Source organism: Trachemys scripta, chromosome 17 (assembly GCF_013100865.1).
Source record: "Trachemys scripta elegans isolate TJP31775 chromosome 17, CAS_Tse_1.0, whole genome shotgun sequence".
In the NCBI taxonomy this organism is placed as follows: domain Eukaryota; kingdom Metazoa; phylum Chordata; order Testudines; family Emydidae; genus Trachemys; species Trachemys scripta.
This window is the reverse complement of record NC_048314.1, coordinates 22,425,085-22,567,472: the sequence shown is the minus strand read 5'-3', so window position 1 is coordinate 22,567,472 and position 142,388 is coordinate 22,425,085. Positions and strand designations below refer to the sequence as shown.

General features: G+C 43.0%; 7 protein-coding genes and 1 non-coding gene across 17 annotated transcripts in view; 6 read left to right on the top strand and 2 right to left on the bottom strand.

Moving 5' to 3' along the window:
* The window catches only part of RABGAP1 (RAB GTPase activating protein 1), a 113,260-nt gene extending 76,570 nt beyond the window's left edge, over positions 1 to 36,690 (bottom strand). The window contains exons 1-9 of the mRNA XM_034793917.1: positions 36,554 to 36,690; positions 26,661 to 26,857; positions 19,576 to 19,810; positions 17,038 to 17,242; positions 15,517 to 15,691; positions 11,435 to 11,592; positions 7,963 to 8,073; positions 5,322 to 5,388; positions 939 to 1,041 (exon numbers count right to left, since the gene is read on the bottom strand). Of these exons, the coding sequence (XP_034649808.1) occupies positions 939 to 1,041; positions 5,322 to 5,388; positions 7,963 to 8,073; positions 11,435 to 11,592; positions 15,517 to 15,691; positions 17,038 to 17,242; positions 19,576 to 19,810; positions 26,661 to 26,810 (1,204 nt within the window). The 5' untranslated portion in view covers positions 26,811 to 26,857; positions 36,554 to 36,690. The remainder of the gene's footprint in view (positions 1 to 938; positions 1,042 to 5,321; positions 5,389 to 7,962; positions 8,074 to 11,434; positions 11,593 to 15,516; positions 15,692 to 17,037; positions 17,243 to 19,575; positions 19,811 to 26,660; positions 26,858 to 36,553) is intronic.
* A 1-nt stretch (position 36,691) lies between these two features.
* ZBTB26 (zinc finger and BTB domain containing 26) lies at positions 36,692 to 42,540 on the top strand. 2 transcript variants are annotated; one of them, XM_034793918.1, is made up of 3 exons: positions 36,692 to 36,937; positions 37,630 to 37,715; positions 39,161 to 42,540. In XM_034793918.1, exon 3 carries the CDS (start codon positions 39,171 to 39,173, stop codon positions 40,488 to 40,490), a length of 1,320 nt encoding a protein of 439 aa, XP_034649809.1. In that variant the 5' UTR covers positions 36,692 to 36,937; positions 37,630 to 37,715; positions 39,161 to 39,170; the 3' UTR covers positions 40,491 to 42,540. The 2 variants fall into 2 exon arrangements, with proteins under 2 accessions (XP_034649809.1, XP_034649810.1); XM_034793919.1 differs by lacking the exon at positions 36,692 to 36,937 and adding an exon at positions 36,973 to 37,376.
* A 4,411-nt stretch (positions 42,541 to 46,951) lies between these two features.
* Positions 46,952 to 49,113, top strand: ZBTB6 (zinc finger and BTB domain containing 6). Of its 4 annotated transcripts, none has more exons than XM_034793944.1 (2): positions 46,952 to 46,987; positions 47,595 to 49,113. In XM_034793944.1, the coding sequence occupies exon 2, from the start codon at positions 47,604 to 47,606 to the stop codon at positions 48,885 to 48,887; it is 1,284 nt and encodes a 427-aa protein (XP_034649835.1). In that variant the 5' UTR covers positions 46,952 to 46,987; positions 47,595 to 47,603; the 3' UTR covers positions 48,888 to 49,113. The 4 variants fall into 4 exon arrangements, with proteins under 4 accessions (XP_034649835.1, XP_034649833.1, XP_034649836.1 ...); XM_034793942.1 differs by having other exon boundaries at positions 46,975 to 47,052; XM_034793945.1 differs by lacking the exon at positions 46,952 to 46,987 and adding an exon at positions 47,097 to 47,179.
* Positions 49,114 to 52,922: 3,809 nt separating this feature from the next.
* RC3H2 (ring finger and CCCH-type domains 2) lies at positions 52,923 to 98,344 on the top strand. 4 transcript variants are annotated; one of them, XM_034793547.1, is made up of 22 exons: positions 52,923 to 53,087; positions 59,726 to 59,750; positions 60,734 to 61,030; positions 62,747 to 62,864; positions 64,005 to 64,238; positions 65,217 to 65,392; positions 68,131 to 68,331; positions 68,773 to 68,905; positions 69,162 to 69,280; positions 76,573 to 76,685; positions 77,292 to 77,600; positions 78,752 to 78,966; positions 80,677 to 81,104; positions 82,396 to 82,566; positions 83,440 to 83,595; positions 85,140 to 85,353; positions 85,491 to 85,575; positions 89,632 to 89,713; positions 90,329 to 90,463; positions 91,115 to 91,222; positions 92,224 to 92,372; positions 92,992 to 98,344. In XM_034793547.1, the coding sequence occupies exons 3-22, from the start codon at positions 60,800 to 60,802 to the stop codon at positions 93,188 to 93,190; spliced, it is 3,576 nt and encodes a 1,191-aa protein (XP_034649438.1). In that variant the 5' UTR covers positions 52,923 to 53,087; positions 59,726 to 59,750; positions 60,734 to 60,799; the 3' UTR covers positions 93,191 to 98,344. The 4 variants fall into 4 exon arrangements, with proteins under 4 accessions (XP_034649438.1, XP_034649436.1, XP_034649440.1 ...); XM_034793545.1 differs by lacking the exon at positions 59,726 to 59,750; XM_034793549.1 differs by lacking the exon at positions 59,726 to 59,750 and having other exon boundaries at positions 92,224 to 92,353; positions 92,992 to 93,155.
* On the top strand, positions 68,557 to 68,672 carry LOC117867287. Its single transcript, XR_004643353.1, has one exon. It is a non-coding gene; the product is annotated as a small nucleolar RNA SNORD90 (small nucleolar RNA).
* Positions 98,345 to 98,587: 243 nt separating the features above from the next.
* PDCL (phosducin like) lies at positions 98,588 to 110,009 on the top strand. 3 transcript variants are annotated; one of them, XM_034793930.1, is made up of 5 exons: positions 98,588 to 98,658; positions 99,249 to 99,312; positions 106,747 to 106,918; positions 107,599 to 107,780; positions 109,262 to 110,009. In XM_034793930.1, the coding sequence occupies exons 3-5, from the start codon at positions 106,753 to 106,755 to the stop codon at positions 109,811 to 109,813; spliced, it is 900 nt and encodes a 299-aa protein (XP_034649821.1). In that variant the 5' UTR covers positions 98,588 to 98,658; positions 99,249 to 99,312; positions 106,747 to 106,752; the 3' UTR covers positions 109,814 to 110,009. The 3 variants fall into 3 exon arrangements, with proteins under 3 accessions (XP_034649821.1, XP_034649819.1, XP_034649820.1); XM_034793928.1 differs by lacking the exon at positions 98,588 to 98,658 and adding an exon at positions 98,708 to 98,870; XM_034793929.1 differs by lacking the exon at positions 98,588 to 98,658 and adding an exon at positions 99,075 to 99,162.
* Positions 110,010 to 116,861: 6,852 nt separating this feature from the next.
* Positions 116,862 to 125,318, top strand: LOC117867202. The gene is made up of 7 exons (XM_034752029.1): positions 116,862 to 117,226; positions 121,150 to 121,276; positions 122,291 to 122,358; positions 122,902 to 123,031; positions 123,588 to 123,876; positions 124,022 to 124,179; positions 125,245 to 125,318. The coding sequence occupies exons 2-7, from the start codon at positions 121,192 to 121,194 to the stop codon at positions 125,316 to 125,318; spliced, it is 804 nt and encodes a 267-aa protein (XP_034607920.1). The 5' UTR covers positions 116,862 to 117,226; positions 121,150 to 121,191.
* A 3,761-nt stretch (positions 125,319 to 129,079) lies between these two features.
* Positions 129,080 to 142,388, bottom strand: part of PTGS1 (prostaglandin-endoperoxide synthase 1) — a 33,566-nt gene continuing 20,257 nt past the window's right edge. The window contains exons 3-11 of the mRNA XM_034793891.1: positions 140,960 to 141,076; positions 140,456 to 140,596; positions 138,105 to 138,248; positions 136,220 to 136,401; positions 135,568 to 135,651; positions 134,611 to 134,857; positions 133,291 to 133,577; positions 131,717 to 131,864; positions 129,080 to 131,317 (exon numbers count right to left, since the gene is read on the bottom strand). Of these exons, the coding sequence (XP_034649782.1) occupies positions 130,950 to 131,317; positions 131,717 to 131,864; positions 133,291 to 133,577; positions 134,611 to 134,857; positions 135,568 to 135,651; positions 136,220 to 136,401; positions 138,105 to 138,248; positions 140,456 to 140,596; positions 140,960 to 141,076 (1,718 nt within the window). The 3' untranslated portion in view covers positions 129,080 to 130,949. The remainder of the gene's footprint in view (positions 131,318 to 131,716; positions 131,865 to 133,290; positions 133,578 to 134,610; positions 134,858 to 135,567; positions 135,652 to 136,219; positions 136,402 to 138,104; positions 138,249 to 140,455; positions 140,597 to 140,959; positions 141,077 to 142,388) is intronic.

The window sequence follows — 142,388 nt, the reverse complement described above, 5'->3', positions numbered from 1 at the left end:
CAAATATTTAATCAAGGGTTTTATTTGCATGGTGACTTCTGCCTTGCAAGTATAGTCCCACCAGTTTTTTTTTTTAAATGAGTCATTTGGATGATGGATAAATCCCCCCACATTAAAGAGATTCTGAAACATGTTTTCAAGACCCCCAAGCTGTGAGAAATTCTCTCCTTGATAAGAGTAGAGCCACCGATAGCAGCAGGACTCTTCACAAAATGGGAAAGAGACTAGGCCAGACAATTTTAGGACCACTAACATTTCTGACCTTCAAGCAATTCACATTCAATTCCCCAATTTGCGCACACAACTATAATTGTGAAAATCACCTAAAATATTTGGAAATTTTATCCTTCAAGTTCCATTGTCAGGCTTAAGAATCAAGAGAGTCATCCCCCAAAACTGAAGTGGAGGCCCACAAATCTGCCAGTTTAGTGGATTTTTCTCTGCCACATGTAAAATTTTCTTATAGTGGTTTTCCCCCAATAATCTTTGTGCAACCCTTGTTGGATTTACAGTAGGAATTAAGCACATACAAAAGGGAAATCCTATAGTAAATGATCTGATGCAATTCATAATGAGAGTCTGCAGAAGTTAAAGGGGACCAGCTGGAATGAAGTACTAAACCTCCTCATCCTCTCCCACATCCCACATCCTGTACCGCTGTTCCTTTCCCTATTAGGATTCTTGATTACCCTTACGGTATGCTAATACTAGGGAATGGACTAGTCTTCTGTTCTATTTAGATTTACACATCCGATGTGAACCAAATTCAGAGACCACAACACTATTTTTACTACATTATGAAACTAAGAGAAAAAGAAAAGGATGCCACTCTGCTCTATCTCAGCAAGAGCCCTTTTAAATTAATAAAAAGAAATCCGCCGGTGAAGTCAGTCACACATTCCTGCTGATAATAAAGTTAAGTTTGGTAAAGTTGGTACCTTTAGGAGTTTCTTCATTTACAATCTGGAAATGTGGAGATTTTGGATTCCAACTCCCAGTGATGACATACGATTTCCCATCAGAGCTTTTGCCCATGGACTCCTAGAAACAAATGGAAGACCAAACATATTACTATTAACATTAAAATAATAAAAAAATAAATAAATAAAGTGAACTGTGTGCTCATGAAAGGTGTTAAGAGTCCCAGCCCTAGAGAGACACCCGATGTTTGTCCACAAAACAACTACTGCATGGGCATCAGCAGTGCCAACTCCCCAAGTCCACGTTACTCAGCTCTAACCAGGAGAGACAGTCTCTGGGGATGAGAGGAGAGCTCAATTCCGATGGCCCATGAGACCTTTGACCTCCCAGCTGAGACTGCCACGAAGAAGCCAGTCACTACTAACTGCAATGATTTTTTATGACGTGAACACTGTCCAATAGGAACTGTGGAAAGAACAGTAGTTCATTTCAGAGAGGCCAAAGAGCCAACTGCACTCTGGTGACTTTCAGGCCACTACTAATCTGGGTCAGATTGAAACCCATTGTCTACAGTGGAAGGGCTCCATATTGCAAAAACATAGAAGCTCCCCTCAGATTTCTTCTTTAACACAGCCCTAGAAGATTCAAGACAATTCAGTTATTCTGGCCTCATTTCATACTATGCAGTCTCTAAATGACAGCTGCTTGAATGGTACGTTCACTCCATTGAAGTATGTGACTATATAAGCTCCTAAATTGTTTGCTTTAGGGATGCATTTCATTGTCTCTACTATATTGAAACAAATTAAATCAGAATACTGCCTTACAAACTGCTAATCCTAAAAAGCTTTCCAGCTGTTTTACATTAATGGATCTTGATACATTGCAGTGTCGTAATAAACAAAATCTGACATTGTGAGATTGTACTATCTTAAATGTCCTTAATATCTAAAAGACATTACAGTGCAGACTCTTTAATACTAGTCTTTTTCTAAAATATATACATAGTACTCATAAAACACAACATTAAAAGATAGGAAATGTCAGAAGTAAGGCTTCACAGGCAACCTTAATTAATCCCCCTTGTCTGTATGCTTGATAATACAATCTTTATGTACATGATCCCATACTATTCTTTCCACAGGACCCTTGCCCCATTCAGTGCACAGAAAGGACAGAACCCACGTAACAACCAGTTAATTCAATATTTTATTTTAACCTCATCGTTCAGCGCATGGCTTCTGCTCTGAAACCAAAGTTATTCATTTACTAATGGGATTTCCCTATGGTGCTTTCCACGACAGAATCTGGGTGCTTCACAAACATTAACAAATGTATTTTCAGAACACCTTTCCTGAAGTCAGGAGGTGGTGGTATCCCCATTTACAGATGGGGAACTAAGGCAGAGATGAAGGTCAGAAGTCTTCACTAATTTTGCATGTCCAATTTGAGGCACCTCAGTCCTGATTTTTCAGAGTGCATTTTATAGCCCTTTATATGTTCAAAGGACAGCTCCCTTTGACTTGTGTATGTCAGACCCCACGTCTCATATTAGGCATCCAGAAAATAAGAACACTACTACTGGCCAGCTATATGAAGCTAGCAAAAAGATTGGAAGCTGTACATTACAGATGATTGAGGAAGATACTACATATTTCATGGAAAGATAATATAAAAAATGTGAAGAGTAAGGGAGCTGACAGAGCAGGACATGTTTAAAACAAAAGGAAGAACTTCTTCAGACAACGCAGAGTCAACCTGTGGAACTCACTGCCAGAGAATGTAGTGAAGGCCAAAACTATAATTGATTTAAAAAAAATAATTAGGTAAGTTTATGGAGGAAAGGTCCATCAGCGGCTATTAGTAAGGCTGCGAGTCTGTCACAGAGATCACGGATTCTGTGATTTTATGGGACCTCCCTGACATCTGCAGTGGCAAGAGCGGCTGGCCTAGGGGTCGGCCAAGCAGCTTGGGTAGCCCCTGGGCCAGCCGCATCAGGTGTTGCTGGGGCAGTCTCAGGCTGTTGTGGTCCCTCCCCCCACCCCCCTGGCAACACAGGGGGTCCTGGGTCTGCCTCCAGTCGCTGCCCCCTGCCCAAGAAGCCCCTCCCCCCGGTCGCCGCCCCCTGACCCAGCGCCCCCGTGGGCCCCCCTCAGCCGCCACCCCTTGCCCCAGAGCCCCCGTGGCACCCTCCAGGCCACCCCCTGCCCCACATGATTTAGTCAGGGGTATATAGTACAAATCATGGACAGGTCACGGGCCATTAATTTTTGTTTACTGCCCTTGATCTATCCATGACTTTTACTAAAAATAACCGTGACTAAAACGTAGCCTTAGCTATTAGCCAAGATGGGCAGGGATGCAACCCCATGCTCTGGATATCCCTAAGCCTCTGACTGCCAGATGCTGGGAATGGAAAACAGAGGATGAATCACTTAATGACTGCCTTGTTCTGTTCATTCCCTGAAGCATCTGGCATTGGCCCCTGTCAGAAGATAGGGTACTGGGCTAGATGGACCATTGGTCTGACCCAATATGGCCGTTCTTATGTTCTTCCAGCTTCTACAACAAATGAGGCAAGGATCTGACAGAAAGCCTCCAGGTCTGGCTCTTGTCCCCTCTGTATTTGAGACAAGTTGTTCTTCCTTCCCCTTGCTTGGGTGCAGGCAGACAGAGCACTGAGTGTACACAAGAGAGTGTCTCCTCTCTCAGTTCCTGCACCCAGTACCAAGTAGCCCATAGCAGCTGGAAGCAACAACTGAAGGGAAAGTCCTGCTCAGCCCTGGACTGAAACCTGCCCAATACAGACAATCTTTGCTACAATTTGGCTGCTAAATCTCCAAATTTCTGCTGAGTATGTGCACACCGGGCTTTTTCAGAGGCCTATACCTTGGCCAAATTCAGAAACAGCAAAAGACAAATTGCTGACACAAAGGCAACCTTCCCACTCCACCCAATTCCAAGACCCTGCTCCAAATCTTGCACGTACTATAGCTGCTCAAGAAAACATTTGTACATTTTATTAATATGAACAGGAAATATTTTCCCCGCTCTATTTTTGGAAACAGCTGAACTATTTTTGTCAAAGCTTTCCAAAAAGCTTCAGATTTAGGAAGACACCAAACAGAAAATTTCAGCCTGAATGGATCAAGCTTGGCAAAGTTATAAGCAACTGAAATCAGGGTCTTATCATGGGAAATGTCAGCCAACTTTAACTCTTAAGTGGCACTACCAGCTCCATTATAATAAATAATTATATTTTCTTTAATATATCACTTTAAATAGATAAATGACTATAAATGAACATGCTATTTGTACAGTGCAATGCAATGAAACACAGTGGAACTTTCATTCTGCTTCCCTTTAAAAAGTTACCCTAAGTCCAAGTTCTCTCTGTGGTCTCTAATTGAGACGATCTCAGAGAGAATATTAACTACAATCCAAGGCATTTCAGATGCAGGCAAAATGTAATGATAGGCTTTAGCAGAGCACAGAGGAAGCAAAAAAATTCTCTGCTAAAAAGACACGAGCATATCTGCAAATGCATACACAGGAGATGGCTAATGAACGTATACTGACACTGTTCAAATTTGAGTAATAGCTGGTGTACTTTTAAGAGGGTGTATGACTGCATTCTGAAGCAATTCAGGAATTGATTTACAGGTGCATAAAGCACATTGGCAAGAGAGAGTTCTATAAATACTCTGTTCCAAATCCCTATTTTATTTTAAAATTTAATTTGTACTTTAGAGTCCAGTTACTTTATGCTACCCTTTCAATATGAATTAAAATAGAGAAGTTACTCTTATACAGATGTTCACAGAACACTAGTAAAACACTGTTCAGGTAAAAAAACAAAAAACAAAACAAAAAACCCCACAAACTAGGTCTGTGATACCTACCACCTTAGCAATTACTACATCATTACTTACCAGATAGCAGATCAAAAATGCAATAAGGCACCTGTGAAACACCCATATGCCAATTAATACTGAAACTTTGTCTTTGTGCTGAAATGATTATCCAGGTTCCCTATAAAACTTCTCACTATGTTCTGGCTGTAGAGGACAATGAAATATTTAAGGCAAATTGGGCTGCTCATCTGAAACACCAACATGGATTAACCTTTTAAAAATCTAAGTCATTAAACACTTTCCTTTTGTGGTAAAACTCCATCTTTCAGATTAATGCAACATTACACTCCATCTGAATCCATCTTAAAACCTGGTGCCAGACAGGTGAGAGGAGCTGTAGTCTATTCTGGTGTGCAGAGCACATGCTGAAGAACTGGATGTGGGTGACGACACAGCCAGACCTTTCCAACCTGTTCCCCGAGATCAGACACCAGTGCTGCTAAGAAATACTCTTGTTCTTTATTTGTTAATAAAAATCCATTTTACCAAATCTAAAAGGTGCATGTCACCGCTCCGAACATCCTTCCCAGGGCTCAGGAGGAGGCCAAAACATCTGCAAAAACACAAATATTTAATCCATAAAAAATTAGTATTACACTTCAGGCACAAGCTGCTAACACCTCCTGCAAAACACCTCATTTATGTACATCTCTGCCTGTGTATCACACTGGCACTACAAAAGAGCCTGATTGGATACCAACATAGAGCTTGTAGAGCACAGTTTTGTGAACTGGTTTAATTACATGGCTCTCTTGTATCTACAGTGGCCCAGGAAGTTATTTAAGAATCTTCCCTGAAGGAACAGCACAAACGTAGCTGAGACTAACAAGGTTAGCTGATTGACCAAGGCCTTGTTGAGTGGCTTCCTCTATCTCATTTTCTATTACTAGGGATATTTGCATAAGGAACTTTCTATATGCTTCAATGACAGACAACGACCACAGGGCCCCGGCCCTGCCCCCAGCCCCGCCCCTGCCCCAACTCCACCCCTTCCCCAAAGTCCCCACCCCAACTCCGCCCCCTCCCCTGCTTCCCGCGAACATTTGATTCACGGGAAGCCTGAAGTAGGCAGCAGGTAAGCTGGGGGGTGCGGGGAGGAGGTGCGGCACAGTCTGCCTCCCCCCCCCCCAACCGAGCGGCTCCCTCCGGCGGCCAGCCCCGGCCCCAGCCCGGCTCGGTCCCTGGGGTGCTGGCCCCGGGCCGGCCCCCGGCCCGGCCCCAGCCCAGCACCCCCGGCCCAGCACCCCCGGCCCCCCGGCCCAGCACCTCCCTATTTTCCCGGACATGTTCGGCTTTTTGGGATTTCCCTCCGGACGGGGATTTGAGGCCCAAAAAGCCGGACATGTCCGGGAAAATCCGGACGTATGGTAACCCTAAGTAACAATATTTAGGGCTGGAGTACCAGACTTGGCTTTATCTTCTTTCTGTTTGCATAACAAGCTCAATTTGTTGCATTTCATTTCAGACTGCAAATTCCACAGAGCAGAAACCCTGCCCTACTCTGTAGTATGAACAGTGCTGAGTAGACTGTCAGTGCTGAGATAAAGAATATATCTCCTTCTGGTCAATGGAAGGTGTAAGATTTCCTCCCCCTCTCCACTTTACATTCTAGACTGGGACGGGCAAACTTTTTGGCCTGAGGGCCACATCGAGTTTCTGAAATTGTATGGAGGGCCAGGCATACAGCCAGGCATGGCTCAGCCCCCGCCCCTTATCCGCGCCCCCCCCCCCACTTCTCACCCCAACCACCTCCCCTCCCCCGGGACTCCTGCCCCATCTAACCTGCCCTGTTCCCTGACAGCCCCATTGCCCCATCCACCCCTCCCTGTCCTGACTGCCCGCTGCCACCCCATCCAACCCCTCCTCTCATTCCTGACAGTCCCCCCCCGACCCCTGCCGCATCCAACCACCCCTTCTCCCTAACAGCCCCCAGAACCCCTTCCCCTGACTGCCCCCCACTGTCCCGTCCAACCCCCACTCTCCTTCCTGACTGGCCCCTGGGGACTCCTGCCCCCATTCAACCCCCCTGTTGCCTGCCTTCTGACCACCCCGACCCCTATCCACACCCCCGCCCCTGACCACCACCCCAAACTCCCCTGCCCTCTATCCAACCCCTCCTGCTCCCTGCCCCCTTACCGTGCTGCCTGGAGCACCGGTGGCTGGTGGCACTACAGGACAGGCAGCTGTGCTGCCCGGCTGGAGCCATCCCTGCCACCGCGCACCACAGAGCACTGGGTCAGGCCGGGCTCTGCAGCTGTGCTGCCTGGCAAGAGCTCACAGCTCCGCTGCCCAGCGCATTGCGCCGGCGGCACAGTGAGCTGAGGCTGCAGAGGAGGGGGAACAGTAGGGGAGGGGCTAGCCTCCTGGGCCAGGAGATCAGGGGCCGGGCAGGAGGGTCCTGCGGCCCGGATATGGCCCTCAGGCCGTAGTTTGCCCACCTCTGTTCTAGACCATGGCAGATTCAGAATATATGTAGTGCAGTATATAAGGTGCGCAGACACTACAGGGATGAGTAAATACCCAAGTTATGCAACCACTGATGTTAGTATAAACCCAGATTTACGTATTTTTAAACAACTCTAAAATGGACCACCATGCACTCTCCGAGTCCAGGATCTTTCCATCCATGACCTGAAGAGGCTGGTTATTTATGAAGAACGATAAGAGAGACTACAGAATGGTCTACATAACAGACAACAGGCTCCAAAATTCTGTTTTTTCAAAACAATTTTTTTTCTGGTTCCCTTGAAATTCAAGTAGCATTTAACATTCCCCACATGCAAAAAATAATATTTAAACACAGAATCAGGCAACATAAAATAGGAGAAATACTTTACATGCAAATTAAAAAAAAAAAAACTCATATGCAAAGGGTGTTCACCAGAGATGTGGGCCCCAGTCCTACAACTGGATTTGTGTGGGCGGATCACTGAGAATGTGTCCACCCACATAGATCCGATTGCAGGATGGGGACCTTGGTGAGATGCAGCCCAGAAGATGTTCGTATACTAAAATTACAAGCCCATAAAAACAGGTGTTGATAGAGAGATTACTGATCTGCTGCCTTGGAACTAGGAACAATGTAACTAAATAGGACATGGTTAAAGAATTCAAAACACAGGGTTACCTCTCAATGGCAAGTTCTTTATTAGTTGTCTGTTGGACGTAAATCACAATCTTCTTATCAATGCCTTGGCGGAGCTTAAAGCATTGTCTGTCCTTGTCTTTGGGAACTGCACTGTTATTTACAAGAAGGGGGGAAAACTCAGATCATTATTTATCTGTATTCCTCCTTTCAATAAATCAAAACAGCCTCAGACATTTGGTGAAGTCAGCTTTGTATACAAATGCACTCAGACCTTTCTTCCTTGCCCACTACAGTCAGTAACAGAACAGAGATGGCAATATAATCAGGAGAGGGTACTCCCTTGGGCTTTGAAATTAACTAACATAACCCTTTGTATAATGTAACTTGTTCTTGGATACTTTCAGCGGCACTTAGACAAGGGGTTTTAAAATACCGAGGTTTAAAGCAATTTCATTACATATTAGAAACTGTGAATCACCCCATGTGCACAATGTGGCAGTAGGGCCTTTGGAAGCATGTAATAAGCACCGAGCAAAGAAAAAGCCCTTAGCATTCTACCTTAGATTTGTATTTTTCTAGCCAGTTTTACTTCAGCTACATACTGAGAAGGGCTTCTTCCCCTAAATGCTTACCAGAGCACTGGGCAGCCTGCTGATGTGGGAGCAGGCAGCACTGTGCTAACTGGCCAACCTGGATATCGAAGTGATATAACTGGGGCTGCTTGGTGAACAGTTGTTGGAGGGAACTGATGAACCATTGGTTTCCACCATACACAAGTCCATGTTCCTCTGAGAGTAGCATTAATCTCTTGCCTCCTTTTATTTTATTTAAGTCTTTAGATTAAAGACCGAGAAGAGAGACAGGCTATGTAAACACAAAACAAGTACAGCTCAGCATTTATCTGAGTGGTCTTATAAGGAACAGCGTGGAGCGTCTAACACCAAGTGCTTAAAACTTAATGATTTGCACAGCCACGTGTGCATGCACATAACATACAAAGGAGTCAAATCGCCCTGTCCTTTGAAGCTTTCAGATCTTGCAACTAAATAAGGTTGAGGTTGCACAATGTCTGAGTGGGAGACCACCAAGAAATACCTATGAGGTGGCGATTAAACAACAGACACGACCCTCTGAGCCCAACTGCTCTGGCATGATAATTCTGGTGATGCTCTCTTTCACTGGAGATTTAAAACTGACATTCTAATCACATATGGTCATTACAGATCTCACTGACTCTTTTTAAGCAAAAGAATAGTAGTATTAATCCAAGTGCCCAGACTGGGCTAATTACATTCTGCTCCCTCCATACCACTCCCAAACAGCTGAGTTGGGTAAGATTTCCTCTTTCACTTCCTTTTCCTAAAGTAATGTTGCTAAGGTGTTAAAATAGCTGCTGTATTCCACCGCAGGGGAAGCTGCATTTCTGTAACTAAAAAAATCCTTGCATAGGGCCTGACCCTGAGAGGGGTTCAGGCCCTGAATTTGTACATCAGTTTGTTACATTTGAGCAGTGCTTTGGATGTTCTCAGATGGAAGATGCCGTAATAAAAAGGAAGAGGAAAGGGGATTTGTTTTTAAACACTTCCACTGGACATAAATCCAAGAAGAGAAACATCTCTATGCCTATGGCCAGCAGCCAAACTGCTCTACAACTCCAAGAGCATATGGCAGTCGTGCTACTCTGAGACCAAGGCAACTCAACAATTATAAAATACCATAAATGGTTACATAAAACATTTGACGGCACTGTGTGTGGACTAACCAGAAACTGAAAAAGACCTTTGAGGGATCAAGATTATCCAGTGTCATAAACAGTGGCAGTCTTTAGAACTGCTACGTTGTCTGTGGATATAGGAACACACACAAAATCCAGTAACACTTGGATTAGAAGACAGAACAAAATTAGCTGTCTTTGAGAACCAGAACACAGAGGACAAGCATTTAGAAATAGATACAAGCTCCATTTACAAGGTTATAATTAAATATTTGCAGCTGGTAGAGAAATTTAGCTGCATAAATCACAAGCAGAGATTTGAATTTCAATTAAATGGATCACATGACAGGGATGAGTTGTTAACATTTGAGCCCTTTGATAATGAATGTTAATTCAGCCTCCTTCCCTCCTGCTTCCCCATAAAAAATGCTGGGACCAATCCTGAGGAAGTCCCTGAAAAGCCAACAAGAGCATAGGAACTTTACCCCTCTCTTGTGTAGACTTTTGGGCTCAGGCTGGAGCCCAAGCTCTGAGACCATGCAAGCGGGGAGGGTCCCAGAGCCCGGGCTCCAGACCAGCATCTACACAGCAATGTTTAGTCTCGCTGCCCTAGCCCTATTGAATAACAATCTGTATAGAAATATATTCCCTGTTGGGTGGTTAATTTTTGATACCAGGTGGTGCTGCAGTGCTACCTCTTCAGAGATGAAGTAGTGAAAGAGGCATACGTTACCAGATGGAAATGGGGGCAAGGAACACATTTTTGTGCCATTTTGGTATAGTAATTTGGGCAGGGGTTTGTGGTCTTGGTCATCAGGCTAATGAAGCACTAACACCACCCTAACTATTCACCACATGGTACAGTATCTTTGTGACAAGAAACTTTGTCAGGATAATCTCAGCATCACATGGAGAGTAATTTCCATTTTTTTCAGTTCAGTTGCATGCTTTTGAAAATTCTGTTCTGTTTTCTGGGTTACTAGATAAATGTGTTAGTGCACTAATAAAAATACTGAAAACCTGCAACCAAACAGACGGGATATCTGAGTATCAGAGAATAAGCGTTCTAAATACTGCCATCCTCACCTCTGGTCTCTGATGAATTTTGAGCATGAAAGCCCTTGTTTGCCACAAGCCCTCTCTGATGTATCTTGCAAAGTTTTAAGTCCAGCTACTTTTCTGATTTACCCAGACCCAAGGTTTCATGTCAGGTGGCCAGAGTGGGTTTAAAAACTTTAGTAAAGTACACTGATGGCAGTTGATGTGTCATGTCCTTTCCATCTTTTTTGAGGGGAGCTTTATGCGAAGTGTATCGCCGGATTTTCAAAAGGTGTTTAATACCTGCTGCTCCCACTGACTCTAGCAGGATCTATGTTGCTTAGCACCTCTGAAAATCTGACCAGTAATATTTGATACTAGAATTTAAGTGTTATGTGTTTAGTCTCAGCCATGACACTGCTGAATGCAATTAGCTGCTTTGCACACAGCGTTTTAAAGACAAAAGAGATATATAAAAATACCGAAACCACCTGGCAGATGGCCTCAGACTCAATGCAACGAAAACTATAACAACAAAAAGAAGAGTCCAACAGGAGGGTCCTGAGCAAAGTAAGATAATCCAGAAATAAATCACTGCTTTATTTAGCAAAAATGCCTACACCCGGGACTGGTTTACTCTACAGTATGAACTCTTCAAAAGGAGAATTTAGGGGTAAGCCTTCACCACGTTTTTTCCCCTCCAACCACCCTCCAACACTAGACCCAGCTGATGGATAAGTAGAAATCAGGAAGCAATACCTGAAATAACCTTTCCCATCATCTTCCTTGATTTCCAGGGATACAGAGAATGTGAAAATATCGCTGTCTGGAGTCTGTGGGGCTTCAGTGGCTGAGAGTGGAGTCTGTTTGGCAGAACGGCGGAAGGCAGTGGCAAAACTGTACAGTATTCGACTCACCTGCAATCATACATAACAGAGAGATTAGAAAAGGTTCAAGTAGGATTGCTACCTGTGTTTTCATTAACCAGTGGGATGAAAAAATATTGTGCAAGAATATGCAGATAGTATCTTAAGTAGAACCAGAATATAAGATAAGATAGTAAATGTGCATGCTGTCACCTCATGGTTGCAATTTCTATGCATTTACCAACGCCTGAGTTATGAAGAAACCATTTCTTCATAACATTTCGCAATGCCTTGAGTGATTATTTCACAAGTTACGGAAATAATCATACTCTGATTCTCTAATGCATAAGTAGTAATTTATCTATTTAAAGGCTCTGAAAGGTTTCTAAAAATAGCATTGTGGGGCTAGCTAGATGTTTATCATCTCAATGATTCTGTATCAAATCTGCTCATTTTGTATGGCAAGATTATTTTTTCCTAAGGATCTGCCTACATACAGAAGTTGCACAGATTTAACTAAGGGTGTGCACTGATTTAGTCAAACTGGTGGTACTTTTTAAGCATAGACTCTTGCATCAGATTAACAAAAGGTGTGATATTACACTGTCTTAGTTATGCTGGTATAACACTGCATGCATACCTTCTTGCACCAGTTTAAATCTGGTTTACACCAATTTAGCCTGCTCCTGTTATGCAAACCGTTAGGGCAAGCTAACCTGATGTAAACCTGGTTCAAACTGATGCAAAAATACACACACAATGTAGCACCAGTTTAACTTTTGTGATATCACACCTTTAGTTAAACTGATGCAACTGGGTGTGTAAACAAGACCCAACTGCCTGCTCCACAAATTCTCTGTGTGTTCTTTCTGGCCTGCACTACAACAACAGAGATTCTGCAATTGAAATTTGATTAGTGTGTTTGCTACTGTTCAAGCCCAGAGTAGACTGTCTCATTCTCCCAGAGCTGTGTTGGCTCTGCAGGGTTAAAAGGAAAAGGCAGGTTTCAGAAGATCCTCCAGGAGCTCGACAAATCTGCAAGACCATATTTATGAGGTTCCTTTTTCAACTATAACCACAGTGCCCTGCACACTGCAGCAAGCGTCACCTAAAATCTACATCTCCCTGGTGGAAATTCTAGGGTAGCTTCAGATGCAGTATTAATTTTAATATTATTAAATTTTACTTTTAATGCAATGAAACCTATGCATTAGCCCTTGTTATACTTTTTTATATTAAATGGAGATTGTTTTGCATTATCTTCACATTTTCAGTTTTTTATATGGTGTAAATTTTTATAATGATAGTGAATATCTACAGCCTACAAGCTGCCAAGGGGCAGGTAAAGGTTAGCAGCTGGGAAGGTGAGACACACATGTGGGTTTGTGGAATATACACAAGATATTTCTGCTAAAATGATCAGCAGTGAAGCAGTTAATGCTGACATTGAAAACTATTCTCTTTTGCTTTCACCCTACTGGATAATTCACACTCTTCAGAGATATTGTTTCAGACTGTCTGCAAACTCAGGCAACTGTCACTGCCTCAGACTGCACTTAATTCAGATTGAGTTTTCTTTCTAATCATAAATGTTGAAAAACTTTAAATGAAAGTTTAGATTTTGGAGCACAATTATTCAGCCAGGGGTGAATTACACAGCTGTAGAATTATGGAAAACATGGACTCATAGAAACATAGGTCCTCGGAAGGGACCTTGAGAAGTCATCAAGTCCAGCCCTCTGCACTGAGGCAGGACCACGTAACCCTAGATGACCTCTGATGGGTGTTTGTCCAACCTGTTTTCAAAAAAAATGTCCAGTTACTGGGATTCCTCTTTTAGAAGCCTGTCCCAGAGCTTATCTACCCTTATTGTTAGAAAGCTTTCCTAATATCTAACCTAAATCTCCCTGTGACCCGAACAGCACACCAATGCCAGTTGGCATACATCTGTCACAATATTTACATAAAAGCTGGCATATAAATATATCATTGGAATACTAATAATTCACTGATCATTAATATTCTGATGTGATATATGTACAGTAAACCCACAAAGAACTTCATAGATGTGCTGGAAATATGTGACTAAAAAGCGTTCAAACCAAGCATATCGGGGGAAGGTGATAAACAAGTTTTCTCCGGACAAAGGAAAAAGGCTAATACCTCAAACCAGATGTGGCCAAATTCAATAGGCTATTCTTTTGTACAGGTATCTGAGGTTGCAGGAAGAGAACATTTGCATTGTAAAAAGCAGGGGAGGAACCAGCAGGGAGACAGAGTCTAGACCAGACAGCATGGCATCTATATCTTGCAGGGAAAAAACTAACTTTATCAGGGGATACTCTTCACTCAAAAGAATGTCTTTCAAAGATTTACTGGACCATAAAGAGCAGGGAGAGAATCCTTAAGTTATCCTTCATCTGAGAAAACAAATATACTCTGAGCTCTGTGAACGGTCCTGCCAGAGAGTCTGGTCAGCCGTGCTGGAAAAAAAACACTTGGTAAGAAAAACTTCTGCAAAAAGAGACTCGTTTGTTAAATCAGGTTTTAGTCTTAGGCTTGGTCTACACTACCCCCCTAATTCGAACTAAGGTACGCAACTTCAGCTACGTGAATAACGTAGCTGAAGTTCGAAGTACCTTAGTTCGAATTAGTTCGAACTTACCTTGGTCCACACGCGGCAGGCAGGCTCCCCCGTCGACTCCGCGGTACTCCTCTCGGCGAGCTGGAGTACCGCAGTCGACGGCGAGCACTTCCGGGTTCGACTTATCACGTCCAGACTAGACGCGATAAGTCGAACCCAGAAGTTCGATTTCCAGCCGTCGAACTACCGGGTAAGTGTAGCCAAGGCCTTAGAAGCATATTTTCACTTTTGTTTGCTCATAACCTTTTCTAGCTTTATTCCTTATACATGGTACCACTTAAACTTAAGTCTTTTTGTTTAATCAACTTGCTATACTTACTATAAACCAATTCAGTGCTTTGATTAAAATGATGTGTTTGTTAACCCCAGCTGAGGTAATAAGCTGCTGGGTATTGTCTCTTTAAGGGAGGCAAAAGCAAATTCTGAGCTTTCAGTGACAGGGCTGTGCATAGCAGATAGATTTGGGAGTTGAAGTTCACTGACTGTTACCTACTAGGCAAGATTTGGGCTGGCAGAGCCCTGAAGTTTGCTTATAAGGCGAACAAGCTGATGGGTCAGTGAGCTGTCTTACAGCTTAGCAGCAGCTGTCACTTGAGGCTGAGAGGGGTAACAGTGATTTACAGTTTTGGGAACCCCGCAGATTAAGGCACTCCCCCTTGCTGCATATTAAGCCCATTACTTCTTGTCCTACTTTCAATGGACATGGAGAACAAATGATCACCGGTCTTCTTCATATTTGAAGACTGTTATCAGATACCCCCTCAGTCTTCTTTTCTGAAGTCTAAATATGCCCAGTTTCCCCCCTCCCCCCTCACAGGTCAGGATTTCTAAACTTTCAATCACTTTTGTTGCTCTCCTCTGGACTCTCCAATTTATTCGCATATTTTCTGAAGTGTGGTGCCCAGAACTGCACTCTGTATTCCAGCTGAAGCCTCACTAGTGCTGGCTAGAGCAGGACAATTACCTCCTGTATCTTACATACAACACTTATGTTAACACACTCCATAATGACATTAACCTTTTTTGCAACTCCATCACACTGTTGACTCATTCAGTTTGTGATCCACTATAACTCCTATGTGATCCCTATAACATGAGGCCCTGAGTATGAGACATTTTAATAAGACTTAAAAGCAACATAAACAAATTTAAATTGAAGAATAAGTTTCATTTGTTGCTGTTAGGACCAAATTCTTAAATCAGATGTTCAATCTCACTGATGTTAACGAGAGTTATGAGTTCTGGGAGTGTAGTTGGTCCAAAAGAGATTTACGAAGTGTTGCTGGGATATGCTCTTAACACCAGTAAGGTCAAGAAAGAATTCAACTTACAGCTTCTTGAATTTCACATCGGAAGACATGAATCCTGAACAGTTCTGCATTGTAGTGGCTTTCAGTGAAAGCAAAGCAGTCACTCTCGGGAGTCCCATCATGCCCTCGCACACAGAAGAGAATTTTATAGATTGGATAATTTGCTATTTCTGTGTGTGTTTGAGGATCTAAGAGCCTGTTTAAAAAAAAAAAAAAAAAGTAAAGTAAAGTTTTGGGCTTTACAAGGATTACTTTGGCCAAGCATTTATTCATGAGATTGAAGGATTCCACTGATATTTAGAGAAAGCACGATACATAGACCCTATCCCCAATTGTCATTTATCTCAAGGTAGGCATTAATTATATGTGAAATACTGACCCATCTCCAACCCCTGTGTAAATGCCCCTCTCCCCCAACAGAATGCAGTCAGTCAGCATTAAAATGGAATCCTATTAAATGGGCCAGGTATTTCCATCTTGCCTGAATCACTTTACTCTGAGGTGATGGGACAGGGAAGAAAAGCAGTGCTGGATTTGAATGCAAGTTATTTGTCTGACCTTTTTTTTCCCCTTATGCCTAAGGGAAAAAGGGCAGGTACCTGAAGTGCAAGACTCTTATGTCTATAATTTCCCTACAAAAGCTCAGACCTTCCCATTCAGAAAGCTGACCTAACCTACAGCAGTTCACACACATATTTCAGGTCACACAATTCTCCCATTCTCACAATAGCCCTTGCCTGTCCTTCTGTGGCATTCTTTGGGGAGGACCACTACAGCCTGCTCCCCGCCTGAGACTTTGCACATGAACAGTTTTACAGTCCTGGCTCTGCCTCCCCTGGGATTAGAATTTAGGCCTCGGTTACACATGGGACTTCACAGCGCTGTCGCGGCAGAGCTGTGAAGCACGAGTGTAGTCGCGCCGCCAGCGCTGCAAGAGAGCTCTCGCAGCGCTGTATGTACTCCACCTCTCCGAGGGGAATAGCTTGCAGCGCTGTGAGCGAGCGTCCAGCGCTGCAGGCTCTGATTACACTGGCGCTTTACAGGGCTGTACTCGCTGCGCTCAGAGGGGTGTTTTTTCACACCCCTGAGCGCAGCAAGTTGCAGCGCTGTACACCTCCAGTGTAGCCAAGGCCTCAGACTATTTCCAAGGCACCAGTAAGTAACTGCCCCAGCTATGATTTCCAAGACAATTCAGATATTAAAGAAGATTCTGTGCTGCCCCTTGTACATGAGAAGTTCTTTACAAACTGATCTGTAAGGCCACTTGACCTTCTCTTCTTTAAAATCCCTCAAGACCCACTTCCGCCACATTTAAAAGAAATCCCAGGTTGCTCATATCTCCTCCTAATTGTGACTGGTCGCTCGCTCTCCTTTGACAGATGGAACTGATCAGACTGACTGCAACAGACTCCAGAGAGCCCCTGAATGAGCTTCATACCTCACGGTTCCTTCAGACACATTAGGCACTGACAGGGTCACATCTAAAGAACTGATCAGACTGACTGCAACAGACTCCAGAGAGCCCCTGAATGAGCTTCATACCTCACGGTTCCTTCAGACACATTAGGCACTGACAGGGTCACATCTAAAGAAATCTGGCACTGGCTTCGTAAGATAGACATCATTCTCAGGGCTTCCACTTCGCTCCTGGGGGCGTTCACTGAGGCGCAGCCCAAGTAGGTAAGCTTGCTGAACACCACACTGTCCTCATCTGCCACTGGTGTAAAAGGGCTCGACTCCTCACAATCTGCAACAAGGCACAAAGTGACAAATGAAGAGGCAAGCCAGCTGGTACATGTTAGTAAGCTTCAAGGCAGGCCTCCCAATAACCAGGGGTCTGGAACCATGCAATGACATTCATAGAATCATAGAAACATAGGGAAGGAAGGGACCTTGAGAAGTAATCAAGTGCAGACTCCTGCGCTGTGGCAGGGCCAAGTAAAACTAGACCATGTTGGACAAGTGTTTGTCCAGGCTGTTTTTAAAACTTCCAATGATGGGGATTCTACAACCTTCCTTGGAAGCCTATTCCAGAGCTTAACTACCCTAATAATTAGCAAGTTTTTCCTAATACCTAACCTAAAGCTCCCTTGGTTCAGATTAATTCCATTACTTCTTGTTTTACCTTCAGTAGTCATGGAGAACAATTGATCACCATCCTCTTTATAACAGCCCTTAACATATTTGACTATTGTTATCAGCCCTCCCCCACCCCCTTCTTTTTTAAAAACCTTTCCTCATAGGTCAGGCTGTCTAAACCTTTTATCATGTTTGTTGCTCTCCTCTGGACTCTCCCCAATTTGTCCACATCCTCCCTATAATGTGGTACCCAGAATCGGACACAGCCCTTCAGCTGAGGCCTCACCAGTGCTGAGTAGAGCGGGACAATTACCTCTCATGTCTGACATAGGACACTTTTGTTAATACACTCTAGAGTGATATTAGCCTTTTTGGCAGCTGCTTCACATTGCTGACTTGCATTCAATTTGAGATCCACTATAACCCCCCCCCCTCTTTTCAGCAGTACTACTGCCTAGCTATTATCCCTCATTTTGTAGTTGTGCATTTGATTTTTCCTTTCTATGTACTTTGCACTTCTCTTTATTGAATTTCATCTTGTTGAATTCAGACCCATTTTTTAATTTGTCATGGTCGTTTCAAATTCTAATCCTGTCCTCCGAAGTGCTTGCAACCCTTCCCAGGTTGGTGTCACTTGTAAATTTTATAAGCATAGTCTCCACTTCACTATCCAAGATATTAACGAAAATATTAATAGTACCAGACCCAGGACTGACACTTGTGGGACCCCACTAGATACACCCTCCCAGTCTGACAGTGAGCCATCAATAACTGTTTTTTTGAGCATGGTCTTTCAACCAGTTGTGCGCCGCCTTATAGTAATTTCATCTAGACATTACAAAAAGCCAGGACAGACTAAAATGGATATGGAAAACCCATGATTAGAAATGGAAAGAGAGCTATCCAAGTTCTTAAGATTGACTCTCTCCATGGGGGTACCCTCTAGCATCCTGTCCGAATGCATTCATTTTCACCAGGACAGTAAAAATCATAGGCATTCTAACTGGACCAATTTAACAGGCAGCACATGTTTAAAGCACTCACCATGGTCACACTGTGATCTAACCACTATTTTCCTTCAGGATAGGGGTTTCTAAACTTTATCCATAGTTTGAATAATATCTTAAATGATCTCATGGGCCACCTCCCCTCCCAGTGGGAGCCACATGACATCCCTCTGGCAACTACAACATTACTCAGACAGAAAAGTGATATCAGAAGTGTACTTTTAAATTCTTTTAATGCTATTTAGCAGCTAAAAATAAGAATGAGGAAGCTTGAGTTGGGAGAGGATTTTACTGGGGATCATTTAAAAGAGACAGAGAGAGAGCGCATGCTAGCACTTAGAACTATTTATTGAATTCACAAATTTTGTGCAAACACATTTTATAAGCCTAAACCTTATGAATGAATGCCCATGGGATGGAGCATCTTCACTCTTTATTCTCTGTAGACAAATAAGTTGAGCATCAGACACTTTTCAACATGCATGTGGGTTTTTCAGGTGAGACCGTAAAAATAAGATCCTGGCTAAAAAAATTTAAAAAGCACCCAAGTCACTTAAGGATTTTGAAAATTTCACCTCATCTGCTCTGCCATACCTTTTAAGACCCCATGCCAATTTTGTAAGAATAGGGGCTTTAATCCAGTATCTTTAGACAAAGTTCCCTTTCCTCTCACTGTGCCCCAACTGTCTCTTGCCCTCCACCCCAGAAGCAGCTGCATTTCAGTGGTAACATACATATGATGGTGAAGTACTTTGGGATCCCTCTGGGTGAAAGCAGCCAGAACAATGCAATACATTCACCCTGTTCATCTGCATTACAGCACATTGTTTTGAGTAGCTAACTTACTTTTGAAGTAGTAAGTTTGACTATACTATTGATACCATCCTACTAAATGAGCAGATGACATGACAAGTGCTTCATACATTGTGAATCATACGTAGAGAAACCCAGAACTTCTGATGGCCGCTAGTAGGTACTCCCCAGTTTTTCTAACCTCCCTGTGTCGGTTTCACTGGCAGGCTCATCTCAGGTTTCTGGAGTCCTGTCATCGACACCGGGTTAATGGTAGAGGATGCCGAAGCCTCAAGAAGGATGGGATCTTCCCCTTCTCTGTCAGTCCTGCTTTCTTCCCCATGTTCCCGGTCACTGGACAGGTCTTCCATGGGTGGATCCATCAGTATATCTTCAAGTTCTTTCTGCAGCTGCTGCTCACTCCCATTCCCTACAATCTAAGAGTCATAAACACAATCAGGAAGGAAAAAGGATTGTTCAGTTGAAGAAAGACTCACATATAAAGAATTAAAGAATAACTAGCAGAAATCCAGACTTGCCACCAGCTACAACTGCACAATCTAAACACACACAACTTAAATGAAAGCCAAACACACAGTAACGGATTTCCCTAGATTTAGTATATGAGTGCTCTTCTTCAGAAACAAAACTGGCCTTGTTTAATACTTCAATATATCTTACAAAGAGATCGGAGAGCAGGAATGACTTGGACATGGGAAAAGAGAGTGAGGTGAGTGCCCTCCAAAACTAGTCAGACAGCATATAAAGTATATGCAAATGAAAGTATTAACGGAAGTTAGTACTATTATGGCTTCTATGGAGGCCTTCAGTGGCAACAGCAAGTGCCTAATATTCGATAAATACACTATGCTGTTCATAAGGAGGCAAAGACCTCTGTCTACTGATAAAATAGTAGGTACTGAGATTACATAGGAAGAGGGCTCAGGAGAAGGGAGTCAGAAATAGATTTATACCCTCGGCATCAGAAACAGAAGCCATTTAGGCAAAGTATTAAATGTACATGGTTGTGCTGCTTGCTGACACTGCATCCACTGAGGCCAATGGCAAAGCTTCCATCAACTTAAATGGTGCAACGTCAGAGCCTTGGGTGTTAAGAGGATGGAGCCAGCATTTAGTACTCTGCAGTGGCTAAAGTAGACTGAAAAGCTAGCCAAGGAAGAGGAACACTGATGGCTCTGATGTCTATAGGGATACAGAGGAGCTCTATGGAATGAGGGAATAGAATAGAGGGGCATTATGAGGCACAAGGTGTAAGTGTTGGTGTCCTATACAGCTGTGCTTCCAAAGTGTCTAAAACTTCACACTTCAGGAACTCCTTACGTAATTTACCAATCAGTAGCTCTACCTGTCACAATGGTATTTAGATACAGAAGTGATAAGTGTATCACAAATACCATAGAACAGACAAAGGAGATGCAGAAAGCATCTTGAAAGCATTTTGCCAAGTGTCAGCCAATAAAATTTACTAATGTTCTATCACTTAATTTGTTGGTAGCCATCCTTATCCTGTTGGCATTGTACCCCATTTCCATATCAGAGCCATTTTTGTTAAGATATTGATGTAAGACACTGCACATAAGCTAGAGAGTGTCCTGGCTAGTTCAGTGATATCAGATCCCTAGCACCTTTTATTAGTCCTTTTTGTTATAATTTTTTTTTAAATCTTATCGAGAAAAAGGAATCTGGAATTAGTTCTTGTTCTCCTCCTCTCCTTTTTTGCTTGGAAACTAGACAGTAAAGCATGGAGAAAGACTCAATGCACACAGAACTCTGCCCAGAACACCACTTACATAAGGAAGTATATAATTCTATCTGTACCATAACCAATGTATCTTAGTGGAATATCAACTCATCTTGAAAGCTTTTGAAGCAATGGCCTAGGTCCTCAGATTCAAACAGTAACTAAGTCAGCCTACAGTCCAGGTAAGACTGTTAAAATAATACACTGAAGCAGATACCAGGAGAGCTTCACATATTACAATTAGAGCCTTGAAATTAAATCTACTATGAGAGTAAGAAAAAATATGAACCGACAATACCTTGTTACATGGATGTTCATATGAGTCTACATGGTACATGCCCTCTAAAGAAAATTACAGTAAAATTCCAAGCAGGAGATATTCACCTTGTTACTGGCTCTCTCATATCACTCAAAGTTATTCCCCGTTGAGCTGTAATTCTGACATACAGCCGCTGCCGGCTTTCAAGGATCAATCCCCATCCCCAACCCATCTCCAAATTTCAAACACTTAAATAAGGAAAAATGGAGAAATCTCAAACATGTCTAACACCTTCCTCAGACTTTCCACACCTTCACTCTATGATCCCCACAAAACACAGAAATAAATATTACATCTATGTCTGAAAACCTCAAATTGTATAGTAACTGGATGCTTAGGGTTTAAACAGTTTATTGATTTTAGCCATTTCTCACACGTATAAAACAAAAATGAAAATCAACTGCTCTTCCCCCTCTACATTTTGAATTTGGTTCTGATCAAAGGCATCACTTTGACAACTCTGTACTTAAGTTCTCGATCTACAGCGCAGGTGAAGCACGTGCAGGGTCAGGCTAAGCTTTCCACACACTGTGCCTTACGCCTGAACTGACTAGCCCTAACAGCTCATTCAATCCTTGACCTCAATGCTGAGCCTGCCAAAGGGGCCTAACTGGTGCCAACTGTGGTGGCGGTGGCCTCGTTCGTGACCTGACTACCTGTTCGCTAGTCACTGAGCCGAGACGTACACCGCATTTTACATACGCCACTGAATACCCTTCCAATGACAAATTTCAATTGTTAGTGACCTGGGCCGCAGCCAAACCAGTGACCTAAGAGGGGGAAAGCTCCAGCTTTCTATAGCACAGTGGTTTTCATCCTTTTCTCATTTGCAGACCCCTCACATTTTGAATGGAGTTGCAGACCCCTTTGGAAATTCAACCTGTGGTCTATGGACCCCTAACAGAATTCTTAGACTGAAAACTGAATAGAACTCAACTATACATGTTACACGAGCTCAGCATGGCATTTGACACAGCATGAGAAAGGGCACTAAACTGTGAGCTTCTATGGTAACGACAACACTTCCGGGTTTTGACCTGTAAGTGGGGATATTCACATACTTTTGATTGATCAGAAAAACAGAATGCCTTTTCTGGAATCTGAAACTTTATTTTCATAGTCACCTTTCACAGACCCCTTAGACCAGAGGTCAACTTATTTACCACTGTGTGCAGCTCTCTATGTATGGAGGTGGCCCACAACACAATATATATACTACTTGTATGGCCCAGAGAATATCACATGGGCCGAAGCTGTGTGCTGATTGGGCCGCAAGAGGCCTGCAGGCTGGAACCACTGCCTTAGACATAGTCTTTGGACCCAGAAGGGTACATGGACCACAGGCTGAAAACCACTGCCCCAGCAGATGGTACACAAGGAGTGAAACAAATCAGCAATAAAAGCAACATGGAGCACATGAAACTGAAAGCAGGAAGAATCTAATGAGTATTATTGTAGAGTCCAGGCCAGCACAAAAATCGCCTCGCACGCCCACAGGCTGCCGATGCTGTGGAATCACTCAGAGGAGATTTTCAGTACAGTTTCAAGGTTTCTTGCATTTTATCCTGCTCATTTGCCCGCAGCAAAGGAAAGAAACCATCTCACAGAGACGTGTGGCCTTAGAAATCTCAGTAACTTGTGGCTGGCTATGAACGGTCACAGAAGGTAAAGCAAACAAAAGCCAAGGAGATACCTGTGCTCCTCATTCTAAACCATGATTAAAAAAATGGAACAAGAAAAATCAATACACTTGAAACCTGGACACAGGTCGGGACTCTTACAGCTGCATTCAAAAGCCCCTATGTGGTAAATACAACAAACATGCTGTCCAGGGGCCAAGATAAAAAACAACAACACTGCCTTAGAGGCAAATTGGAGCCAAGGACAGGAAGATAGTCATTCAATTATGCTTCTAGTGAGCCATGTTCTAGGGATAGCGGGGGTCATTTAAGATGTAACAGTTCTGTAAGTTTGTTGGGAACACACAAATGATCAGTAAGAGGCAACCTCTGAACCCTGACAGAAGTGGGGGTGCAGAAGGGAAAGGCAAAGAGATTAATGATCTGGTAAATGTTTGTCTGTCTGTTCGGGACAGATGCTTTCTCTCATTTTAACAAAAACTGGAGCCCAGCATGATCCCAGAATCATTAACTATAAGATGTGGCAGCACCACAAAACCCATTTATGTGGGCTTACCATTACCTGTATCCAAAACAAACCAAGAGTAATTTTTATATTTTATCTACCCCCTGTTACCCACAGGTGTATGCACATGCACACACTCCACCAGCCTTCTCTGCTCTCTGGGAGCTAATGTACTGTGCTATTACAAGACACCCATTCTACAGAGTGCTCCAGGAATGGGATTTTTGTAAATTCAATTCATGCCAACTGCCAGCTCACACAAGCAACGTGACGGGGGGGAGGGGGAAGTGTTGACAGCAGAAACAGCTGTTGGGTGGCATTTTTGGCATACACTCAGCAAAAGCACCCCTTTAAATTGTGTGAATCATGTACGTCAGCACATATAAAAACCAAAAAAAAGTTAATAGTTATGAACAGCTACAGAAAGATACAGGCCATGACTACATTTTCAGGAGCAAATGTCTCTTACTGGATTTTATACAAATTTTTACAAAGAAACAAAAATGGCTCTTAGCTCAGACAGAAGTCTGTATCAAAGGAACACAAGATGAAGAGCGCCTCAGGCTCAGTATCTTATGCAGTTCACCGAACAGAGCGTGCAAACAAGCTTAAAAGTCAGCAGGATGCGTGGTGAGGAAGCAAGGGAAATAAGATCCACAAACTGCAGTTCTAGAATTACAGAGCTAGAAGAACAATCTCCAACTCAATGCCATTCAGATTATTTTTTTTGGATCAATACAAGTTTTTGCCTCCTTTGGTGGCAACATGATGGCAGCTGAACTTAGAGCAGATACAAACAAATGAGATTAGTCATACGTCCTGACACAGTTCTTTATCCCTGAGAAAAGTCTTCTCCCCATTTCTGCCTCTGACACATACAATCTGGGCAATCCCTACTTGGGATTTTTTTTTTTTTAAATAAAGTCAATTTCCATGTGCTGCTGCCATGCATCTAGATAAGATATAGATAAAGTGCCCGACACCGTGTTAACTGCCTCCTCCTGAACCTAGCTTTCACAAGTTCCACAGATAAACAGCCAACTAATACAGTGGAATTGGCTCCTGGAAAGCAAAGTCCATTTTATGGAGGCAGTGGACAGGACTGTTCCCCATCAAGACACTGGAATTATCCTTCTAATCTTCATTTGTCTTTAGTCCACTGACAGCAAGCAATTGATTTCCATTCATAAAGGCAGCTACAATACCCTCCATTTCCAGTGATAGTTTGTTGTCTTGTTATGCAGAAAGGAGGGGGTTAACTAAAGAAATTCCTGCAGGAATGACTTTGAACTGGGCACCTACTTGCATTAACTAAGGTATAATGTTTCCATTAATCATTCAGATTGCAGTTATAAAGAAACAGCATGCTCTCTCAAAAGACAGAATACAAAAGGAAAGGTTCAAGGTGATTCACTTTGTTCAACGACAGTACCCAGCCTTCACCTGGGAATTCATGCTGAAGTTTACTCATGAAACCCAACAAAACTACTGTAATGTTTAGTTCCAGATCAGGAAACAACATAATTCTTTTTGATAATACAAGCCCAAATGTTACTGCACTAAAGATACATGTGCGTCCTGAAAATCCAGAAGCATCGAACACCAATAGCTGGGTAATCATTACAACTGCATTAGGAATCCAAACATCTCAACCTTGAAGTGATACTTGCTTCAGAATGAGCCATTTCACATCTCCAAATGTTATTTGGCACTAACAGAGTGGAATGGATTCTCGTAGTCTTCTCTCTTCTGTAGACTCAGATAACCCTCAATAGTTTAAGAAACTGATCAGCTGCCTCTCACATTACTGTTCTTAAGACAAGGACATCTTCTGCGCAGTGTGCTGAAATTCTAAGACTCAGTAGTTACCCAGGCATGTATTCTAAAGCAGACAAGTGAGGCTACTATTCCTCTTTTGGAGTTAAATTTCTGGACAGAACCTTGTGGATCATTCAAGGAAGTCTCACTTGTTGATATAATTTTGCAAACTATTCCTTTGCAAGGGGAATTGTCGCTGAATTTTCTGCAGTTGCAATACAATTACATAAATCAATTTTTTCACCAGATGAAAAAGTTCTTAAGGAAAAAGAACTGTTCTTCCACTGAAGGCTGTCTGTTGTGTCATCTATAATAATGCATCCATTAAATGACTACTATAGAGATCAGAAGGAATTCAAGAAAGCCAAGTAGAGCAGCTGGAGATATAAGAAAGCTGTGGAAAGGCATCAGGAAATCTGCAGTGAAGTCTTTGTTCAGCCTCCCAGCTCCTAGCAGCAAAGAAGAAAACAGTCCCACAGAGGGAATACAAGATTTCTCTCCCAATTTGAAATTTGGATTGGACATTCTTTGTATGACAGATCTAACTGACCTGAGATCTCAAGGTCTCTTACATAGGCGAGCTAATTTTTCCTTCAACTTCCATACAGAACATTCTAACTTAGATCAGCCCTGGAAAAGATCCGCTTTAGATTATAATATATGAAAATACAGCTACAGGTGCAAGAGTTTAGAGTTCCCATCATATTTCTATCACCACATTTTAAGGCCATTTTAATGCCCACAGAGTTCACATAACTTGCTCCTGGGCCTGTGTTCTGAGGTCCACATTACATGTCCTGGGTGTTAGGTTTCAGGCTACTTCCAAATTTCTTAGAGAACCTTTCCCATTGAGAAACTTTAGTACGTAGTAGAACCAACAAGCAAACTGATGACATATGTGCATTAACAAGGGCTTTCTCCCCTGAAAGCTGCAGTGAAGTTGAAATTCTAACCATCTGAAAATCATAATGTATGATTGTTTCATCTCAAACACTGGGTGACAACTCCAGTGAAGGATTCAGCAAAATGAAAAACCAAGTTGTGATGGTGACAGCACTTATTCAAAACATAAATATCATCTACAATGACAGCAGAAGTAAGTCAAAAAATATCAGCAAAGGACATTGATTCTTGAATAAGTTCTCTCTTCTTTCAAGTTTTCAGCAATAGAAGTCCCTCTTTAAGCTCTTTTGTGGTTAATTTGGGTTAGAAGAAAGAATGAAGTCGGGTTATGGATTCTTACCTTCAGTCCTGTTTTTTCATCATCACTACCATTATTTGTAGATGGTGTTTCATCCCCTTGCCTGGAAACCAAGACAAAATCTTCACTGTTAAGAGTGGATACCGAGTCTGAAGAGACACTGATTTTTCCAACAGAGACCTTGTCATCCATGACTTAAAAAGGAAGTTCGACTCATGAATGAGATTTTTTATATACTCCTGAAAAACAAAAATCATAAAAATACTTTATAGAAGTTTGTGCTTGAAGCTCAAATGTTTCTTTTCAGAAACTCGATGACTATTAAAGATCAACACATCTGACTGCACAGCTAAGTAACAGTTCTCAGTACATCAATGTGCACTCATGGTCCTGGCTTTTCAATTTGCTGTGAAACTCTTTACTCTGAAAGTGCTGCACTGGTTTCTATAGATCACAAAACAAAGTTATATTTTGAAGTGTTTCATGATCACCTTTCCCAGTGAAGGCCCATCTACTTTACAAACAGATTCACATCTGAGGAACTGGTTATAACACTTTCATTGTGCAGTGTAGATGGGGCCTAAAATCATACTCCCAAGCAGTGCTTAAGTTCATCTTTTTAAGGAACATGGTTAAGATCTTGTCTACACTGCCAAATGAGAGTAGTAACTAAATCCCAGACACAATACTGTCTGTAGTGTAAAACAGGCTCATGGGTATGTGCTATGTCTGGTGATGAAAGACATTATTTTAGGGCCAGCATACTTCCAACTATAACCCTAGTCATACATAACCTGGCCTTCCCTTCACCTATGTTCATGTAAATGTCATGCGAGGGTTTTGTAAATATCAGGACAAGCCAATCATGAAATTCGACTCTCAAATAATCTCAACATTATATGATTTAACTCGATATGCTGTACTAGAGATACAATGGACCCCTGAGAGCTCAGCAATATTTTATGCATCTGCACTGACACTTTTGTATTATAAGAATCAGCTCTGGACACCCTACCAAGAAACAGGAAGAACAGCATAGGCTGGCTCAGTGCTGCAAGTCAGAGCCAACAGATAGGCTAAAAAAGTCACAAGGACTGGCACTGAGATACACTTTAGATAAAGGGAACACAAGGTGGAGTTCAACTACACACCTCTAACATCAAAGGTTCCTAGAACACCCGGCTAAAAATAGAAAGCCATGGAACAAAGGGCCAAATTCCTTAGTGAGTCCGTATTACATGCTCATCACAGGAGAACTGGTCTTTACTGACTCCAAAGGATGACCAAACCTGATTTTTTTTTCCATTTGAATTGGGCCCTTTGTCCTGTGGGGAACTGACCTCACTTGGCTGCCAAACTAGCAGCCAAACAATGAGACAGCTTGGCACAGATACATTTTTCAAAGTGCACACAGTGGGTACACAACCACCTGAGAGGATTGCTTTTTGACTTGGTGCCCTACAAAGTTCATAAGCCACGCACAGGAGGTACTCTGGAATTAATGTTGGATGGATTTTCAGCATCATTTTAGGCATGAATTTTTAACAGTGAGGATAATTAACCATTGGAACAATTTACCCAGGGTCATGGTGGATTCTCCATCAAAGGCAATTTTAAATCAAAATTGGATTTAAGAAGTGTGTTAGTTCAAAAGGAATTATTTTGGGCAAGTTCTATAGTCTGTCTTATACAGAAGGTTACACTAAATGATTAAAATGATCCCTTCTGGCCTTGGAATCTATGACTCATCCTGCCTGATGAATGGGAATTGTATTGCAGACAACAGTCCTAGCCCACTCCACCAATGGGCTGGCTGCACGCTAGGACTCAATACAGCCAGATGACTACTCCTTACTCTGAGACTGATTTTCTCCTCCAGTGCAAGGAGCATCTGAGATTAGAGTAACACAACTTCACCATAAACTTTTACTTCTCCAACTCGTGCAAATATATTGCCTTCTGTTTTTTCACAAATGGACTGTACACTTGCTCTTAACCTCTCATGAAACCTTCTCTCTGAGGTCCAAGTATTATTACAGCACATTTTCTTCCAAAGCATAGATGCAGACAGTTGTGAAAGTCACTGAAGGAAGGAGCATTGTGTGATTCTCCTTTGAGAAGCATGAAATTCGTAAAAAATGCAACATCCTACACTTGTCATATTCAGACAATTTCACACTTATGAATAAAAAGGCTGCAAATAGCAGCCTAGAAGACAGTTGCTGTTTTTTCAGTACATGGCAAAGGCCTTGCGTATTCCCACAAAGGCTTCTGGGTTTGATTTTTCTTAAACCAAGTTAGAATTTATTGAACTCTACCAAACCTACTGCTGCCATGGAATTAATAAAACTGCCACTCATGACTCTCTGCCCAGTCACTGAACTGAGGGAACAGTGTAAATTTAAGGAAGATTGTAACAGTAAGACATGAAAGATCAATTGGAATATCACATCCATCATCATGTCTAGGAAGGCTTGAGGATGTAGTATATCAGAGTGACCCTTGTTCTTAGAAGCCACACTTTACACAAAGTACACTGCTTCTAGACAAAAACATAAACGTTTATTCATGAACTTCCTCTCTTCTGATACACATTGGCCCTACTATCCCCCCTAATCTTATCTGCTCATGTGCAATGTTTTCCTGCTGCTCTATACAATAGGTTTGGAGAAAGTACTTGAAAATACTCTCAAGCCCAGATGATCTCCAAAATTTGCCCAACTAAGGGGCTCCACTGACCCCGTCAGAGGCCCAAGAAGTGCGCTTTATTTACATAACGCAGACAGCAGCCACCTGTCTTTAAGACGGGTTGTGGCCCACAGAGAGAACCAGTCCCAGTTTACAATCTTCCACCTTGATCTAAGCAGTCTCGCTCCAGACGGAGACTTGCAGACTTTGCGAACAGCATCTTAATAATGAAGCTGAGGGCGGTGCAGATGACCATGCTCTAACAGCAGTAGATATAGCAGGGAGAGCTGAGCAGCACAGAGATGCAGATCTGAGGAAAGAACTTTGAGTGACAAGCAAGAGAGAAGCAATGAAAGGAGTAAAAGTCTTATTTCTACTGTATTATCTAAGGATGCTTACTAGCAAATACCATAGGATTACTACCAAGGGCTTTCTGATAAACCATCTCAATACTATTTTCACCTATGCCCAGGAAGGAGGACATCAAATTTAGCATCACCTGATGAAAAGATTCCTTTATTACCTTTAAAGCCTTTTCACCTCTATCTGAGCAATACATTTTGCCTTATTTCTGAGTTTTCTCTGCTGTGTTTGTACCAGTGGACACAAGGTTAAAAAACCTGTCTTTGCTTTTTGTTTCTGACATCAAAATTCCAGGGTCAGCTTCAACCTGAGTCAATCAGTTTAAAAAGTTGAAAGTCCAACATTCTTTCATTTTATACCCAACAAGGAATATTGGATATGATAATTCATAAATGGTTACTAGTGATCATTTCTGAATTCCAAGTACAAATTTATTATGAGACTCATTTCTACACCACCTACAAAATTGGCAGCTCATCTGAAAATAACTACATTATTAACAAAATGCAAAATAAAAATAAGCCCCCAAAACCTTCTCTTAAAATATTTTTGCCAATACTTTGCAAATAGAGTGTGAACGAATTAAAATTTTATTAGAAAATGTTTAAAAATAGATGATACAGAGTGTTGAAACTTCAGTTATTAGTCATCTGGGGTAACATACAGAGTATAGAGGGATGTTAGTATTTTGACGTTGGATCTACACTCCTGAAAGACAATCGGAGTAGAAGAGCTGGCTTTGATCATTAGCAGCCATTAAAGTAAGGTAAGGAGCAGTTTAGCAATTTATTTTGGTATAGTGTGTCTAGTCTGAAGTGCTAAATTTAATCTATTTTCAAAGCCTGACAATCTGGTACCTTTCACGAGCACTAAATTCACTTTTAAAAAAAAAAAAAAGGTATGCTGTGCTTTCACATACTCTCTACTCTTCAAACAGGCATCACACACAATAATCAGGGAATATGTATGATTGGCTAAATTTATCCGCTACAAGAATGTATCAATACCACACTTACAGCGCAACAATAAGAAATCCAAATGAGCCTGATTTTCCCACCCATACACTGCATGATCCCTTGCTCTCCAAGCAGTCTCTCTGAAATCAATGGGACCAAGTATGAGAAAAGAACAGGAGTACTTGTGGCACCTTTTGCGGATACAGACTAACACGGCTGCTACTCTGAAACCTGTCAAGTATGAGAAAGTTACTACTCTGCACAAGAAAGGATAGCAGGATCTGGCCCAAAGCAAGACGCTTTAATGTGCAATATTAATGTAAATTATTGGCCTCTCACAAATAACTCGACAAGCAAAAATCTGTGTTCTGCATATAGAAAATATCAGATTTTCAATTCAAAGAAATTCCTTGAAGGAATTTTCTCGATTGTTAAAAAGCGTTAGAATTTTTATCTGACCACTGATGCTGAGAAAAGAAAGGAGCGCAGCTGCCATAATTGAACGAGAAAGAGCAATAATGAATTCCTTGGGGTTTTTTGTTGGAATATTGCCATGGTTTAATTCACCTGAATTTCCACATTCCCTTACTTTGCCTTGCATCTTTCAGCACCTTCTAGATCAAGAGTTACTTTAGATCAGAAGGCTCCCTGTAGAGCACCCACTGGGCACTTTACCTGAACCAGAGGACTTGGGATGGCTGTGGAATAGGAAGTCTATGAGCTCAATAAAATAGGTGTCAGTCTAAAAGAACTCACGTCAAAAATTTGAAATATAATTAGAGGTGACAGGCAGCACCATTAATCTCACAGAATCAGAGAGCAAGAAAACACAGCAGTAGGGACAACACTCTAGCTATGGTGCTTGCAGATTGTCTAAGAAACTCAGGACATGTATACCCTGCATCTGGGAGTGAGCCTCTCAAGCCCAGGTCCCCAGATTGGTGGTAGCAGAGCTCACACTAATGCTCTAAAAGAAGCTGTGCAGACATTGCTTTGATGTCATGGGTTGGGCTGGAGCTCAAGCTCTCAAACCCACATCACACACCTGGCTTCAGAGCCCAAGCCACAACACCTACATATCTATTTTTAGAGCACTAGCGTAAAACCTGCTAGCATGAGTCTGAAGACCCAGGCTGGACACTCACTCTCAGATGCAGTGTAGCCCTTATGGTTTCCAGTCTCACTGTTGAGAGGTTTAGGAGAGAAGGTCCCCACCAAGCACATATCTCAGATTATGTGCCACATCACAGCTCAGAGCCCTCCCAGTGACAACTCTAAACACTGACAGTGTCCCTAAGCTTGTTATTATGGGGTTAATTTCAACACAAATAAAAAGCAAATTTTCAAAAACAGAATGGGTAACTCCTAAGACACCAGAAACTGCCCCACAGAATCTGGATCTTCAGGTCACAGGTTCTCCAGTAAGGGAGGGAGAACATCTAAGAGAATCACATCCCACAAGGCTGCTTTATAACTGGTGGGTCCTTTTTTGTTTGCTTTTGATTTTTGCTTTTCATTCCGCTCTATTCTGCGCTGGTTAGGCCTCAGCTGGAATACTGTGTCCAATTCTGGGCACCACATTTCAGGAAAGATGTGAACAAATTGGAGAAAGCCCAGAGAAGAGCAACAGAAATGATTAAAGGTCTAGAAAACATGACCTATGAGGGAAGATTGAAAAAACTGGGTTTGTTTAGTCTGGAAAAGAGAAGACTGAGAGGTGACATGATAACCGTTTCCAAGTACATAAAAGGTCGTTACAAGGAAGAGGGAGAAGAATTGTTCTTCTTAACCTCTGAAGATAGGACAAGCAGCGATGGGATTAAATTGCAGCAAGGGAAGTTTAGGTCGGACATTAGGAAAACCTTCCTAACTGTCAAGGTGGTTAAGCACTGGAATAAATTGCCTAGGGAGGTTGTAGAATCTCCATCATTGGAGATTTTTAAGAGCGGGTTAGACAATCACCTGTCAAAAATGGTCTAGATAATACTTAGTCCTGTCATGAATGCAGGGGACTGGACTAGACAATCTCTCAAGGTCCCTTCCAGTCCTATGATTATATATGGAAATGAAGCATCTAAATTCCTCTTGCTTCAAGGGAACAAAGAATAATTGTACTCCTAATTTTTTAGCTCCTTGTAAAGGATTGTTCTCAAAGGAGTATCATGGCCATAAAATGGTGTAGTTTTCCCATTGGACCCCTCCTCTATGTCAATCTGACTTCAAGAGCCAAATGAAAACAGGAGATTCATTTTAAGATTAAACTTCCTCAAGTTCCCCTACCCCTGTGATTCTCATGAAAGAGAAAGCATGACAAGCAGAGATCTCAGGAAGGTGGTTGAATCACCCAAAGAGCCAGGTATCAGAAAAAACATAAAAGGGTTCAAGCTAACACAACCTTAAACCTGTTAAGGATTATCAATATAGCTGATTCCATAAGGATTTATTTTTAATCTAGAAAATGTGCTCGGGACAAAATGCTTATGTCAGGCTCCAGCACAAAGCAATTGTTCCACCCGCGGAGACAGACTGTAGGCCCAGGGAAACAGTGGTTTATAAAAGAAACGCTGACACTGCCCTATCCAGAGCAGCAAAAGAATGTCACTGAAATGAGTTCACTGCGAAGAGTCTATTCTCACAAACCCAAATGACATTCCAATAGCATTGTGCACATCTACAGGTATCCCTTTTCAGGCAGACATAGGACATAGATCCGTAAGTACAGAGAAGCAGTTAGCGTGGAAGATAAGGTTCTCCAGCCTGAGGTTAGAGTGACCCTTATAAGGGTGCAGTGTGTATTTATACAGCTTACATCATTCACTGGGGATTCAAACAGAAATGTATAGTTACATTTATTGGACTGGCATGGCTCTTTGAAAATATAATCTGAAACCTTCAAGCAGCAGCAATGACCTTAAGAGTCTCATATGATACATGGTACTAAAAACTGTCTGCAGCTGGACTTGGAAAGCAGAAGGAAATTCTCATGCCTAACTGTTAGCTAATCTGTTCACTGTGTATCTATAGCCAACTCTGGTCAGGGCCTTGACCTTCTAATGTTAAGCAGGGACATAAGGATCATTATGGAAGACATGATAACATCCACAAAATTTAAACAGTTCTGCAGAACTCCATGGAATGAGGCATTCTGCAACAGTGTAGCCCAGAAGTCTTACCGACTTCCTGAGTCCAAACAAGTGTATTATTTTGTCTATAAAATCCCAACAGATCAAACAAATTTGGGAATACAGACCAGCCTATGTATATTTGCAGCATGAGATACCTAGACAGAATCTCACCTCCAGCTTTGTATTTCTGCACCACGAGGCAAGGTCACTTGCTGGTTTACATTAGTGTTAATGGTGGATTCTCTGTAACTTGAAGTCTTTAAATATTTGAGGACTTCAGTTAACTCAGCCAGTGGCTACTGGCGTATTACAGGAATCAGTGGGTGAGGTTTGTGGCCTGCAATGTGCAGGAGGTCAGACTAGATGATCATGATGGTCCCTTCTGGCCTTAAAGTCTATGAGAAAGTCATAATTGTTGCCCCTCACACCACCTGCATTTTAATTTTTCACTTTTTTTATACTACTTTAATTTACAACATGCAAAAGTGCAAAGGTGAATACTGTAAAATCTATAGCTACCAAAGTCCAATTTCATTTGAAACTTTACCAGATTTTTCAAACATATAAAGGTAGTATAGTGCTTGTTTATTGCTACTTGTTTTCAATCTCTGAACTAGGATCATTAGTGCTTGGAATTTACCTATTCCAAACCATAAAAGTCTAAAACAGTATGCGCACTTACAAACAGGATAACAATGGGATAAAGAAAAGGGGAAGATTGAGACTGGAATGTAAATCAAATGAAGGGGAAGCAATAAAGTGCCAGATTCTAGCATCAATGTGATATCTGACCAGCAATGACCGGATATAGTCCCAGAACATGAAGATTTGAAAATGGAATTTGGTTATTTTGTTGACGTAACTCAGTACCCATAAAAAATAAGCTCGGCACTGTCTGGCAACACAGATTTAGAAATAATGGATTTATGATTAAGGGAACAATATCAATTTGAAATCTAGTCACTTTCAACTGAACTTCAATTGTATCTGAGTTTCCTGACAATTTTTGTAATTTTACAAATGCATTCACTTTAAAAATATATTTCCTTCCCTTATTGTTTGGGTGAGTCTATTACACAAGGGGATATTAACAAAAGTCCCTACAATATATAGCATGTGAGTAACTTTACACATGTGAGTAGTGCCACTGAACTCAATAGCATTATTCCTGTGCAGAAAGTTACATGCATACCTGTTTGGATGGTTGGAGCATAACCAACTAAATGGGAAAGAGTGAAAGACTATCACTTTGGTTTCTAAGCACCATTATCTTAGTAACTAGTTGAGCCTAGTTAGATACTATCAGAAACTTTTAAAATGCTGCCTGAAATATGCAGAGGAGGACAGAATACTATTATTAGAAACTACATTTTTTAGCAAGTGTCATCTTATGCCTCCAATCCCCACACCAGTTAACATGTGTGGGCAACAACTGTCCCATGCATACTGGATTCCTCGGCCTAGTGACAGTATCTATTCATATGCCCATGTCATCCATCACAATGTCCAGCACACAAGCCATGTGTGAAGCATCCCAGGTGCAGCCAACTCATATCTGAAGGGACAGGTGGGTCTCTACCCACTTCTAGTTCATATTGCCCCACTGCTGTTCTCCCACCTCTTTGCATGCACCACTGTCCCTATGCAGAACATGCAATAAGGTTATCATCAATAGCTCGAAAGCTAGTGACAGCTATAATGAACATTGCACATGTGTTTCTATTACAAACACCAACTTTCAGCCCTTCCAGATATTTTGCAGGCTGTATATCCACCCAAGAGTTTTTGTAAAGTTCAAGCAAAAGTAGTCCAGAGGCTTGAATGTGACAAACAGTGAGAAAAATACACTGTCCTATCAATCAAACCAATCCTGTGACTAAGAACAAAACAGATCCAGCACAAAAGCAGCCAAAGGGAGGATGGAAGGGGACATCTGGCCAGAAAATAGATGTGACTGAGAACTGTATGCACACACTCCCGTGAAAACCGTCTGGCATTTCGCCATGTGATTAGAGACTGATAACGCACTTTCTACACATGCAGTACACTCAGTATGATGGTAAGGCACTTTTACCAATATTGTGCACGTGCCTGTGGATGAGTTAGGGGTGCAGAGATCAAAACAGGGCCCCACAGAAATCTAGTCTCATGCACGACATGGAAAGGTGCTCAGAGATCTCAGGTGCTAAAAAACTTGGCAAGAGAGCAGCATAAGGTGGAACTCTGCAGAGAGAGAGACGGGGGAAAGCTGCAGAATGCACAGGGGACCTCATTAAGGGGCTTCATGGGACAGGCACCTTGCGCGGGATGGCATATGCCCGGGTGCCTAGCCCAATACTTCCCGGTTCTGGAGTTTCCTTCCTCCCTCCTTTTCGAAACTCCCAACAACAAAACCACCCCGCAGGCGCTGGTCGCACGTTCTGCGGATCCTGACCGCCTGAGGGCCCCGCGCCGCACACCGGGGGCGGGCACCGTGCAGGTGCGGGGAGCAGTGTACCGGGGCTACGCGGCCTGGCACCGCCGGGCTGCGTGAGGAGCGGCCTGGGCCCAGCCCCGGCAGAACCAGACCTGGGCAGCGGCTGCCCGCGAGGCGAGGCCCAGGGCCGGGGGGGGGGGGGGGGGAGGGGGCGGGCCGGGGGGGGGGGGGGGGCGGCGGGTGGGGCAGGGGGGGGGGGCCGGCGCGGCCGCCGGCTCTGGAGGACTCGGGGACCGGAGACCCCCCCCCAGATGCGGAAGAGACGCGCGGAGTCTGACCTGGCCCCTCCCGCCGCACAACCCCGGGGGCGGCACGAACCGGACCTACCCGAGCCACCGCCGCTGCCTCCTCCGGCCGGGCCTCGGCCGCCGCCGCCGCCCCCACCACGTGACCCAGGCCGGAGGGGAGGGGGACGGGACAGGGAGAGTCTTCCGGGTCAGAGGAAGATACACTTCCGGGGCCCCGGCGGCGGCTGCTCCGGCAGCGGCCGCGGCGGCTCCCGGTGGGTTCGTGAAGAAACCGGGCAGGGGCAGGAGCCCCGGAAGAAGATTTGTAGAGGGGTACTTCCGGTTCCGGTGTCCTCCGGCCAACGCCTCCGCCCGGGGCCGGATCCGGATCCGGAGAGTGGCCCCTTCCCAACCTTGCGGGGAGGGGACACAGTGGGGGCGGCTAGGGAGAGAAGGAGGCGGGGGGAGTGTGAGGAGTAAGGAGGTGAGTGGAGGGGGGAAGGGGGGGAGCCTGGGCGGTGTAGCACTCAGCCCCACTTGTTAAGGGTGGATTTTAGACCGTTTTTCCTCAGGGTCATGAACCAACCACTTAGCCAAGGGGGGCGAGGAAGTGACTTTCTGTGTAGGGCGAATAATCCCATAACTGTCCCCTATGGGGCTTTTCGCTTTCCCCTCTAGCAGCTGATAGTGTGAGTGTCAGACCCAGGACACTGGTCTAGATGGCCACTGGGCTGCTCAGGTTTCTTCCTTTTATATTGTGGAATTACATAAAGTAAAAACTAGGAAAGCTCTAATAGTTCATCAGCTGAAATTCCTTGTAAGAACAAGGTGCAGCCACCCAAGAGAGGATGAGAAGGGGAATAAAAGGATGTTACCCTTGTTATTGGTTGCAAAGCCACAAAGAAAGATGGAGCCAAATGCAGGTGGGCAGGTGCTTTTGGCCCTTTGCAGGCCTAGTATTTTATAAATTGGAGAGGAATTCTGACTAACCCCCAGTAGTCTTCCAATACTGTTCTTCCTCAGTATTGGAAAAATGTTTTTCAAAACACACGTATAGTAGTGTGGACATGTAAACAGTTAATTACTTTCAAATCATTCTTCTTTCTTTAAAGACATTTTAAAGTTGTAAGGCAAATAAGCCTTTGGCTAACCGTGGCTTTTCTTCTCTTTCCTTAGGTAATTCATCCAGAATCCTTTAAACTGGTAACACATTGAGCAATTTGCAGAAACCTTCTCTGTGATGCTTAAACAAGAAAACTAAGGTACCATATCTAGTTAATTTTGAAATGTCTCTATTGAACTAAACTGAAGAAGTATGATTCCTCTGTTAGACCTAACCTGTTTTGAATAGGAGTCACGTCTGCCTGTCAGCTGGAAGGATGATGGCTGTGACGTGTGATATTGAGTGGAAATAGCATGTAGAACTCAGAAAGATGCAGAGAGCTTTCTCCCTCCCTCCTCAGGCTAGCCAAGAATACAAAACTGGAGGATAGCCAGATCTGGAATTTGCATTTACAGTATGATCTACTTCTTGTGTAGGTCAAATTACTTGAGGGGTATGATGGAAATCTTCACGCACCTTTGTGGGGTATTGTTTCTGGAATATCATTTTTCTAACAATGAGTAATTTTCCATTCAAGCATTAATAGCCACCTAAAAGTAATTACAGTTTAGGAAGCAGTGTGTTTCCTGTGAGAAAGTGTTTTCTGGTGCAACTGCTTATTAGGTGGTGAATGTGAGAGAACAGTGCTATCTAGCAGTTTGACTTTATTTCTCACCCTTAAAAACTCTCAAAATAAAAATGCTTGCTTCAGTGCTCGATAATGGACATTGGACAAATGCATAAAGATGAATGAGATCCCAATCACTTCCATTGTGACTATATCTGGTCTAAAAAATTAAGTTCAGTACTAGAATTCTGCGCATTTTAGATGTGTAACAGGCTGTATTTTATTTAGAAATACCACCAGGCAAGCAGGAGGTGTTGAGGGTGGAAGAATTTTAACTATTTTTCTTAGTTTGATTCATAGACCATATTTCTCCTGTTTAGTACATGAATGTTAAAAAGCTTGGTTTAATATTACACTGTCCTCTCTGACAGGTGCTTAAGTGTAACATTGAGAGATCAATTGCCTACGGAAATTGTTCATGCTTTAAAGCAAAACTATTGATAAAAACCTAAAGGGACATTGAAGGCTCAAATTGAGCCAAAAACTTAGTTTTTGTTAATACGAAAGCAAGCTTTTACAGAAGTTTAAACCAGTAGAAATATTTATATGGTTTTATTTTAAATTCCAAAGAAATAGTGTATCTATATAACTATAATATTTTAAATAAATATTTAAATATTTATTTATTTATTTAAATAAATAAAATTTATTCTTCTGTAGTGTTGGGGACATTGCAACATTATACTACTGCATGTGGATTAGAATATGAAATAGTCTAGAAATTGATTAGGTTACTTTCACTGTCCAAGTTGTGTGAAATGTGGAAAAGTAAACATCATTAAGATATTCAAAGTAAACTTAACTTTTAAAATTATTTCATTTTTAATAGTCTTGGGTGTTTTTATTAATATAAGAGAACGTTTTGTAAAATATGTATGTTTAACCTGCACCATTGGCCCCTTTTTAATTTGCATGATTACATCCATTGGTTTCCTCAGATACTGTTTCTTTATTTTTGTTTTGCTTTTGTTCTTTAGATCTGCCAAAATGTCCGAAAGATCAGATATCCTTCACTTCAAGTTTGACAATTATGGAGATTCAATGTTACAAAAAATGAACAAACTGAGGGAAGAAAATAAGTTTTGTGATGTCGTAGTTCACATAGATAATGTTGAGGTTCATGGGCATAAAATTGTGTTTGCTGCAGGCTCCCCCTTTTTAAGAGATCAGTTTTTGTTGAATGACTCCAGAGAGCTTAAAATCTCCATTCTGCAGAGTTCAGAAGTGGGGAGGCAGTTGCTTTTGTCCTGCTACAGTGGTATTCTGGAGTTTCCTGAGATGGAGCTGGTAAATTACTTGACTGCTGCAAGCTTTCTTCAGATGAGCCACATTGTGGAACGATGTACACAGGCTCTCTGGAAGTTTATAAAACCTAAGAAGCCATTGGAGAGCAAGGAGGATTGTGAACAGCAAAGCGATTCTTCTGAGTTGAAAGAACACCAAGGAGATGAGGACTCTCTGCAACAGGATTCACTATGTATTCAAACCTCAGAAGACAGTATGGACATGGAAGATAGTGACATTCAGATTGTCAAGGTGGAGTCTATTGGGGAGGTGTCTGAGGTTAGAAATAAAAAAGATCAAACCCAGTTTATTTCTTCTGAACAAACTGCTTTACATTCATCAGAGCCTCAGCACTTTTTAATCAATTCCACTGTGGAAAACAGAACGAGTGAAATAGAACAAAATCATCTCCACAACTATGCCCTTTCTTATGCTGGCAGTGACAATTTCATCATGGCCTCTAAAGACATGTTTGGTCCTAACAACAGAGGTATAGACAAGGGTCTCCAATGGCACCACCAGTGTCCCAAGTGTACCAGAGTATTCCGGCACCTGGAAAACTATGCTAATCATTTAAAAATGCATAAACTGTTCATGTGTCTGCTGTGTGGTAAGACGTTCACTCAGAAAGGCAATCTCCACCGACACATGAGAGTGCATGCAGGGATCAAACCTTTTCAGTGTAAAATCTGTGGGAAAACCTTCTCTCAGAAATGTTCTTTACAGGACCATCTCAATCTGCACAGTGGAGACAAGCCTCATAAATGTAACTATTGTGACATGGTCTTTGCACATAAACCTGTTCTGAGGAAACACCTTAAACAGTTACATGGAAAAAATAGTTTTGACAATGCCAATGAAAGAAATGTTCAAGATATAACAGTGGACTTTGATTCTTTCAGCTGTAGCACTGCTACAGACAGTAAGGTCTGTCAACAAACTGATGCAAGCCAGATACTGGATGCAGGGAAATTGGCTCAGGCTGTGCTCAATTTAAGGAGTGATAGCACCTGTGTTAATTAAGCATTCCAAACAGCCCTTTGTAGGCATCATGAAGAAAGGAACAAAAGGTTGGATTTGGGCTTTCACCAAAGCAGATGGTATGCCCTGAAAGGTTGTGTACAGATTGAATTACAAAACCTAACAGGTTGTCAGCCTTCATTCTAGTCTTGTTATTTTCTGTGACTAGCAATCCTCATGCAGGGTTTCTGTCTGTGTTCCTACTGGTGAGCATGGGGTTAAGTTTTGGATTTGTTACATTTTGGATCATTTAATCTGATTTGGAGACATGGGACTGTCACCTTTTGAAGAACTCTTGCTGTAGGCAGTCATCAATTAAACTATGTGCTGTACAGTTAAGGGCCTGTGTATGTCTGGGCAGATAGAAGAAACAACAGAAAGGATGAGTCTATGAGATAAAACCTGACTTTTTCAAAAAGCACTGGATAACTGAGAGTTATGAAGTTCAACTGCTAATTTATCTGTTAAAACTTCAGTTATTTGCCTTCCAATCTTACCCAAATCCCTAAAGTTAAAATTAAATACTTTTTTCCACGTGTCACTTTTTTGTCCCTTTTAAACTATGTAATTGAATTTTCTCTGCTAATCAGCCCTACCCCAGCCGATAGCAACTTTCAGGATTATTAACATAGATGTATGTTTATAAAGAGCTAAAGCCCTGAATGATCTAGGTGGGTCAGGTAGATTACATGGTACTGTTTGTAAAGCAAATAAATTGCAGATTTTTAGAATATGAGTCTGATTGCCTAGGGTCAGGGTATGACTTCTTCCTTGATGTAGCGCTACTGAGGATGTGCTTTTACAGCATAATTAGCTCAGGTAATAATTGGAATGCTACCCCTACCTCAACTCCCATCCACACACGGAATTCTCTAGCTCAAGTTAAGTGGTGCTTTAAATTCTAGCTAGCTAGTTGGGAGGGCGGGCGTTTGAAACTTAAGTGATGTTGATGCTAAACCTAGTAACTCTCTGGGGATGCAACAACTTGAGTTACAACAAGCATGTAGAGGACAATAAGAGAATAAATAATACCCAATGTGGGCTTCTCAAAAATCATGCCAAACCAAACTAATTTCCTTCATTGACAGAGTTACTGTCCTAGTGGGTAGAGGGGAAGCACTAGATGTATGTTACCCTCCCTCCATCTTGATTTTCAGTAAGGCTTTTGACTTAGACTCACATGATTTTTTCATAATGAAACGTGGTCTAGGTGAAGTTACTATATGGTGGATGCATAACTGGTGGAAAGACTGTATTCAAAGAATAGTTATCAATAGTAGCTGTCCAATTGGAAGGCAGTATCTAGTGGGGTCCTGCAGGAGTCTGTCTTGCGTCCAGTACTTCTCAATATTTTCATTAATGACTTGGATAATATAGTGTAGAATGTGCTTTTTAAATGTGAGGATTACCACCAAACTGGCAGGGATTTGTAACACTTCGGAGGATCAGATCAGAATTCAAAATGATCTTGCCAAATTGGAGAATTGGTCTGAAATCAACAAGATGAAATCCAGTAAAGTCAAGTGTAAATTTAGGAATAAAAAATCAAAAGCACATATAAAACTGGGAATAACTGGCTGTGAGTTTATACTGTTGAAAATGATCCAGTAGTTGTAGTGGATCACAAATTTAATGAATCAACAATGTGATGGAGTTACCAAAAAGGTAAATATCATTCTGGGGCGTATTAACCGGAGTCCCATATGTAACACACAGGAGGTAATTGTCCCACTTTACTCAGCAGTGATGAGGCCTCTGTTGGAGTGCTATGTCCAGTTCTGAGCATCTCACTTTAGGAAAGATGAGGAGAACGGGAGAGCAACAAATTTAGAGAAGGTTTAGACAGGGTCGCCCAGAGGATTCCGGGGGCCTGGGGGCGGCAGGCTCCCGTTGCCGAAGACCCAGCACTTCGGCGGTGGGTCCCAGGGCGGAAGGACCTCCTGCCGCAGGTCTTCGGTGCACTTCGGCAGCAGGTCCCGGAGCAGAAGGACCCCCCGCCGCCGAATTACCGCCGAAGACCCGGAGCGGAAGAAGCTTTGGGGGCCCGGGCCCCGTGAGAGTTTTCCAGGGCCCCCAGAGCAAGTGAAGGACCCCGCTCCAGGGGCCCCGAAAAACTCTCGTGGGGGCCCCTGCGGGGCCCGGGGCAAATTGCCCCACTTGCCCCCCCCCCCCTCTGGGCAGCCCTGGGTTTAGAACACCTGACCTATGAGGAAAGGTTTAAAAAAAAAGGGGGGGGGGCATGTTTAGTCTTGAGAAAAGGAGACTGATGGGGAGGATGTGATCATAGTTTTTAAATGTGTTGAGAGATGTTATGGAGAACAATGTCCACTCGAAGGTAGCAGCAAGAGAGATCTAGATTAGATATTAGGGAAATTTTCTAAATATATGCTGTAATGAAACAGGCTTCCAAGGAAGGTTGTCGAATTCCCATCATTGGAAGTTTTAAGAACAGATTAGAGAAACAAATGTTCTAGGAGGTTTACTTGGTCCTGTCTCAGCACAGAGGGCTGGACTAAGTGATCTTTCGAGGTCCCTTTCTGCCCTACAGTTCTATTATTCTAACTCAACAGCAACTAATCAAATCAGGCTGTGAAACTCCCGTATTGCTTTGAAGTGTGGTTGCTCTCACTCAAGCTAGGCTAGCTTGAATGCAGTAACTAAAGCATGCTAACTTGTAGTGAAGACAAGCACTAAAGGACCACCTATCCCTGTATGTACTAAGACATGGTAAAGACTTCAAAATAAAATTATTGTTCTGTCTCCTATAAACATTGCTTCACATAAACCACAGCAATTGTGACTTTCATATTTGGTTTTAAAGCAAAGATGGAGTGGGGAATATTGCTTTATTTATGACGTGAAAAGAATCTCTTCAGCAGCTGAAATGTGTAATTCCATACTTTTTTTTTATTATTATTTTATTTTTATTTTAAACTCTTCCTAGAGCTCTACTAGGAGCTATGTATGTCAGTTAACTGGGGGGAAAATATAAAGTTAGATCATAGTCTCTGTTGAATCCTAAAAGTATGCACTTCATCTTGAAAAGTAGACTAGAATTTAGCTACCACCCTACATAGTTCATGAATCCTAGAGCTTTACAAGGTAAGAGTTTAGATAGAGTAAGATACAGGTGTCATTGGCTGTAGATTAATGCATCAGTTATTGACTATGATCAGCAATAGCTCTTTTACACATCTTTGAATCTCAGACCTAGAGGGAATGGAATGTTAACTGGGGGTTGAGATTATGCTGTACTTGTTTTGAAAAGTGTCATGGAAGTTTTAATCTAGATGGCTGCCATCGTAGTTGGAGTGAAAGGACCATACTTTAATATCTCATCTGAAGAATACCATTTACAGAAGAGCAGCACTCTTACTGAACTGAAATGCAGTGTGGTCTAATAATCTACTGCTTGACCCTTGGTAAAGAACTGCTTTTCACATTTGGATCAAGTATTACTTCTAATGCAGCTGTTTAAGTCTCGTAGTGTAACAATGCTAAACTAAAATACGACCAAAGCATTTTATTGCAGAAAATAATGTATATTTCATTATCAAAAGACAGCTTGGGTCTTGAGAAAAGGGGCATACAAAAGTCAGAAGTTCCCAAAACAAGCATTACAGTGAATGAAGTGCTAATGTTGCAAAATGTTATGAAAGGACACAATCACCTTTTCAGGTAAAAAGTTTTAAACGGCTATTGTTGCCTGTTGTGTGTACAGTTTTGGAATAAGTAATGGGCAATGGAGAGGGGGAAACAAATATCATAGCAGATTAATTTAGTTCTGAAATGTAACTATTTTAGGAAACTATTTCTTTCAGAATCTTGGTTCAGAGACAGCTTGCATGGAAAAATAAATTAAATTTTTTAAAGAAAAAAATAGAAAACCTGCGTACAAAATCAGCTTGAGCTGTTACCCCATGGTTATGATGTCTGAAATATTGCATGTGGATCTGATTTCAGGCAGAATCTTCCATATTGTTCAAACATTTTGATACTATAATATTCATTATATGGAAAATGGGTTATAGCTCTAATGTGGACTAGAGACAAAGAAAATCTTGTCAATGCTTTTTCCCCCGAATTAAGAATTAAAATGGAGCCTGGCACTATTGTTATAAAATCTATTTATACAGACTATCCAAAGGCAGCTTTGTTATAGAATAAAATGAACTTAATATGTAGCCAATCATGTATGTATAACTTTCTTCTAAATCACTTTTTATTGCAAAGTTCTAACTGGCCTAGATCCACTTGAAGTTGATAGTGCTGTTGTTTAGTCAGATAAATTCTCTGGCAATTGTCATAATCTGTATGTTAATGTGTCAAACACCATTTACTGATAAATGGCTAATCTCACAACTGAGTGTAATGTACAAGTTCCTGCCTATCCTAAAAATAATTAGGGGAAAAGTCTACCATTACTAAAATATTTGAAAGACACTTTGGCCACATTTGTAAGGATTATTTTTGCTTTTAGAACCTATTTACTTGATGAACATACGGGTAAGAGAACTACTGTAGGTTTGTCTTACCTTTGTATAGAAGAATTTTACAAGTTAGTGACTCTGACATACCTGAAGTATCAGGTTTTTTGTGGGGTTTTTCCCCCTTCTCCTCTGTGGCAAAACTTATAAACCTATACAATTTGTCACACCAGTAGTCTTATTTGACTTGAACATAGAGCACATTGAATGCAAAAGTACAGAACATGAGAGGACTGATGGTGAATACTGGAGTCATTTTGAGAAGGGATGGAGAGTAGGGAGAGAGAGTTTAATTAAAAATGTGATACAAAGCAAAACTCCATTAAAAATATTACTGGTATCCTGCAGTCCTGTGTTGTCTGTCTTTCTTTTTTTTAATTATAAAAACAATAATGGTGCAGATGAAATGAGCAAATGTATAGAACTGTAGTTAACTATATTGACCTGATATAGAGACAGTCAAATTCTCCACGGAGAAGGGATATACTGAACATCTATTTCCTTTATCCTAGTTTATGCTCCACAGAATAATTAAGTACCTCTTCAATGATTAGGAGGAAGTTGAATAAAAATGTTTATTACCAAAGCTGGTGCATCAATGGCTTTTTAAACTCTTTTTAGGCACCTTTCTGCCTACTCTTTCTTTGAGTACTGTTTTAAGGGATGAGCCAACTTTTGTATCACTACTCCTAGCTTTTTTTTATGGTATGTTCTGTACAGATCACAAGGATTTCTAATGCCTATTACTCACTGTGTGATCTAAAAGGAAAACCAAAGTAATCTAAAATATCCCATTTAGGGTGTAGGGTTCTGAATTTTTTGCCCCAAACAGCAATAATTCTGTGAGTGGTAGTAGGGGTGATGAGAAGTAACTATTTTTTCCCCTACAACTACTGAGCCTAATTCTGCCTTTTACTAAAATGCCTGAATTATGAGCAGACCCTTGTTTCTAAATCTGGAATTCCTTACTGATGGACAACCTTGGAAAATATCCCAGAGGGACTTAAATAAATGTCACTAAGAGTGTGCCATATCCATTATGAGTTACTCTTTATTACTACAACTGACTCCACTACTCTGTCCTAAATGACTCTAATGGCTAGTTTTGTGGTTAAAGGATAGAAGGCATTGACTTTCTTGAGCTTATCTTCTGGTTCTGGTATGCTCTGTGGCTTTGGCTAATTCATTGATCGTCTTTCTGCTTCATTTTCGTCTGTTGCTTTGCTTCCTGTAGCTAAATCTGTTGTTAGTACAACGCGGTGAGAGCCTTAGCTGGGAAGCACTGTAACAATGCCAATGCTTATTCTAAACTTCCCCCTAAGCCCCTTGCGTGTATGTGTTTTTCAGCCAAATGGCCCATTTCTACACAAATTTCATTTGAAGGGGCCTGAGGCTCGGCTGGCTGCAGGAATGTAGTATACCACCCTAGCCGGCAGGCCCACCGGGAGCGGGGCTGCCAGGCTGGAGAGGCAGCCGTCACCCTCAAGTTGTGGGTGCCCACCGATGATTTCATGACCAGCTGTGACGCTTGGCTCTTGCCTGGTGGAGCCACCGCACCTGAGTGGGCAAGTGAGGGGGCTGTGGTATGGGGGAGGATCCCTGCCGGGTTCGTAAACCCTCCAGCTACGGTAGTCCCTGGCAAGGGAGCGGGACTCACCCCCTCCCGCTACACACACGTCTCCCGCTGGGGGGGAGGGGGGTTCGTCCTCCGGTGTCCCCGTCCCCGTCGTGGGGGATGATGGGGCCCAATGACTCCGCCCGGAGGCTCGTGTTGCCCCATCAGTCGGTGCGTCCATGAGGGGGACAGGCACGGCGGAGTCCGAACGGAAACACATCCGCCTCCAGGCCCGAACCACTTCCGGGCTCCCGGAAGCCGCAGCCCTGCCGCTGCCTCGTCCTATTGGGCAGGGGAGGCCGGTAGCTGGGGTCAGGGGACTGATAGAGCGCTCCACAAAGATCTCTTCCGGGGGAGGGGGCGGGACTTGGGAATGTGCTTCCGGCTCATCGGTTGCGGTGGGTAGCGCTTGCTCTCAGGGCTGCCGCAGCCGGTTCGGGGCTGAGGAAGGTGGAAGGAGAAGGTGGTAATCCCGGAAGGGGGAGGTTCCGGTTCCGGTGTCTCCAGCCGCCTTCACTTGGGCCTAGAGCCGGAGCAGCTCGGGAGGGCGGGGGCTCCTGCGGGGTTGGGCAGAGAGGAAGCTCAGCAAGGTCTGGCGGCTGGGCTGGGCTGGGGGCGTCGTGCACTGCGATGGTGGCACTGCGACGTAGGGCTCGTAACCGTTTTAAATAGTTTTCAGACCCGGCTGTGGCTAAGCCTGGCTAATGCTGCTTGTGTCCACGGGCTCTTGTAGGCACCGTGCTGAGAGTAAGGGTTAGATATGAGTGTTTTGTGGGGGAGCCCTGTCTAGACTGGAATACAGAACCAGGCCAGTTGCAAGCCCCTAAGTCAGCTTTTGAGCCTTACTCTGCATAAACACTCTTCAGCACCGGTATATATGTAGTGGCTTTAAACTGCTGATGAAATTGTATTCAGTAAATATCAGATTGGAAGTCTGAGACAGCGAAAGCTGCATCCAGAATGATATACTTGAACTGTAATGTTTCTGTTGTGCGTTTTCCATAGGTTGTCAACATGGCTACGGACTCAGATGTGCTGCATTTCCAGTTTGAACAGCAAGGGGATGCTGTGTTGCAAAAGATGAACCTCTTGAGACAGCAGAATTTATTTTGTGATGTATCAATCTATATCAATGACACTGAGTTTCATGGACACAAAGTGATTTTTGCTGCCTGCTCCACATTTATGAGGGATCAGTTTTTGCTCAGTCAGTCGAAACAGATGCGAATCACCATATTGCAGAGTGCTGAGGTTGGCAGAAAGTTACTATTGTCTTGTTATACTGGTGCTCTCGAAGTTAAAAAGAAGGAGCTTTTGAAATATCTCATTGCTGCAAGTTACCTTCAGATGGTCCACATTGTAGAGAAATGTACCGAAGCATTGTCTAAATATCTGGAAATTGATGCTTCTATGGAGAACAGTAATCAGAACACAGAGAAATGTCATTCCTCAGACACTGAGCTGAGAAATAAAGATGACAATTTGGATAAAGACTGTGAAATAATTGAAATTTCTGAAGATAGCCCTGTTAATATAGAATATAATGTAAAACGGGAGCAAGGGGATGTCTTACAACCTGCAATGCAAAGTTTAATATCGGAAAGAAAGGACATGAAAACTCCAGAGATTTCCACAGTTGAAATAGGATATAAAGATGATGAAATTTGTATCTTCAGAATGGATTCCATGAGCACAGCCAATGTGGAAAATGATCATTTTCCACAGCCTTGCACTTCCTCTAAAACAAGTTTATATTTTCCAGAAACACAACATTCACTGATAAATTCTACTGTTGAGAGTAGAATTACAGAAGTGCCTGGGAATCATTTTCAGGGCTTTGTCAGTGACAATACAGAAGGAACCTCGACTGTAGTGAGTGGGTTTCAGAGTCTGGAGGATTCTGGTTATTCATGGCGGCACCAGTGTCCTAAATGTCCCCGAGGATTTGTCCACCTTGAAAACTATCTGAGACACCTAAAAATGCACAAACTTTTCTTATGCTTACAGTGTGGGAAAACATTTACACAAAAGAAGAATCTCAATAGGCATATCCGAGGGCACATGGGCATCCGCCCATTCCAATGCATGGTTTGTCTGAAGACGTTTACTGCTAAAAGCACGCTTCAGGACCACTTGAATATTCACAGTGGGGACAGACCTTACAAATGCCATTGTTGTGACATGGACTTTAAACACAAATCTGCCCTAAAAAAGCACTTGACTTCAGTTCACGGAAGGAATGGTGGTGACAAACCAAACCTTGACACAATTACACAAATCAAAATAGATTATGATTAGTGGATCTCTGGATAGATGTAAAGACGTGCTGTATTTAAAATCCTGTTGTGGTGAAATGCCAGGTGTTCACCAAATCTTTATGTAAGGGAGACAAGTGCAAATAAATATCTAATTTTGCTTACTGTATTGAAACCTAGTATTGGTGCAATTGTTTAGATAGTGTTTGCTAGTTGAAGGTAAATGGCAAAATATCGGAACAAAATTTGTGCTCCTTTACAGGTACGCATGGTACCTTTCTTTCCCAACTTTGAATAGAGTGGGGAAGGGGATGTCAATACCTATTCAGGGAGTCAATCATTCCCACTCAGTTGAGCGTTCTAAGACCGATAGTTCTTGTTTCAGTCTATGGTGAGGTCACTTTCCGCTTCACCAAATTGTTGGCTCTTCTAGTAGAAAGAAGTCAGGGCCTATTCTATTCTATATAGATTTTTCTACCACACTCATCGAATCTGATTCTCAAGTGTGTAGTTTAAAAAAATAAAAACAGGAAAACTCTCTAATGAAGCTTTAACATTCTTTATAAATAGAGGAGCAGTAAAAGGCACAAACAAACACACTATTCAGTTCACTTTTAACTTAATAGGGTCTAATTTCATTCATGTTCTAAAGTTTTCTAACAATCTGTTTGACTGCTTTGTTCTCACTGATACAAATTGTTTGGTTGTACACTTGTTTTAGTAATCAAACTCTAAATTAATTCTGTCTTCTCATTGTATTTTATGTTTGTCTTAGTTTTGTAAATCTCAGATGTGTACTGCTGCTGTGAAAATCTGAGCTACAAGCTGTCACATATTAGGAATCTATGTCTATTTGAAAGACGTTCTTTCTGGATAAGGAGCAGTTTGGACACTGAGGACTCTTCAGTCTCTAATTGTATGATATTGTAAAACACTATTGTATGTGCCTGGGTAGATGTGTTACACTTCATGGTTTTACCTGCAAGCATCAAACTGCCCTATAACTCAAACTCTTTCTCTTGTGCCTGTCCTTGAGTGGCATATACATTTCTTCCATTAATGTGCTATAAATAAAGACTATATATAGTTATTGGAGTGGAATAATGCCATTTATTCTAGATCCTCTTGAATTAGAAAAAACAGTGCTCTTTCTTGTGTATTTATACTGCATAAGGATATATTTCCACATTGATCTTATGTCAATTGCAAAGGGATATCTTTAGTTAACCTCCTGTATAGCTTATACTACAACAGCCACTCTTTTGGGTTTCACTCACCAGCCAATTAGGTGTTGTTTGTGTGCACAATATATACTGTGTAACTTACTATTATTCATCTATAATAGCAATGTTCAACTGTACTGATATGATGACTGCTCTCTACTGAAACCCCAGTTTTGGCAGGTTTAATACTTTAGTCATTTTACCTTTGTTTCAAGATGAATTTGTAATAGGTTCTTCACTTGATAGTTAGAATCATGCTTTGAATAACTGATTTACCAGTCACTTATTACAATGCCTAGAGGTCTCAGCTGAGTTCAGGATCCCATTATGCTAGGCACTGCACATGAACATCAGAGATAATTCCTACCTCAAAGGGTTTGCAATCTAAATAGATAAGCTAAAGGGTGATAGGAAGTACTGCTATCTCTATTTTACAGATTTTTACAGTACCCTCAGGGCTACTGAGGCACAGAGAGACTAACAAAGAACATGCTTCAGTTCATTTTACATAGTGGGAAGTAGTCCTATTGAAGTGAATTGGTGGACTAGTCAGTGTGTAAAGTTAAGCATGTATATAAGTCTCTATAGGAATGGGACCCAAATGATATGCCCAAGGAAGGCATAACTGGCCAGCTGAAACAATATTCTGAGTCCCAGTCTAGTGCTTTAAGCATAAGACATCTTTCATCTCTCTGCTCTTATCCAATATACATAATTTGGACAACATTGTTCTGGCATTCTTAACTATAACAGTTATATTTGCCGAACTAAGGGTTTGGGTTTTGTTTCCTTATTTGCTGGACACTGATGCTTAATGAATTTTGCAAGTTTTAAGTTTGAAACATGGCTGTTTTACAATTGTGATTAATTGCTTTTTATGGCATTTTGTTAGTTTTGGTTTGTATTCTTTGACTAATCTGTGTTTGCAGTCTTGTTGACCTTCCATTTAGTGGTGGGTGTGAGGGTCCCTCACATAGTAACAAATGCAAAGGATTCATTTTTGGTTTTGTAAATGTCTTATTTTGTTGATAACATTAACGGTTCACCTGACTTCCAAAAACATACTTACTCGGTATTCTTGGTTACTGTATTAACAAATATTAACGTGGGTGTATGTACTGGTTTATATCTAACTGTTCATTTGTGCCTGCAGATTTGCACACTTTTTTTAAAAATCAGTTCCTTACATGTTAGGAGATGTCAGAAAACATTGGAGAACTGTATTAAACTAAGAAATTAAGGAAAACTTGATGCTCCTTTTAAATTGGACCCTTTATAATATTGTAGTATAAAAGTTAAATGTATCGTGCTGTTGTGGGGCAGATAGAGCCTTGGTTCGGCTGTCTTTGGGTTTGTTCAACTAAAATGCCTTTCTGGCAAGTGCATGAGTCTCAGCAATATGAATTCAAACAATCATTGCCTGATCTAGGTGTGTGTTACTCATGTTGTTTCCCTAACTGATAAAGGGGAAATAGAGGTTATGATCTTGATATGCACCTTCTGTGTGAGGATTGGTAACTTTTGTTCAGCTGTTGTAGTGCATGTACATCTGAGAGGAAGCTGTGTGTACCTCTTCGGTGGCTAGAATTTCTTACTTGATGAATTTTGTTAAAGAGAATTGGACTCAGGCATATGTATGCATATAACTCCCCTTGTACCGTTTTTTTAAATGTAACCATTTGCTCTATTTATAACATAAATAAAATGGAATGGAAATAAGAGGCATTGTTTGTGTGTATATACACACACACACACACACACACACACACACACACACACCCACCACTGAGGAAAGTCAGTGAGAGTCTGAAACTGCCTTAAACTATTGAATATTATGTTAAGAAACTCTCCATTTATTTCAGAAATTATTTCTGACTCCATATTCTAACCACACTCTCAATTGCTAGTCATGTTGGGAACCACAGTCTTTGTTACATACATATATAATCACCTTTTGTGGCAGTCCATAAGATAAAATGATTTATCTGAGCAAAGGATGCAGAATTTATACTGCGTCAACCTTTATTATAGCTCTTTCTATTAAAGCTGGAAATGGCCTACTTAATTATCACGGGCCTCCAAAAGCATAGATGCAAGAATGTAGCAAAAAACTGAGGTTGTTGCAGACCTTTTCTGAGATGTTCCTGATTGAAGTTTCAACTTACAGAGTAACTGCCCTATAGAGCTCTTCATTGTTATACAGTGCAAAAGGCCTGCCTTCTCTTTCTGTGGGGGGAGAGAAAGCAGGCATGGCTTCTTTATTTCCAGTAACACCGCTTTTGCTTTTGGTTTCTGTACCAGGTTATTACTGAGGAGGAAAAGAAGGCCCTAGCCCAGTAAACAAACATGGCCAACTTGCAGCATCAGTACAAACAGTCTTCATGATTCCTCTAGCTGAAGCCTTCGGTTCTGCTCCTGAGCTGTATTAATACAAGGAAAAGCTTTAAGTAGATGCAGGGCTACAGCCTGCGGGATAAACTAGATTCTTGTTCCCTGCCAGTGGAGTCTAGGGCTATAAGTGCTAAGGGAGAGAACTCATCGCACTAGCCTGCTGCAGGAGTAGGCCTGCCTGCTCCATCAAGGCTGTGATGCTCTCCCAGGGGCGGGGGAAAGGCTACCTTTCCCCTTTAGCCTCTCCATGGTACTCCATGCCTCCATCCTGAAGGGGAGAGCTGGGGCTTGTCTGCTCCATCAGTCATGTCTATGGTTCCCCAGTCCCTCCCCTCCAGATCACCTCCCACGAGGCACTAGGGCTGCAGCTCACCCAACCGGCGTGGGACTCGCTGTCACGTGATGCGTGTGAGGGGGGCGGTGCCAGCCTGGGCTCCCCTCTCACGTGATCCTGGCAGCTCTCGCGATAGTAGCGGGGCGGAGGGGTTGGGCTCCCGTCTGTCACCGCGATGAGGAGGCGCCGCCGAGGCCCCCGCTGCTGCCACCGCCGGGCCGCTCCGGGCTGCCCGGCCCATGGAGTGTGAGAGGCCGGTGCCGCCTCCTGCTCCCGGCCCGGCCGCGCCTCGCAGGTAGGGCCGCTCGGCGGGCGGCGCCTGGCCGGGGAGAGCCGGGGGCCGGGCCTCGCTCGGAGGGAGGGGGCCCGGGGGAGTAGCTCCCTGGGGGGGGGAGAGCCAGGGCGCTCCTGCAGCAGCCCCCCCTCTCCCTTCCCCCGGGTGCCCTGCGGCAGCGCCGCGGAGGAGGGTCTCCTAGGCCGGGCCCCTCGCTCGGGGTGGGGCTGCCTGCTCGGAGGAGTGGGCCCGTCAGCTCCTTCCCCGCCCCCTCGCTGTCAGGGGCGCGCTCAGACCCCCCCCCCGCCCCGGGCCCAGCGGCGGGTGCGCTCGGCAGCCCCGTTGCCCGGTGGTGGTTGATCTCTGTGTGGTGCGGCTGGGGGCCGGGGGCTTTCACCTGCCTCGCTCTGGCTCCGGCTCCGGCTCCGCTCCTGGCCAGGCTGCTGGAGAATCCCAGCTGCCATTGGATGGCTCCTGTGCGGTGAGCTTGGGGACCGTTCCTGACTCCTGAGGGCCGGGTGTCTGCATTGCAAAGCCACCGCCACGACTGGGCTGCACGCAGAGGCCACGGATTCCGGGGGGGACATGGACGGGGCTACGCTCCCACCTGAGGCCGTGTCTCAACTAGCATTCTCGTCTGCTGTTGCACCTCCACCCGCGGGACCACTAACATATACAGACCCCTGGGATTTTTAGTCACCCCGCCAACTAACCCTGCTCTAGGAGGGCTAGACATCATGCCCTCTAGTGTGGAGGGGGAGTCGGTCTGATTGCATGAGTATTTCCACTCTTACTTCCTCTTGTGGAAGTGCACCTGTGGGGAAACTTGAAGAAAAATAGTAGTGTAGACAAGGCCCTGGAGGTGGTTCCATCTGGGTATGCTTGATGCAGGGTGCTTAGTAGGCATGCTCACCTTGCCTCTTCTCTTCCTGTCGAAATATTGAGGACTTTTAAGTACAAGAGTCCGGAGGAAGTTTAGAGAAGAACCGCAATATGACTGGTTGGTAGGAGTATTGATTTAGTAGGAAGGATTAAAGGAGTTAAAGGGGGAGACGCTTATGCCTAGAAATAAGCTAAAATTAAGACTAAGTCCACACAATATCAGGAAAGATTCTGATAGCAAGATCTAGATGTCATTTTTGAGCCATATGTGTTCTTTAGATGAAGAAGTTGGGTCTCACCATAATTTGGCTATTTTTGTAGCCCAATTTATCCTCTTCATATTGGTTAGAAAAATAAACCTACATTAGTGTAATTAATTATCATTAAGAGGAAAAACAGATGATATAGAATGTTAAATGAGAACATACTAGTGAAATTGTAAGTAACCATTTGACCCGGATAGATCTCTATTTGACCTTCAGTCTTTTTTTGTTTAAAAGACATCACTGGAAATTTTAGAGTTTAAAACATATACTGCTGGCATGCTGTATTGTTGCATTAAACATTACATTCTTATTCTTAGTAATTAACTATGCTTTCCCTAGATCTATATGCCTTTCTTATCTAATGTGAACAATATTCTTCAATATTAACAAGCTTTTTCCGCAAGTAGTAGTAGTAATTAGCATTTCCATCTTGTATGGAATAGTACAGCTCCATGCAAAAAATAAAATTCTGTCAACTTAATGGCAATACTAGAGATTGCTTAAAGTGTAATTCTGTTTGGTCTTGAGTATTGATCTTTTCTGACTTGGCTGACTTATGGCAGAGGATGTAAATATTTATATCTAACGTGCTTTCTGGAAAATCAACGTTTAGATATAAATAAAATGTAGCTCGCTGCATAAAATCTTATAATTATTAATGACCTGAACATGAATAGTACCTCTGTCTTTGCTTTTCTTATTGGATGGAGGATCCCACTGAACATAACTTGTCTCCTTGTACAAGTTTTACTATTCTAAAAGGTTTCTTCATGATACTCCTAGAAGCCCTCTGCTTTCATGAAAGTCAGTCTTTAGGGAATTACTAACTCTTGCTTGAAAAGTTATTTGTGAAATTTGTTAGTGTGTGTGGGCTGTTCACTTGTAAAAGTGGTGGTTTAAAAGGTGCAACTGGGGTGCATGGGAGAAGATTCAGGATAAACACAAAGAACTGCCCCACATGATCCTTGGTCCTCTGCTCAACCTTCTGTATAACAGAAAAATAGCACCCTTTAAGTGCAGATCTACTCTGAAAAGTAACTATAAAAATAGCACATTCTTAATCAACAAACATACTTTTTTGGTATTCAAAATAATCTTCACTGATTTTAGTGACAAATATTTTTGCCATTTTGACCTGTTAGTCCTGAAAACACAGCTATGGGAGATGGATTTTCATCAGGCTTGTGGGAAGGCCAAGTTCAGCTTTCAGTTACACCCCTGAAACCCTCCAGAAAACAGATGTATAACTCAGGGAACATCTTAACATGCAGAATCCTTATTACTAGTGGTGATGCTTGAACAGGAAATAGAGCATCTTGACTGACCTCCTCGGGTGACTAGAGCTCTGGCATTTGCCAAAAAAAACCTTGTATATGTAAACAGTAATGTTTATCTAGAAGTCAGAGTGTCATTTTTATATTATATTATACTAGTGCATTACATAGTATAGCCATGTTTCAACGAATAGTCTTAGAAAAAATGTGTTTTTTAAAGTCTTTTTTAGGTACTGGGAAAATAGTAACAGTGTTACAGTTTCCAAATCTTCCAATGGGTGCTTGGCAAAGGCTAAAGTCTAAGTAGACAATTTTATAAGAAGTTATGATAGTGATGATCACCGTAGAAACACGCATAAATAAATCTAGGAAAAGTGTTAGAGCAGAACAGAAGACTAAGCCAGGTTTTTAAAAATTATTAGCTCAAGTCCATAATATGAGGAGCCATGAAAAAACTAGCTTCTTGTTTTGCAGTAGGTTGATGTGATGTTTCTTAAATAAAACAAAGGTTTCTTCCTACAGTATGAATCTTCTGCTTTCCCCAGAGATAAATGCGGGTTTCCAATAAAAAGTCAGATCAGAACAGTATCTTGGAATATTGTCCTGTACTGGTCATTGAACCACTCCCTTTACATTTAGGCTGTTTCTCAGAAGATTTAAATGTGATGGACATTATGCGATATGCAGAAACAAACAAGTCTGTTCTATCTAAAGAGAATTTATTTTCACTTTGAGTCACTAGAGCTAAAAAATGCAAAGCTATTATTGGGACTGCCTACTTCCACTTCCTGGGTCTTTAATATGAACCCAGTTTCTTACATCTGCATGTGATGGTTGTTAGAGTAATAAATGGAAGCTAAAGTCCTGTTAGGAATTAATTTAATACTAATAATTTGATAACATGGATAATAAGTTACTGAGCTAGACAAGATGCTTTCAACTTTAAGTAACTTCAGAAGGAAGGCTTGACAAACCTACTCATTATAGTCCAAACAAGTGATTAATCTGCTTGCACAGATGGAAAATTGCAATGGATGCCTTGAAATTTGCCCATTTTAAAATCCTATGTTGTCTGCAATTAGCTACTATGTAAAGAACACCTCAGCCTCATAGCATAGTTAAAATCATAGTAAGATTGTTTAATATTAGAACTAAATCCATGTTGTTATTTTTAATGCCTAATGCACTCAATCCTTAATAGTTCAAAGTGCTTAATAGTTGGGCTGGATCGAAAATTCACTGAAGTTAATTGACTTCAGTGGGTTTTGAATCAAGCCCATAAGGAAGATTACAGGATCCAGTAAGCATACCAGAATTGGTTGAATATATGAGCCCCATATACCATATCATTCCATTGTGAATCCGCTTCACAAATTATAAAGTTTAAAAAAAACTAATGTTTGAAGGAAAGTCGAGTTTACTAATTGTGGCTGATAGGAAAATTTAAACATTCCCTTGCAGGGTTGTGAACTCAAACTCAACAGCATTTTGCTCCTGCAGCAGAAGCAGAAAGTGAAACTGGATTTATCTGAACTAGTCTGTCCTAAATGCAATAGTTACATAATAAATAGCAAACAGTATATTTAGACTTCTAAAATCTTCAGGTTTAGTAATCTAAGATGCTGCTCTTAATAAGATAACAGCTGAAAAATCACATTTTTTACCTACTATTGTTAACAATAAAAAAAGTACTCGTTTGTTTACTTTCTGTATTTGACAGCACTTTGTGCTTAGTCATTTTCTGTATCATGTTTGTGGGTTTTTCACACAGAAAGATCAGGACAACTCCAGGGTAATGAGCAACAAAGGGTCCTGTGGCACCTTTAAGACTAACAAAAGTATTGCAGCATAAGCTTTCGTGGGTGAATGCCCAATTCATCAGACGCAAGACCAGGGTAATGGAAGCATCTGAAAATACTTTCAGTTCGTCTCTTAAAAGAGACTAGATTTTTAAGTTGACAGTTCTTGTCGGAATGATTTTTGGTAGGGCACTTTTTTTTAAATTTTGTTCAATTTTTAGATTATTAGAGTAATTTGTTTTTCAACAGAACATCCCTAAATATGTTCCTTGTCAGAAAAAACGGGTCTGTACAACCATTTCTTTATATTTTTTTAAGAAACTGACTTGATAATTAGTAGACTTTAGTTAGAATCCTTTTTGAAGATACTGGAGAGCAAAAATATCAGAATAGTTGGCATGCGTGAAACGGTACTGAAGGCCTCCTCTGAATATGGCTGCTTGAAGTTTTAGGAGTTGCGAACTTTCCCCAGCTCTTGCTGATTTAATTAGATTCCTCCCTGACAAGAAATCTGAAGGTCAACACATGCTCAATAGGATCCTCATTTATGATGATTAAATATTCAAAATAAGGTCTTAAAAGCTGCTGGTATACTCTTTGAGGAATTAATGTTTTGTTTACATTATGTTCCAGCACAGATCAGGAAAATGACTCTTCCCTTGTACACACTATCACTTACTTCATATAACTTAAATCGCTCAGGAGTGTGGAAAAGCCACTTCCTGAGCAATGTAAGTTACGCCGACCTAAGCACCAATGTGCACAGCGCTATGTTGGCTGGAGAAACTCTCCTGCCAACATAGTGACCGCCGCTTGGGGAGGTAGAGTAATTATGCCGACAGGAAAGCGCTCTCCCATTGGTGTAGAGCGTCTGCAGTAGCAGCACTACAGCGGTGCAACTACATTGGGACAGCTGTGCCACTGTAGTGATTCTAGTGTGACTAGCCCTTATTTAAAAGCCTGGAAAATGAGTTGCTACTGTTACCTGCAAGCTTCTGAATTAAATGTGGAGCTAAGCATATATATGCTCTCTGAATAAAGATTACTGTCCTTTGAATCTGTTAATGAGGGATGTGGGAATGGAGACTCGTGTCATGCTAATACCTAGGTTGTATGTGTACTATACTTCTTAAAATTTCCCACTTGCTACTCCAATGGTGGAGATTTAGAATATGTTACCTGTGTTGTCTAACCTGACAGAGATGAAAATGCTATTGGTCACCAGCAACCAGTCTTCACTGGCATTAGCAGTAATATATCAGAACCTGTGGTAGCAAGGATGGGAAGTCTTAAGGAAAACATCTAGAGTAGATAGATCCTTTCTCTACAATTGCATTTTTCTTTTCCTACCATTGGATACTCAGGGGTTGAGGGGGACTAAATGGCATTATACATTTAAATTCATAGAGAAATCAGGATGCTTTTAGAATTTTGTCACTGTTGCTTATTGTACTTTTGAACATCCATGTCTGAAGATGCATGTAACAATAATAACCCTTACAGGTATGCAATGTTTTGCCTAAAAAAGTTGTCTGTGTCTCTCCCTAGTAAAGTGTGTGCTTTATAGTAGGGTTAAAACATACTTCACTGTGTGACTATGCTCACTTAGTATTGAAGAAATTGGATCCACATTTAGTGTCAGTGGGATGAGTTCAAAGTTTAATTTCTGCATTGTCTTATATGTTATACAAAAATTAGAAAAAAGTAATTCCCAAATGATGTTGAAAAACTCATTGAAATAAGAACATCTTGTACAAGTATCCTGTTGCTTAAAGAGCATTGGATGCTCAGTGCTAAATAGAATTTCTAAACAGATGGTCATAATTAAAATAAAATTTACTTTTCAAGTCTTATGCAGTGTTCTAATAAGTATTTTAGTGGTCCAACATATACTAACATCACTAACTGAACTGTAGAACAGCCAACAATTGATTCAAAATGAAAAGTTGTTGAATTCAGATGGGACGGGGGAACTGTTGGCTTCCTCAAAACAATAACATTACCTTATTTCCATTTTTGGAAAAGGAAATATAGTATTGAGCCTTTAACGCTTTATAAATATAGCAGTGTAGGGAGTAATGTGAGTTCATCTGTATTTTTAAAAGGAAAAGTGCTAATTGGACAGGTTAATTAATAGCACTTACGTAAACCATCTGGTTTCTAGGTTTTTGGTAACATCAAAGCCACCAGGTAAATTATTGCAGAATAGTTATGGGTGTGGCTGTTTAGCTTTAACCTTTACAAGCACCTACAAGTTTGATATTGTCAGCGTTGAAGGCTTGAATTTAAATAGTTTAGCTGAAGTTCTTATCTGGAGTAGTCTTTAAATATTTAGGCTTGTTTTCTTTTTATTAATTTTAGATTATCTCAGATGGGATGTGTCTTTCAGAATATATGAGTAAATTTTCCCTTTTCCCTTCAAACATATTTCTACATAGGATTTACATGGAACCTCTGCACAAAGTGAGATATTTCAAAGCTAAGACCTGCTTATAATAAACTGAAGTTGTTGCTTGTTGGATCTATATGGCGTTTTGGTGACATTTCCATATTGTAAATTGGTCTCTATATTTGTACCTTTCCTTGTTGTGGAACCAGCTACAGTGCTATGCTCTGCAAACAATTGTGTGAACAAAGTATCAACTATGTAATTGCCCCCAAATACCTGGATTTCCAGTACAGCAGAGATCTTTCTGCCACAGACTTACGTACGTGGAGTTTCACTGTTATGAATATGAGGTAGCGAATGTGTAAAATGCAAATAGAGAAATGTATGCCCCCGGAAGCAGTCCTCTAATGGGCTGTTATAAGGGAGGTGATGTGAGCACAGAATTACTCTCCCATTCCAGCAATAAATATTTTTTACTACTTTTAAAAAACAAAAAATTTAAGCATATAATGGATTGTATTTCTAAAAAGCGATGTTTATCCTGACACCTGTTTAAATTTGAACAAGATCAGTAGGATGAAACATCTGTGATCATGTTGCAGTCCACTTTATATGATAGTAAAACAAATATAATATTTCTTTGACTTCCCACCGCCCTTCCATTATTAGGGAGTGGTGTTAGCTTTTGAGAATTGTGAACTTGATTTGTATCTGAGGTTCTGCCTTTAACCTTTCATGTGTCAACCAATGTTTTTCCCTAAAGTGTTTGAATTCCATGAGTATACAGGAAACACTGATGACATTTACTGAAGATAGGCTCACAACCTGGATTAGTGTACACTAGCTAGCAGAATGTGATGGGATTATTGAACTGTTACTATAGATTGAGATAACGGGGGAGGGGGATGGATTCATTATATGGGGATTTCAACATAAGTTTTTTGGTTTTATTTCATAAAATGTTAAAATTTTGCTTTTTAAATTAAATACTAATTGTAAATGACTGCAAAATGTTGTGTAGAAACTACCATACATCCTCTGTTCATTCACTTTACAGCTGCCAAAATACGGGACAGTGAAATAATGGTCTTCTAGTCTGCTAAACAAGCGTCCAACTTCCACAATGCCTGTGCAGGCAGCTCAGTGGACGGAGTTTCTGTCCTGTCCAATCTGCTACAATGAGTTTGATGAGAATGTGCACAAGCCCATCAGCTTAGGTTGCTCACACACTGTCTGTAAGACCTGCCTGAACAAGCTTCATCGCAAAGCATGTCCTTTCGACCAGACTGCCATCAACACAGACATCGATGTGCTTCCAGTAAACTTTGCACTTCTCCAGTTAGTTGGAGCCCAGGTATGACTTAAGGAGCTATTTACTTTTTCCCAACATTACCATTTACATTTTACCCTTGCAGCGGGAATACATCCTCACTGTTCCAATCAAGGAAAAGAAAAGGTCTGATCTTTATAGCATCTGAAGGCCTGTGTACCCTACAAAGACAATCCCAACAAGGGACCAGGTTACCAGACAGCTGTCCCTTGTCACCACTAAAACAATATTTCGTCATCTTGTGTAGACAGGACTCTATTATAACAGTGATCCTGTAATGTGCCACAGTTCTGGACAGAATATGTCTGTAAAATGATTTTAAGAGCATCTTCCAATATGGTTGGGTGTACAGCTGTGTGAGCTTGTAGATAAATGCCTTCTGGACCTAGAGGACAATCAGAAGTGTCATTAGAAAAATTAATCTGCAGATTACACTCATTCATCCTTCGCATTGGGAACTAGTTGAGTCAAAACCTCATGTTACTTCTTACATTGAAAAGAATCTGACCTCTGAACCCAGGTTCAGACATCCATTCTTTTGAAGCACCCATGATGGCATTTAGGTTGCACTTGAGAGAGTGTCTCATCAACTAATTGAATTAGAAATTTTTCCCTCCAGTGCCTCATAGTGGTGGCACAGGAATGTTGATAAAGTCCGCATCACACTTGAAACTTGTAAGTAAATAATCTGTCTCTCTTGTGGCCTGTCACATGTTTTTTCAAATTGTTTTTTACCTTTTTCAAGTTAATAATTCTTCAAAAGAATTGGGGTGCTACCTGCAGAGGATGTATTTTATTGTGAGCTGCTTAGTGCGTTGCTTATTTTAATTTGTCATCCAGACAGATGTGACAACAATGTGTATATTAAAAAAATCATTGTGTATGTTATGGAACATAGTGTCATACACTAGTTTGTTTCCCTTCTCAACTCCATATATTTCTTTCATTCTCTATTGCTAATATAGTGTTTGTAATAGTCACCTTGTCTGCCTATTGCAATCTCACTTCCTCTGACTGCCCGACTTCTCACAGTACATCTTAGCTTGTTCAGTACATTGTAACTAAAATCCCCTTTGTTTTCTGCCACTCTGACCAGATCATGCCCACGGTGAGTCATGCACCAAGTTCAGACTCACCATTCTTCCCTTCAAGGACTGACTGCATGCTGTGCGTGGCTACGTTTCTATCTCTAATTTCTCCTTGCTCACCTTTTCGTGTTCTGCTCTTGGCCAGTTAATTGCATTTGGTCACTTCCTTGGTCTCCTACAAGCAACTCTGCACTTCTTCTCATGCTGCCTCTATGCATTGATCATCCTCCCAGGCCCTGTGTACCATGCACCTTACCTTTCAAATAACCTTTCAGAGGTTAGTTCTTTCAGCTGGTCTTCCATCACAGTCCTCCCCTCCTGCCCTGTTTTCCTCCTTAATCTCCACATTTTAATGTGTCAACCCAAAAACACCACAAGAAATGTGCTGTAACAATATCATAATATAATTTTTCATCACCATAACCATCATCCTCTATAATCCCTTGCTGTATTATGATTATTACATTCCAAACACCTTGGGGTTGAACCTGTCTTTCATTTCTTTGTGAAGAGCAGTGTTATCTATGAGAGATCTATGGTGTTATATAATTAGCAAAATGCTCATACTGTGTTAAGGTGAGTAAGGCGGGTCCTGTGAAAGATTATGTACACTGGCTACAACTCCCTTTTCTTTCCTTTGCAATTTTTGTAGGTACCAGATCATCAGACAGTAAAGTTAAGTAACCTAGGAGAGAACAAACATTATGAGGTAGCAAAGAAATGTGTTGAGGATTTGGCACTCTACTTAAAGCCACTAAGTGGAGGAAAGGGTAAGTTGTCTTAAAACTCTGCAATTCTTGGTATATCAGACAAGCTTACTCTTAACAGAAGTATGTTCTCAGTGCTAACTGGTTTCAGGCTGTGAAGTGATAGAACAACTATCTTTCTGGTAACTTTTCCTTTATATTTTTATTGGTTCATGCACATCTATGGTGCTTGGTAAATAACAGTCTAGTACAGGGATAGGCAACCTATGGCATGCGTGCTGAAGGCTGCACGCAAGCTGATTTTCAGTGGCACTCACACTGCCCGGGTCCTGGCCACCGGTCTGAGGGGCTCTGCATTTTAATTTAATTTTAAATGAAACTTCTTAAACATTTTAAAAACCTTGTTTACTTTATATACCACAATAGTTTAGATATATATTATAGACTTATAGAAAGAGCCCTTCTAAAAACGTTAAAATCTATTACTGGCAAATGAAACCTTAAATCAGAGTGAATAAATGAAGACTCGGCACACCACTTCTGAAAGGCTGCCGACCCCTGGTCTAGCAGCTATATTGTTTTTGCTTTTGAGGGTAACTAATATTGCTTTTCATTTAATAATGTTCCCACCTAAGCATAGGAAAGGAACACAAACTCTCTTTAAGCTAGACAGGGTGGTTTGGTTTGACATAATTAGATGTAAGATTTTAATTTAAATTCCTTTATTAGTCAGCTATCTATGTATGATTGTAGTGACAAGGGATGGACTGAAACAGAGAAGTGCCAGAAAGCCTTTATGGTGATCTGCAGGGAACTGAGGAATGTTCTGTAGTCCATGTTGAAAGCTGCCCGAAGGGTTATACGCTCCAAAAGTGAGGTGGGGATCCTAGATAAAACCTAAAAATGGCATGGTGGTATCAAACATGGCACAGAAAAGGGGCATAGAGTAAAAATAGACCAATTTAGTACAGATCTTGATAAGCAGTGGGGGGCTGAGTGGGAGATGCTTCAACAGCAAGGATCAGTACTGTTGGATCAATGTTGTGATGGTGAGTGGCCTCTTAGGCTAAAAGTGTTCATGATGGGATATGGCATTGTTCTGTGACTTAAGCCTATACTAGAAATAGTTGTTTGCCTTTCTCTTAGTTGATCAATCTGTCTTCTTATTAAGACTTAGTTGACCATTTACCTCTTTCTTTAAAGGAGTTGCTAGTTTGAATCAGAGTGCCCTGAGCCGTCCAATGCAAAGGAAACTGGTGACGCTGGTGAATTGTCAGCTGGTGGAGGAGGAGGGTCGTGTTAGAGCCCTGCGGGCAGCACGCTCACTTGGTGAAAGAACTGTAACAGAACTGATTTTACAGCACCAGAACCCTCAGCAACTGTCTGCCAATCTCTGGGCTGCTGTCAGGGCACGAGGATGCCAGTTTCTAGGGCCAGGTAGGACTCTTGCAGAATGGATCTGTCTGTTTCTTTTCTTACCAGGAAGAACATTTCTTGGGAGTCTTGTCATTGCAGTTTGGAGGTAGATGTGCTCTTGTTTTCCAGGTTTATGGGAAAGAGCTGAGGGGGCGGGAGAGAAGGTTGGTTATTCTAACCAGTATAACTCTTGGTTTTATTATGGTCTATCCCTAGATACTGCAGGGAAATGTTCCACAAATCTCAGCCTATTATAAATAGATGTATTTTCCTTATTGTCTGTAGCCCAGTACTGTTACGTAACATGCAGATAGTACTGAGCACTATGATTAGTGCATAGGCACAAGGTTTCTCATTCAGTTATGTTTGTGCCTATATCTTAAGTCATAGAGTCCAAAACCACCAGCCCAGGTTGCATGGTAATACTGTGCTACAAGCAGTTAAGTTATAATTTATGGCTTTGGACTCTTTGATATAAACCAGCTGTTACCAGTAAATTGATGCCAAATTGAGTGCAGGGTTCATCAGAAGATTCTGTTTAAGTTGGCAATGCCATGAACTTGTAATTCTGATGGGTAGTTCTAATATTCCTGTGCCATTCCTACCGCTAGATTTCATGCAGCTTCCTAGTATAAAATTGGCAAGCTATATGAAATGACAAAGGCTGAATGTTGAGACTGCAATGTAAAACCAAAAGTTAAAAAGCGCCAATATTATTGAAAACAGGGAGCCCTGAATCATTCTGTCTTCTTTTAACTGGAACCACTTACTGCATTTCAAGCATTTCTGCGTACTGCTTCGTATCTGGACTATCAGATTTCTTAAAATGGGGCAAGTTTTCACTGACTGTGTTTTGCTGTGGTTGTTTTGTTGGACTAAAAATAGTTAAGATATATTGTGGACAAGAACTCTCAAACCAAATGTTCCTGTGTACACTGTTAGTATGTGGTAGTCTTACTTTTCTTATGACTTTCTTTTTTTTTTTACATCTGTTTAAAGCTATGCAAGAAGAGGCTTTGAAACTTGTGTTACTGGCACTTGAAGATGGCTCTGCACTCTCAAGAAAAGTTTTGGTACTTTTTGTTGTGCAAAGACTAGAACCAAGATTTCCTCAGGCATCAAAAACAAGCATTGGTCATGTTGTGCAACTACTGTATCGAGCATCATGCTTTAAGGTAAAAGATTGGATAATTTAAAATGAAAACTTGCTTTTTATTTTTTGCAACTTAATACCAGTTTTATTTTTTAAAAACTTTTTGATACATTAGCAATGTTTAGCATATAGTTCTGAGGAACAATATGGCATGAATATATTTCACCTGCAACATGCTACTCAAATTCAGATTTTACCCAATCTAAAGATACAATGAAGCATCAAGAAGTGATCTAAAAGCAATTAATCATCTAATCCAGGGGTCGGCAACCTACGGCACGTGTGCCAAACACGGCACACAAGCCGATTTTTGAGTGGCACGCAGTTCCCTGACATAGTCCCGGCCCCCAGCCCCACTCAGCCTCCCCGCCCACCGCTATCCCCTGCGGGGGCAGGAGGCAGAAGCTAGGTTCTGCAGCAGCCAAGCTTCCCCTATCCCCCTCTTCTTCCCCCAGCGGTGCTTTCCTGCCCCTCCTCTCCATCCCTGCACCAATCAGCTGATGGCCCTAGCGAGCGGCAGCGTGCACATAGCTCCGTAGAGCAGGCAGAGAGAGGTAGGGATGGAGCCTGGGGGAAGGAGGTGGAACAGGGCATATCCCTTCCAGCCCCGTGCCTTGAGCTGCTCAGGGCTGGGAGCACTCCCATGAGCCAAGCACCCCAGCCCTCTGCCCTGCACCCCCCACACTCACAGCCCTCTGCCCTGCACCCCCACACACACCCAGCCTTCTGCCTTGCACCCCCCCAGCCCTCTGCCCTGAACCCCCACACCCCCAGCCTCCCACCCTGCCCTCTGCCCTGCACCCCCCAAGCCCTCTGCCCTGACCCTTGAACCCCCCACACACCCAGCCTTCTGTCCTGCACCCCCATACACCCCAGCCCTCTACCCTGACTCCTGAAACACCCTCTTCCTCCTCCCCCCCCAGGTTTGGGGTCCCGGCCATAGGCCCTGCTCAGCCCGCTGCTGGCCTAGGTGAACAGAACCCCAGGCTGGCAGCAAGCTGAGCAGGCTGGTGGCATAAGATCAGCATTTTAATTTAATTTTAAATGACGCTTCTTAAACATTTTGAAAACCTTGTTTACATACAATAATTTAGTTATATAATGTAGACTTATAGAAAGAGACCTTCTAAAAATGTTAAAATGTATTACTGGCATGCGAAACCTTAAATTAAAGTGAATAAATGAAGACTCGGCACACCACTTCTGAAAGGTTGCCGACCCCATCTAATCCCACTAACTATAGTCTCTGCATACACAGAGATGGTGGGATTGAAATATATGGAGAGTGAATCTTAATGCATTCAGTACTGATGCATCCATTATAAAATGGACATGAAATGTTTAAACCTCTCAATTATTATACCATGCCTCTTTTTCCACTGAATGCTCCCAACTCTTCGTCTCTGAAGAATAAGAGATCAGGAGTAGGAAGTGAACTCTGCCTTCCAGTATGGTAATATAGAGCACGATCATTAAGAAATTAATTGGCCCAGAAAGGCAATAAAATAATATCAGCTGACAAAGACAGTAGTTTGTTCTGGACATCTTTGATAGAATATCAATATTTGATACGAAAGCTCTTATGTTCGATGACATGGGAAGATGGTTACATTTTTATTTCAGCATATAGGCTAGGCCTTCTATCAGAAATCATACTTGATATACACATAATGTAAGCAGTAATTTGATTTGTGACCCATTAGCAATAACACCTTTTTCCCCAAAATAAGATTTGTTGGATGTTTTTCTGGATAATCATAATAAAATGTGTATCACATCTTTACTTTACTTTTCTTTTTATAAAGATGCAGGGTTGCACATGAGTTAAAGGACTAGGAGCCAGAACTTGTGGGTTCTATTCTTGCCTGTGTCACTGATGCAATTAGTGACCTTGAACCAAGATATTTTGCTTTACTGTGTCTCAGTTTATCGATCAATAAAATGGGATAATATTGACTATGCCAATATTTGTGAGGTTTAATATGTATATAAAGTGAAGTGTGATCCTCAGATGAAAGGTGTATGTAAGAGCCAGGTATTTTTAATACTGTACTGATACTAATTGTCTTTCTGTAAGGTATACTCTAAATTATAGAGTGCACTGCAACTTTTTGATCATCTTTCATCCTCCCCTCCCCCTCCCCCCCATATTTACCAATTAAATTCTGAATTTTGCCTGTCTCTCTTTGAATTGTCTTTTAACATTGGATATATCGAAATGATAGTGGAACTGAAGGTCTAATCCTATAGCTGTATATCCTGCAAACCACATCGTATCTTCAAAGACTTAAGCAAATCCAATTTCTGCCTTAGTTGAAGTGATTGGACTCGATGTCATGTCCTCATAATGACTGACTATACAACACTGGATTATCTGGCTAGCCCGCAGTAATGCTAGTACCCTGCAGGGGGATGAATAGTTGAAAGAACTAAATGTTGATTCTCTATACAAAGGGTTCTCAACCTTTTTCTCTCTGAGGCCCCCCCAACATGCTATAAAATCTCCATGGCCCACCTGTGCCACAATAACTGTGGTGGGGCTTCGGATTTCTGCCCTGGGCCACAGTGAGTCTAATACTGACCGTGCTTGGAGGACCTCCTGAAACTGCTCGCGGCCCCCTAGGGGGCCCTGGACCCCTGGTTGAGACCCAGTGCTATAAACCACAGCACACTTGTTTATACATCAGCTGGACTCTGATCGACTCTGCTGTAATTAAAGAAATATGAAGTTTCTAAGCATTGTTGAATTCTTGTTTTTAGGTCACCAAAAGGGATGAAGATTCTTCTCTGATGCAGCTTAAAGAGGAATTTCGGAGTTATGAGGCTTTGCGGAGGGAACATGATGCCCAAATTGTCCACATTGCCATGGAAGCAGGACTTCGAATATCACCAGAACAATGGTCTTCCCTCCTTTATGGTGACCTGGCACATAAGTCACACATGCAATCCATTATTGACAAGGTTCGTCAATGGGATAGATTTAGTGTCCTTTTCTTGTTAGATTTAACAGTTAAAGGGTATAATGCTGAAGCAGTTTTTAAACTATAACCTCTAATTTTAACTAAGTTTTAACATGACTAGAAACTAGGATAGCTGTTTTTTCATACGTAATCTTTATGTACAAAGCCCTTTTCAGAATGTTTAGTGTTTACAAAAGTCACAGAGAAGCAGTGCAAAAAAAAAATCACTTATTCTAGTTTTGTGTCTTATGATGAAGCTTCATAGGGCAGATTCTGAGCTGAGAATTGTAATCTCTCACCACTGATAATTACTATATGCAAGCTGAAGACACTATCTATATCATTTTGGAGCCCATCTCTCTTGAAAGAAAATGAGAATACTTTTTCTGTTAAAATGTCCAGTTTATAGAATGAAGAGCATTAATGTCACTTTTATTTTCAGCTCCAGTCTCCAGAATCATTTGCAAAAAGTGTACAGGAGTTGACAATTGTCTTGCAACGTACAGGTGATCCAGCAAACTTAAACAGACTTAGGCCTCATTTAGAGCTTCTGGCAAACATAGATCCTAATCCAGGTATGTGAATGGTGCTAATAAATGTAAAAAAAACCTTTTTTCCATTTTCTTTTTATGAAAAATATAACTATACTGGCAATAAATTCTGTTTCTGCTCTAAACCGTTCCCATCAATTGATGTTTTTAAGCTGCTGTTCAAGATTGTTTCCTCTTAATCCTTGTATTGGGTGTTTCTGGTGTAATATAAAAGTTGTCTCATTTAAGACGATGATATTGGAATTATTGTTAAAACGTGCTTTAAATTTATCAATTGTAGATGCAACTTCTCCAACATGGGAGCAGCTGGAAAATGCAATGGTGGCGGTGAAGACTGTGGTACATGGGCTAGTGGACTTTATTCAGAACTATAGTAGAAAAGGTCATGAAACACCACAGGTGACTATATTTAATTACCACCTGTATTTCTGAGTGTTCTGTGATGCTTTAACAAAAGGTCTTAACTTATTTTGCAAAATTAATGTTGATTTAAAACATTTGTAGCCTAGTCAGGCTTTCCATTGCCATGAAATAAAGTAGGATTAATATCCCAGGCCCATGTTCCCTGAGCAGGGAGCATCTAATGCCATTCACCAAGATCCCTTCTAGCCAATTAAAAATAGACATTGGATTGGATTCTGTATGGTATTAATCAATCTTCCTTTTGTAGGAAAAATGGTATCTATTTATTAATACACTACTTTAAGGATAGACTTGGGTAGAACCCTTAGGGTTCTAAAGAGTGCATTAGGACCTTTTCTGATTGACTGACTGGCATATTAAAACAAGCCAAACTCATGTGATGTCAGCTTTAGAGTAGACTCCCTGCACACGATGTCTGTAGTCAGTAAAGTATACCCACAAGGAACACTTGATTTAAATCTCTTAGTGAATTTTATCTGTTATGTGTAATATAAAGCTATACTGGGAGTATTTTAACCTTTCAGACCCCAGTTGTGCCACTTAATTAGCTCAATACTTGCTCAATGAGGTTTCTTGTCTTGCTTAATCAAGACAATTGTTATTCTGGTATCTTTTTAAACAAATGAAGAAAAAAACATACAAGAAATATTAAAATTATAAAAACTCCATAGTCAAGGTGTGTCCACCGTACATAGGTGATACAATTTACTTGTAATGGGCTCGTTATGCAATCTTTTTATAAATATATCTTTTTAGCCCAATTGATTGTGTTCGATCCATTTTTACACACACACACACACACACACACACACACTTTATTTGTGTGTGTGTGTATATATATATATAAAATACACACACACACACACACATATATGAAATACCAAAACGTTGAAGTTAATTGTTTAAACAACAGAGAAGAGCAAGAATAATTTTTAAAATTTTAGTTTAAGGGCTAATACGTTACAAAAGAACCCTAGACCATCAGCACATAGGACCATCAGCATGCAAATCCTCCTGTATCTCTTCTGTGATCTTCTACAACCACCCAAACCAAGCACATAGCATCTTAAGTAATCACCATCTATTCAAAACTCTCCCCTCCATCTAAAACTACACTGTGAGCCAGGATCAAGGATTTCTGTATAACCCAATCATAAGAACCTATATCAGGTAAATCACACAAAGGACCTTTGTATATAAGTAACAAATAGCTGCCAAATCTTAACAAGGTAGACCATAAGTGCTGATCACTGCCTTTTTGCGTTTCAACGTTTTCTAACTTAAACTTTGCCATTCTTCCAGATTTACATTGTCTTTCCCACCCTGATGTCTGGCAGTTTTTCTGTCTGTGCTACATAAAAAATGTGAATTGATTGTTTCTCAACCTTACTTAATGCTAGATTCCCTGGACAGATGGAAAAAAGAGGGAAAATAGTGCAGCTCATTTGACTAAAGAGCACAAGAAATTTTTCTCAGAACATTTTGCTTTCTGACACCAAGATAAATGTATCCATCAATTTCCTTTCTAGTGACACTTCTAGCAGGTTTGGTCGGGACTCGCTGTGGGCATTGTGCTAGCTGCTTCTTTCTCAGGGGGCTGTCTCTGTGTGACCTGTGAGAAAGCTGACATTAGGGGTCTTTTCTTTCCTTCTTTCTAATCACTGGTTCACACTCAATGCTGGAAAAATGTACTGATCCACCAGTGTGTTCTTCAGTATATTAAGATCTACAGATCTGACCATGGGTCTTTTTGCCTGCTTTCAGGCTAGAACTCAGAGCTGTGAATTGCTGGTTCAGGGATATGCCCGTCCTGGTGAAGAGCTGGCCAGTTTGTTGGACGGAAAGATTGACTTCACTGCTGTTGAGTTTAAGGATTGTTGGATCTAAAACTTTTTAAAAACTAAACCAAAAACTAATATTATCTGTTGCAATTAGGCTTAAATTTGGCTGGACCTGTCAAACTTTTGGGTTGGCTTTTAGGACTGAGCACTTAATTGCTTGCCTTCATTCCTGAAGCTCTGAGCAGCACACTTCCTGGCATACCTTTTGCAGTTTTTCTTTGATCCCAGCATAACAGACATACATGCAGAGAAGCCTAATGCAAAATTCTGCTTCTCTTGCATCTCTCCCCAATCAGAGTGTATAGATAGTGAACTCTGCTAGCTTTGTGGCCCAGGTAACCCCCCAACACAGGAAAGGAGCTCCTAGGTCTTCCTCTGCTGGACCAGGAGAGAACCAGGGCTGCAGAATCGAGGAGGTGGCAAGTAATGCACTCCTTCGCACAAAGCAGGAAATAAAAGAAGCAGGGTGGTTTCTCTGAGCCAAAAATCACAACTGCCAAACTTCTTGAGAATGCCTTGTAAACTACTGCTCCATCTTCTCCCTCTCCCACTGCAAAGGTGGGGAAGGAGGACTGAGACAAATGGCACGGTGGGAAGAGGTTTCTCCACCTGAGCCTGCCTTGGGATCCAGTGCTGGTGACAATGGTTCCAACAGTGGGTGCCCTCCATTTCAGTGGCCAGTGCGAGGCCACAGAAGGCAAACACAAAATCTAGTTGACAAGATTACATTGAGCACTTAACTTTTTATGCCTTACTTACAGGCATTAGCCAGCCCCTTTTTTCTATGGGGACCTCTCAGCTGGGCTTCCCTCATCCAACAAGTTCCTGGCATTCAGGATATACAGAGGTAGAAACTGGGATTCCCCACTGGCAACCATATGGCTGGCTGGTATGCACATCCTCTCCTCCAAGACTTGTTTCTAACTGCACTGACAAGGGGATCAAAGGAACATGGAGCAACCAAAGGCAAAATCCTTCAAGGGGAAAGCTGACTGCTGCAGAGGAGCATGTGGATCAGACAGAGACTTCTCTTAGAGGAGAGTCCATTGATCGAGATTCTCTGGGTTATAGTCAGGAGCAGAGGATGGAAGAGGATAATGTAAGGGCCAGATCCGACGAGAAACATTCACATAAAGAATCGGACACATCAGAAAAGGGCAGACAAATAAACAGTGACAAGTTTTTTAAAGTGGTTGTACACAAATGCTAGAAGTCTAAATACTAAGATGGGTGAACTAGAGTGCCTCGTGATAAAGGAGGATATTGGTATAATAGGCATCACAGAAACCTGGTGGACTGAGGACAATCAATGGGACATAATCATTCCGGGGTACAAAATATAGGGGTCACCAAATGAAATTAATAGGCTGAGGATGTTAGGGAGATTCCCAAACCTGAGCCGGCTTTTGTAGGTGACGGATCTGAGGAACTGTCGCAGATTGAAGTGTCGCTAGAGGAGGTTTTGGAATTAATTGATAAACTTAACAAATCACCGGGACCGGATGGCATTCACCCAGGAGTTCTGAAAGAACTCAAATGTGAAGATCCGCAACTATTAACTAGGGTTTGTAACCTGTCCTTTAAATCGGCCGCTGTACCCAACAGCTGGAAGATAGCTAATGTAATGCCAATATTTAAAAAGGGCTCTAGAGGTGATCCCAGCAATTACAGACTGGTAAGTCTAACGTTGGTACCGGGCAAATTAGTCGAAACAATAGTAAAGAATAAAATTGTCAGACACATAGAAGAACATAAATTGTTGGGCAGAAGTCAACGTGGTTTCTGAAAAGGGAAATCGTGTCTTACTAATCTATATTGGAGTTCTTTGAAGGGGTCAACAAACATGTGGACAAGGAGGATCCGGTGGACATAGTGTACTTAGATTTCCAGAAAGCCTTTGACCAAGGTCCCTCACCAAAGGCTCTTACGTAAATTAAGTTGTCATGGGATAAGAGGGAAGGTCCTTTCATGGATTGAGAACTGGTTAAAAGACAGGGAACAAAGGGTAGGAATTAATGGTAAATTCTCAGAATGGAGAGGGGTAACTAGTGGTGTTCCCCAAGGGATGGTCCTAGGACCAATCCTATTCAACTTATTCATAAATGATCTGGAGAAAGGGGTAAAAAGTGAGGTGGCAAAGTTTGCAGATGATACTAAACTGATCAAGATAGTTAAGACCAAAGCAGACTGTGAAGAACTTCAAAAAGATCTCACAAAACTAAGTGATTGGGCAACAAAATGGCAAATGAAATTTCATGTGGATAAATGTAAACTAATGCACATTGGAAAAAATAACCCCAACTATACATACAATATAATGGGGGCTAATTTAGCTACAACAAATCAGGAAAAAGATCTTGGAGTCATCGTGGATAGTTCTCTGAAGACGTCCACGCAGTGTGCAGAGGCGGTCAAAAAAGCAAACAGGACGTTAGGAATCATTAAAAAGAGGATAGAGAATAAGGAGGAGAATATATTATTGCCCTTATATAAATTGATGGTATGCTCACATCTTGAATACTGCGTATAGATGTGGTCTCCTCATCTCAAAAAAGATATACTGGCATTAGAAAATGTTCAGAAAAGGGCAACTAAAATGATTAGGGGTTTGGAACGGGTCCCATACATGGAGATATTAAAGAGGCTAGGACTTTTCAGCTTGGAAAAGAGGAGTCTAAGGGGAGATATGATAGATGTATGTAAAATCATGAGTGATGTGGAGAAAGTAGATAAGGAAAAGTTATTTACTTATTCCCATAATACAAGAACTAGGGGTCACCAAATAAAATGAATATGCAGCAGGTTTAAAACAAACAAAAGGAAGTTCACACAGCGCACAGTCAACTTGTGGAACTCCTTGCCTGAGGAGGTTGTGAAGGCTAGGACTATAACAGCGTTTAAAAGAGAACTGGATAAATTCATGGAGGTTAAGTCCATTAATGGCTATTAGCCACGATGGGTAAGGAATGGTGTCCCTAGACTCTGTTTGTCAAAGGATGGAGATGGATGGCAGGAGAGAGATCACTTGATCATTACCCGTTAGGTTCACTCCCTCTGGGGCACCTGGCATTGGCCACTGTCGGTAGATAGAGTACTGGGCTAGATGGACCTTTAGTCTGACCCAGTACGGCCGTTCTTATGTTCTTAAGGAAACCGACACGTCTGGCTCCCCAGGACATTACTTAACCCTGCCTCAGATATCCTTATCTCGTATGGACAAAAACTGTAAAACTGAAACCAAAGAGGGATGTGATCGTCACTGCCTCCCCAAGAGGCTGCACACCCAGAATGAACCCTGTTATTTTTAAGTTCAGAGTCAGAATCTTTCAGACTCTAGTTAAAGTTTCTGTAGGGTGCAGGCTCCCTGTCCAAAGCACTCATCTAGAAAGAAAACGGCAAAGAAAAGCTATTATGAAGAGGGCTGAGTCTTCTTCATGGAAAGAACTTCAGCTCTCCAGGTCAGAACTAATGAGACAAATAGTGAAATACAGGAAAGATTCTACTTTTGGGAATACTCGAAGACCAAGCTAAGGAGAATAACTGCTGCCTGGGACCTTCCTACAGATGAGCCTTCTATTTTAAAAGAAGTGGAAAAAAGACATAGTCAACAAAATGAAAAGAATGAGAGGGCCCAGAAAAAAACAGGCTCTGTGGCACAGTGGATAGTGCTGCGGACTTCTAATAATAAATGTGGTGGGTTTGTATCCAACTAGTTACCAACAGACAGGTAAGTGGATTCCTATCTAAGAAGGGCATTACAAAGCAGCTTCAGCAACACTGTGGGCCTCCACAGCATCCACCCCCTCCACTTGAGTAATCCTACCATGGGTAGACATGTCCAGCTTCCTCTCAGGGAAAGTCAAAAAGCCCCCGGGGCTACCAGAGAACTTTCAGAAGATATCCTTGACTTCATTGTTTATCTTGGATGCCTCTTTCCATGGTTTTCATTTCTCAGGTAGGGTCAGCAACACAGGCATGTTCTTGGAAAGCAGATACCCAAGCAAAGAAAATCTTGTCAACATCACTATATGCTAGAGAGAAAATTATGGAGAGCTGATGGACAGAGGTAGTGGCTGAGACCGAGGGTGGGGAACAGAAGGAAACACTTCCATCTGCAAGGCAATATAAAAGGGAATAAAAGCCCAGCTTGTATGGTCAGTCCTTCCAAGGCCATTCTGTGAGCAGGTACAACTAAAAAATAAAATCAATACAGTAAAGGAAGGTGTAAAAATAAATTTAAAAATCCCCAACTCTTTCCTGTTGCGTGACCCCTGACACATCCATTCAGAAACAATCTCTGATTGGTGGCAGACTCTTCTCCTTTACACACAAATGTCTACCTGTCACACTGAGCAAATAGGTGTTGGAGACACACTCAGTACAACTAAGCAGAATATCAGGCACGATTTGTTTTATCCCTGGAATTAAGTGTTGATATGTGCCTTATATATGATGTAAGGATAGGATTTTCAAAGCCAGCTAAGGGATTTGGATCCCAAAATCTCCATCTAAAAATATGTATATGAGGGATAGGATTTAGTTCTTATCCCTATCTCCTTCAGTTTTGGGATGATAAAGGCAGTTCTTAATTCATGGGAGGCATTCCTTTTCATCTGAGAATTGGTTGGAAGGATGTTAATGGAGTAGTTCTCTTGCTGCCCTCTGGATTGGAGAGTAACAGAAACCTACTATGTGATCAGCCTCCAGGAATTTTACCCTGGTATTATGGGATAGACAATACAAGTCTGTCATAGTTTTGCTTTAAAACAACTGAACACAAATATGTTCCTTTAGAGCTTTCCTTGTTCCAGGAGTTCCCAAACTGGGGGTTGCAACCCATTGGGCGGGAGATGGGGGGGCAGAGGTGTTGCAAGAGCTCTGGTTATATTGTATTAAAATTACATTTTAAAATTATTTTAAAAACATTTTTAATTTATAAGGGGGGGTTACACTCAGTTTTGCTGTGTGAAAGGGGTTGCCAATACAAAAAGTTTAAGAACCGCTGCTATATTCCTATTGATTATGAGCCCTAAAATAAGAAGGGACACTTTTCTTGAAGAGACACTTTCACAGGAAAAAAAAGCGAAGTGTGCACACTCAAAATTTGGATGTGTGATTCTTAGGAGGTTGGGGTTGAGGTGTTAGTCAGGATTATGAGGGCATAATGACCCTGAAAGCCATGGCATCTTGTAATTAGTCCCTGACAAATTCATGATTGTGAGCAAAACTTTCTGAATGCCGTACGCTGCAGAGCTAGCCACGATGAGCTAATTCGTAATGTCAGTGAAAAACTTCCTTATCTAAAGGGGCGATTGAGAGTAAAAATTGTCAACATTTGCATGGCTGGATTTATATCTATTTTTTAAAACTACTTATATTTAAACTTGTATTGGATTTTAAGTGGGATTTTTTTTTCCTATTTTTAAGCCGCAACCAAATAGCAAATATAAAACGAGTATGTGCCGAGATCTGCGACAGCAAGGGGGATGTCCACGAGGAACTAACTGTACATTTGCTCACTCTCAGGAAGAGCTTGAAAAGTAAGTCTGGGGATGGTGTCGTTCTTTCCATCAAATCAAGGCAACTTTCATGAAATCTTGAAAGTAGCTTCCTTTATGTGTGAATTCATTTCTAGGGATCCTTGAATTGCAAGAGAGGTGTTGTGCAAATTAGACCTCTTAAAAATAACATCTATAAATAAATTGCCAGAATTGCCCTTTACTTACTCTCAGAATATAGCAGAAGCAAAATTTTCCTGCACAAAATTATTGACTCTGGGCCTGGCACCTCAAGAGGTCTGCAGTGGCGCAAACTGAGGAATAATACCCATTAGGTCTTAATCAGTAGTTCTTTATTCCTAACTCAATTTACCAAATATCTCATGTATAACTTCATAAAGCTATTTCCATCCAGACCCATCTCCAAATTAACAACTCTGATGCCTCTCAGAGGATGAGTTGGTCTTTTACTGTAGAGTGAAATGTCTGATGTTCTACTTGTCTCTCCAAACTAGTGCTCATGGTTTAAGTTAAATTGTGAAGTGCTGTTAATGATCTCCCTCTCATCCCTTCTGTCATGTCAGTTTTACAAATGCATTAGACTGCACAATGTAAACTCCTTTATCAGATTTGTCTTTGTAAATATAGGTATCGTTTGAGGAACAAAAAGATCAGCGCAACTGTGAGAACATTCCCTCTCCTAAATAAAGTTGGTGTCAACAGCACTGTCTCAACCACAGCAGGAAATGTAATCTCTGTCATAGGAAGCACTGAAACAACAGGAAAGATGGTGCCGAGTTCCAATGGGATTGCAAATCTGGAAAGTGGTGTTCCCCAATTGATTCCTCGCTGCGCTGAAACCTCCTTAAGAGTTCTGGAGAATGTCAAGAAGGGGGGAAAGTCTGGAGCCAGTGGTCAAAATGCCTCTGGGTCTCCTACAGAATCACTATCTGAAAAGTATGTATTGCTGTGGGCTAAAAGAATTGGGATCAAATATTCTAATGTCCACATTTTGCATTTTTCCTATCCTTGCAAGCAAAAGAGAGGTGATAAAGGTCTGAATTATGTTCATGAGTAGTTTCTGTTTTAGTCTTTGCTACTAAGTGAGTCATAGATACTGAACTCTGGTTCTGTTTTATGCTCTCCACAAGTTGAAGGGCATATGTTTTTCTTTTCCTCATGACTGAAGCAGCCAGTTGCCCTTTAAAGGGTAATATATAAGCCATGCATTTCAGAAAATCTGCTGTGGCTCGTGTGCAAGCCTAATAGAAGACTTTCCAAAGGGCACAACAGTGCATTCTATCTATTGAAGGCCAGAGTTGAGCTTGAACAGGGAATGGCCTCTTCTAAGTGAGGTGTTAGGAGATGATATATCCAAGTAATGTATCAGGTAGGAGGGAAAGGGGGAGATGCATTGGAGATGCTCCTTGGTTGTGTAGCAATGCAAGGTCTGATTTAGCAGTGGAGATGTAATTTTGTTACTCAGAAGGTCCACCCAAGTTGTGTTAGTGCTTTAGTTTTTAAATAATCTCATAGAGAATGGCTAAATTAGTACAGCTCTCCACATCCCTTCTCTTCCCCTGTTTCCTGCACAGTATCTAATCTGTCATTGGGGTTATTCAGTTTAAAAACAATTTGCATCCATAATTTATTTCTTTATAGTAGAGTTGTGCAGAATAGTCATTGCATTTCCTGTTATCAAAAACATTCTTTTGTAGTCCTGGAGGTTTTCCAGGTATCACCTTTTTAAAATTATTTGGGCATTGTCCAAACAGCACTGGACCTCAGACCAGCTTTTCAATGCCTATCTGTTGTTTCCAGAGTATGCTTTCAGTACTGGTATTTGAGCTCTAGGTACAAACTAAAAGATTTAGATCAGTGTATGAGTGCATGATGTTCTCTTGAAGATAGTCTGCTTTTTAATAATAGCATCAATGTTAGATTTAAAAATATAATTGAAGTCTTCAGAAATTCCAGTGGAGATAATGAGGAATTTGGGCTATGTCATATTGGAGTGTTTTGTGTTTTGAGTTAGAAATTACTAAAGACGAATACAAATAATAAGTAGTAAATGCAAATCCATTTTATTTCTTTGCAATTCTTTTCAGTAAAATCTGTTCTCCACCCAAGACTCCTGTAAGCCAGGCAGCAGCCACCTCAGCTGGTGGTCCTAATATTGGAACAGAGATGAATTCTCTGCCTCCAAAATCCAGCCCATTTGTAACCAGAGTACCTGTCTACCCTCCACATTCTGATAATGTTCAGTATTTTCAAGATCCCAGGACACAGTTGTCCTATGAAGTTCCACAGTACCCCCAGACAGGTGAGTGACATGGTTGCTGATACACAGGCAATCCTTTTCTTTTAGAAATAGAAATTAAATAGAAATTAATGGAGATATCCCATCTCCTAGAACTGGAAGGGACCTTGAAAGATCATCCAGTCCAGCCCCCTGCCTTCACTAGCAGGACCAAGTACTGATTTTGCCCCAGATCCCTAAGTGGCCCCCTCAAGGATGGAACTCACAACCCTGGGTTTAGCAGGCCAATGCTCAAACCACTGAGCTATCCTGCTACCCCTCCCCCCCCTTGTCAGGTCCTGTATAAACTTGAATGTGTTTCAATGTTTGTGCTTTGTACATTTCTTCAAATCCTAGTGGCACCAAGTCACGTGGGGCTTATTTGCTGGGTCTCCTAGTTTCAGCAGAGCCCAATACCCAAGCTTTTTAACTCTGAATATTATGATTGAGTAAAGAGAGGGATGCAGGAGCATTGCTACACTCTTTGCATTATTTCCATATATAACTAGAGAGGTCTCCAAAATTCTTTAAAGGAAGTTTAGCAACATTTAAACCATGCCTGCTTATTGGAGAGGGGACAGATGTGTGAAGATTTGTGTTGTGGAGAAAAGTTTTGTTTGCTTTCTTTGCGTGAAACATGTGAGACTCCATCTTGCTTGCATCCTTCATGGAGCTGGCTGAGCAGTCTCCTTCTATAATGTCTTAATGGAAACACCACCCTTCTTCACCCCTCCATGTGGCCAGTTATTTACTGCTCGCCCACAATGAGGGCCAGTCTCTGCACTCCAATATGTATGGGTCTAACTTCAGTCTGTGTGCATCCATAGGCGGAATTTAGTCCAGGTTATGCATTTCCCACTAACATTTACAGACCTGAATAACTCAAGCTTTTTCCCAAATCTCTTCTAGCCATCTGTGTACACAGACAGTCCCAGTGTGTCTCTCATAGACTGCACAAATGTCTTTATGCCCTTGAGGAATGGTTTGTTTGAGTATTTATCTAGGCAGAGACCTTGGAGGGAGACACTCTGTGTACCAAGTGCCTCTGCGTACTGTGCTTGGTATTTTGGTAAGCTAACAAGCACCATGTTAGGTAGAAGAAAAAGGTTTCTATAGCCAAGGAAACTGCTGTATCATTTGTTCTAACTTCAGGCAGGTCCCAGCTGTCGGAGTAGGGTGTAGGAGGGGAAAATGATCTATTCTGCAATGTAAAAAGTAAACCACGTGCCAACTGATGGCTTAAAGACCCTCAGAATTCCTTAGACCCAAAATGTTGATATATAAACAGAGATGACAGACCTTTTTCTTTAAAAAAAAATATATATATATATATGGTTAGATAATAGATATATCTATATATAGATATATCTATCTATACACACACACATACAGACAGACACAGTATGGAGAGAAAGTGCTAAATTGCCACCTGTTCTTGTAAAATAATTTTTAAAAGTGCTACCATATGGTGGAATACACCGCTCCTCTGCTACCCCTCCCACCCATGTCAGGTCCTGTGAACACACTGTACACTGTTAGTACTGTCCCTGCAGAGCCTGTTCTCAGACATGCAGTGTACATCCACAGAGAAGTGATGGAATTAATAGGGGGCCTATAGAAACAAGACACTTTACTCTGAAGTCAGTATCAAGTGCTACTTAAAATTTTAGAACCGTTTTAAAATTCTGGATTATATTGAGACTAAGTTAAACATGCTTTTTTCCAATTTTCAAGGATACTACCCACCACCTCCAACAGTACCAGCTGGTGTGGCTCCCTGTGTTCCTCGCTTTGTGAGGTCCAGTAATGTTCCAGAATCCTCCCTCCCACCTGCTTCCGTGCCATATGCCGATCATTACAGTACATTTCCCCCTCGAGATCAACTGAATTCTCCTTACCAACCTCCTCCTCCGCAGCCGTATGGACCAGTTCCTCCTGTCCCTTCTGGAATGTATGCTCCAGTGTATGACAGCAGGCGCATCTGGCGTCCACAGATCTACCCAAGAGATGACATTATTAGGAGCAATTCTTTACCTCCAATGGATGTGATGCACTCATCTGTCTATCAGACATCATTACGCGAAAGATATAATTCATTGGATGGGTATTACTCCATGGCTTGCCAACCTCCAAATGAGCAGAGGACTGTGCCTTTACCAAGGGTAAGTGAGAATGGAAAAGAAAAGAGATGATTTACTTTAAAAGTAATGACAGAAATCATACTACCTAATTAGCCCAGAGCTCTTTTCTTGCCTTGGATTTACACTTGTCAAGCAGCAACCCCAAAACCAGTTGTTTTTTAAACCATAATAGGCAGATCTTTGTCTTTTCAGGTAGGGCTATCTTAGACCCCTTTGCTCCTCTGCTTACAAACACACATCAGCTAAATTAATTACACGCATCCTGGATGTTGTCTACTTCCATTTCCTTGATTCACATTATGACATGACTCTATGCATTGCGGAAGACACTTTGGATCCAAGATGCATCTCCCTCGGCCTAGATCCTGTATTGACAGCTAAAAATGGGACTCCAGGCCAAAGGATCCTGACCCAAGGATGTCAAATGCATGGCCTGCGGGCCAGATCCAGCCTGCTAAATGTATCTATATAGCCCAGAGGATATAGTCAGGTTGTTCAGAATCTCAACTGTCTTTTTTTAAGTACATTTCTAGCCCTCCTGGTTGCAGAGATTACCTTTCAAATGTAAACTGAATGTAATCAATACAGTAACGTTTGCTTGCATGTGCAGATGGCTTCTGACAATAACTTGAGGGGTTGAACTCTCCTGCCCCTATTAATCTCATTGGAATGTCAGCTCCAGTGATGACACTTCAGTTGCAACCTTAACTGTTTCACTGCAGAGCATTTTAGCATATGGACTAGGGAGTTAAGCCCAAGGGGAGGTGGGAATTAGGAGTTGCTGTAGAGAAGGAAATCCAGAGGAAAGAACAAAGGAGATGCAGAGAAAGGAGGATGGAAAGGGGAGAATTAGTGGTGACAATACAGGGGAGCAGATTTTCACACTAAGTGATGCTGAATGTGACGATAATGTACTGAATAAAAAATATCTAAAAGTTGAGTTACTGTGTAATGGCCAGATTGTCCCCTGGATCGCACTCTGAATCTCCCAGTGACATCAGTGGGAGATCATTGGGGGAGGGGGGAAAGAGTGTGGGGGCGGATGGCTCCTAAATTTATACCATGGCCTACGAACCATAATTAAACATGGAATCAATTTGACACCGTGCTGTACACGTTCCTCATCTTGTCTTCATTGTTTTCTCTCCTGCATACAAATATATACCTTGCGACTGGTATTTGGTAAGGTAGCTGTGACTGTTCCTTCCCTATTCTTCCATGTCTTGGCAGCTATGAGAAACCTATAAATTATCTGCATGATCCTGCTGTGAGTATTCAGACATTGATGCTCTCCTCCCATTGTTTACTCTAGGAGCCTTGTGGTCACTTGAAGACCAGTTATGATGATCAGTTAAGACGGAAGCCAGAGCAGTGGGCACAATACCACTCTCAAAAAACGCCGCTTGTGTCCTCAACCCTTCCTATGGCAACACAGTCTCCAACACCACCTTCTCCTCTCTTCAGTGTTGACTTCAGCACAGAGGTGAGAAACCAAAGAATTTCATGGTACTTTTGCTTTCTTTTTCTGCACTTACCAAGAGAGCTTTTCTGTCTCACTCTTTTGTGATTCTATTAGATCAAGTTCATCCCCCTGCAAGTACAGGATATAATCTCCTTAATAAAGAAAATATTGGATATTAAGCTGATGCTACACTTGATCACTGACAAAATGCCAAAATTAAGTGAAGAATTGGTTTAACTTAAAGGCAGCTTAACTTTATAGCACAGTGTTACTTTATTGTTAAGACTCTTATACCATAGTATGGAAACTGTTGTAGAGCTTTACACACATCTCCTGTGCAGTTATAAATCATACCAACAGCATATCGTGAATATCAATTGTAATTAACTGTGATTAGACCCTGTTACGAACCTTCTGATCTCTTTGTAAAGCACAGTGGATAGAATTTTCCATTAGGAAGAACCCTCCCATTTTATTTTCTTGTTCATAATGGCGCTGCCACACGATGAGCAGGTGCATATGTGCCTGTAGTTCCGAAGAATGCATAAATTGAAATGAAAAGTGACAAGACCCTTGTAAAACATTTAGCTGTCAAAGTGTCAGCAGGCAAAGCAACTATTTGTACAGGCGAAGCTTACTCCTGCTTGGAAGCAGTAAGCTTCACAGGCGCAAAATGTGGCTTGCAGTGGTTTGTGCTAAGGGTCGGTGCAGTGGTTGGCCACTGATGGCTGAAATTGAGGCAAATCCCCAGCATGAACACGGACTTAGACTACCTGCTTCATATCTTGAAGCAGACTGATTTAATAGTCAACAGTAAGCAGTTTTTCAGTATAAACACCTTAATACTAAATTTCCTTTGTTTTTGTACCTTTTTTCCCCCTTCCTTTTCAATAGTTCTCGGAGAGTGTTAGTGACCTGAGTGGTACTAAATTTGAGGAAGACCATCTTTCACACTACTCACCCTGGTCCTGTGGTACTATCGGTTCCTGCATAAATGCCATCGACTCAGAGCCCAAGGATGTAATTGCCAATTCAAATGCTGTGTTAATGGTATGGCTGTTCTGCACTCTGCCTGCTCACTCATGGGGTGGAAAGTGTTGCAAGTGTTTCCATTTGATTGCCAAACTTAATTTGATTGCCAGGCCTTTTGTAAATAAACTTCTATTGATTATAATAAACTAAAATACTAAGTCTTGAGGTTAAACTGGTTCAGCTCATTTTAAACTGTTTGGAACAAACTTTTGCCCAGCTATGTAAACAAACTATCCTCTTATCAGTGCGGGGGAAAAAATGCAGTCGTGGTTATAACATTCTTAGACTTAAGACAAACTACTTTAATACCAAATCAGGGTAAATAAAATGTACTGTTGGCCATAACATCTTCAGTAAATAATTTATAATTCAAGACTTCTACTCCTCAGACTTTTTTGTTACACTGACTTGGATGAATGGATGGACAACTATGAGGCTCTATAATAAGGATTTTCACTTCTGGTCAGGTTGCTTGCAAAACTGTGCACCTTCAACTGTTTCTTCCTCCTCTAGTGGATAGCACTTCCCATTTAAGAGATGTCTACAATAGTGTAATAATGTCAGGACTATTGTTACTTCATTTGTGTAATTTCCCTTAAACAGAGATTTCACTCTGCTAAAAGGCTTTTGGAATGGACGTATCCTCCTACTGTGTGTGTGTGTGTGTGTGTATTAAAAAAAAAAAAAAATGAAACCTTGAAACATATGGAAATATAATTGAACGAAAATACAGCATAACCTTGTTTTATTGGATTGAAATTGGGTACACAAAATTAATTGAGGTTTGAATAAACTGGAGAATAAAACCTATTTAATACACATCCAGGGAGATGACCTCATTTTGGATAAGTAAGGTCTCGTATGCATGTTGGGGATTTCTGTTCTACTCTGGTATGATCAAGGGTAGGTCTATACTTACCTCTGGGTCCGGCGGTAAGCAATCAATCTTCTGGGATTGATCCCGGAAGTGCTCGCCATCGACGCCGGTACTCTTTCTCCGCAAGAGGAGTACACGGAGTCGACGGGGGAGCCTGCCTGCCACGTCTGGACCCGCGGTAAGTTCGAACTAAGGTACTTCGACTTCAGCTACGTTATTCACATAGCTGAAGTTGTGTATCTTAGTTCGAAGTGGGGGGTTAGTGTGGACCAGGCCCAAGTAGCTGCCACTCGTGCATCCTGCACCATAAGGGCAATCCTGTCTCAATTCTCTGCTAGCTCTACCCCACCTTCCTCAGTATTAGCAAGGATGTATAGGGTCATACTGTGGAAATGGTGTTTTACAGCAGCTGGGCTTTTTTTCTGAGAGGAAACAGTAAAGCTTTAAAAGAAACAGGAGTGTGTTCTGTTCCACTGTTAATCACCGTCTGGTGCCAGCTGGCCACTAAATCCCGATAGGTAAGAGTCATTCTGTCCCCTCCCAGCTTGCTGGCTGGTCAGGTTGGAGCTAATCACCTTGTGTAATAGTGGTTATTTAATGACTCCTGGCCTTTTGAATGACCCAACCAAATGTGTTGAACTGCAAATCAGCCTCTTGTACCTTCTTGTCTCTCCTAAATGTATAGGATTTGGACAGTGGAGATGTTAAGAGGAGAGTTCATCTATTTGAAACTCAAAGAAGGGCAAAGGAAGAAGATCCTATAATTCCCTTTAGTGATGGACCAATCATCTCCAAGTGGGGTGCAATCTCCAGATCATCCCGCACAGGTTATCACACAACAGATCCTATTCAGGCCACTGCTTCCCAAGGAAGTGCTACTAAGCCCATCAGTGTATCAGGTACAGTAAATGCTTCCTATTGCCAGCACCGCATATGCCACATAGATCACTGCTGTGGACAGTTAATAACTCTGTGTATATGCCTATTCTCTTATTGAAACTGGGAAGACATTTAATTGTACTTTAATTTGTTCTAGATTATGTCCCTTACGTCAATGCTGTTGATTCAAGATGGAGTTCCTGTGGCTCAGATTCTACTGCATCAGCACGCTATATAGAACGGTATGAACTTCCCCTAGTGGCTTTTGTTCAAACTGTTATGCTATAATTTACAGCTATTCTAAAAATCCCAGGCAGAAGGAAAAAATATCTAGAGTATGAATTACCTAGTAATTTTAAACGGGGCAAGTGCTTTGACTTTATGCATCATCACACATTGGAATTACGAATTCTAATAATTAAACTAGGGTAAATCTGATGTAGCTATTGTTAGCATCAGTGTGCTGAAGTGGACCGGTCACAGAACTGGGAACCAGCGATTGTTGAGCTGTAATCCCAACCCAGATATTGATTGCCATGTGCGGCCTTCAGCAAGTCACTTAACTTCTCTGCCTCAGTTTCCCTCAGGGTGGATTTGATTTAAATCAAATTCATTTAAATCATAATTTAAATCACTAGTCAAGAAGACTCGATTTAATCATGGGTTTCTACATAAAAGTGCATTCTTGTTGGTTGTTATAACCTTAATACATATCCTTCACAACTCAGAGATAGACGTAGGTTTCATTTTTAGAAGGTGATTTATTTTGAAAACTTTTCAGATTAGTTTTACAGCTATATCAGAAAATGAATAATTTGTTATTTCAGGTAATTGAAGCAGATATTTATGAAGTCATTGGGAGGTGAACTATCTCCAATTCAACACATTAATCATTAATATTTGGAGGATTTTCTTGCCCTGCTGTATTAGGAGGAGAACATCACCAGACAGACATTTAAATTGTTTTATTTAACTAAAACAACAACATTATGTATTCTGGATTTTTTTCCTCAATGGCAAACATATAATATTTTAATAAAACAAGCATATGAATTTTTGAATATAAACATTCAAGTTTTTTTAAATCAGGTTTGTTTTTATTAAAATTGTTTTTAACTAAAATAGTTAAATGAAATATTTAAAAAAAAAAAAAAAATTAAATAGACTGTCAGCCAAGTCAACATGAGAAACTTAAAATATTGGCTTCTGCAGCTAACTCAGTTGTCTTCACCTTCGTTTTCCTGTTTGTTCATAATCTGGAAAAGAAAAACAAGCTTTCCTGCTTTTTCAGGTCTCAAACAGTTTCTCAATTTGGATGAATTAGTCCAAAAGAAGAAAATATTTTTTCCACACCGGCAGAAGAAGCTATTGCTGTTAAGTGAGATTATCACTTCAGCAGTCTCTAAATCCAAGTGCTTAAGTGACTTCCACCAGTTCACTGGTGTGACTTTCTTTAAAACATCATCAGCAAACATACAGTTCTTGATTGGTTCACCCTTAGCTCTGAAGTTTATTATAGTTGGCATTATGGCGGGATGATTGCTGGATGTCCATGTCATAGCCAACTCCTCTTCTTCAGCAGTTAAGGTTTGACTGTGGTACCGAGTATTGAGAATATTCTCAAGAAAATGAGCTTTAAAAACTGCTTGTCCCATTCATTTTTTTAATGCTTGTAATTTAACTCTGTCATTGCATATTTCTGTAAGATCTCACTCAGTTCCTTCCAAATTTCAGCAGGGTCAGCAATAAAACAGCTATTTCCCTGCATTTTGTTCAAGGCTACAGAAATAGGCTTCAGGATACTCAGCATGTGTTCAACGTTTCTTTTAAGCCCAATATTGAGAACTTTGGCTGTGTCAGTGCCATCTATTTTTCCACGATTTTGTTCACAAACTGTCATCAGACTAGGCCAGTTCTTGATATAGTGCTCAAAATAGTCCACTGCTGAGTTCCATCACACGTCTTGTGGGAGAGTTAGCTTGGTTCCTCCCACTTTTTTCAAAGCAGCTGCTGCAAAGTGGTTGTTGCAGAAGTATTGTGCAATTTCAACAACATTAGCCTTTATTTCTGGAACACTGAAGTCTTTGGCTAGGAGGTGCATCAAATGAGCACTGCAACCATATGTTGTTAGCTTGGGACTCTCTCTTCTAAATAATTTCTTCTCATCTTGGATACATTTTCAGCATTGTCTGTGACCAGGCTGCGTACTAGACATTTGAGTTTTTTCCCCACAGTTTTGTTATAGCTTTTACTGTTACTTCTCATAAGTATTCTGCTGCGTGTGCATTTCTTTATGTATCAATTGTTTTTGTAAGGAAGACATTCCCTTCTTCTGTTGTCACTCAAGCACATACAACAGGATCATTGTGGACATTGCACCCATCAAGACTCAGGTTAACAATTTCACCCTCTTGATCTTTTGCACACTGCTCAATTTCTCTTTCATACACTTTATCCAGCAATTTTCCTGCGACATCCGTTCTGTTGGGTGGACCGTATCCTGCTCTTAATGACTGAACCATGTTAATGAAGTGTGGGTTCTCAATCATACAGAGAGGAGAGTTTGTTGCATAAACAAACCTGGCAATTTTTTCATCAATTACCTCTTTTTATAATCTGCTGGTTCTTACCACAAACTTATCTATGGTTGTTTCTGGATGATGGAGATTTTTTTTTTTTCCTTTTTGCTACAGGTAATATACTGTGGCTATGTGACATACATGATGTGACTGAAACACTATCATTGGCAGATAACTCTGAAACTATAGAAAATGGGGATCTTGAAGGTGGATAGTCTTCAGAATCCTGATGTTGAGGATAGATTCTCCTAAAGAAAATAAGTCAATGCAGTTATTTCATTATTATTACCATACTTATCATTTAGTATTACTCATTGCATTCACTGACACCCAGTACTTCTTTAAAGGTGAAATTATAAAAGGAAGATCTGCTATTTCAGCTATTTATTTTTTTTTTATCACAACTGCATCTAAAATGATAGTACCATAGAGTAACAACCATATTTTTTGCTCAAATGTGAGAATTCAGGATTAGTCCAGAAGGAAGACAGGCAGTCCTTAAGAAAGAAGTATGAAATAAAAAAGTTTATCAACCTGAAGATCTTGCATGTTCAGTCATGTTCCTTTCATAGTCTTCAACGCAGCTTCCTCCTTCAACACATGATGTTGTTTCGGGCAACCAGGGCTTGCATTTCTTCATTGCACTGTTTGCATTTTGCACTCATGCCCGTCTTACACACAGGTAGAGGAACTTCATTAAAATATTCCCAAACTGGGTCTCTCTTACAGCCTGCTGCCATTATAGGTTTTCCCTTCTAGTGAGAGAACGGTATGGTAGATCTCAAATCAATGAAGGCTACACTCAAAGACCTCAAGATTTCTGGAATGTGCTGCTCAAACAGTTTCACTTTTGTTTCTACTGCTGGTCTCTCCCTTCTCACATTTATCTCGAGACTTCTTCTCCTTGTCCAGATCTATTCTGCCCCCAACAATCTTCTATTCATTGAACTTTTTGAAACTTTGCACTTTTAGAGAGAGGTAAGGGATTGACTCTGTGTACACAAATTTGCAGAGGGACAATAGGGTTGAGGTCTGTTATTTCTGACCTCTATTTATTTATTTTATTTATTTAAAAACATTTTTGCTGTTAACAAGCATGTTATCTCTGGAGACACAAATCGACAGTTTGAGAATTGCAAAACTAAGCATCTCTGATGGTATCTTCTAGACTGAGCACTGAGTCCCATTGCATAGATAGAAAGATTAACCTAAATAATCTATACAGAAGCCCCTGGAATCCCATAAGATTGGATCCCTAATCCATGAACTATTGGAACTCATTTACAAAACCTTTTCTTAAACATTACATGAATATATTGTCTCATACTATAGAATTAGAATTTGTAATCCCTATTCCATAATGAGGTATCTTTGAGCTATAATGTATCTTAATTAAAATGCTTTTTGAGAAAAAGATAGTTTTATCAAAAAAATCCAATTTAAATTTAAAAAATCTGATTTTTGTTTTTAAATCATTTATTTTTATACACCCTGGTTTCCCTGTATGTAAAATGAAGGTACTTGCCCAACTCACAGGGATGTTGTGAGGACTAACTAGGTAATGTTTGTAAAGTGCTAAGTATTATTTCATGCACACAACTTTTATCCAGATGCCTAAGCTGTTTAGAGCTAAATTGCAAAGCTTGAGGGGTCATCGAGAAAATGATTCATTCTTTTATCACTGTGTATGACAATAACAGCTGCTTTTCTCTTTTAAAGGGAAAGATTCATAGTTACTGATTTATCTGCTCACAGAAAGCATTCTAGTACTGGAGATCTACTGAGCATTGAACTACAACAAGTAAGATGATGTACCATGATTACAACTTTATATAATATAGTGTTTTTCATATAAACTATCTCAAAATGCTTTGCAGAATCTAATTGTACAATTACCAAAGTGACTGATAGGAATGAGAAAGCTAGAGCCTAGTCCTATTAACACTTAACACCAGGTATGGTGCTTATTAACCTGAGCAGTCCCATTTATTTTACAGAAGCTCCCCGACTTACGCAAGCGTTCTGTTCCAGAATGCCTTGCATAAGTCAAGTTTTACGTAAGTCAAGAATGTATTTCCTCCAATTATGCGGCAAGAAAAAAAGTGCTTACAGAACTTTTTCCGTAAGCCCAGATTTCCTTAAGTCGGGTTTGCGCAACCAGGGGAGCATCTGTAATAGGGTTGCTCATGGTAGAAAGTGCCATGTCTGTTAAGTATTGGTATTTGCAGGATCCAGCCCTGGGATCGGGGAAGAAGTTTTTCCCCGATGTATATTTGTATGCAGCGTATTCTGAGAATAGATAATTACCTGTTTAGAGAGAGCTGTTCTTTGTGTGGGGAGGTTTGTTTTGCAGTCTAACAATACAAAGTTTAAATGTAGTTGAGTAACTATTATGTTTTTTCCCCCCTCCCCACAGGCCAAAAGTAATTCATTGTTACTTCAGAGAGAGGCTAATGCACTAGCCATGCAACAGAAGTGGAATTCCCTAGATGAAGGCAGTCGCCTTACCTTAAATCTTTTAAGCAAGGAAATTGATTTGAGGAATGGTGAGGTAAAGAAAAAGATGATTGGGATGGATCAGATCACTGAGGGTTTTGGGTATATATTTGGAAGTGTGACATTTTAAAATACTTATAACCTGCTCTTTTGGGTTAGTTACTGCTGCTACACATGATTCAGTGTCTGAGAGTGAGCAGATGCATTTGCTGTATTGCTTCTCAGTCAGGAGGTGGCTTGATCATGGAGGGACTCCACAGAAATAAGTTCTGTTTTATTACACCCTTGTGGATTGCTTGGCAGGGGTAGATACACATTATACAGTTAATTGGAAGTATACTTAAACATGGAAGCTGGAAAGAGTCCACATCCATCAGTTCTCCCACCAGCTATTTACATTATGTCAAGAAAGCAATCCCTGTACTCTGCTCCAGTTGTAGGTGATATAAAGCTAAAACCTCTGTTAGTGTGCTCTGAAAAAACATTCCCTTCCAACACCCACATACTTTACACTACTCTGCAAGTAAGCAGGAAGTGTCTAATCTTTTCTGTACCCAAAGACACCATTGGTATCCAAGTAGCTGTCCATTTCTTACTCCCCCCTCTAGCCCCTCTTATCTCAGGAATGTGGATTATATTATTTTCCATTTTCACTTGAATCCTTGAAGATTATATACAGAAAGTGAAAAGTCTCTTGTATTTCCAGGCTGACTATATTGAAGACTGTGCAGACACAAAGCCAGATCGGGACATTGAATTAGAGCTTTCCGCCCTTGATACTGACGAACCTGATGGGCAGGGTGAACAAATAGAGGTATGTACAAGAACTGCATGTTTGAAGAGGTCAAGAAATTCTTTGATTAGTTGTTGAGCTGTTTCTAGAAACTTTTTTGTAAAATCAATAATTATTCATGTTTATAGTGGAAAACCTTTTAAAATAAAAAGGTAGGTTTTATATTGAGCTCTAAATCTTCTTTGGCACCATTTTAGTATAGAATTTGGGCTGCTTTTGTGCTAGTCCCAGTCATCTGAGGTTGTCAATGTTGCTCTAATTGCAAAAGTTTTTTAAACTTTTTTTCTTTTTGTTAAATACAAGATAGCATTAGTAATTTTTCCCAATATACAAAATGGAAACCAAAAGTATTTTAATACATGCAAAGTCTATTACAATATAGTAACTTAAACAAAACTTTTAAATCACCTCATTTCTAATACTAAATTCATTAAAAAATTGTCCTTGCTCTTTATATTCCTATTGTTGCCAGTGCCTCTGTCTTTTATATTTTATTTCTATTAATAGGCTGCATTCAGTTCCTTAAACATTATTTCTTTCACCTTCATTGTGCAGTCATAAAACGTTCTGATCTTGTTTCATACCACACAAAAGGAATCATCACAGCCCTTCTCTAAAGCAGTCATGCATTCAAAAAGAATAGATATCTGTCATTAAGGCTTTGCATAATGTATACTGGTTCTTCTGGTTTCCATACCTCTTTTGTTGCTCCACTTGTTAAATATAAAGTGGGTTAAGAACTGGTTGAAAGACTTTATTCAAAGAGTAGTTATCAATGGTTTGTTGTCAAACTGGGGGTGGATATATCTAATATAGTCCTGCAGAGTCCATCCTGTGTCTGGTACTATTCAGTATTTTAGTTAATGACTTGGATAAGGGAGTGGAGAACTTTCCAAAAGAAGAAGAGATTCTAGGAGTAGCCTTTGACCTCCAGAATCATTACATAAAATAAATAGAAATTGGAAGGCTTACCAAAACAAGTAGCCACAATATTGATGGACAATTCTATCTTCTTCCTGTAGGAGATTCTGGACATACAGCTAGGTATCAGTTCTCGGGATGATCAGCTGCTCAATGGAACAACTATAGAGAATGGACATTCACTCAAGAAACACCAAAAGGAACCTTTGGAGCAGAAGAGACAAAGTTTAGGTGAAGACCTTGTGATTCTGTGAGTGTTAGACAAAACAGCACCATCAGAGTGGTTAAAACATGACTATTTAAAGAGGAACTGCTTAGCTTCTCACAATTGGATGAGACATCTGCACTGTGTATGCATGGTGAAGTGGGAAGAGACTGTTGAGAACTAGGAAGGATTGGCTTGTGATTATAAAACTCACCGAATGTACCATTGGTGCACCACTTTTTATGCATTTGAGTTACCTATTTTTCAGTACATATTAGGTAACGATATAAACCTATGTTTTATATATTCCCACACTGCATAGCAAATACAAAAGTATTTTTATAATTACCAGAATTCAGGGAAACTAGTCTCAGCAAGGTTGGCATTAAACTTAATTTCCATTAACCTCTTCTATGCCAAAAAAGTGCAGAATACTCTATGCTGGAATCACCCATGCTACTATATTTTAACCATGTAATGATCCCTTTGAAAACGAGGCAATCTGCATTTACTCTGTGAGCATACTCTTCTATAGTAAAATATTCTGCCTTTCCACTGACTACCATTTCATTTCAATATTTGCATCGTTTAATGCACAGTTTATTTCTTGATATTTTGCATTAAGCTGAAGTTTAATATTTGTATGATTTATTTTTCCCCTCAGGGAGGAGCAGAAAGCAGTCCTGCCCGTAACTTCTTGCTTCAGCCAGCCTATCACAGGATCCTTTAGCAATGCAAGCTGCCTGCCCATCAGCACATCAGTCAATGTTGGCAGCCTCATTTTGAAAAGTGCTCACATTATGTCTGAGGATAAAAACGACTTTTTAAAGCCCATTGCGAATGGCAAAATGGTTAACAGCTGAAAGGCATTCATCTTTCCAGCTTGTGACCACGCCGTGAAAGCATTTACACTAGCTTTTTATATATATAATATATATTATATAATGTATATTTTTTTTAAAAAAAAATAATATTGGGGTCATCCATTTCCTGTGGACTCTTTGATACTTCAAGCCCCTCTTGCATTAGCATTCTGAAAAGATACATTTACTAGGGTAAGGCGTTCACTTTCCACAAATTAATGGAATTTGGACATTCTTTTACTTAAGCTTAAAGCAGCTTTTTATGAGTTTGTAGCAATCCGGTGCAGTAACTGAGCCATTCTTATTTAAAATGGCTTCTGTAGAAGATTAACAACTCAGTTATTTAAACTAGCAGGATCCTACAACGATACATCTAGTGAAAGTAAAACTAATTTATTTGTCTCGATTTTGTTTCATGAGAAAGGAACTTGCATCTTGTTGCAGCTGCTTTTTTTTTAGTTGTGGAACTTTGCATGGAATATTGTTTCCTGTTTGAAGAGTGAGAGGTAGGGATTTGTATTTTAGACTTTATTACAGGGTTAACACACTTCAGCTTTGTACTACTGCATTATATGCAGGACTGTGGTGCAGTGCTTTGCTGTAGCTTTTTATTTCTTGTTTGTTTTTTCTCATTTCTGCTTTAGTACTGTTGATAGTTATATACAGGCTACTTGTCCAAGTAAAGTTACAAAAAGTAACCCAAGTGCCTAAATCCTCCAGCTAATGTTCTTGGTATTGATTTCCCCAAGTTATATGCACATCCATTTTTAACCATTTTGATAAATTATGCACTAATGTAACAGTGGGGTTTTGGGTTTTTTTGGTTTTGGTTTTTAATGCAGTCCTCCACCTGCATTTATAGAATCCAGATGACTTGGCAAAAGAATCAGGTGCTCTTGGCTTTCCCGTGAAAACCCTGTATGTAGTGTTTGCACTGACTAACAATATGGTATTGCTGATTATTGTTGTTGTTTTTTAATTTAAACTAATTAGTGGGTTTTTTGGACACTCATCACATTGTCTTGGTTAAATATTGTTAATCATAACTTTTTATTCAGGTTTAATTTTGCTTGTTCACTAGCTATTGACTGAACCTACAGTAATATAGCATTATCAGACCTATAGAGTTGTGCTGAAAATTGTATGAATATGTGCCCTGCTAAGATGTGACTGAAAAGTCGTATTAGACATGTCAACTGAAGATAAGTACACACACACAAGCACTCTGGGCATAGTTTTCTTTAAAGTTTAAAAATTCAGTCACCATTTTGGAAAAGAAAGCAAGACCTTCCCTCCTGGTGATTACTATCTTATTGTTTGTCCTCTTCAATTTCTTTGGTACATGTTTTACTTTTTTAAATGTTTTTATTAACTTCTGTGAAGTTGTTTACTCTGAAAATTGTACTGGAATATTTTAAGCCAAGCTAATCTTTCACCAGGTGTACTGTATGTAAGGGCTTTTCCTGCTAGCAAAATGCTTTAAAAGGATCATGTTACTGGTTGTCAGTTATTTTACAAAATCACAGCTATGTGTCAGATAAGATTTTGATAACTGTTTTGTGCACGTTTCTGAGGGGTGGGGGTTGGCATTTCCCTGAGGGTTACTGATTAGACTGAGAAAACATCGGTGTTTGATATCTCTTAATGAACATGTCCATGAAATAATTATGTTGTAAATATATCTGAAAATCCAAGGGTTAGTTTTGATATTCTGGTGTCAGTATGGAAGATCTTACACACTTATTTAATACTAAACTGTAAAGAAATATTTGTAGAGTAACAGTAAAGTAGCCTTTTCTTGGATTCTTTGGCTATTTACTGTACCTTCCCTGATAGGCAGTGCCACCTCATCTCTGGAATAAGACTGGTATTTTGTTTCACTTTGCAGCCTGAAATGATTAGGAACAAGAATTAGACCACCTTGTCACCTTAACTCATTTCCTGTTGATGTTACAAATTAACATAGAACGCTAGACATGAATATGATTGTTGTATATTTTATATCAAGACCATTCTGTAAATATGAATTTATATTACTTTTGAAATGCTTCCGAAGTACTTTTATTTGCTGTATGTAATTCCAAAAGGATATGCAAACCAGTATGTCTATTTCATGGATATTTAAACAGTGAGATCTTCCACGTTGAAGGTAATGTAATTTTTTTAAAAAGATTTTTAAATTTTAAATTGCTATTTTGTTACAAAAATAGAGAAAATATAAAGGTTTGAGAAGTCCTTATTCGCCCTCAGGGAAAGAGCCCTCTGTGCTCCAGAACTCCACAGAACATCTTCAGCATGATCTGAGGGTGAATATATACTACATAAATTGATCTTGTGTATTTACCTTAACTTTTTAATTTTAAAATTGCAATTTTAAAACTTGGTTGTGTTCTGCTGGAGGGGGATTGGGATAAGCTGCTTACACAAGTTCGTCTGATTTGTCCAGTGAAAATACATCAGCCTAACGTATTCCTGCCAACTTTACTGGCATGTCTAAGAACAAATGTATTTATATATGCTTGTCTGCAGCAGAAGATTCCATGATACAGTAGCTTTCTAGAAAGACCACATGCTTCCTCTGAAAAGGAGTCAGTTCTGGGTTGAGGCTAATTTGTGTTGAACCTTTAATATCTAGAATGACAGACACAAGAATTGAGGGATTTTTAATAGTGTGCCAACATTGTCTTACAGTTTTTAACACTGATTATTATCTTGCCATGAAACTATGCCCTCTGGTGCCCTAATAAGAGGAAGTTACAGATGGGAATATAGTTCTGGTTCATTTTTGGCAAAGTTTAATTACTTGACCTGATACAAACCAATACCTGTTTGTGTATCTAGTTGCAAATCAGGTGCCTTTTTGGGCAATGGAAGGGCTAACTTTCTGACATTTAAAAGTAGTGTGACTAATATCTTCATGTGTGGTAGTAGTATAGAATCCCATTTAGGTTTTTGGCCAAATATATTACGATGTCAGAAAAAGGCCCATAGCAGATTAGGGAGAAGTGTGTGGTTCCTTTGCTTTGTGCAGACGAGCATATTTTTTTCAGGAGAGGTACAGCAGGGATTTCACATGTCAGGTATACAGAAGTTGTATCAATATCTGAGTTAAAATGTGTTGCCTCACAACCTGGATTAATTCCTTGTTCTGTCTCATTTCCTACATGGGTTTTAGGACTAGCATTAATCTCTAATTTGATATGTCATGCTGTCTACTTCTTTGTGCAAAAGTAGTAACATGACATTCTTAAGATCTAAATTATAGTAGAGTGACTGCCCTTCTACTGATATTTTATTCCTGTAACTAGAAATGAATGAGTTCGTGTTCATACAGATTGTGCATTGTAGAATGTATAGTAGACCTTTCAAAGAATAGGTTAGACTCATTTTGCAAAGCAAATTGGCATTGGTTCTTGATAGACTAGTACAGATTGATACTAAAGTGTGATACATAAGGACACCAGTTGTAGACATATAATTTGAAAAGTTTACTGCTTTGATAACACGCTTGAAATTTTAGTTTAAATTCATGCTGATGAGCTGAACGCTGTTCTTGTGTGTTAGTTCCCCGGGCTGAGTGAGGTACAAAATCATACACAAAGAAAGGCCTGGAGAAAGAATGTTTTAAAAAAAACTTTTGTCAAAACCCAAAACAATTTGATAGTGTGTGGTTTTATTTATTTATTCTTTTTGTTAAAGCACAATTTGTCAAGTATCTGCTGTTGTACATAAACTCTATTTGAGAGAGATCTGCTAGCAGCTCCTTTATCATATTTGTCAAGATTTTTTTTTCACCATTATTAACCTGTGTCTGAAGGAAAATGTGAAATTTTAGACCTTAATCAAATGAGAAGTTAATGAATCATCCACAGTACATGGAGCGCATTACTTGTTATAGTTTAATCCTTTTCTGTTAGGAAATCCCTTTAATGCAAGGGCCTCTCCTGCAAGCAGAAAACAATAAATGTGCTCTTTAAATGACCAGTTCTTTCCAGTACAAATGCACAGCTAACTCCTTGGTACTAGTGGTCACAATGCACCTCTTTGCTGGCAAGGGAGTGCTCTGACAACTTAACCCTAAGTGTCAAGGGTAAAATAAAGACAGCAAAATTATCAAAATTCCCCACACTTGAGCAAAAACCTTTTATTTAAGGAAGACTGTCGTCGAAGCTCGCTCTTGGCATTTCATGTTTAACAAAGTTTGAAATAAAACAGAGCCTGGCTGCATTTATAACTGTCAAAATCCAACATCATTTGCACATATCCCATCAATTTTATCCAGTGTAGGCCTCAGTTAATCCAAGGCATGAAAATGCATGCATTTTCTTCGCTGGGCAAACAAGTACATTATACTGTAGTTGTGATACAACACATGTGGCTTTTATTTGTACTGCACATACCCACTGTACAGCCACTCAAAGTATTGTGGTTAGCTTGCAGCATCTGCTGTCTGCATTTATACAGTTTACTGCATATTCTTTTCCCTGGAAGTTAAAGAATTTTTTTTTCTTGTTGCATTGATTACATTTTATAAAATTGCTTAGCTGGAAAGTTGGGAAAAGAGGCCTGTTTGTCAATTGTACAACCGATTGTGAAGCTCTAGTGTGAATATTTTTACGTCTGTATTAGACATTTTCTTTGCAAATCTATTGTTCGATTGAAATGTAAATGAAATAAAAGATGGTGTACACCCATCATGTATAAAGCAGGCACCATCGCTACGATGGATTTAATGCTCATTTTTATGGTGCATTCTCAGCTTCTATTTAAAACTATAATTTAAAATCTGTAAAATGAAATGGGGATATATAGGGGAATAAATTCTATTCCATTTATTTCAATTTTGAATTTCCAAATTGTAATGTTTCCCTTTGTGTTATAGGAATAGGATTAAAGGGGAAAGCTGGACCATATGGTCTGTATTGGGGGTGGGTTGGGGGAAAGATGGGGTGGGCTGGGCTTTGTGATAATACTGAATAGCGGAGTGAATTCTGTGTGTTTTTTGCTGTAGCACTGAAGTAAAGAGATATTAGCTTTGGCTGGTCACAGAATAGAGCATCATGGTTTTCAGTGTTTTGAGAGAAAATTGATGGAAAAAGTTTGCAGTACTTGACATGTATTTGCATGCACAAAATAAAATGATTGTCCACCTTACGTGTGTGTTTGTAACGTGTGAGACCAAACCTGCCTGGTGCCCCCTCTTCCCTGCCCCTGCCCCCGCCTCGGTCCATGCCTCTAGCAGCAGGGGAAATAGCGGCGTGAGGAGTTTGAAACCAGCCCCCCGGCGGATCCGAACTCACGGTAGTTGCGGCGGGCGGGGCGGGGCGGCCCGGGGGGGGGGGGGCCCTGGGGGCCCTTTCCGGGGGGGGGGGGGGGGGTCAGGACGCCTGGGTTCTATTCCGGGCTGAAGGGGCCAGTGGGTCAGAGCAGCGCCCGGCTCCTGGAGCGCCGCGTGCCGCTGAGTTCAGGTTGGCCGGACCCATTAGCGAAGAGAACACACACACACCCCTCCTCCTTGGGAGGTGGTTGCGCTCCCGTCCGTTCAAGGTGCATTGGCGCCGGGTTGTACCATTGCCAGTAAGGGACTTCCCCCCCCCCCCGCGTTCGCTGAATGGAGCCGCCCTGTTTTCCCGGCGTCCTTTGCGCAGCTCGTCCTCAGGACTAGGGAAGCGTCGGAGCGGTGGGTGCGCGCGGGGGGCCCGAGGCGGGCGCGGGGGGCGGGGCTGGGGGGCTCTGCGTGTTGGGGGGGCGGCAGGGGCCTGGGGGGCCGACGTACAGGAGGGCGGGGGCTCTGGATAGCTGGGGGGGTGTTCTGGGGGGCAGGGGCCTGGGGGGACGCACAGGAGGGCGGGGGGCTCTGGATAGCTGGGGGGCGGGACTCAGGGGTCCAGGATCCTTTCTGGAGCTGCTGTGCCTACAGCTCCATAGCCGCACCTGACACTTTCCAGAGCGGATGGGGTTGGAGACTGAAGGTAAAACCTGGTGAGAAATACCTGTTACCCAGAGAGCTCTTCTCGGCCCCTTTGTGACATTTGTGTTTGTACATCTGCATTTCTAGGGAGAGAGACCAGCATTGGCCGAGAGGTGGCCCAGAGGTCAGCCTTGCAAACGAGCCAGGAACCGTGAGTCTCCGATTTGTTTCTAGTTTGAGCCCAGTCCTCTTATTTATTTGTTTGTTTATTTAAATGTTTGTACAAAACAAGAAGGGGAAAAATGCTTTTCCCATCACTTTTTCTACTGTGACCAGCTACATGTACATTTATTCCATTCAGGTTTTCTTGTAGTTATAGGCTGTGTATACTGGTTTCCTGTACCCTTTGCTCAGGTAACATTCATAAATCAAGCAATGTAGGACATTGTTTCCTTTCCATGTCTGCCTTGAGAGCCACCTTTGTTCTTCCGTTGTACACATGACCACCCTCATTCTAAGGCCCAGATGTAAGCCATATGTGGGGCAAACAGCCAGAAGCAGAGACAGAACAAGTGCAGGCAGAAGCTTGGTTTAATTAGAGATTCGTTTTTAATAACATTAATCTGAGTTTAGTAATTCTGCATTCCCCACTTGAATAATTCACAATAAATCCATTGCATTTGAACAGCACAGACCAGAAGACTCTGGCTTCATTTACATTCATATCTGCAAAGTGTCAAAACCATTGTATGGTTTCCTGCTGATGGCAAAAAAATTTAGGTGTGCTAAAATATTCTGTCTTGAAATTAATTTATAAACAACAAAGTAAGACGGAACAACAAACCAGTTTGGGGTAAATACACCAAATATAGAAGTTGAGCACAAATTAGTTCCTTGTGAAACATTATAGCTAAGTTTGGCAGAATTTGCTTTTTTTTTTTAATCGTTTTGATAGATGATGGCAATATTTATTTTTAAGCATTTTTTTATTTTTATCAGTTTAAATTTTCACTGTTGTGGACAGTTATGGGTGTTTTTCTTTTCTTTCAATTTTCAGAGTTGCAGGAAGTTATGGGGAGGGTCAGACAGTAATTATTTAATATTAGACACAGATTTAAAATGTTAAAGCATTATAACTATTAAAACACAAAATATGCCAAGTAACTATCCTTTAATAAAAGTTTTCAAGCAGTATTTTTCTTGCTTTGCCTATCTGTACATTTTTATTATTGATGGGAATATGTTGTTCAATTTGTGTTTGTACAGTGAAATCAACACTTGCCAGCATTTATTGATAAAAATTTAATCCTTCCAAGACTAATTATAGCTAATTAGTTGTAATGAATCTTGTCAAAAATAGAATGATACAAATCGTCTCCAGTATTTAAGGTCAAACACTAAGTTAACTATTAAATGTTGTCTTATGGTAGCCCAGGAGTGATCTTCTAAAGCTTTCCCCTCTGTACACAACAAAAGCACCATACTAGAGAGGGACTTGAGATGCTTTTGGGCTTTTTGTTATCAACCAAAGAGAAATTAACCACATACAGAATCACCAAAACGACTTTTTGCAGAACTAGGGTTGTACCGTGGTGGTCTTGCAACCGAGAACTGACCCAATCCAACCCTATTTAGCTTGCGAGAACTGAGGTGATCAGTTTGAAGACATATAGTTGCAGACTTGCTTTATCATGCTTTACCTATGACTTACTTTGAAATAAGCAGACTATCTCTGTTTTGTACATAAATCTGCCTGTTAGATGGTGCACTATAACTAGGAAAATCTGTAAATTAATCATGTTAATTTGAGTTCCATTTGATACACAGGAAACAATTGGAATTTTGTGTCAGGATACAGGCCTCACACATACATGGTACCCACTTTTTTTTTTTCTGGTTTCTTTTGCTCTACTTTTCTTTTGTATTGGAAAATAGTTTGCTTGGTGTGCAAGCAGAAGAGAAGGCAAAAAGAAATCCGAATTCTCCCACAACCAAGCCCTTAAGCAAAACTAATTATCTCTTGCAGAACAGTGCATCGCCTCCAGTCCCAGGTCTCCTGAATGTAATCGAACACTTTAATTTCTTGAGCAGACATAATGCTAAGGATCTCTAAACACTTTACAGTAGTACATGGAAATAAAATAGAATACCTAAATTCAGCATGACAGAGCATCTCTCTGGCTCAATTTAAAGTTGGCAGGGGGTTTTAAGGGCATGAACTTCTTTAATTCCTTGATTTCCATTTTCCATGGGCCCTGTTTCATATATGGATGAACAATTAGAAAAATACAGCTTGTCTTTTGACAGTGTGATGTGTTGTGCTATTAGTCAAATATGATAATGTACCTTACCCCAAATACTAGCTGGTTACGTCTGTGTTTCTCTAGGGTAGATACAGGCCATGTCTTCTGTGTAATTTTTCTCTACTCTGAAAAATAATCTCGGTAATCCTGTTTCATCACCTTTTAGCCTGAACCATCTGGCTATCTACTCATTAATCTGCATAATCCTACTTTCAGCAGTTTGCAGCTCATGCTAGTGGTGGGTAGAAAACCTAAAAACACTACTTTCTCCTTACAATATAGATTGTGCCCTTGTCATAGAAATACAGACTTTTAGGTCCACTTCATCAACATATGATATAGAGTCAATCTCACATACTCATACACCTCCCCACCCCCCCCCCCCCCCCCCCAAAAAAAAAATTGGGAATAGGTTTCTCAGTTTTATAGCAAGCTGTTCAGGATCGCAGTTCACACAAGTGAAGGGTTTGCTTTTATTCCATCAGCTCTGGAGAATTGTTGTGGAAGCTGTTAGTGGAGCTCTGAACTCTCTTTATGGCCTCAGGCAGTAATTCAGCTTGTGGTCTCTTATGTTTGACACTGACTGTTCTTACACACATTTGGTATGAGAGGCTGTATGTAAATTACTAATACCCCAGATAGCTTTTTCAGGGAATATCATCCTACTGCTGTCATTGGCTAATCTCTAGCCAGCAGAAAGGTATTTAGATGGAGAAATGGTATAACTCAGGTCAATTGATGGATTTAAGGGCAATTGTGATTATAGATTCATAGATTCTAGGACTGGAAGGGACCTCGAGAGGTCATCGAGTCCAGTCCCCTGCCCGCATGGCAGGACCAAATACTGCCTAGACCATCCCTAATAGACATTTATCTAACCTACTCTTAAATATCTCCAGAGACGGAGATTCCACAACCCCCCTAGGCAATTTGTTCCAGTGTTTAACCACCCTGACAGTTAGGAACTTTTTCCTAATGTCCAACCTAGACCTCCCTTGCTGCAGTTTAAACCCATTGTTTCTGGTTCTATCCTTAGAGGCTAAGGTGAACAAGTTCTCTCCCTCCTCCTTATGACACCCTTTTAGATACCTGAAAACTGCTATCATGTCCCCTCTCAGTCTTCTCTTTTCCAAACTAAACAAACCCAATTCTTTCAGCCTTCCTTCATAGGTCATGTTCTCAAGACCTTTAATCATTCTTGTTGCTCTTCTTTGGACCCTTTCCAATTTCTCCACATCTTTTTTAAAATGCGGCGCCCAGAACTGGACACAATAATCCAGCTGAGGCCTAACCAGAGCAGAGTAGAGTGGAAGAATGACTTCTCGTGTCTTGCTCACAACACACCTGTTAATACATCCCAGAATCATGTTTGCTTTTTTAGCAACAGCATCACACTGTTGACTCATATTTAGCTTGTGGTCCACTATAACCCCTAGATCCCTTTCTGCCGTACTCCTTCCTAGACAGTCTTTTCCCATTCTGTATGTGTGAAATTGATTTTTCCTTCCTAAGTGGAGCACTTTGCATTTGTCTTTGTTAAACTTCATCCTGTTTAACTCAGACCATTTCTCCAATTTGTCCAGATCATTTTGAATTATGACCCGGTCCTCCAAAGTAGTTGCAATCCCTCCCAGTTTGGTATCATCCGCAAACTTAATAAGCGTACTTTCTATGCCAATATCTAAGTCGTTGATGAAGATATTGAACAGAGCCGGTCCCAGAACAGACCCCTGCGGTACCCCACTCGTTACACCTTTCCAGCAGGATTGGGAACCATTAATAACAACTCTCTGAGTACGGTTATCCAGCCAGTTATGCACCCACCTTATAGTAGCCCCATCTAATTTGTATTTGCCTAGTTTATCGATAAGAATATCATGCGAGACCGTATCAAATGCCTTACTAAAGTCTAGGTATACCACATCCACCGCTTCACCCTTATCCACAAGGCTCGTTATCCTATCAAAGAAAGCTATCAGATTGGTTTGACATGATTTGTTCTTCACAAATCCATGCTGGCTATTCCCTATCACCTTACCACCTTCCAAGTGTTGGCAGATGATTTCCTTAATTACTTGCTCCATTATCTTCCCTGGCACAGAAGTTAAACTAACTGGTCTGTAGTTACCTGGGTTGTTTTTATTTCCCTTTTTATAGATGGGCACTATATTTGCCCTTTTCCAGTCTTCTGGAATCTCTCCCGTCTCCCATGACTTTCCAAAGATAATAGCTAGAGGCTCAGATACCTCCTCTATTAGCTCCTTGAGTATTCTAGGATGCATTTCATCAGGCCCGGGTGACTTGCAGGCATCTAACTTTTCTAAGTGATTTTTAACATGTTCTTTTTTTATTTTATCCGCTAAACCTACCCCCTTCCCATTAGTATTCACTATGTTAGGCATTCCTTCAGACTTCTCGGTGAAGACCGAAACAAAGAAGTCATTAAGCATCTCTGCCATTTCCAAGTTTCCTGTTACTGTTTCTCCCTCTTCACTAAGCAGTGGGCCTACCCTGTCTTTGGTCTTCCTCTTGCTTCTAATGTATTGATAAAAAGTCTTCTTGTTTCCTTTTATTCCTGTAGCTAGTTTGAGCTCATTTTGTGCCTTTGCCTTTCTAATCTTGCCCCTGCATTCCTGTGTTGTTTGCCTATATTCATCCTTTGTAATCTGTCCTAGTTTCCATTTTTTATATGACTCCTTTTTATTTTTTAGATCGTGCAAGATTTCGTGGTTAAGCCAAGGTGGTCTTTTGCCACATTTTCTATCTTTCCTAACCAGCGGAATAGCTTGCTTTTGGGCCCTTAATAGTGTCCCTTTGAAAAACTGCCAACTCTCCTCAGTTGTTTTTCCCCTCAGTCTTGATTCCCATGGGACCTTACCTATCAGCTCTCTGAGCTTCCCAAAATCTGCCTTCCTGAAATCCATTGTCTCTATTTTGCTGTTCTCCCTTCTACCCTTCCTTAGAATTGCAAACTCTATGATTTCATGATCACTTTCACCCAGGCTGCCTTCTACTTTCACATTCTCAACGAGTTCCTCCCTATTTGTTAAAATCAAGTCTAGAACAGCTTCCCCCCTAGTAGCTTTTTCAACCTTCTGAAATAAAAAGTTGTCTCCAATGCAGTCCAAGAATTTGTTGGATAGTCTGTGCCCCGCTGTGTTATTTTCCCAACATATATCCGGATAGTTGAAGTTCCCCATCACCACCAAATCTTGGGCTTTGGATGATTTTGTTAGTTGCTTGAAAAAAGCCTCATCCACCTCTTCCACCTGGTTAGGTGGCCTGTAGTAGATGCCTAGCATGACATCTCCCTTGTTTTTTGCCCCTTTAAGCCTAACCCAGAGACTCTCAACACTTCCGTCTCCTATGTCCATCTCCACCTCAGTCCAAGTGTGTACATTTTTAATATATAAGGCAACACCTCCTCCCTTTTTCCCCTGTCTATCCTTCCTGAGCAAGCTGTACCCATCCACACCAACATTCCAATCATGTGTATTATCCCACCAAGTTTCAGTGATGCCAACAATGTCATAGTTGTATTTATTTATTAGCACTTCCAGTTCTTCCTGCTTATTCCCCATACTTCTTGCATTTGTATATAGGCATCTAAGATACTGGTTTGATCTTTCCTCCCAGTTTTGTCCTGACTCTCCTTTCTCTCTGCCAATATAACCCACACTCCCTCTTGTTTCCGACTCATCTCCCCGGTCTCCATGTTCCCCACTTACCTGTGGGCTTTGCTCACCTGTCCCCGTCGAACCTAGTTTAAAGGCAAATTAGGATTAGTTCATATTGGCTTGGCAAATTCAGTTTTTAAGCATTTTTTTTTTCTTTTTATCTGTTTAAATTTTCATAGTTGTGGGAAACTACCAGAGGGTCAGACAGTAATGGTTTAATGATAGAAGTTAAAGCTTTATAACCATTAAAACACAAATTATCAACCTCATGTACAAAATAAATATCCTTAAATCAAACTAATAAGTTCTCAAGCAGCATTGTTCGTATTTTGCCTATCTGTATGTTTCGATTATTATCAATGGAAATATTTTTTGCTGGTTTGTGTCTGTGTAGTGAAATCAATATTTACCAGTAAAAATCTAATTCTTCCAAGCCTTATTGTATCATTTCTGTTAGCATCAGAGTTGCCAGCATTACCAATTTGCGTAATATGCTACAACTGAGTTTCATTAAAGTTAAAATGAGCTTTGTGAAATGCTAACTGCTTGCGATTATCAAAAACAACTTATTTGCCAAATATAATTATTTATTTGCACACTGGTACTATATGAATTACTAATATAATTACATTTTGTAAAAATTGCAGACTTGCAACTGCACTGACTAATGTCAAAAGCAGAGTTCCCTTCTTGCTACAGAGCTTATCCTTATTGTGAAATGACCTGTGAAACTGACAGTTAATAGTACACAAAACACCATTGGTTCAAATATATATCTTTCTTTTTCCACGCTTGCAGTACGTACATTTGAGAAAGAGAGATTTGCGGGAGGTTTGCTGAGATTGTTTGATTCTGGAAAGAGACCAGGTGCCAACTTTGAGCCTACATAGAATTTTTCATGTTTAGTAATACTCTCCGAGAGATGAGCTTCTAAAAGAAACCCGGAAAGATATTTCTTGAGATACAACTGGCTCCTGCGCACTGTCTTCTTTTCTTTGTAAGGGAGGGTGGGGGTAAGGAATGAGGATTAGAATTTAACTTTTAACTGTATTGTAACATTCCTGTTTTTTTCTGAATATTCACTGCAAGCTTCTAATTGCATAAGCGGCTTTGCTATCTTATCAAAAGTGTATCCAACTGTTTATCTCATTGATCATGTTCCAGTCATCATTTGCCATTGCTAAAAGATTAGTAATTGCGCACATAAAATACTAAAGTTGAAACTTAATAAATGTAAAAAATCCAGAAGGAAATGTAATTGGCTCAGGTTTTAGGGTTGGGTATGTAGCGATCTTGAACCATTGTTAATCAGCAGAACTATCCTCAGTGAATAAATATTTTGAATGCCTCATACTTTATCTATTGAAGAAGAAACTTTGTAATAAAGAGCTTTTTGTTGTTTGTTTTTGGCTTAAAAATAAACACATCTGAAATGATAACTATCAATTCATTCACAAAGAGGTTGGCCAGTTGTAGCCTAGTCGTGTTGGTAATGGTCTATAAACTGTTCTTATTTGAATAGACAGCCTTCATATTTGTCTCTGGAGGAGTATAGGGCTAATACTATACATTTGAGGTGATACTTGATTGTGGGTGTGGGTGTGTGTCTGTGTGTGCTTGTATAAGGAGAGATGCATTGATGTTGATCTACCCATCTCTTTTTAGAATACAATGACTACTTTAGATGATAAACTGCTTGGTGAGAAGCTCCAGTACTACTACAGCAGCAGTGAAGATGAAGACAGTGAGAGAGAAGATAAAGTCAGAGCGAGCACTATTCCTGAGACGGTTGATGGGGAGGTGGAGCTGAGTAGCGATGGCACTGCAGTTAACACAGGTACTGTGACATAAAATATTTTATCCTCCTGGGCATGCCTGTCCAGTACTGGGGGAGAGGAATCCATACCCACACAACTGGGACATACCTGAATAGGACATTCAATAGTAGCACTTTTCATTAGGCCCCCGCAACAGAATGATAGTAAGGTGAAATTGATGAGGACTGCTGCTGTTTGCACATCATGGAACACACTTTTGTGCTGGGGCTTTTGCAGATCATTTCACCATCAATTGATTCCCTCTCCCCCCCCCCCCCCCCCAATCACTTCTATCACTATGAAAAGGAAATATTTCCATACTAACTGCTGGAAGATACCTCTAAACCTGGATGGTGGTAATGTGTCAAAACTCTGTACAGATATTAATTTTCACAACATCCTTTTGAAGTTAATAGGCAAGTAATATAGGTAAGCTTTATTCCTATTATACAGATAAGAAAACAGACACAGAGAGGTTGAGTGACTTGTTCAAGGACATAGGAGTCAACTGCAGAAATGGGGAGTTACTTGCTACCATTCCTATGCTTTATTATAGTATATTGAGAAATATACAATAAGCCTAAAACATGGTCCTATTTGTACAAATAACTGTTTGAAAAGGACTCTGAGATCCTGAATGGAAAGTGCAATAGACAGATTGTTTCTGTCTAAGCAAAATGCCTGCATGTTTTACCTTCAGGTCCAAAGGGTGTCATAAATGATTGGCGAAGATTCAAACAACTGGAGACGGAGCAGCGAGAGGAGCAGTGTAGAGAGATGGAACGACTTATAAAAAAATTATCCATGACCTGCAGATCTCACATGGATGAAGAGAAGGATAAACAGAAGCAGAAAGAACTTCAGGAAAAAATCAATGGAAAGGTAACCTGGGAGCACAGTGAGAGACTTCTGTGCTAATAAATTTTAGCAGTTTCCATTTTTCAGCTGCTTTGCAAAAAATCATGAATCCTTGCGTGGCAGTTATTTATTATTGCTTTTAACAGGTGGAACAATTGAGAGAGCGCAATAATTATCTACCTCACAGGAGTAGTGTCAACATTATTTAATGTTTGTGCAGTGCTTTGAAGATGTTATACACTTAAGTGTTAAGTGACTGGCCCAAGACCACTGACAGAGTCTGTATCAGACACTGTGTATTTCCCTTGTATGCATTCATCAAATTTATTTCCAAGTTTGTGAAACAGTTTAAAAAAAAAAAAGGCAGTGCAGCAACTCTGCCTGACAAATAACTTCATCTTGTAAATTAATGAGTGTTGTGTAAGATGTCTGCTTTCCAGGAGGCCTAATTGATTATAATGTATGGTAAATGAATGTTAAGAGATCAGCTTAGTCTTCAAACTGATAGGAAAGCATTAGACATCAAAGATAGAAAATGTCAGAGGTGGTAAATTATTTAAAAACTAAGTGGGATGTTTTGGTCAATTGACTTGTATTACCAGTTCCTATGAATCTAATTGAAGAGGTTGCTAAAGTTGATACATGCTGCTATTGACAATAAACCAGTATTATGTTCATGAGTTGTTAATTACATTTGGTCACTCATGCCCAACAGTTTAAGATCATAAAGTCATAATGGGGGGAAATTGCTTGAATTTTAGGTATCTGTTTGTTTTTAATTTACATGAACTTCACATTTGCTAAGAGATTCTTTCTCTGCCTGAAATAATCATTGGTTTTCGCTGGGTTTTTTTTCTGTGCTCCCCTGCTGACTGCAACAACCTAAACTAACAAGCCCTACACCTAGAGCACGATGGCTAACATGGTTAATGAAGCAAGATGTTGAAAGATGATAGTCATAAAACCCAAGTTAATTCCAATTCCAGAAAAAACATGGGAACATTTATTTTTGCCAAAGAAATAAATCTGGTATGGAAATCAATGTTGTTTCTAATAGAGATTTACTCTATTTACTTACAAAAAAAAAAAAACAAGATGAAAAAACAAATTAGGAATCTGACAGTATCCACTCAAATTAACAACAATGTCCAAGCTGCCCATCTAAGAGCAGTATTGGCATCTTACTTGGAACATGTGGCCATAGCTAATTTGAATAAAATAGGAGCACATTATAGTCACTCACTTTTAAACTAGCCTATGGAGGCTAGAAGTCCCAATGTAGGAAGCTCCATCTTTATCAGATGTGCTTTCCGGATGGATCAAAATGGAGCATCTTATGGTGGGAATTCTGGCCTCCATGATCTGTACCTGGGTATTAAAGATGGGGAATGATGCAGGTCAAACTCTGTCCATCATTGATTTAAATACTAACTGCATGTAACATGTATGGAGTTCTAGATTTCTCTCTCTGGTGTATTTATAACATTTCTTTGCGCATGTTCTAGATGACTTTACAAGAATATAACATGATTCATGATGGCGAAGATGATGAAGATTTTTTACAGCAATACAGGAAACAGCGAATGGAGGAGATGAGGCAGCAGCTGCATAGTGGGCAGCAGTTTAAGCAGGTTTTTGAGATCACCAGTGGGGAAGGGTTTTTGGACACAGTTGATAAGGAACACAAGAACACGTTGATCATGATCCACATCTATGAAGATGACATCCCTGGCTCTGAATCTGTGAATGGCTGCATGATCTGTCTTGCTGCAGAGTACCCAACAGTCAAATTTTGTCGAGTAAAGAGTTCCCTGATTGGTGCCAGCACTCGCTTTACTAATAATGCTCTACCTGCTTTGCTCATCTATAAGGGAGGGGAGCTAATTGGCAACTTTGTCCGAATCACCGACCAGCTTGGAGAAGATTTTTTTGCTGTGGACCTGGAGGCTTTTTTACAGGAGTGTGGTCTGCTCCCAGAGAAGGATCTGCTTCTGCTGACTTCCATATGTAACCCATCTGCATGTTATAGTGAAGACAGTGATTTGGAGATAGACTGAAAAAAGTGAACGAAGGGTTCAGTAAGCTGGGGTTGCCCTGTGGGGTCTCTTGTTGCTGTAGATTGTTCATTTGTTCTTTTCTGTATTTTTTGTATATTTTTCCCCTCCCTCCCATGCACTTTGGCTTTTAGCCCATTAGTACTTTGAGTCTTTATTCTATGTAATGTAAAGAATTCTTAACATTTTGTTAAATTACTTCAATAAAATGTAAACTAAAACTGTCTTGCACTTAGTAAAGTGTTTTTGAAGTGTATAAATGTGAAGCAAATCTTAAATTGATTGTTACATAGTCAGTCCTGTTCTACATATCACTGGGACCGAGACACCTCATCCTTTGAATTATATAGACGGTTAATTGGTGCTAGTAGAAAGCACTGGCTTGGTGGCCTGAGAACTGAAGTCTTCTGTTCAGGGAAGAGATGTGTCACAGGAAGCATCATCTGAACCCTGACATGGGGGAATCTAATCCCTGTTTGTTCATTCAATCAGGCTTTTGCTTGTTTGCTTAGAGAGTCGGCAGGGCTACCAATGGAGAAGGTGGGGTTTTGGTTTTTGGTGATTGGTGTAAGTGTCTACTTAAAAAAAAACAACAAAGGAATAAGATTGAGACCATGAGCTTCTAAGACAGTCCATTACAAGAAGAAGCTTTAATCTTTGCTAACCTGAAGCTGGATTCACACCAGGGAATCAAAAGTGAAAAGCCCCATATCCCATTCCCTGCCTCTTACATGTTCCACTCTTCAAAAGTCTTGTAGTTTTGACAATGGAGAGTATTTCCCCCTCTCACTTGCTAACTAGCACAATTCACCACTCCATCCTAAAAGTTATTCTTTAATGAAACAGGGGTCTTCATTATTTAACCCTATATTGGATCTAAATGTGAGACTTGTTGTTCATTCAGAACTCTCTAAATGATGCTCCCTATATCGTTTTAAAATATTGATCCATGAGTTTGCTAATGGTTACTTGAGCAGAGGGAGGCCAGCGTTAAAAGCAATCCATCGCAAATAGTTAAAAGAGGGGGTGTTTATAGCTGACAAAATACAGGGTGAAGAGAGGTTTGCCATTAACTTTGATGAAGCCAGGATTTCACTCACCATCTGTAAAATTCCCTCAGAAATTTATGTTAAATCAGTACTAAATTCTGTTCCCTTCCCAGTTCATTCATATTACACCTTTCAGTTAAGGGGTGCAAGGTGCGTTGGAATATTATGGTTGAGAACTATCCCTGAATTTAAAGGACATACACATAAATAGAGAGACAAAATGCGGGAGGTAATATCTTTTATTGGACCAACTTCTGTTGGCGAAAGAGACAAACTTTCAAGCTTATACAGAGCTCTTCTTCGGGTCTGGGAAAGCTGAAAAGCTGGTCTCTTTCACCAACAGAAGCTGGTCCAACAAAAGATACCTTCCGCACCATGTGTGTCTAATATCCTGGGACCAACATGGCTACAACAACGCTGCAAACATACACACAGAGACTAGAAAGGAATCTTCTGCATCTGGATCTCTTAGTGTCCCAGTAGATGATGTCTCAGGCCTGGTCCCCACTAAGCCCCCACTTCGGACTAAGGTACGCAAATTCAGCTACGTTAATAACGTAGCTGAATTAGAAGTACCTTAGTCCGAACTTACCGCGGGTCCAGACGCGGCAGGAAGGCTCCCCCGTCGATGCCGCGTACTCCTCTCACCGAGCTGGAGTACCGGCGTCGACGGTGAGCACTTCCAGGATCGATCCCAGAACATGGATTGCCTGCCGCCGGACCCTCCGGTAAGTGAAGACGTACCCTCAGACTTGAGAGAAATAGAGAAGCCATTTCTGTGGCTTCCCAACTTTCTGCAAAGCCCTGATTTACGCTGCCCATGTGGGGGCTAGTGAGGCCTGGGCTAAAATTTCACACTATCCCCTGTTGGCTTTAACACTTGGACTCAACTGAACTTAATTGTCTTTATGACCTTAGTTCTTTGTGAGCAGCCAGAACTGATCTACTATTTCTTCTCAATAGAAATCATGTAATTTAAAATTTGCTTCCTTTTACTGCCATAGCTGTGTCAGAACATTCTGTTACAAGGGCTTAGGTTGCATACCCCTGTCCTATGGCACACGTGCCAAAGGCAGCACGCAAGCTGACTTTCAGTGGCACTCACACTGCCTGGGTCCTGGCCACCGGTCTGAGGGGCTCTGTATTTTAATTTAATTTTAAATGAAACTTCTTAAACATTTTAAAAACCTTATTTACTTTACATACAACAATAGTTTATAGTTATATATTATAGACTTATAGAAAGAGACCTTCTAAAAACAGTAAAATGTATTACTGGCACATGAAACCTTAAACTGGAATGAATAAATGAAGACTCGGCACACCACTTCTGAAAGGTTGCCGACCCCTGGCTTAGGATATAGAGACCACAGCAACTTGACTGTACAAGGAGACTGCAGGAAATGAGGAATCTTTGATGTGCATTATTTATTGAGCACAGTGTCTGAAAGGAAGACTCAGTCTCTGCCCCACAAAACTTACAATAGAACTTCACAAACAACCACATTCTGTGCTGCATTTACACCCATTGTGATTCCATATAACCCAGAGGTGCAGGGGCCACGTTGTGGAAAATCTTCTTTAAACCAATAAATAAACTAAACCAATTCACTTCATACAAATATTAATGTGGGCACCTTCCCATCAATTTGAAATGTGTTGCCTAGTTTCTACACTGAAAGTTCTGGGAAAACAAAAGCTACCTGCTTATGTCTGTCATTTCATTTTTACTCTTGTAGCAGCTGTTGGGAGCCCATCTTTGTACTCAGCATCATTAGAATGCAATAAATCAGTAATATATATATATATAATGGGGAGACGACAAAAAGCCCTCCATGCAGGCTTCACAATCATTTTTTCCATCTTTTGTTAAAAATGACAAAAGCCTTTTAAAAAACATCCCTGCAGCTGCCTCAGTTGCCCAGCAACGTGGGCCTCTACATTCCCATCGTCCCTAAAAAACACAGATCAGGTCCCGCTTCATGCTACAGGAGAGAAACCTCCAGAACTGGCTGGCTCCATTTGTTCATTAGTGATCATTATTGTTACTGAATGCTGCTGCTTTATATTATGGGAACTGGTTTCCTCCTGCAGCATCTTTTGGCTCTTGAGTTTCTTTTGAAGTGTGTTATGATGGTTTAATTTTTGCTGCTGATCTTTTTGTGTTTTGTCTGTGCTGTGCTGAGCGTGCTTTATAAATTAGATTGCAGCATTATGATTTACAGAAAGCTATTCCCTCTCTCTCTCTCTCTCGCCCCGAAGGCCTTTGTGGCTGGATTCATGGTAGTAAGGCAGCCTGTCTTGACTAGTGTAGGGTTACACAGAATAGTATCAGCGAATTTAAAAGTCTTTAAAATATTTCTAAAACAGTCTGTAAAATGTCATGTAAACCAATTCATTAAATACATGATGCAGAGTGATGCAAAGGTTTTATTGGCATGATTTCAGCATGACTGCATTAATCACAAGTAATCCAGCCAACCCAAATGGGTTATATAGGAGTGTGTACTTTCTTTATATACTTAATGTTATAATTATTGAGTTAAATATGCCCCTTATGTAATGAATCTTTTTATTACAACACTCTATTTCCTCATTCATTCACTCCCGGTCTTGTTTTTGATCTTTGGTTACCATTTGGTGGAAAAAGTGGATTAATTTGTAATGACACCCTGTAATTTGGATTATAAACACTTGATCTAGTGTAGTATATTTTAAGGTGGCTTGATTTGTACCATGTGTCTGTACAGCGACACTCACCCCTCACCAGTGCCTTTATATATTACTGTTACAGTAGTAATATGCTTGTGGACGTAAGAGGATTTAATGTTTCTAATTCAGTTATGTTTAAAAGAGAGAGTTATAAACAGAAAAAGAAGTTTAATTAAAATATGAACTTGCTTGAATCGCAGCTAACTTAAGGAAAATTAATAAGCACAAAAGAGGCATTTAAGAGCTCCAAGCTGAGATTTTCTCTATCTCAGAAATGCAAGCAGAGAACATGAACGTTATGCGACATGAAACCGTTGAGCATTAGTATCAGCATTTTTAAGACAAAAATCAAAGTGACTATAATTTATATTCAGGCTGATATACTATGAAGTCTGCAATGCAGACAGCATGCACATTAGCATCATAATAAAACCCGGCTTCAGAGAGGGGATTGGCACAATTTGAATATCTTTGAAATTCTGCACATTCAGAAAGTGCTCTTTTCCCTATCGCAGTGAAATTGTAATAGGATCAAAACAATCTCCTGCTGCCCCAAATGATGGAGGCCTGCAGAGTGATGACCTCTCAGTTATTAATTTACAGTCCTCAAGTGTGTGCTAAATTCTTTATGGTGCCAATAGCAAGACAAGGTCCCAGCCTTGAAGAGCTTACAGTCCAATGTATCATAATATGAAGAAGGTAATACGTAGTAGGGTGGGGATGGGGTGGGAGAGATGAATGTTATGCCACAGTGTGTCTGCTCTCTGAAAGCCAGCCCAATGCAAACAGGAATGAAGGCGCTGAAGGGTCTGGCCTACTGCTGACACCATTAGAGAAGCTTTAAGAGAGATTCTGTGGTAGCAGTTCTGCTTTGTGCTGTATTGAGCTGGATTTTCCAAATTGGCCACCTAGCAAACGAACATGTTAACTAACTTATTCAAATATTAGTGTTTGGGCAATTTGTGTTTGAACGTGTTAGGAGGGGTCACCTCGACCAGCTAACGCATGTTAGAACCAAACCTTGCTTTGTCTACGTTAATATTTTACCCTGTGTTAATGTGTTAGCTAACCTGTTACAGCGCATCTCTTTCCTAGGTAGACATAGCCAGAAACTGCAGGTGCAAAATTGTTGTATGCACACACACAAGAACAAAATCTGCATTGCACGTGCAAAAGAGCACTCATGTGTAAAGCTAGCTAGCGAATGACCATTCCATTTCACAACTTTTCAGGTTTCAAAGTTTTTTATTCCTCACTGGAATGAAAATGGAATTGTGATGAAATATCTGTTTTCAGATCTAAACCATCAGGTTTTCAATTTGGGTCTTTCTCTCCGGAGAGTTCACCCCAGCACTCAGTGACCTTACAGTCAGCTGAAATTGGCACATTTCCGCAAAATGTTTGGTTTTGACAAAACGGCATTTTTTTAATTAAAAACTTTTGTTGAGAAAGTTCTGACCAGCTGTACTTATGTGCACAATGACCTGCCTTGCACGTACTAATGCTTCTTCACAGAACCCTCATTGAACTGTTGTGAGATTCAGTGTTTGCGAAGGGCTCTGAGAGAGCAGATGATAAAGAGGTGGAAATTAATAGTTGCAATCGTTAAATGCAGGTGGGTTTCCCACGTGCACCTTGTCAGTAGCACCAGGACTTTGTGCTGCTGAAAGTGTACATCCACTGGAGTGAGGAAAGAGTTAATCTTCCAGCCCAATCTCCCTGGTAGTTAAGCAACAGCTCACTGTGCATCTCCTGGAGGGTTTTCTGTTTGCTGGGGAAGCAGTGTAGACTCAGGGGGATGATGCAACTATCCAGCAGCCCATAGCCCACCCATCTTCCTCCTGCAGATCGCTCCAGCAACTCAGCAACATGGATCCCAAACCACAAACAGCAAGAGGGAGCGCACACAGGCAGCCTGGGCTGTGAAATGGGACAGGTATCGGCCCACCGCTTTGCATCCCTGAGCCTTTCGCAACTGCCTTTGCTTCCCCACCCAGGCAGCAGAAGGACCAGGGATTCTGTTGCTTCTCAAAAGGGATCCAACCAAAGTTTATCTCTTTACTCTTTGTGGAAAGTCAGTGGTTTTGTTCATGTCTGTAAAGTGTGGTGTAAGTGTATGTATTATGATGATTTGGGGGAGATTTGATCATTCTAAGAAAAGGATTAGTCTCTTTTAGACCAATCTTTTGCAAAGCAATTAACTATCTTGTTAGAAGTGGAGTACCTTATTTTGAATGTGTACAGAATTTTTCACCTCTGCAAACTTGCCAACATCTGAAAGCTCCAAACAAGGACAGACTTTATCTCGACTGAGAGACTTTGCAATGGAGAGCTGGAAAAGGTGGGGACTGTCCTTGCAAATTAGAGCCGATGGCAGTTGGTGTGTAATGGCTTTAAATGTTTTGAAGTCTCTATGCTGCTTTGTTTATCTGAAATGCAAGAGTAAGGCGATGCAGAAGAGTGTGTGGTCATAAAGCATGGTGTATGGTTTGTGCTTCTTCCACAAGAGATGCTAGCTAATGATAGGAAACAGCTGTAGGAATGTGAAAATATTAAGAACTTCATTGCTTCTCTGAGTCCCTGTGATCACAGCCTGCTGCTCCCCTTTCCTGTGTTGTGCTTGCTGCTCTATCCCAGATGGCAGAAGAAACATTCAGCTATAGACCGTATGTATCTGGCTTTTCTAGGTCCACGTAGTACAGGAAGACCTCTGCTCAGGTTAGTCCTGTATCTACCTGTGGATTTGTGAGAAATGCCAGGGAAGGTTCCAATTTACATGTATTTGATGCAGACATATGTTGTGTTTTTGAATGCTGTGGTTTTTGTCATGTTGCTGGAGATGAGAAGAATTTTCAGACAGCAGGTGGCCAGGTGTGGTGAAAAACATCTTTTAGATTATTGAGCTCACCTCTGTGAACCAGAGCCAGTTGATAAGAGGTGTCAGATACTGAACCCAATCTTGGCCAGTTGCTGAGAAGAATTTAAGGCAAATCCCTTAGTGGTGCTTAAGAAAAGGTTAGTTAAGGGACAGAGGGTCCAGAATGGTTTGTGTGGGCTACCTGTGGAGCAAGCTGGCTTGTTTCACATTCCCATTGCTTTAATCTTTTAAAAATATAAAATATTTTTCACCTCATTCATCTGTTGTTTTCACCTCGCACTCATCTGGTGCATGTGTTTTCTATGTCTATCTCCGTCTCCCTCTTCCAGTTTCACTTCCCTTTTAGAGTGTTCAGCTTTTCTTTGTCAAAGTGACACCAAACAAATGAATGGTCCTAGAAGGATGATTTCCTGATGTTTCATTTGAAAGGGGCATTCAGAGGAGTAACATGACAGAGAAGTAACATGATGGCCCCTTCTCCAGGACTGTGTACTATTAGGAAATCCTTATGCCATTCTGAATGGTCAGATGTCTCTCCTTTCTTCCAGGTGATAAAGCTACCCACTCATTCTGGTTTGTGACTCGTGTTGACCCCAGCTATGTCTGTTTTGCTTCATGCATATTTCAGCTCATGAAGATGCTGGCATTAAACCCAAGCCCTCTACTGTGCACCTGATCTTTCATCTTCAGAAAAAGGAGATTAACAGGACTTTAAGAGACGGAATCGGCAGGTTTACCCATTGTAAAGGCATTCTTTGAGAAAGCAAAATAAACCAGGTGAGACCAGCCAGAATGTATAACCTTTTCTGAAGGTCTATTTCTGAACTCAGTTCCCCCAGGGTAAATCTGGAATAACTTGGTTGATGTTAATGGAGTTACTGTACTCTGGGTTTACTGTAGTTGGGCAGAATGGCGTATAGAATCCAAACACACACCCAAAATAGCTGCTTAGTGAAAGGAAGACAGTGAGATCCCTGAATGATCCTAAGAAGGTCTAATTCAGATGTCTGTAAGTGTCACCAAGCCCTGCTCCAGGCACTAGGAACAAGACTGAAAAAGGGTTAAAGTATTGTTAGGCCCTCCCTGTAAGTTTTACTGGGGGAGGAGGTGGAAATTGAGAGAAGTGATTATAAAAACCTAATATGGATAAAAATGGGTTGTTTTTTATTGGTTTGGTTTTTCTTTTTAAAGCACTGAATCCAAGCAAAAGGCCTTGAGCTGGAGCCTGACATTCCCTAGAACGAGAGTCAAACTCACCAGACTCGTTTCACTGCCCTAAGCTGACTGAAGTGCAAAACTTCAACTTCACAAAAGGCAAAAAGAAAAGTTAGATTTGCAAAAGCCATTTTGTTTTACTGATCTTCAGTCCTGTGTTGTCAGTAACACAGGAATGGCCTTACTGCCCCCTGCATGTGATGGGACATGGGCTGCTTCTGCTCCTGGGGGCTGCACGTCCATATTGGAGACAGAGCATAAAAAGCATCCCAAGTGCAGCCCCTGAATTCATAAGTCACCATTACGGGTGTAGCCAATGGTAGGACACAGTCTTGGTGCTCCTGCAGGTGACGAAAGAGAACGGCAAAGCATGGATTTTCTGCAGTTTGTCCCATGAGAGCAGATGTTAGAAATAGGGGAAGTCCAACTTTATTAGCAGGTGAATGCCCCTTCAGTTTAACCTGATGGTCATTTGCATGGCAATAAGCCTCAGTCAACTGATCTTGTCCTTGTCCTTGGGGAGTAATTGATCATCCACTAAATAATCCTCCTCCATTAGCCTCCTGTGCGGTGAGTCATCGCTCAGGAGGTTATTCAGCGATAAGCTAATGCTGCCTCTTTGTGCTCTTCTGTCTTCATCGTCTTTAAAGACCATTCTGCCACAGTAGATGGGGGGGTGAGTGCAGCACCCAGCCTTGCTGGAAATGGCTGTTTCATGAACCAGGAGTTCAGTGACGGGGGAGGGGGGACGTCTGATAAGGGTAATCTCCAAAGCGCCGCAGTAATGTAAATCAGGTATCCGGAGTACCAGAGGCTCTGGGTGCATGGATGACATCTCAGTGCGCACTGTTGTGGAGGTAATATCTACCCTGGTGTGCAGTGTCACTTCTGCTGTCATATTCTACCTCAGAGGTGGCTGCATTACTGTGATGGGTAAATTGAGTCCAATTTAAATAGTCTGTGCAAACAATTGGCAACATTAGACCCATCTGGGTGAAAGGGCCTGGTCGTGGGAGGCGCTCAGATACCACGGTGAGGAGGGCTCATCGATGGATAGATACTAGAGGTGCTCTCAAGGCTAAAGCTGGTTAGTTATTTCCAGTTTCACCTGTAGCACAGAGGGCTGTTGTCGGGCCCTCCCCACCATTGCAGGAGATGAGCTGGGGTCAGATAGCTGAGCAGAGGGGCTGTGCGTGCCTGTGTGCTGAGCAGCTGTCTCCGTGCTGGCCTCTGTGGGGCCCTGTGTGGAAGGTCAGTTTTGGAGGCTGTCCAGAGGAAGGACCATGACTCTGTGGATCCAGTGGCCCATGTGCCCCATGCAAGCAGCATGGAGTGTCTGTGACAACTATTCTAGCCCACCCCTGGGCTGGGAGGTAGCCTTGGTTGGCCCAGCCTCTCTGCACCTCACCCACCTAGATCCCAAGTGCACTGGGTTGGTGGAGGGAGAACTGAATCCACCCAGGCTGGTGCTGGGGTCAGCGTGTTCCATGGATCACGTTTGGCATGGCCTGAAAGGCTAGCTCAGGGAGCGGAGTGTGATGTAGCCATCTGGGGAGCGCGGCACTGCGTGCGTTGCGAGATTTGTGCGTTCTTGTCTCAGTTACTTGTTCAAGGCACTGCGGGGGAGGTTCTGGGGGTGGCTGGAAGGGACCGTTATGGGGTCACACACACGGAACACTTTCTGTCATGCCGAATGGTAGCTAAACGTTTGCAGCTTCCACCTGGGAATAAATAGCAAACTTCAGCCTTTTGCAAAGGCGCTAACTCCAGCTTCCTGCTCAGCAAGGGCTGTGCTCTGGGGGGCTATGACAGAGACTGCGTCTATGGAGTTGTGTATCCATGGGAGGGTTTCTGTGGCTCTGTAGACAACTCCCTTTGTAAAATCTGTGATACAGCAGGGCCAGGGAGCGGTGGGAGAGTGGTCCTATTGAAAATTCCTGGGGAAGTGGGTGGGCGTAAGCTCACCCACGGCTAAAGGACCCTCACCCAGCCTTTAGGGAGGATCCACTGAGCCCAGAAACTCAACTGATTACAGGGGACAACCTAAAAGAAAACAAGGGCGGATGTGAAGGTCAAAAAGAGAGAACCTAAAGGGGACACCGAGCGGAGAACCCCGGACAGCGTCCACTGCTCCTTGAAGGTACCAAGGGAGCCAGCGGACGCTGCCCAGAGGAACTCCACCCGGATACGTGAATGGAGGACCGGAAATAGGCCCCACAGTTGCAAAGAGCCCCCTCAGCCAACATCCTCTCCCTGGTGTAATAAATGGCCACTTTGGCCATGGCCAGGAGGAGGTTGAGGAGGAGGTCCCATGACTTTGTGGGGCCATGGATAGGGTAGAGGGGAGATGTATAAACCCTAGGCTAATTAAGGCGTGGCTCCTTGTAGACTAGGGAAGGTTACTACAGGTTAATTGGAGCACCTGTAACCAATTAAGACCCTGTCAGGAACCTAAGAAACCCCTCTGCTTCAGGCAGACAGGGTGGAGAGAGGACTGGAGTTTGGAGGAGTGTTGCTGAGAACTGAAAGACCAGAGAACCGGAGGAAGGGAGACCTTGCCCCAGCAGATCAGGGAGACTTTCTCCTCCAGCGTCAAGGACCGAGGGTAAGAAACCCGCAGGGGTTGAGAGGGGCTGGGGATCAGAGTGAGGCGCAAACCCCTCCCCCGCTTCCCTCCTCTACCACCTTCCCGAGCCACTAGCAGGACCCGCTATATCAACATCAGCCATTTTGTCACAGCCCACATTAATAAATGAAGGTGGATTCCTGATGGAAGTGACGATAGTTCCCGGTCCCCAGCTAGTGGGATGCAGGCGCCATCTAGTGCCGAGCCGAGGGAAAGGCCAACCCACAAGGAAAACGAGACGTCATGGACTGCAGCTAATAAGAGCGCTTGGCCCTTCACATGTTCAAAGGACTCTATAGACTCCACTAATGAATCTGCGCAGCCCCTGTGAGGTGTCAGGACTCAGGTCTTTACTTGGATTGTAAGATCACTGTAGCAGGGCCATCTTTTTGTTACAAGTTGGTGCGGTGCTTGGTGCGGTAGGGCAGGGGTCTGCGAATGCTGTACCAATAACGCATTACAGTAAATACTACCCCAGTTATGCAGCTGGACAAACAGAGGAAGCGAGGTTACGTTACCTGCCCAAGGCCACGCAGTGAGTCAGTGGCACAGCTGGGACCTAGATTTCGGCGCAGGTCATTACACTGTGCTGCCTCCATGAATGAGAAGTGTTTTCTGGCAGGGACAAAGAGTGAATCTGGGCAAGTATCTGTAATGTGCTTATTTGACTAAGATCTATTGTTGACCTATGACAAGCACTAGAAGGCTGCCCATCAGCGTGGCCTCTGGGCTCACCACAAGACATCAACTTCTGCTAAGGGCAAGTGGGCTAAGGCTGGAATTAGGTGCTAGAGAAGAGGATTGGGGTGGGAGCTTGTTGTGCTGCTGTGCTCACGTCCAGTATTTCCGTGTCTCTTAGGCACTTGTCAGAGCCTCGAGCAGTGAGCCCCGAGCTGGAGCCATGGGGACTGTGGCACTCTATGTGCTTGTTTCTAGTGTGATACAGAACTGCTACTTGAGGAGCAGCCAGTGCAGTGCAGAACTGGGTAAGTGTGATGTGGAACAGGCTTCGGCCCTCGCAGTGCTGGGCATCTCAGTCACTCAGCCATGCTGCAGCGTTTGGCAGTGCCACAGCCATGATAAAGGCCCTGGAGTTGTTCTGATGGGTCCAGGGAGACAGACACACATCCAGGAATCGCTTTGGAGTCCTAAAGCATCCAAAGCCCCAGGGCTCTATGAGCTCCGTCAGCTGGGACGCAGAGTTTTGAATGCCCAAGGGCAGCAGACGTTGGCAGCAAGGAGGCCCTTTGATGCAGCTAGATTCTGTAGGCTAGTCCGATAGTAGCCATGCCGGCTAGTGGCACTTGGCCTGTTCTGGTCCATCCCACTAGCCCCAAACACAAGCTGCTGCTCTGAATGGCCTGGGTTGTTTCAGATCCGTCCTTTGGCTTTGTGTGTGGTTCTGCCGCATCTCTGTCTGTGGAAGGGGAGTGCTGACCCGGGACTGTCCATTCTGTCCCTTGCAGCATTTACCTCCTGCCCAGGGGATACTGTAGCTCAGCTGAACTGGCCAATGACTCTTTCTTGTGCTGCTTATGATGCATCTCTTCAGATTCCTGCTGCAATAGGTTCAGAGGCATTGCTGCCCTTAGCTCTCAGCAACGTTCCTGGGCTCAGGGGGGCTCCCTTTCTTTCTCTGTGTTGCTGAGAACGCGGCAGGGAGGACAGCAGGACGGCAACGCTGACCATGAATGGTGAGAGAGAGAGAGAGAGCACAGCTTCCCATGGTCTGTTGGGGGAACATATGAGTCTGCTAACAGCCATTGCTAACCAGGCCTGTCTGTCTGGGACCCCCAATTCCTGAAGGAGACAGCCGGGTTTTCTGGCTAACGGGTTCAAGAGCATCCTCACTCTTTCTTGTGCTTCCTTTTGCTTGAGAGGATGGAGACACCGGGCAGCTCCCGGAGGCTGTCTGTGAAGGATGCAAAGGGTTTGGATGTACGCAGGAAATCGGGAGTTGATGGGGACTACAGCAGTGACACACACCTGATCTTTTATAGATGGAGAAGTGAACACCTGGGATGAGGGAGTCGGATATACCCCAGCCTCTGTCACCAGCCTCCTGCAGGTAAATCTGGCATGTAAACTTTGTGGTTGAGATCCTGACCTCAGCGGGAATTTGGCTACTGGCTTCAGTGGGGTCAGGATTTCATTCCTGTGTCCAGTTCCCCTTTGTGGGATAAAGCTGAACCTCCCAGGAGGTGTCAAGTGGGGATGTTTTGCTCTCAGTATCAGGATGGGAGCAGCGACTGACAACCGCCAACCATTTCCTCACCTGGCTGCCCATGGCCTGGGGATAGCAGAGCCTCCCTCTGTGGGACGCCACCTGGCAGCAGGAGGAAACGGTGCTCGGCTCACACCTGCATTATACCAGGTCACGCTCTGCCCCAGAGACCGAAGCATGGTGATTGGCAGGGCCCCACGCGAGGCGATGGGGCCATGATGAGGCTAACACAGGGCCAGAATCATAGAATATCAGGGTTGGAAGGGACCTCAGGAGGTCATCTAGTCCAACCCCCTGCTCAAAGCAGGACCAATTCCCAACTAAATCATCCTGGGCCTGCCCCTCAGCCAGACTGACAGCGTATCCAATGCACTTTGTGTTTTGCAGCTCAGACGGGCCGATGCCAGAGGAGAGGGGCTCTCTGCCAAGGTCCCTCTGGTAAAAGCAAGTGAGGCAGCTCACACAAGGGGAACCAGCTCCTCACCACATCCTGTCCCCAGCCCAGATTCAGGAGCCTGTGAGTGTCAGGTGTGATTTGTGTGTCAAGGGGGGTGCCACAAGCGTTCTTCTGCACGACACCCTCCAGGCCGCGTGTGCTGGTCACCTCGCCCCCCTGAGCCAGACTCCCGCTGGCACTGCTGCTCCATCTGCTCCAGGCATCATCCCTTGGCTTCCTCTAGGGCTTCATGGCATGTGAGCCTCCTGCTGGCACTGGCCTGAGCGTGGCTGGGCCTCGCTCACCTCTCACCCACGCAAAAACTCTGTCAGGAGCATCGTGCCTTTCCGGTGCCTGTGTTACCGCCCAGGGGCTCCCTCAGCCCTGGCTGGCTGAGGGCTCTCATTCCTCTGTGCATGTTATCACCACTCGGACATGCTGACATGGGCGATTCATAACCCCTGATGGCTCGCTGGCTATCGTCCACCTGACTGGAGACTTCTCCCCCCAGGGGCTGCTACAGAACAGGCCCCACCTGTTGCCTCAGTCTCTGCACTGCCCTCCCCGTGGCTGCCGTTTCCCCGACCATCCTGCAGGGCCCCTAGCGTCAGGGCAGTGCTTCTCTCTTTGTCTCCAGCCTTTAGTTCCTCCACCACGGGGAGGGCCCTGCCTGCAGGAGAGGTTTCTGCCCTGGCGTTGCCCTTGGAACAGGACGGTGAAGGAAGTGGCACTGCAGCCCCAGGGAGCGCTGCCCAGGGGCCACCTGGAGCTATCGAGCATCCCTCAGGAATCTGGGGCAAGGAAATCCCCGCTCGCAACAGGAGCAAAGCGTATTCTCTGCCTGCTGGGAACGCTACAGGGATGGTACGATTATCCACCCAAAGGAAACAGGACAATGCCACCCGGCCTCCAGTCACCACAGCAAGGTAACGCACAGAGGCCAGCTGCTTCCGTTCATTGCATTAGCCTGCTGGTGCATGTCATTGTTCTGATCTGAGGCCCAGACCCACAATGCAAGCTAGGCGCCCAAGTACTTTTGTGGATCTGAGTCTGACTGCTGTACTCTTGCAGGCAGAAATCTCCACCTGCTTCCAACTGGCTCCCCGTCCTGGAGAAGCATGACATCCCGGTGGTTGTGGGAGTCTCCGTGTCTCTGGCTTTGATATTCATTTCCATGGGGGTGTATTCGTTCCGCCAGAAAATAGAGCACGCCAAAGGCAATAGTACCTGTGAGTATTTCAGCCCTGGCTTCCGAAAGGCAGCGTGTTCTCTAGGGGCATAACGACCCTGTCCACACCTCAGAGAGGAGGAGTTTGGAGCAGTGGTGAAAGCTCTCGGTGTGTATTTGGCAGGTATCCGTGCTGTCCCACTCTCACTGAGGCTGGCAATATGGGGGAGCAGCCCTTGGGATGACACTCTGGCATGTGTTTCCTTGGCCACCTGGAAACAGCAGGTTCAGGGACAGAAGTGACTAGAGAGGTGAACGCTCACTCCACTTCTCTGCACTTCACTACAAGTTGTGCGTGGGTTTGGGGTTAGACGGAGGTGAAGGTTTGGGATTGTGGTAGAAGAGGGTTGCTGGTCCCTGGATTTATCTAACGTAGAGATGGGCCCATAGTAGAACCCCAGATCTGAGCAGCCCCAGTCGCTGTGGAGGTTCAGATCTGGAGCTGTATATCATAGCTGGCTCATCTCTTCCACGGGCCAGAACCAAACCCTGATCCTTGAGTACATTTGGATCCAGATTTCAGGCCTAGCTCTGCTCCAAACCGGAACATGAATGCTGATGAAAGATGTGTGTGCGCAGCCAGTATGCAGCCTGCCCCGCTCTGTCTCCCAAGGGGGCAAAGCCCCAGGACAGGGGAGACAAGACTTAAAGCCATGCTGGAAGGTGACGATGCGGGGAGTGACTTTAAAGCCACTAACACCCTCCCTGACACCAGGCCCCCGATTCAGCGTTTCCCGTGTTTGATTTACAGCAGACACGTGCAGGAACATGGAGAGTCTGGGGCTCATGAGGGACCGTCCCGTTGACGAGATGAACTCTGCCAATGTCTGCCGCTCAGACGCCGCATCTCGCTAGCACTCAGACGTGCTGCTGCCTGGGCGGTTTGGTGTGTTCGTTGAGGTCTCTGGATATTGCCCTAGGAGTATGTAGTCACTGGCCTGTAAGGACTGATGCACTGTCCCTGCCAGATGGCCAGCTGCTCTGGCATGCCTGCCCTGCCCCATAGCTGGCTCTGCCTGTGCACTTTGCCAGGTGGCTGAATAAACACATCTGCTTTTTCCTGCAGCTTCTCAAAAATCCTCTAATTCTCGGAGAAGGAGAAATTACTTGGAAGCAGACGAGGCGTATGAGAACCGGTGAGTTTGTCCCACTGTAAACACAATGGGATTGTGAAGTGGTGAGGCCGGTTGTGGTTTCAAATCCTGTGTTCCAGCAGCAAAACTCTGGAGCTCAGACATGCTTGGGCACTAGGAACACTCCGTACCAGCCGCTTCAGGGGTCACCTAGGGACGGGCTGCGGGGACGGGGATGGGCTCACTCAGGAATGCGTAGGAGAGACTTTCCCACTTTAGCTTTACCCTGCAATCGAATCAGACCCCTCTGATGCCCTTCGGGCAACATTTTTCAGTGGGAGCAGAGAGGAGATGGGTTATGATTGGCAGGCGGAGGAGCTCTGCTACCTGGATTGCAAGGCTGTGAACATGGTGAGTCACTGATGGAAGGACCGAGATGGTGGTTTTCACTTAAAATACCAGCCCGCTGTCCCCATCCCTGACACCTCTCCGATCCACAGGGCTTTCGAAGTTGAATGCACTGTCGATGCTGTTGAGCAGAATCTGTACGACACCAGCACTTCCCCCAGCCTGCTGCACTCCGACCCCACACTCCCTGCAGAGGTGGCTGGGCACCGAGAGGAACCCCTGAGTGTTGCTTCTGGCGAGGCTCTGCAGATGGCACAGGTCAGGGCAGTGGTAAGGTGCACCTGGTGCTGTTCCCCCCCCCTCGTTAAAGCTCTCTGAACCCCCGCCTCGCAGCACTGCACCGCGATCCCTGCCTCTGTCCCCCACCCTGTGTTTCACATCACCACCTGCCAGTGTCGTGTGTCCCTGTGAACTGGCCTCATCACCATAGCATTTCCCGTTCCTGTCCATGACTCCAATTCCAGTCAAGTGCTGCCTGTTGGCCATGGATTGGCCAGTCAGGTGATGCTGTATTCAATCCATGGATCAGCCCCTCAGCAGGGGTAGGTCAGCATAGTTCCTTTGACGTCAGTGAAGCTGGGTCGCTCTGCAGCAGCGAGGGTCTGGTGCAGTATCTTTAATCTGCCGTATTTACTGATTGGGTTGTTTTGATCCTGACCCCTCTCTCTCATCTGTATTTCAAGCTGTCTAATGTCTCCTGCCCCTCACTGTGCTGTCTGGGCTTGGGGCTGCATCCCGTGTCACTCACAGAGCTTTTCTCACATTGCTTGGGAATTGCTGGGTGGGAGCCTGGCTCCAATTGTGTTCTCTGCTCCTTGTGACGTGCACGTTGCTTCGTACCAGGACTCCCCAGTGTCCCTGGAGCGTGAGTCTGCTCATCGGGAGAAACACCCAAGCCCTCGCAAAGCTGCACCCTCTTCTGTGCCCACGCAGTTGGTGAGTGCTGGGCCCGGGGAGCCTGGTGCTAGGGCCCCTGGCATGTGCTCTGCCACCTCTCCGGCTCTCCAGCACATTGGCACCACGCTGTATTTCCACGGGCCTGAGCCACTGCTCCGGAGCATCGTACCGCTCGGGAGGAACGCCAGTGGGAATCATGGCCGAGTTACTGCAGCCCCTGTGGTGGGGATGGTGGAACATTCCCCTCCCGGAGATCAGTCCAGCTCTGGAAGAGCCATGATGTCTGTTACAGTGGAAATACACCTGTACCCTTGCAGCCCAGAGATGTCCTCAGCCCCAGCAGCCACGCAGAATGTCTCCGAGTCGGCTCATCCAGGGGCAGCATCCCAGCAGCCGGCGTCGCTGGGCAGCCCAGGTATGTAAGCGCCATTGCGGCTGCGGCTGTATTTCTGATTGCAGGGTGCTAGGCAGAGGGCAGGGGACTGGCTGGCTCAGCCTTTCTGCTCTGGGAACTGCAGCGGAGTATCAGGTCTCTGCCTGAAGTGGATCATTGGCTGGACAGATGACTTTCCCCTCTGAAGTTAGGTGCTGGCCAGACAGGGTGGGTCGAGCCTGTCTCATGAGCATTGGGCCCGTATTGGCTGCCAGGCCAGAGAGGGCATTTGAGCCTTACTGTGTGGGTATGATTGGTCATGAAAGATACAGAGCAAAGCCAGGGTTGTCGGGGCCAAATTCCATCTTGGGTAGTTTTCTGCACTCCGCATTTCCCACTTCAGTTTATGCTTCACTTCCTGTTCCAAACTGTTGTGTGGGGTTGCTGTGCATTGTTCAGCTGTTGCTGTGTTCCATCTCAGAGGTGGCTGCATTTCAGTGGGGGACAGAAGCAATCTCTATACAGTTCGTCTAAGTAGTTTGGGGATCCTCCTGGGTAAAAACTCTGCAGATCGTGCACTTTACTGCACAGCTTCTAAGCCTGCTGCTGTTTTCTGGAGAATTCCGTTTCTTGAGGCTCTTGTGAATTCTCATGCACAGAGTGTCCTGCTCATATACTCTTCTGACTTTCACAGGGCCCAGGAGTTTTTTGTGACTGGATTAAAACTGACCCAGTGAAGTCTTGAAAAGGACAAAATAACTCTTCTCTGGCAGAGGGAGGCCAGGAGCAGCCGCGTGCCCTGATGATTGGTGCTCTGAAGTGGGTTAGAATATTCTACTATGTATATGGATGTTTGTTCTTACCATGGTCCTGTGGCACCTTTAAGACTAACAGAAGTATTGGGAGCATAAGCTTTCGTGGGTAACAACCTCACTTCTTGCATCTGAAGAAATGAGGTTCTTACCCACGAGAGCTTATGCTCCCAATACTTCTGTTAGTCTTAAAGGTGCCACAGGACCCTCTGTTGCTTTTTACAGATTCAGACTAACACAGCTACCCTTCTGATACTTGTTCTTACCATGACCTCCGTTTCTTTGGTCCGCCGCATCTGCTCCTGTCTCTAGCTTTTTGAGTCGCTCTCCTCTGTGCTACATCAGCCACAAAACCCCCAGCTGCAGAATGTCGATCCAGAAATAGCAAGAAGTCGCTCCAAGCCATCGAATCGAGTCACAATTGGGGCTTGGGACACGCTTGGCTTAGAGAATGACTTGAGGACAGTCACCAGACCATTGTTTTACTGTGCAGATTGCAAAGCCCTGTGTCCTGGGAGCATCCAGGGAAGGACACAGCGAGATCATAGACAAACACTGCAGCGCCGTGTCACTGAAGCAGAATAAGTCCTGTTATGATGGAACGGAAGAAGTGCAACGAACCCTACAGGAAGCATTCCGTGTGTCTGGCATGGAGATGTGTGAAATCATGACTGATCGGATGTCTCGCTCTGTGGTGTGGACCCAGAACCCTGCTGGGGGAGATTAACATAGGGATAGATGTTATGCTAGAGAGACGCTGTGTAAGCATGTAAGCGCTGTGTTGTCAGCATCTGGAGTTTTAAAATAAACCCCTGGTAACATGGATGAAATGTCAGCAAACGGTAAGTTCATCAACAGCAGTGAACACAACAGCAGCTATGGTGTGGGCAGGCTGCACAGGAGAGAGGGGGCTGTACACAGCAGGGAGATCAGTGCTTCATCTGGGGGGGGGGGTCTATTGACCACACAACCAGAGGAGGGCTAGGTGGCTGGAGCAGAGCTGGAAGGTGGTGCTGGGGAGTAAAGGGTGCTAAGATATGGCAGATGGGAAGAGAGAGTGGGAACAGGCTCCCTGTGTGTACACCCCAGGGCTTCTCTTAAAGCAAAGGATATTTGCATGTAGACCTCCGGAGACGTTCAGAATGCTACAGAGCATCACCAGTACCCACTCCCACACTGCTACGTGCTGTACCCTGGCCAGAGCATCTCTGGGAATGGGACCCTTCACCCGAATGCCAGTGATTTGCCAGCTCCTCTGCACACGTCATGTTCTTTTTAGCACTTGAGTCTGGTGAGTGGATGCCTGAAACTCTTCTGGAAGAACTCAGCAGGCCGTTATTCTCCATCTGCCTGGAGGTGAAATCACCTTGTCTTTTATTGGGATCACAACTGACCGCTCTGTCACAAGCGATCATGGGAGTGTTCAGACCCTCCAAACAAACCTATCACTCCAATAGCTGCATGTCTGCAATGTTAACCTGGGGATTAGAACGTCTCTGCTCATCACCAGTCCTTGTATTTACTGAAGCGCAGACCAGTGGCTGTTGGAAATGGGGGGTATAAGGCAGGAAAACAATGCTCCTAGGTCTGTATTGAGCTTTGGATTGTGGAACTTTGTGAGGCCTGAAGCAGGGCATATGTACTCTCGGAACAGAATTTTCTGATCTATTTACACCAGGGAAGTTTAGGAGCCGTAGACTCAAAGGGCCAGATTTTGACATCCTTGCTTGCACTGAGTAGTACCTTCCTCTATGGAGCCAATGGAACCGCTTGTGGAGTGGGGTACTTCTCAGAGCGCGTCAGGGGGACAGAATCCGGACCCAATCCAATTAGAGGCAGAAAAGGCCTATTTGGAGATTGCCTAGTTGGCACCTAAGCACTGCTCCCTGTGGTACATTGGTGTGGTTCTTTGGCTAGGTTTAAATTGTCCATTCAGTGGGGTTTCCATCAGCTCTGACAGATTTTACCCCAGTCCTTCACTCCTCAGCAATATTTACTTCCCAGCTGTATTTTAAATGCCACATGATGCTGCAGAATGGAGCTCACATGTCTCCGAAGAAGCATGAAACTCAACAGCTTTCCTGCGCTCTCAGAAGCACTTAGCTTTCCACCTTGCATTGGCAAAGACCGAATCAGGTCGCACTCTATTTATTGCCAGAGCCCACTCAGCACGTTAACGGGACCTGGTTCCCGAAGCCGGACAGCGGGCTCTTCCAGGCACAGTTATCTGCTGGTGCCGAATTGTACCTGCAGTTCAGGTGAACACTTTTGCTAGCTTGCCCAGAGTGCTTGAAAACTGGCTGAGCTGGGCATGTGAGAAGTGAATGAGCTCTGATTGGCTTGTATAAGGAATAACCTAGGATAGGCTCTGACCTGTACAGGACACGTGTGCTCCAGCCATATCCTGCAGAAACACACTGGGGTCTGCTCTCACCCCCCGCCCCTCCCAGACATTCTTAAAGCCATGGAAGGGTTACTGACCTTGCCTTTGTGTGTGGGAGAAGGGGAACAGCCCTGAGGCATTGAGTGGGCTATGGATGATTTTCTTTCCCTCTCTGTCCAAACCAGAGACAGAAAATCCTCATTCTTGTGGTTCCTAAGGATGCTCTCTGGGGTGGTCGTTCCACAATATAAACACACAAACCATTTGGAAAGTAAGAGCAGCCCGAGGGATGAGCAAGTGTGATGGCCAGCTGGGGCAGAAGAGTGGCTGCGTACTGCTCTGCCCCCGCCTAGCTGGCAGGCATAGGTTGCCCTGCAGTCCCGGTGTAGGAAAAGTACTTGTGATAGCTTCCTTGGGCAGTCAAGGGTGTGGGGAAGGTACTGAGAGCAAAGGAGAGGCAGAGAGTCCACCGGAAAACAGAGAGCTGGCTTAGAGCAGGGAATTTGCTAGCAGAAGAGGCAGCTTGAGTGGAGATAGACCATTATTGTGGCTGTGGCATTAGATGACTCAGGCTCTCCCTGATCTAATACCAGCCTCCCTCTCCTTTCCCCTCTCCCAGCCCTGGGTGTGGATAATGCCCAGAACCAGAGGACCTCCTATTCTATTGATACATGGTGCAAGGAGCATACTGTCCTCCTCCTTTGTGCCTGTCTCTCTCTGCAAGGGAGGGCTTTGTACCTGAGGCCATGTGGTACAACAGGAATCGTTAGGACAATAATGAAGGAGGAAACTCATTGACCCAGCCTCAGTGGAGCCGCAGTGACACTAGAGCTCAGTGGATGGTTTGCCATCTTGATGCTCACCAGTTGCTCCTGTTTCTGTGCGAGGATCTGGCACGCGGAATGACACATATGGACACCGCTTGACGTTGAGACACACGAGCTTCTGGAGCGAAGCTGTTTTCACGATATCAAAGCCAGTCGAGCCACCAAAAGTGCTGGGCTTCCAGTATTCCGGGGAGCAGATGGGGTTTCCGAAAAGCCCTTTCAGGGAAAACGGGGCTCCAATCTCCACCATGCTTTCCCCAAAAATAGAGTTTAGCTGGCGTTTCTCAAGCAACAAACCAGGATAAAACTCCAAGGCATTAATGTCTCCATATAGCTCTTCCAGCTCCGCTGCTTTCTCCTCTTCTCCTGCATCAACAGAGAAGGGAGGTTCCAAATACATACAAGACACAGGACTTTTCAGCTGCTCTCTCTCTGTAACCCAGAGCACCAACTGAATGGTCTGACTGACTTTCGGGGCCCCTCCCACCCACCTGCCCTGCAGCAGGTAACAATCCTTTCAAGTAGGCAGTCCCTGGCAGTTCTCAGAGTGGGGTGAGTAGTAGTAAGCTGTGGCGGGATGTTTATACATCAATCAGTTTGAAAGCCTACAGTGGGGCCACTGATTGGATGAGCTGTGTGTCTGTGCTCGGTGATCTCTCACTGTACGTGAGGTGGCTGCCTTGGACCGAGGGAACCCCAAGGGCAGTGCTAGTCCCTTACCGGATACACACTGCCAGCAGCAGCACGTAGACCATGAAATCTGACCTGTTAACTCCTGGAAGGATTTGTAGGGCTTCATGGAAAACCTCTTCCGGTACTCGTTAAAGGGCTGCAGCCTCAGCTTCCGTGATTCCTCAATAACTCCAACAGTCACTTTCAAGAGGTTGGTATTGATGGTTTGTCCCCCACTGATCTGAAACACAGGAAGAGTAAAAGAGCAAACTTCTGTTACAGTCAAGCACTGTCATTCCACTCGGAACTGCAGAAAGCTCTGACAAGTATCCAGATTACACGTCTCGTTAGGTGTTTCTAATGCATCCATCACATAGGCACCACATGACTGAAGACAGTCAAAGTCACAAGTCACAGCAGCAGAGAGAGACCCGCCAGAAATGCTAACTACCAGAGCTGCCAGGCCGGATCAGCCGAACGGCCCATCTGGTGTGGGACCCAATCTCCCCCAGTGGTCAGTGCCAGCAGCTTTAGAGGAGAATGCTAGAAAACTAGGCTTGGCAGAATTCCATTTTTATTTTTTATAATTTTAATAGGTAATATTGGTGTTTATTTAAGTTTTTTTTTATTTGTCTCTTTAAATTTTCACAGCTGCAGGGTATTATTGGGTGATCAGACAATGGAGGGAACACATCAGACAATAATGATTTCATGACAGTAGATCTTGAGATTCAAAAGTTTTAAAGCCGTTAAAACACAAATTGTCAATGTCACGTCAAAACAAACCAAGGAAATCTCCTTAAACCAATCTCTCAAAAGTTCTCCAGCGGCATTTTTCTTTCTTTGCCTGTCTGTAAATTCTGATGGAAATATCTTTTCACTAGTTTGTGTACAGTGAAATGAACAGTTTACCAACAAAAATCTGATCTTTCCAAGCCTACAGAAAGCCCTGTGCTGAACAATTATGCAGTAACCTGCCAATGGAAGGGGAGCAATTATTTCTTTCCATTAAGGAAGCAAGCTGGGCATTTGGACAGCAGCAAATGGGAATATCCAATCCCCGTGTTGAATAAAAGTTTCCCAATAAGAGAGAAGAGAAAGAGAAGCCTCGAACACTAAATGTGAATTAGTGAAAGAAAACAGCCACACAATGGCAGCAGAGAACAAAGGATGAGGCCCAGACTGTTGTCCTTTACCATGAGCGCCTGGGAGAGCTGTTTGACTCACAGCCACTGGCCTTTAGAGAGGATCTGGGGGAAGGAGAATGGGCTGAAGGTGCTGCAGACACATTGATTATTGCCTGTGTTATAGCAGCCCCCACGATGTGCCAGGTGACTTTCAATGAGGTGGTGGGATTGTGCCAATGAGGCACCCCCTGCTGGGAGAGGCAGGGGTAGCTGCATTGCCTTGGGGGATGGTGGGCAAGCACCGGGAGTCATCCTGCTCCTTACATCTTCCCCACATCAGAATTGGGCCCCACCATGAGACGTGGCCCCTTCCCCAAGCCACTTCCCATGCCCCTTGCAAGGCATGCAGCCTGCTGGCACCATCGGACGGCAGACTCATGGGGCTGTGTAAGTAGCCCTCCCTTCCTCCCTCCCCCAGCGGATTGCGCACCAGAGCTGTTCTGTGCCTCTGGCGATAGGTGCCCGTGTCCGGTGCCATACCAGTCCTGCCGTTTGCTTGGAGAAAGATTCCACCAAGGCCTCCACCCCGTAGTCGTGAAGCATGGAGGTGTTGTAAATAAACTGCTTGTAGCTGTATTCGTTCCCCTGGATGATGAACGAGTCCGGCATCAGCGCGTGCCAGTGGTAGAGCTGGTTGAACTCCACGGCAATCCGGTTCCTGTACTGGAACTGCACGCCGAACAGCAGCTCCGGGTCAAACTTCAGCTGCAGGAAGTACCCGCTGAGATGCTGCACGTAGTCCTCAATGACGATCTTGATGGTCTCTCCTAGGAGTGAGAGGAGAGACGCGCAGGGAAGTGGGATGTGAGAGGCAAGCGGCTACAGGCCAGTTAGTTACTGGGCAGCAGCAACAGCTCCTGGCTGTAAATGAGCCAGTGTTCTAACAACTGGAGCTCGGACCGTCTGACGGAGATTACAGAGCCGGCGCTAGGCATGAGCAGACGAAACAATTGCTTAGGGCCCCGAGCAGCTCAAGGGGTCCCCCTATTTGCTTATAATCATGTATGGCGGGAAGGGGCAAAATATTCCTGCTTAGGACCCACAGTGGGCTAGCACCCCCTCTGGAGAGAGAACATCAGCAGGGGTACTCTGGTGATAGGCATGGAAAGAGGTGTGATAGGATTAAACATCCAGTGCGTTGTACTGGATCTGCCTTCATCTGTCCCATAAAACAGCCCCCGGGAGGTTCCTCGATCACGGGTGGCCTCTTGGCTCGTCTGGCTTTTATTGGCCTGGGACGGCAGGTATAAGCCAGGAGTGTGTCACTGCAGTCGAGGGGCAGTGGCGTACACCTGGAATACGTGAGCGGAGAATCAGCCCTTCTGGGGGTAACTCTCCGCCTAGGATGGTGTCTTGGTGCTGACACGCCAAGTGCTCCCCCTTTGGGCCAATTCGTCTCCTGGGCCAGCGTCTGCCCAACGCTGCTGCGTGATGAGGCCCGTTAACTAGCCTCATGCTGAACAGCTGGGGCAAGTGATCAGCAGGCGAGTGGGATGGAAAATAGCCAAAGGATGCTGGCAAAGGTGCCTCGGGTATAATCTGGATCATGGGTTGAAGTTAACTAGAGGAAAACCTAGGCTGAAAAACAAGGCAGTGCCCCAATAGTGAGATCTATGGGGATGTGGGATGATCTCCTAGGGGTCAACAAAACTCATAGGGCAGTTAAAATTGGCCAGGACAAAGCCCTGGAGCACAGGGAATAATCCTGCATTGGAGAAAGGACTGGATGGCATTGACTACGTGTTAAATCAGCCCCAATGCCCTGCTCTCCCCAGGCCCACGTCCTCCCCCTGCTCTCACCGATGAGGATGAGGCGGGCTGTCTGGAAGAGCTGCTCGTCACTCCACGTCGGATGCTCCTGCTTCAGCACGTCACAGACTCGGTTGTGCTCGCGAAGCCAGATGGTCGCATACATCATTAGCCCCGGCAGCAGGCCAAACACCTCCTGGCCCACAGCCAGCTGCTTCTCCTTGGGGGTGCCGGCAGGGTAGATCATGTGAACCGGAGCCTCGAGGACCGTGGGTGGATATACCTCTCCATGCAGTACCTTGGGGAGACCAGAGCAGGCTGGCAGCAAGGAAAGGAATGGAGACAACTGCCCTGGCCAGCCACTGGGTAGCCAGGAGATCCCCGTGCTCCAGCACTGCCAGCCTCAGCTGGCTCCCGGTCAGCGTTAACGCCACCTCTGGTCTAAAGGGGATTCGCTTTACAGCAGGGGCAATCGCTGCCCAAACCCTGGAGTCTTCCTTCCCTGTCCGGGGCTGAAAGGGGCTGAAGCTGGTGTCTAAGGCTTAGCTGTGCTTTGGAGATGAGCAAGAGGAAGCTCCTAGGGTCGCACTCCCGGGTGGGCTGGCCCTGCTGGCTCAGAGAAGGCGCGGGCAGGCCTACAGCTCAGTGAGTGCTGCCAGGAGCGACCGTGGAGGGCTCTCCAGGGCACACGGCTGTATCAGACTCCTGGGGCTTCTCATACATGGCTCAGCAAGTGCCTGTGGATGGGGAATGTTTCCAAAAGCTCCTGTGTGACTGAGGTGCCGTCAGCCCTCGGGTTTCCAATGAGCCGTGGTCTTGACATACCTGCATCCCTATTGAGGAAGGGACCGAGGCTCCTCAGTCACTCAGACGTGATAGCAGGTTTCCCCTGCAGTGGCCTTGGGAGGGAGCCAAATGTGGGCAGTGACACGGCCAGATGTGGGGAGAGGTGCTGGCTGAGAACACCACACGGGTGGCGGGGGGGCCCTGGGCTGAGAGCCATAATACCTTATATTTGAGCTTCCCGTCTGTGAAGCTCCGCAGCTGGTACTGACGTTCCAGATTGTCCCCATACACGTGCCCGAGATCCACCTGCGGAGAGAGGCCAGCGTTACCTGCTGTGCACACAGCTCATGCAGACAAGCTGGGCCAGTCAGCTGACCCTTTGCCCCACCAGCAACAGGGCTAGAGAGCAGGCCCCAGCCTTTGGCAGGGATCCAGGCAGCTGGGAGCCCTAGCTGAGAGGGCAAGAGATACAAAGCGAATCGATGAGGCAGCCATGTCACGAGCACCAGCAATCCCTGCCCACGGCAGTCTGATGTTCCAAGCAGCCTTAGGGGCTGGGGGCTATTTGATGGGTTGGGGAGGCTGAGAACCCTGCAGCCTGGAGGTCTCTGCTTCTTCCAGGACAGGCTTCCCCACATGGCCCTGTCCTGGAAAGCACCTCCGCCTCCGGTCCCCTCTCCTGCTCTTCCCCCTCTCTGTCCGAATGAGCACCTGCACTTCCCCCTTCCCAGGACGTGAACTCCGGCTGCTCTGAGCCTCGGATGCAGGAGCTGGGTTGTGGGTAGCACTGGGGGTGACATCACACAGCTGCAAGTGTGTCTCTCTTGTTCAGACTGCTGGAGCAGCCAGCTTCGTGGGAGGCCCTTCTCCTTACCCCATGGCCCAGGGCCTTGGTGAAGCCATGCCCCATCTTCCCAGATGTCTTGAAGAACTGGTGAGTGAAGTGCTGTGCGAAGAAGGCAAACATCAGGTTGGTCCCACGGGGGTCCCCTAGGAACTGCTGCCGGAGCAGAAACCTCTCTGCCAATTGCTGAGAGTCAGGGAGCTGCTTTTTCCCTGCAAAGGAAGGAAACAAACCCAAGTTTGGATCTGTCAGCGCATCCGGCCAGTGGGGTCTCCAGATGCCTTAGGCCTCAGAGCAACTCAGCCATAACCCCTGTCACTGGGGAGGAGTCTCAGGGAGAAGAGGGGTGTCTCTGCCCTTGGCGCGGAGGGCCAGGAAGCCACCAGCAGCTCTGCCATCCCGTTACTTATTTGCAGAAGTCAGCTCCTGTCAGGAACAACTATCGGGGTGTCAGATGGGGACTGCTTCAGCAGTCACCCATTAAAGTCAGTGGGAGACGATTGTCTAAATAATGATCTATCTCAGCATCTTCAGAGCACAATCGGACGTCCAAGTACCAGTTCTCTGCACAGGAGTTATTCGGCTCAGAGGTTTTCACATGTACCTTGGATATCTGGACAGGAATTAGCGGTAGCAAGCAGCCCGCTCCCAGTGGAGACCCAAAGACATAATCTACCCAGGCGTTCGCTCTGACCTCAGCCTGGCACATTCAATCATCCCGCTGGCTGTGCGGCACTTGGTGGGCCCTGCTAGTCCATTAGCAAAGTAAATGCTCTGAGCTCCAGGTGTTTCAAAGGCTGGGGTAGGGCCTTTGCTTTCCTCTGAGGGTTTCAACCCTGTCTGGGGTCCTTGGAGAGGATGAGGTTAACCGGACGGCGGGGAGGGCGGGAGGAATGCAGCTATTAGCAGCATGCTGCCAATTTAGCTGACTATGACTAAGGACCCCTCTTCCCTAAGGGGCTGCATTCCAGACGTGGCAGGTGCCAGTTTAAACCCGCAGAGTGGCTGCCGTCACCTAGCGCTCCTGCCATGGCTCCCACACGGAGGACAATCCCCCAGGCTCTGCTCTCCTGAACCCATGATAGCCCATTGACAGTGCTGGAGACTTGAGGGCCCCTGGGAATCCACAGAGCAGGCACAGCACAAGCAGTGACAGGACAGGGCGGACCCACGTGGTACCTCAGCCTGATGCTGTTTGAGGAGGGTGTTGGTCCTCCAGGGCCTGTCGCTGAACTCCCAGGGGATGGGTCAGCCGCACCCTCGGGAATGGCTGACGGGAATGGAGCCATCACGCCCATTGCCTCAGAACCTCTCCCTGAGGGGAGTCTGTTTTGGTGAGTATCAGACTGGCTGGATTTGAACCAGGGTTGAAGGACTCTAGGGTGGGTGCTCTCCGGCCCTCGGGAGGGGAATTCCAGTCACTCTCCTGGTAATCAGAGGAGCATTGACCCTCGTCCCCTCTGGGGCCAGGAGTAGGGGGTCGGCGCCAGGCTCCAGACTGCAGGGGTCACGCTAGTTAACTCCCCTGGGCATGCAGTGTGAGCCTACGCGCCAAGGGGCTGCAGGGGGCAGGGATGCTTGGCGTGCTGGATTGACTTGTCCTGGGGACAGCACTTCCCTCAGATGGGTGCCAGGAGCGGCCTTGATCCTTAGTAGCTGTTCTACAGTGAAACTCCAGGAAGGAGTGAGAGCTAATGACCCCTCGAGGTGCCAGGGCCAGCCGCCTGTGCTATATGCGTAGCCAGAGCTCTGCCTCTACTGGAGCAGCTGGCAGGGGTGACTGTGGATTGGGATTGAGAAGGCATCACATGGGGCGTTACTACAATGCCGCCACCGCAAAACAAAGTGCAGGGAGACTCCAGCGCCCAGGTTTGCGGACATCCTGAGCATCGTCTTTGCTGAGACAGGCACTTACCGCTGGTTCCCATAGGAGTCGGACAGTCATCAGGTACAGGTGGAAGGACACGGGTGAAATAGCTCACGTTGGAATAGGCTTCCCAGCTGATATATCCATGCGCTGAGTTATATGTGGGGGGGCTTGGGATCAGATTGGCCCGGACTGAAAGGAGAGGGAAGAAAGTCACCTGCAGCCGGGCAATCCTAACACAGATGTGTTCACTCTGCTCTGGGTGGTTCCCATGTGTACCTGTCCCTGGAACAGCACCAGTATGACAGGGCCTGGCTAACCGTGGCACTGCATACACATACAACAGGGTGGAGGGGTGGGGGACACAGGCAGGAGGGGGAGCCGCAGCTGGGAATGCAGGGATATGCATGGGTCTGTTTTCTTGTGAAGCCTTTGCAGGGTGAATGCAGGTTCCTGAACTTGGATCCAAGCAGGTAAGTAAAAGGGGAACTGAGCTGTGAGCATCTTCCTTTGAAAATGTAAATATCGTTTCTGTCCCTGATCTGGAGTCGAGCAATCTTCACAAAAGTTTTGCTGTTCTCCTTTAACTAGCGACTCAACTAGTTGTTTCTACTGCACACACCATTGCAGAGGTTCATTGTGGCTGGTGAACCACTGATTTAATATTTACTGCTGGTGACGTGCATCACAGAGCAGCCTGTGTGGGGAGCCCGGGGCTAGGATAGCAGGGAGGTGGTGGGTTGGGATCGAGGGGTATCAGCAGGATGGCGCACAGCACCTGTTTGTACTACACCTGTCTCAAGTCAATCCTCTCACTTCCTTCTCAGGAAAAAGAAGAACAGGAGTACTTGTGGCACCTTAGAGACTAACAAATTTATTAGAGCATAAGCTTTCGTGGACTACAGCCCACTTCTTCGGATGTCCCTTCTCAGGGACACTCAACTGAGTCATTAACAAAAGGAAGAAAAGAAAAAGGTTCTGTGCTGAGCCTTGCTCTGCTTTGGGTGGGTTGTGCTCAGCTATTGGGAGTTTGAGTCTCTTCCCTGACCTTTTACACTTAGCCTTTAAAATGCCTTGATTCCCCCTGGGGATGCAAAGTGAGAAGTTATATTATTCTCTCCGCTTCTTGTTCTAAGTGGATCCTTTGATGAATCACACAGTGTTTGAGAAAAACATCCCATTAGAGATGGCAACAGAGGCAGAGACCTGTCCTGCTGCATAGCTCCAAGGAGCTGAACCAAAATATTTATGGAAGATGATAAACTTTTCAGCATGAGTGAGTCGAGGGTTTATGGTTTGCTGGGACCATTGTCCCGCCGCTAGCCCTCCCTGCTGCCAGAACACCACAGGCAGTTGGCCATGCTGACATTTACGTGCCTTTCTGAACACTGGAGAGCTGCATATTTTAAACGTTTTAATGTTGAGTTTTTTCTATTAACTTTTTAAAGTGCATTTACAGAAACAACAAACATACTATATAAAACTTCTATCAGAACTTAACATTTAAATCAGTTATTTGTATTATGCAGGTTACCACACTTTTATAAACTTGTTTATAAGAATCCAACTACAGTAAAATTACTAAGATAAGATAAAGAACAGAAGCCAGGTTCGGAAGAGGGGGATAGAAATGGGGTATGGGGAAATGGGAAGAGAGGAAGAGGAGGCAAGTGGGGGGCCCATGGATTTAATAGGATTATCCACATAATTTCAGGAAAGCATCCCATAGCACTGAGAAGTTTTCTGGGGTATTTCTGTTGTGTTATACAAGGCTTTCCATGCTGGCCAAGCGGACGGTGTCCATGCTGCAGTCAATGGCTCGCCGTTTTTTAGATTGCCGTTTTTGCAGCACTAGTCTTTTAACAGGTTTCAGAGTAGCAGGCGTGTTAGTCTGTATCTGCAAAAAGAACAGGAGTACTTGTGGCACCTTAGAGACTAACAAATTTATTAGAGCATAAGCTTTCGTGGACTACAGCATCCGAAGAAGTGGGCTGTAGTCCACGAAAGCTTATGCTCTAATAAATTTGTTAGTCTCTAAGGTGCCACAAGTACTCCTGTTCTTTTTGCAGATACAGACTAACACGCCTGCTACTCTGAAACCTGTTAAAAGACTAGTGCTGCAAAAACGGCAATCTAAAAAACGGCGAGCCATTGACTGCAGCATGGACACCGTCCGCTTGGCCAGCATGGAAAGCCTTGTATAACACAACAGAAATACCCCAGAAAACTTCTCAGTGCTATGGGATGCTTTCCTGAAATTATGTGGATAATCCTATTAAATCCATGGGCCCCCCACTTGCCTCCTCTTCCTCTCTTCCCATTTCCCCATACCCCATTTCTATCCCCCTCTTCCGAACCTGGCTTCTGTTCTTTATCTTATCTTANGAGCCTTGCCTCACCTGTTAGCACCAGTCTCATCAGCGTCTCCCTAATGAAGGTCTTATTGATGATGTCCCAAAGCCACTGGCAGTGAGTCAGGATAAAGTGATAGAAGGCCGGGCTTGGCTTTATCATAACGCGGAGTCGAGTCCAAAACTCAGCTAGGAGGAAACAGCAAATTGCTTTACATTACTTAGTAATAAAACAGTTTCCTTTCTAGTGCCAGCTGCTAAATGGCCAATCAGCTCGCAGTACCTGTTGGATAACCAAGTCCTGCTGGCACCAGCACGCAGTCAGCCAGTAAGAGCACATGCTTATGGAACAATGCTCCGAACTTGTGTTCCATTGGCTGAGTGCCTTGCCACTCAATGTGCCTCTGGGAGAGCCCTATGGGCAGTGTTTTGAGCTGGGATCAGCTCCAGCCCCTACTCCTGTAGTTGAATTAAGCCTCTTGCAGAAGCTGTTATTTTTCTACCTTGCCCCCAGGCTTTCACCCCACAGGCAGAGAGGGAGGGTGAACTTACGTGAAGTGCAGTTAATGCCGAAGTAACCTGTCCGGGTGCAGTCGCATTCGTAGCTTTCCCTGCCGACCCTCATGCACACCCCTTTGTTCTGACATGGGTAATAACAGCATGGATTCACTAGGGGAAGAAAGCGAGAGAGGTTTCATTGTTAACCCATGGACGTTACTTGATTTGTCAGCTCCTCGGTCACCATGGAGTGACATTTGCCCTTGAGCAGAGAACCAGCATGAGGTACCACTTAAGTCCCGCTTCAGCCCCTTGGTATCTAGGCCTTGTGAGATGAACTTTACCCTATGTGCTTAGCTGCGAATACCATTCACTGCCGAGATTCCAACCAGGACATTCCTGGAAAGCACTCGTGGAGTGAGGAATCCAATCAAAGGCCACCAGGCTGCAGAGTGAGGTAAGCAACATTTGCCCTACAATAGTCAGTGCATGATCATGCATTCTTAGAATGATATATGGGGCGGAGGAAGAGAAATATACGTTGGCTGGAGCTGGAGAGTTACTTGATGGGTCAAGCAAGACAGGGAGAAAAGGGGCTCCCCCACTACCTATATATAATGCCCGGTACTTTGCTTTCAGCTATTTCTGTTAACCCCCCTGGAGGCTTTCAAGTTTTGTGCCTGTAAAACAGATTTTATGATTTTACTGTAGTGGCATGGCAGAAGTATGTACAGAGAGGAGCAAGCCCTGCACTAGCTGATATCAGCACCAAGTCCTTACCGAGGCGTGAGAAATATGTGTGCCCAGATTCCCCCCGCCTGCCTGAAAGGGGCAGTCTGGGTGCAATGGTTCCACCTCTCCTTTGCTGTTTGCCATGCTGTAGGGAATCACTGTCCAGTTGAAATAGGAGGCATTTATTAAAGGAAATGGTTACAGCCACAAACAGGCTTCCACACAGCTTGAGTCCAGCTTGGTCCCCTTTGTTACCAGGGGCCACACCCTGTCTGAAGCTCTATCCAGCACACCTTGACCTCTAGTAGTTGAGTGATGTAACTGTAAGGACACATATGCTCCCAGTGTCTGGTCTGCTAGGTGATCAGGCCAGCCCTCTAGGTTATCATGCCAAGGGAATTAATTCATCTAAAATATCTTGTTAGCAGAAACACCAGAAGCTGTAGCTCCCCAGCACCCGTCCCTTATTATGAATGGATGGAAGTGGCTGCTTGTTGGGTTGTTTCTCCTATCTCCATCCCCTGGGCAGGGTCACTTCCTCTGAAACAGGAGACTTAGTCACATGCCATGATGGCTGGAGGCTGGAGATAAGTGAGCCAGCGCTCCCCAGAATATCCTGCATCCCACACAGAATCACAACCGCTAAAGGATGTTCATTGAAAATTTACCCACAGCAAGTCACTCCAGGAGTGATGGGACACAGCAGGGAATGAGGCCAGGGGAGACCATAGCCTGCTGCAACCTCCTGTGG

Bases quoted from the DNA above. Each gene is read 5' to 3' on its own strand.
- LOC117867202 (XM_034752029.1), top strand. From the start codon at position 121,192: ATGGGGACTGTGGCACTCTATGTGCTTGTTTCTAGTGTGATACAGAAC. The intron at 121,277-122,290 runs GTAAGTGTGATG...GATCTTTTATAG, and splicing joins CCAGTGCAGTGCAGAACTGG to ATGGAGAAGTGAACACCTGG. The intron at 123,877-124,021 runs GTAACGCACAGA...GTACTCTTGCAG, and splicing joins CCTCCAGTCACCACAGCAAG to GCAGAAATCTCCACCTGCTT.
- RC3H2 (XM_034793545.1), top strand. From the start codon at position 60,800: ATGCCTGTGCAGGCAGCTCAGTGGACGGAGTTTCTGTCCTGTCCAATC. The intron at 83,596-85,139 runs GTATGGCTGTTC...CTAAATGTATAG, and splicing joins ATTCAAATGCTGTGTTAATG to GATTTGGACAGTGGAGATGT. The intron at 89,714-90,328 runs GTAAGATGATGT...CCCTCCCCACAG, and splicing joins TGAGCATTGAACTACAACAA to GCCAAAAGTAATTCATTGTT.
- ZBTB26 (XM_034793918.1), top strand. From the start codon at position 39,171: ATGTCCGAAAGATCAGATATCCTTCACTTCAAGTTTGACAATTATGGA.
- PDCL (XM_034793930.1), top strand. From the start codon at position 106,753: ATGACTACTTTAGATGATAAACTGCTTGGTGAGAAGCTCCAGTACTAC. The intron at 106,919-107,598 runs GTACTGTGACAT...TTTTACCTTCAG, and splicing joins TGGCACTGCAGTTAACACAG to GTCCAAAGGGTGTCATAAAT. The intron at 107,781-109,261 runs GTAACCTGGGAG...CGCATGTTCTAG, and splicing joins AGGAAAAAATCAATGGAAAG to ATGACTTTACAAGAATATAA.
- ZBTB6 (XM_034793944.1), top strand. From the start codon at position 47,604: ATGGCTACGGACTCAGATGTGCTGCATTTCCAGTTTGAACAGCAAGGG.